This window comes from Mastigoproctus giganteus, chromosome 1, assembly GCF_048544385.1.
Source record: "Mastigoproctus giganteus isolate SK-2022 chromosome 1, ASM4854438v1, whole genome shotgun sequence".
In the NCBI taxonomy this organism is placed as follows: domain Eukaryota; kingdom Metazoa; phylum Arthropoda; class Arachnida; order Uropygi; family Thelyphonidae; genus Mastigoproctus; species Mastigoproctus giganteus.
This window is the reverse complement of record NC_143575.1, coordinates 241,775,285-241,897,180: the sequence shown is the minus strand read 5'-3', so window position 1 is coordinate 241,897,180 and position 121,896 is coordinate 241,775,285. Positions and strand designations below refer to the sequence as shown.

General features: G+C 38.5%; 2 protein-coding genes across 4 annotated transcripts; both read left to right on the top strand.

Annotated features, from left to right (window-relative positions):
• The first annotated feature begins 5,561 nt into the window (after positions 1 to 5,561).
• On the top strand, positions 5,562 to 6,431 carry LOC150091706 (uncharacterized). The gene has a single exon (XM_090369373.1). The coding sequence runs from the start codon at positions 5,562 to 5,564 to the stop codon at positions 6,429 to 6,431; it is 870 nt and encodes a 289-aa protein (XP_090225499.1).
• A 16,780-nt stretch (positions 6,432 to 23,211) lies between these two features.
• Positions 23,212 to 100,750, top strand: LOC150091705 (uncharacterized). 3 transcript variants are annotated; one of them, XM_090385279.1, is made up of 3 exons: positions 23,212 to 23,413; positions 64,012 to 64,505; positions 100,451 to 100,750. In XM_090385279.1, exons 2-3 carry the CDS (start codon positions 64,021 to 64,023, stop codon positions 100,458 to 100,460), a joined length of 495 nt encoding a protein of 164 aa, XP_090241405.1. In that variant the 5' UTR covers positions 23,212 to 23,413; positions 64,012 to 64,020; the 3' UTR covers positions 100,461 to 100,750. The 3 variants fall into 3 exon arrangements, with proteins under 3 accessions (XP_090241405.1, XP_090241387.1, XP_090241395.1); XM_090385261.1 differs by lacking the exon at positions 100,451 to 100,750 and adding an exon at positions 85,156 to 86,295; XM_090385269.1 differs by lacking the exons at positions 23,212 to 23,413; positions 100,451 to 100,750 and adding exons at positions 60,823 to 60,926; positions 85,156 to 86,295.
• Positions 100,751 to 121,896: the final 21,146 nt, after the last annotated feature.

The following is a 121,896-nucleotide window of genomic DNA, read 5'->3' as shown; positions in this document are numbered from 1 at the left end:
TGTATATTTATCTCTTCTATTATTAAGATCTATTTTATTTCCAAGTGACTACAATTAAGTAAATGTATATATCTATTTAATAATTATTACAATACAATAATTATATTGTTAAGCTCTGAAAATTTGTATAAAAATGTATAATGTATGTTTCAAAATATCTGTACACCCTCCTAGCCCACTAGCTGTACGGGGGGGGGACCTTGAGTTTATAAACTGATAATAATAATAATAAATTCAAATTGATGAAGGATGGCTGCAGGATAAATGTGTGAAATTTGCTTTCAGCCAACGGGTAATTGCTTATTGGAACAAACTGGCATCTGGTTCTGTGGAAGTGAGTGGTTTGAGTAAATTTAAGGATGAACTAGACAAATTATTAAAGGGATCGCGCATGTGATAAGGGAAGGTTTTTTTTTGCTAATGCTGTATAAACTTGCTGTCTTGCATCGTTTTCCATTACTAATACTAATCTCGAAATCAGAACGTTCATAACGTAGAAGTTCAAACATATGAACGATATGGAGGGATCAAAAACTCCAACTTCTGTGTGCATTCCAGTGTTAGCTATGTTATTTTTGGACTGGTGGTAATAAACTTAAATTACCGATATTAAAATGACGATAATTTACAGTACACAACACTGTACCTTCGTTGTTCAACCGACGTGCATACTGAAACTGCCATCTTGAATTGTGACTGCCAACGGAAAGTACAAGTATGAAGACAAACAGTAATAAGAAAAATGACAAAAAAGAAAAAAGGAAAGTAGAGTCAGCAAAATGACTTACCTTTCTATTTTTCGAATAGCAGAGAAATAATAGTTTTGATAAATATTATTTTTAATAACGATTTGTAAAAGTCTACTTTTAGAACGAAGATTTCATTAAAATTTATTGTCTGTTTGGCTGTTTTTTTAATTAAATTTACTTGTTTACGTATATGTTCACTTTCTTCTGTAGTCATTTAGTTCTTTTTAATATAACTTCATCACCGTTTTATGTGAAATAATTAAAAATATTTTTACAATTTTCAAAGTTAACAGAAAAGAAAAGTTCATTGTATATTTCAAGTTAAAAGAGGGCAGCACATTTGCTTTTTGTGTTCGATACTCTTTTATCTTGGATTAAATTGATTTCGAATGTCTTTAACGACGTAATTGTGTTCCGGTTAAAATTTTTGATGAACTGTTTCTTAAAAAAAAAAACTCCTTTAAGTGCAGTCAGCTCAATCTACAAGCGAAATGAGCTTAAAAATAGCTACACTTAACGAGAAATGCAATTTCGAGTGAGGCAAAAGAAGAATGCTTTTATTCTGAATAAAAGTATCATTAAACTAAGCAGTGGGAGTTTCCTGTAATGTGCAAGTCAGTTCTTTTAAAGTAAAAAGACATCGATAGACTTCTCAGTTGAAAAATACATTTGATAACGTACTTCGTTTATCCGAATTTTTTTTTTTTACATGGATTAAAACACGTCTTTAATAAATAATAAAAATATCTTTATTGGTAACATTTTACGGTGCTCCTATCAATAAATATGAAACGTTTGATTTGCATTAGTAAAGGGCCTAAATGTTCAAGTCTAGTTAGCCACATCAGCAGATCTGCTTAAAGCGCCTATAGTCTTCACTATGTTTGTCCGTCCGCATGTACTCTACTCCTAATGGATGGAGTTTCGTAAGATTTTATATTTGGCTCTTTTAGAACGATTTGTCAGGCCTTCCCAAATTTCACTAAAATCGTCCAAAAAGCTCAGCCGACCCTGGCGGAGACGAATCAGAGCGTGATGTGTGCAGCCTGGCTCATCTCCCAGCGGTGGTGGTGGTGGGGGGGGGGGCAACGTAGAGTTCCACTAGGGGCCCTGCGACCAAGCAGCAAGAGACACAACAAAAGAACAAAACACAGTTCTACCAGACACTACACTTTTTCTTGGCTTTTGCAGTTCTTCATTTCATCACAGAGTGCACACGGCGCAGATGTGGGAAACCATCGCTGGCACCTGACACCCTAAATACTATGCCACTATTCCACTAAAATCGGACCAACAGAAATCCAGAAGTCATTATTTATTTTTTTCACACATAAGCTATCTAGTCTATTGTAGCTGAAGCACTAGATATTACGTTTGTTGCCTTGCGCTGATTAGAGGAATGAAAGGGCAATATGAATAGAAGTCGTTGCTTTTTTCCTCGTTAATTAACTAACGTCTATTTTTAAGGTAGGTCTCGTTTATGTTCCTACTTATTTTTAAAATTTCTGACGATTTCTCTCTTTCTCTCCTCATACGCCGAACGTCCTCTCACTAGGTCTTTGGCCAAACCTTACCAATCATCAGGATCCTCTGGCTTTTCTTTTGTCTCCGTCACCGCAGCTGTAGACTTGACGCTGCAGTAGTTTCGTCACTGGGACTCGGATACAGTGTTTGAGATTTATTAGTAAATTCTATTCCAAAAATGCGTTATGCGCAGTTCCATTCCAAAAATTCGTTAATTAAGATCATAAGTTGGCCGATTTTTTAATAATTAATTACACACTGTTATTACACATGCAGGTCTGGTTACTTTTGGCAATATAGTGTAGTTAGCATGCAGATTTAATAAAACTGTCCAAAAGATTAATGTGAATGTTCTTTCATTCATACTAATTTAGTAATGCAGAAATAGAACAATGTTTATTTTGTTAACTCTATTGTTATGTGTAGTAAAACATTTCTACAATGGGTTGAGTAAGCTAAATGTTGATGGGATCCTTCCTATTGCTCAGACAACACACGAGGGGATATAAATTCAAATGAGGAAGGATGGTCGCAGGATAAATATGCGGAAATTTGCTTTCAGCCAACGGGTAGTTGATTGTTGGAATAAACTACCATCTGGTTCTGTGAAAACTTTAATATTAAATAAAACTGAGTAATGTAGAAGATGGTAGACGAAGGAGTGAAACACCCCTAGATACCACCGTGACATTACGTAATATACAAGCCAGTCCATTACTGACAAAGCCTAAGCGCCAATTTTACAATTCTGAGATAAAATTTTTATGATAACAGCAATATTTGAGCCAAACATCCGCATTTGATCTACTAAGCTTCTAATCTTAACATTCGAGTATAACTGGCAATCAGCTTTGAGATTTATCAGATTTAAAGCTGAACTGAAACGTATGAGCAGTCCACTCATCTGCTGTAATATGGTGAGGCGAGTTCTGTGTAGTGGAAAGCCATCTTCCATTACAGTATCCCATATTAATGAAGCCTTAGTCGATGTGAAGGACTTCAATTGCTCAGGAATTAGTTTAACAAAAAAAAAAAAAAAAAAAAACGGGCGGTATTATCTTCTTGGATACGAAGCTTGAAAGGTTTGATATTTAGGTCACCATGATCGATTTTGATATTGTAATGGGGTATCCAAATTTCACACGTAGTCATCTATGCGTTAGGTGTTACAGTATTATGAATCTTTCCAATGTGATTTACAGGGTACCAGACCATATTACTGAACCATCGGGTAGAAACAATACATACAGGATTATTTTCTTACAGGATGCTCATGAAAGAAAAATGTCCTGGTCCATATTAGAGTTGACTTACGGTATTACGGCATCAGCAGTGAGTATATATGTAATAATAATAATCCATTACATCCATTTTCTCTGTTGAGGGAATGTGAAACAGATCGACCTGAGGACTTTCGAGACTTGCAATTAGTCTGGCATCTTGTGAACTTGTTCAAATGCCATTATGAGGTTCAGTAGTAATTACAATAATTTTTACATCATCTGCGTATGAAATAACAATTTTTTGTTGACTGTAGAAACGGTTAATGCCGCTGTAGAGAGAAAGCTGGACTATAAATCTTGCAGAACTCAACTTGTTGGTAAAATCTTGTTGAATGTTGAAGGGGAAAAAATAAAAGATACCTTTCTCTGAGACTGTAATAGAGAAAATTTTCAAAGCTGTATTGATGTTAAAACTTACCTGGAAGGCTTTTGGATTAACATTATTGTGTCTGGCATAATCTGCGCTGATATATATGATACCTATGCTGTTAACTTTAAGGATACTTTTCCTTTAGAAAAACATTATTTACGATATCGAGCTATGCAGCTATACCCATGGTAACACACTTGTGATTCCCGTTTTCTGCCCTGTTTTAATTAAAATTAAATTCTCATATTTGAAAAAAACTGACTGCTTCTCCCCAAAATTATCCGGGTAACTATCGATCTCAATATGAGTGAGAAAGAAGTTCAAAATCTTGAAAATGAACGCGTAAATGATCTACACGATCCAGGAGCGAAGCTCCCTCTTCTGCGGAAGAGATAAACAAGTCCATCAAGGACAATTTCAAGAAAAAGGAGAGAAGTAGAATGATATCGGCTACAGATTCTCCAACACCTAAAGACACGCACACCTACAGATTACGGAAATGAGTCCTGCAGCGATTCAGAATGCGAAGAATCTAAAAGTCAAGTGCCTAAGCGTTAAGATCCCCCACTAACGGGTTCTCTGATTGATCAGATCAGGACAATTGGAGTGTCCTTAGAGAAATATATGGCAAAGCAATCGAGCAGGATCACTGCTGCCATCAGGTCTGATTTAATTGGTATCTTCAGCAAAATGGAGACAGTGGTTTTAAACCTCCATGTAGAGCATGAAAGATTAGAAGCCCAAACTGACGTCCTTACACAGGAGCGAGGAAATCAAATGCAACAACGCCCCCGCTCCTTCGCAGAAGCGTTGGGGAATGGTGCAACACAATCAACCACCAGTTTACCTGAAAAAGTACAAGATATAAGGATAGCTAAGAAGCCTGAGTCGCATGTAATCATAATTAAACCAGCTGAAGATGCACAACTGGAAACAAGCGATGCAGTTAAAGACGCATTAACAAAAAATATAGAGAACCAGATGAAAACAGTCAGAATTAAGAGCAACAGGAAAACCACACACCCCGGAGTCATAATTGAAACTGGTACCAGGGAGGAGGCATTAACCATTTTAAATAACACAGAAATGACCAACTATGGATTAAGAGCTGAAACCCCCCCCCCCCAAATGGGCCGTCGATTATACTTTTCGATATAGACCAGAATATGACCCCAGAGGAACTCAAAGAAGAGATCTACCATAAAAACATGAGTATGTATCTACTGAACGAGACTGCGGTAGAAGACATCAAACCAAAATACAGAGCTAAAACGAAATCACCGACAAGGGTTAATTGGATAATTGAACTGTCCCCAAGAGTGTGGCAGCTTGTTGAAACCCGAAATAGAATTTATATTGGCTGGGGCAGCCATAGGTTTAAAGAGCACATATCGGTTCCTAAGTGCTATAGGTGTCTCCGTTTTTGGCATACGTCCCATACCTGCAACCAGCGTGAGACCACCTGTGGCCACTGTGCTCAAAAGGGCCATGTTTTTAAGGACTGCCCCAACAAGGAACAGTCACCAACCTGCGCAAACTGTAAGGCTGCTAGAGCACCACATGATCATTCGATTCGTCACACAAACTGCCCAGTATACAAAAAAGTGAAGAGCCTTTACCAAATGAGAATAAATTATGGATAGACGCCCTACAAGAAACAGACGACAAGAGATCAAATTACTGCAACTAAATGCGCAGAGAGCGAGAGTAGTCGCAGACCAGCTAAAGATCAAAGCTGAGGAAAATCAAATTGATGCCATGATGTTGCAGGAACCCTACGTCCACTCTGGGAATATCGTGGGATGTCCCACTTCATATAAAATCATTCACTGCACTGAAGACCATCCATGGGCAGCTGTTGTTGTGAGGAGTACAGAAATAACGGTGACTAAAATCGCGCTATTATGCACCTCCATCAGCGCCTGTGCGCAGATTATGACATCTCTCGGGTCCCTATATCTTCTCTCACCGGGTGAGGATATTACTACTGCAATCTCCGTCATTCAGGAAGCACTCCATCTCCTCCCAGGTGGGCGGTTTCTAATAGGCATGGATGCTAACTGCCGCTCAGCACTCTGGCACAGCCTAACTCCAGACAGAACACCAACCAGAAATGATACAAGACTTGAAGATTACATAATTTCGTCTGGTCTGCGGATCCTGCCTCGTCGAGGTCACCTCTCCACCTTCAGCAGCTCCCTCTGGGAGAGCACAATTGATGTCACTATAGCCACACCTGACATTGAAAGTAAACTAATCAACAGGGCTGTTCAAGGGTCATGGACAACGTCAGACCACAGAGGGATCACCTTCTCTCTCGTTCGTTCTGTGGAACATGCACCATCAATTCCTAGAGACATAGTGAGATACAACACCAAAAAAGCAGATTGGAGCCGATTCCAAGAGGAATTGGTCAAGTTTCCCCCGGACGACATTCCACTACCTATTACACTCACACCTGGAAAGCGTTACCAAGGTGACAATTGCCATCAGGAGTGCCTGTGATGCTTCCATCCCGCGTAGAAGACAATACAGATACGCGGTCCCCTGGTGGAATGCAAATTTGCGAGATGTGAGAATAAGAGTCCACCTAGCCAGGAAGACATTTCACAGAGCACGAGTACACCTTCCCCCCCCCCCCCAGAGAAGTAGCTGCGGCACAGGAGGCTTACTGTGTGATAAGAAATGCATACTCCAAAGAAATACGCAGATGTAAGAAGAAGTCATGGCAAACTCTAGTTTCCACAGTGGGAAATGGCTCCATGGGGCATTGTATTTCGGATCATTACAAAGAGGCTCCCCAGAGGTGAAGTTTTGGAAACCACACTCAGGCCGGATGGAACCTCGACATACTCTTGGTCTGATTCAACAACATGCTTTACAATATCTACCCAACTGATGACTTGGCACCGACACTGGAGCAACAAGAAATCATTTACAGAAACAGGGCATACGTATCGGATACTAGTGAACCGCTCTTCACATCCCTGGAAATGAATCTGGCCTTGGCCAAAACGAAGGAGGGTAAAACCCCAGGCTTGGACTTGCTGGAAGTCGACGTAGTAAAAAAGTTCGCAGAACACTATCCTATAACTCTTAAGTTTATTTAATAGATGCCTTGCTGAAAGAACATTTCCTGACTTTTGGAAAATTTCAACCCTCAAGTTAATCCTAAAACACCTGAAAAAACCTCCTCAAGTACCAACTTCTTACACACCAATAGCCCTGCTTTCTGTTTTGGCCAAACTCCAAGAACGTCTTTTGCTCTCCCGTCTCACCGACTACTACACAGAGCAACAATTACCATCTCCGCATCAATTTGGTTTTAAAACAGGCTGCAGTACAGAAGATGCTATCTTAGAGACCTTTGCCTGCGGGGCAACCTTCCAATATTTGTGAAAAATTTTCTCATAACAGATCGTTTCAAGTTCGATACAAACATGCCCTTTCTACAACTTTTATTCAGGAAGAAGGTGTTCCACAGGGATCAGTACTGAGTGCCACTCTTTTTAATCTTAGAATTGATTCTATCATTAAACAACTTCAAAATACTGTAGACACTTACTTTTATGCAGATGACCTTTCAATCTCCTGTTATTCCCAAAACATGAGATCTATTGAACGACAGCTGCAGATATCACTAAATAAATTACAGCATTGGGCCAGCATCAACGGCTATCGACTTTCGCAGCAGAAAACAGTTGCTATCCATTTTTGTAGACAGCGCAAGTTTCATCCGGATCCTGAACTTCAAATGTCTAATATCTCTATCCCAGTCACTAATAACATGAGATTTCTAGGATTAGTTATGGACAACAAGCTAAATTTCTTAGAGCATATTAAAAAAGTACGTACTGCCTGTCTAAAAAAGATAAACATACTTAGAGAGCACTATCTGCCCTGACATGGGGTGCAGATCGTACCTCTCTACTTCGATTTTACAGGGCATTAGTCAGATCCCGTCTTGATTATGGAGCTCCTGTCTATGATTCTGCTAAAATGAGTGCACTACGCTGGCTTGATCCAGTTCAACACAGTGCATTGAGGATTGTACTTGGTGCATTCAGAACGTCGCCAGCACATAGTCTTTACATTGATGCTCATGAGCCCCCACTATCTTTACGTAGGAAATCACTATTGCTAAACTACGCTGTGAAGATTCAAAGTTGTGCCTCGCATCTCATTCAGTCATACCTTTTCAATCCACCGTTAGAAATGCTCTACAGAAATAAACCTAGCATAGTAAAACCAGCTGGTCTGCGCCTTCTTGAACTAATGCAAGTTTGGAATGCTTCCATCCATTCCGTACAACAGGTAGCAACTTGTACTCAGCCACCATGGGTTCCATTTCCTATACCGACCTGTGACACTTACCTTTGTTAATGGGGAAAGAATATGTTGCAAGCTTCAAATGTCAGACAACTTCATGTTGATCACAATCAAAGATATATTGATTTTTCTCCAATATACACAGATGGCTCTAAATCTAATTCAAATGTTGGAACAGGCGCAGTGTTTCCGAATACCACAATTTCAGCATCTCTTCCATCTGAATTCAGTATATTCTCAGCGGAACTATATGCAATTAAGTTAGCCTTACAAAATCTCTGTTCTGACAGTTCTTTAAAATCTGTTATTTACACTGATTCCCTCAGCTCAATCTTAGCATTATGTAATTCTTCAGATAGATTTCATCCTGTTCTTGAGGAAATTAGAAAATTGTTACTACAGATTGAAAAAACGCCACCAACTAGTCACCTTCTGTTATATTCCAGCACATTCTGGTATTTTGGGCAATGAACTTGCCGACAAAGCTGCAAGAAATCCAACCACGTTAGATTTAACGAATGTCCCTGTTCCAGCATCAGATTATTCACTAAGGATTCATGCTGCATGCCAATCACAATGGACAACAATCTGGCATTCTCAAACTAATAATAAACTCTTGCAGTTTAAACATGATCCGAAAATTTGGCGCTCCAGTGTCCGTACATCAAGACGAGAAGAAGTAGTCCTTTCAAGGGAAAGAATAGGTCATACTCCTCTAACCCACCTTTATTTACTCACAGGAGACGATCCACCACAGTGTCCACTAGTTATATAAATCTGATTGTTAAACACATTCTCATTGACTGCCCCTACTATAGACAAAACAGAACATCAACCCTGCTATCACTGGTAAATTTTGATAAACCAATAACTTTAGAGAATCTCATTGGTGACAAAGCAAATATTTCTGAATTTTTGAACTACTTCAAACAAACTGGAATTTTTTAATCTTTTCTGATTTTACAAAAATTTCCAATATCCTTATAAATAAATCTTTATTTGTCCTACCAAATTTAAAATATAGGAGTACATTGGTAAGCGACAAATTCCCTTCACGGCAGACAATGCCAGGGGATTATCATAAAATGCGAATAAAAGAATGTCTAAAATATACAAGAAAGGTTAAATATACACGAAAAGATGACATTTAAACTACATTACTCTTCACTACATTTCTGTCTAGAGTCCTGGCAATTGTAATACAAAAGTTCATATTATAAATGAATAGGCGAATTATAGCTATAGTAGCTTATGCGCTATAAAATCCCCATAACAACAACGCCAGACTTCAATTCCTCACAGATTCAAGGAAACCCCCCGCAATCAGGAGTCAACTTTACTTCAAGAAGAGGCCACATACCTAGCCTTAACACGCTAAGCCCAGGCTGTTGTGCAGAATTCACACAGGAGCACCTGCTCCTCTGATTTTCAACTCCCTTCTCCATCCTCTACCTTAGAGTGGACTGCCTTCCCTATTGGTCCACTCCAACTACTGTTCCCCACATTCTGACCTCTTCTTCTTCTCTTACTCCTCCGTATGCTCTCTTCAGGAAAAAAAAAAAACTTTTATCTTTTTTATTTATTTATTTTTTTTATAGCCTCTACTTTTTTTTTTCTCTTTTCATTTTTTTTTTCCTTTTTTTTTTTTTATGGCCTCTGTTAGGAAGCTCAGGCAACCCTGGCAGAGGCAGCCAGAGTATAATGGCTGCCTCTGCCAGGCAGCCAGAGTATAATGGGTAGCCTGGCTCACCTCCCAGTAGTTGTGGCGGGCAACAGAGGTCCCAGTAGGGGCCCCGCGGCCAAGCAGCCAGACACAACAACAGAACAAAGCACAATACTACATTAACCAGACATTACACTTTTTTTTCTGGCTGTGCAGTAGTTCTGCATTTCATCACAGAGTACATATGGCGCAGATGTGGGAAACCACCGGTGGCGCCTGAACCTAAATGTTATGCCACTATGCCACTATACCCATGGTAAACTTGTTTCCGTACATTACGACGAGATTTTAACCCAGAAAAGTCAGGGTTCAAATCACGTCAGCAACTGGAGGAATTTATTTCTTAAAGGACTCTGTAATAGGGTTTCTGGCCTCAGACAGAGATGTAGCATTCTCTCCTCATAAGGTGTTTCATCCTGACAAACAGGTGACCTGAGAACACACCACACTTCAAACATAATAGCTGACTCTACTGGAACTTATACCGCACTGCTTTAAATAAATGCATGAATTTGTCAGAAGCCTCCAGGACCGGATCTCAGAACATGAGAGGGCAATCCGGTCTGCTGATTCGGAGCACTCCGCAGTCGCAGAACACTATTGGTCCTCTCAACACGATCTTGACCCACGCCGGGATATCGAAATCATTGATACTCACAAAGTTACTAACAGCGAGTATGGCTCGCATCACTCCAATATCCGGCTGCCATTGTAATTTTAACCGCAATAAAGGTATATAAGGCCGCCGTAGCCCAATGGTCAGGCGCGCGGGTGCATAAGTACACGTGCTGAGTGACCCGGGTTCAAACCCATGACTGCTAAATACGGTGCTGTTTCTTGTATTCTGTCTATCTTGTGAATTCCTCTGACCGTTTGGTCGTCCCGGAGTATAAACAGAAAATTTATTTATTTTATGTATACATCCTATCATGGTGGCGATTATCCTACAATATGATAAACGTTGGCACGCACCCCATGTACATGCCCTGGATTCGCAGCTGCAAGCACCTAGTTCTAACCAGTGATTATCCCTACTGTTGCTTGCAACAGTGCACTCGTGTCACACTTTGTTTGCCTTACATGACCATGTCCGGGAATTCTTTGTTTCATAATAACGTTTGTATTCAGGTGATGAAGAGTCCCCTAGACTCGAAAGCTACTGTTTTGCTTTATTTTATTTTTATTTAATTTAGTCTAACTCAATCTGTACCGGTTTCTACAATTATTTTCTGTTTCTTATTCCGTTCCTCTGGAGGCAGGTCCGATTTCTAAAAGTTTAATAGGACAGAGTACAAAACTAATTCCATTAAATATTCTTTCAGAGGGGCAGACAAAGAATAGTTTCTTTTTCTCCTATTTATATCTGTATCTGTGTAGACTTGTAGCTGCTGCTCCTTATGCTAAGGTCTTTTACTCGCAAAAGTAGCAGTACATGCTTATTATTATATTTTAAGGTTTCTTCAATAATGGCAAAGCAAGACAGGAGAGAGAGAGAGAGAGAGAGAGAGAGAGAGAGAGAGAGAGAGAGAGAGAGAGAGAGAGAGTCAGCAGATTTCAGATCCCAAAAGCAATTCTGCTCTTCTACACAGCGGAGAAATAACACACTCAGTTCGCTTCTCCGGTAAAGCCGAATCTGGCTTGCATCTACCATATCTGTTATCTTGCTTTCAGGCAGTCCAGTCAGGTGATAAGATTATCATACGAGTTGTGAGAACCAACAAATGATGATAACAACTTTTGATGGCACTTACTATACTTTCACATCTATCGCGAAAGGTCTGAATTGCAGAAGAAAATGTAGGTGAAGTAGAAGAGGCCTTCTAGGACTGGCATAGATGTCTATACATCTTAGGTTTTTATAAAAAGGAGAGAGAATTTATACGAACCATCAAGAACTTCTTTTTAATCAAAGTAAGCCATTCACTGGAGAAAAGAAATATTTGGAAGGGGACAAGGCCATAATCACACACGAAGGTAAACTACAAAATGCATTACATTTCAGGCGGGTTCGATTTCATTTTATTTTTCTTGAATTAACTGCAATTTTTTCTGTGATTAACAGAATTAAAAAGGAAAATAATTATCTTGTTACTGATTAATTAACTAATAATATATAAAAACTTCAGTGAAGTTTCTGATGCGGTTCCCCATGAAAGATTATTATATAAACTGGAGAAAATTGGGATTAACAGTAAGATCTTCGTTGGATTGGCTAAAATATACGAGACAGAGAGTAGTCATAAATGGACATCACTCAAAGTGGACCAGTGTAGCAATCCCTTAGAATCCCTTAGAGATCAGTGTTGCGGTTACTTCCGTTTCTTATCTTTTTTAATGATGTTGATGAGGGAGTATGGGTGAAGTTGTCAAAGTTTGTTGATCATTTATAAGGATGGGACGACAAGAACCAGACCATTTTGCATAAAAATGACTTACATCTGTTGCACGAATAAAAGCCGCTATTCGCTTAGGCATTGACTCCACTAGATGTCTGAAGACGTCCGTAGGGATCTGAAGCCATGCTGCCTGCAAGCCTTTCCACAGATGGAATAGATGGCAGTTGCGTATCCATACGCCTCACTTCTCGTTCCAAAAATCCCACAGGTCTTCAATTGGATTGAGGTCTAGCGAATTTTCAATCAAGAAGAGTGACATCTTCACTGTGTTCCTCGAACCACTCGTGAACAGTGCGGACCTGATGACGGCGCATTATCATCTTGAAAGATCCCGTTTCTGTCCGGGAAAAAATGCAACACAGCAGGGTGCACTTGGCCTCCTTGTTTTTTTTTTTTTTTTTTTTCTTCACGCTCTCTTCCTTGAGTTCCCACTCTAGTGCAGCCAATTTATTTATTTCATTTGTTATTTTTATTATTAGTATTTCTTTGTTATTTTTTAAATTCTTTATTAAATCATTTATTTTATTTTATTTTTTTTCGTCACACGCTCTGCCTTGAGTTTCCACTCTAGTGCAGCCTAATTTAAACTTATTATTTTTCCCTAACTGCACCACGGGTGGTTTTTTTATTTATTCCCCCCTTTTTCCTCTTCTTTCTTTTCCCTCCTCCCTCCGGAATGGGCCCCCAGAGGAAGCTGGCCCACTTTCTGGCAAAACTAGGTGAGCCAGAGTCTCTATTGAGATAGTACGTGTTTTGCTGGGACTGGGCCACCTTCCCGTGGTGTGTATTGATGTCTAACGGCACCAGGGGTTTCCCCCATCTCCGCCCCTTCCCGTGGTAAAGTGTAAAGTAAAGTGTAAAGTGTATTTAGGGTCATACGGCACCAGGGGTTTCCCCCATCTCCGCGTTGTTTACATTGTGATGGGTGTACCAGTTTGCTGGAAATGCCAGAGATTTAAAAGTGTATGGATATTGTACATGTGTAGTGTCGTGTACCGTTGTTCATCTGGTCATTTAGCCGCTGGACCCCTACTGAGGCCCAACGTTGCCCCACTTTAGCCCCGTGGAGGCAGACCAGGTACACCAGTATTATAATTATTTACTCTGGCAGGTCCTGCCACCTAATTTCCTTAGATTTCAGTGGCTAGGACCTAAAAAAAAAAAAAAAAAAAAAAAAATGCACATATACGACATACAAAAATGCATATGCATACACATCAATTGGTATAAGTTAGTTCGCGTGGTGAAGGCGCTAGAATGAGAAGCCGAGAGTTTTGGGCGAAATTTATTTGGATGGTTAAATTTGGATTGTGTGGGACTGTCGCTTGCGTATAGTTAGAGAGGGGGAAGGGAAGTTGAAGATTGGGGGGGATATAGTCAGAGAAGGAGCCGATAGGGAAGGTAGCTCCAGCTTGCAGTGGGGCATGCCCATGCCCCACTGCAAGCTGGAGGGGCATGCCCATGCCCCACCACCCTTCTCTTCTTTCTGGTGGGGCATGCCCATGCCCCACCAGAAAGAAGAGAAGGGTGGTGGAGGTTAAGGAGATGGCAAGCCGTCTCCCTCCCCCACCGGGGAAGGGGAGTAATAGTGGGCCAGACAAGGGAGCTGACCCAGATCGCCAATAGGGCGTGAAGGCTTGTGGCTGCGAAGTGGTCGTCTATCATCAGTGGCCTACCATCCAGGTTGGGTTGTTTGGATTCAGTCACAATGGGAAAATAGGGATTGGAGACTCCTGTTTTTGTTGTGCTGGTTATTCCGCAGGTCAGTGCGGCTTGGTGTGGTCGTTCAAGCAGTGAGCTATGTTGGTTCTGGTTGCTCAGGGTTTGCTGGTGGCGGGAGGGTTTGCCGTCTGGCGTAGAGGCTCTGGGCAAATTTAGAGAATTGCTTGTAATTTGCTTCATTCTCCAGTAGATAATGCTCCTGGTTTTTGGGGTTGAATTGCATCTGTGTGATCAGGTGTCCACGTAGATCTTCATAGTGCTCACATTCATACATTATGTGGTCCCATGTCTCCAGAGAGCCACACGCGCACATGGGATTATCTGTGATGCCAAGGAGGTTCAGTTTGTTGCGAATCGCTCCGTGTCCTGTGAGGAGGTAAGTGGTGTAGCGTCCGGGGTTGAGCCATTGCGGATATTGTGGGTAGACCTGTTGGAGATTAGGTAGAAACTTTCGAGTTATTTCACCTTTGGTTGAGTGAGTCCAACGTTGCTGCCAGATTGTTTGTAGGTATGTTTCCAGTCTTTTCTTCTCTGCCTGTATGTTATTTATCGGATCTGTGGTAAGGTCTTGATACGTTGTGGCTTTTCCACGCCTGAGTTGCTGCTGCATTCCTGTGCGGATTACTTCCAAGTCGAGAGGCAAGGTTCCCGTGATAACTTGCAGTGCATGTGTTGATACTGTATTGCATGCTCGGGTGATGGTTAGGAGGATCGGTCTGTGTATTATTTCCAATCGTCGACGATTAACCACTGTTGAGGCCTTTTTATACCAGACGCCGGAGGCATATGTAATTGCTGGGATGATGGCTGCCTTGTAGAGGAGCGCAAGGGTGCGCCTCTTCAGCCCCCAGTCTCGGCGGGTGACCCTGGCAAGCATGGCTACGTAATTTTTGATCTTTGTCTGTATATAGTTGAGGTGGGGGGTAAACGATCGGTTTCTGTCTAGTATAATTCCAAGGTATTTAAGTTCAGTGACAAGCTTAACGGTTCTATCATTGATTCTAATTTGGGGCGGTCTGGTTGGGGTCAGGAAGCCTTTTAGGAGTATAGATTTCGTCTTGGTTGACGAAATGGTCAGGTGATGTCCCTCCGCCCAGTCTCGGAGGGTGGTTAGGGCTTCGTTTGCGATGATCTCCATCTGAGCCCTAGAGTTAGCGGCCAGTACCAAGGAGAGATCATCAGCAAACGCCAATGATTTGACGTTCCCTAGATCCTTGCAGAGGAACTCATCAAGTACACAGTTCCATAGGAGGGGACCCAGTACCGAGCCCTGGGGGCATCCCCGACAGATCCGGCGCTCCACCCTACAATAGGGAGCATCTACTAAGATTCTTCTGTTACTTAAGTAGCTCCGCATACAGCCATAGAGATTCATTGGTAATTGGGCTGCTCTGAGTCTTGCAAGGATGCTCGGCCACCATAGAGCATCGAACGCCCCGGCAAAATCAATCGAGATGAGGAGGAAATATTTTCGGTCGCAACTCTCTGCTAAGTCCAGGATACATTCCAGAGCGTCAACGGTAGATCTTCCAGGTTTAAAGCCGAATTGGTTGTTTGCAGTTAAATTTGTTGTGTTGTAGTGTTCTACTATCCTCTGTTTGAGCAGTTGTTCAAATACTTTGCTTAACACCGAAAGTAGGGCTATTGGTCGATATGATTCTGGCATCTGTGGCTGTTTGGATGGGTTTTTAAGTATAAGTTTCACGCTGGCCACCTTCCAGTCTGAGGGGAACCAGCCAGAGCTAAGGCAGTGGTTGTACAAGTCTAGGAGGAGGTCAGGGGTATATTCGGCAACTTTCTTTACTATTTCCGGCTCCAGCATGTCCGGACCTGGAGTTCTTTTGCTTTTTAATTTGCTTATGGCTGTTTGTAATTCATGGTGAGTGAAAGGCTCTTCTATTCGGGTGGTTTGGTAAGCTTCGTTGGCTAGACAAAGTAGTTGTTGTTCAGGAGTATCATTTCCGTTTAGTGGTTTGAAGGTGGTATTTAGGATGTTGTTGATTGAATCTTGCCAATTTTTTGTCATAGTGCCTTGCGGGGTAATCGTGGAGGATGTCACCTCCCCTCTGGGCAGTTTGTTCATGGTTATGCGATATATTATGCTCCATGGGCTCGAGTTGCCTACAGTAGACACCAGGTGCTCCCAGGACAGCTTCTTTCGCTGCCTGATCATCGCGGTATATGTATTCCTGGCATCCCTGTACTGCTGCCTGAGAAACTCCACCTCAGGTGGGGGCCAGGTCCGTCTAGCTCTCTGAAAGGCTCGTCTCTTTTGGTTCATTTCCCGTCTCAGTACTTCAAGTTCTCGTGACCACCACGGGACTGCTCCCGGCTGTGGGGTCCTTGTCCTGATCGTCTGGTTTGCAGCACTTGTTATGGCATTTGTTATTGCACGTTGGTGATGATCCGGTGTGCAGCCCAGTAGTTGGTCGGTTTGTAGGTTGTTGGCTTTGCAGATGACAGCCTCTTTGAATCGTTCCCAATTCGCTTTATCTACTGCATACCTGTTTTGTTTGAGACTAATGACTGGGGCTCGGTGGAGTGATCTTTGCATGTCAAATGTGATAGCTCGGTGGTCGGAAGTGGTCCAGTTATCTTGAACCTTCCAGGCTGCAATATGACTGGCAAGGGATCTGGTAGCTATGGTAGCATCCAAGGTGGCTTCCCAAAGGGTTGAACTGAAGGTGGGTAGATTATTGGGACGGTTTAGGACGACAAAGCCACTGTTAGTCAAAAACTCTTCCATGTGTTGTCCATTTCTGGACCCTCTGCGTTCCGGGGTCTCACTGTGCCACAGAGGTGAGCGGCAGTTCAAGTCAGCGGAGACAAGTATCCTGGCTCCATGCAGCTCGGTGAGTACATGTTGCAAGTACTGTGTTGCAGGGAGAATATCAACGCCCGGACGACAGTACAAGGATATCACATACAATTCTCCCAGTGATGATATTATGTGTGCACAGGATGCCCACTCAGAACACAGATGGGTGATCTTTGTCACCGTTATATTAGGGTTTCTCACCACTATAGCCGCCCAGGGGGTCACTCCACCCACCTGGACAATCTTGTAATTGAGCGGGTATCCCCGTACAGCCCCGGCGCAGGTGTAAGGTTCTTGTAGCAGTATGATGTCAAGATTTTCTTCCTCTGCCTTTTGCCTAACCTGTCCCGCGACGGCAATGGCCCGCTGCGCATTTAGCTGGAGAAATTTAATGCAGCTTGTGTTGTATCTTTTAGGAAGAGTCCCCATAGTGGATCTTTAGTTGTTGTGCGCCTTTTGCTTTTATGTAAACGGGGCATTTGCTATCTCTGAGTGAGTGTGTGTGAGGGAGTTTCTGCCACTTACAATTTGCACAAACTGGATCGTTTGCTTTGTTCGGGCAGTTTGCGAAGTTGTGCCCCTTCTCAGCACAATGTCCGCATGTTGCTTCTTGTTGGGTGCATGTGTGCGTGGTGTGCCCGAATCGGCAACACCGGAAACATTTCGGGACCGCGATGTGTTCCTTGTACCAGTGGGAGCTCCAATTTATGTATATTCTTGTCTGTTTTGTGATCTCTTGCCAGGCTTCAGGGGCAAGTCCGAGTACCCAGTTTGAGGAGCCTCCATTTCTGCTCTTAGTTTGGAATTTCGGCGTTATAAGGCTGGCAGGATCTCTGTCAGGTAATGCGTGTTGGAGGTTTCGCCTGTACACTTCTTCACATATGGAGGAAGGGCTGAGGTCGTTGTCAATGTCAAATATGACAATAGAGGGGCCTTTCTGTCTGGGCGGTTCGGCTATTAGCCCGAGCGTGGGGATCCTGGAGTTGTTCATAATGAGGTTTGCATCATCTTTGGTTGCAGTTTCGATGATGACCCCTGTGTTCCGCGTCTTTCTAATGGATTTGATTTTGGCAGATCTGAAGTCTTGAGTCAGTGAATCGACCACTATTTTCTTTACTTCTTCGCTGGTTTTGTGGGAGTCATTTGTAGTAGGTTTAAGAACCACAAGATGTGGCTTTGGAAGTAATGTCTTCCTAAGAGTAGGCTTGGAAGTGGTGGTTATAGTTGTAGCTGTGGCTGTGACTTTGTTCCTCAGCGTCTCTGAATAGGTAGGGGCGCGCTGTGGCATTTCCTTTGCCCCTCCTTGTAGGTATGCCTCCAGTGTAGCATTCACTTTCTCATATTCCACGTGCGTTTTGTATAAAATAGTCTCGAGTTTTGTCCACAAGGAGACTATGTCGGCGCGGAGCCATGTGGTCACTCGATTGCTCTGTTCCTTTAGGAGGTCCTCGAGCGAGTGCCTGAGTGCGAGCATCTGATCAGGCACGAGGCCTTCTGGCAAGGCTGGGTCTAAGTTGCAGCATTCTTCAACAATTTCCAGTTGTTGACTATGTTGTTGCTTCCTTTCAGGGTCAGATTGGGACCTAGTTTCCCTTTCTGGTTTAGGGCCAGTTAGCCTCTTGTTTCGCTTTTTGGAGAGAGTGGCTGGTTTCTGTTCATCACTGCCGTCTCTTGGGTCGTCAATTAGTATAGTTTCGGGCGCTTTCCCGCCCTTCTCTTCCGTTTGGGTGAGATCTTCCAATGGCATATTGGTCAAGTCGGAAAAACGGGATTTCCGAATTAACGGGATTATGGAGGTGGATCCTTGTAGGGGATACGAAATGAAGAATTTTGAGGGGTCACACAAGTCCGTGCGTTTATTAGGAGCTGCACAGCTCTCTGTTGAAGATTTGGGCTATCCCCCACAGTCACGTGAGGGGGGAGGGAACAGAAAATTTCAAATTTGTCGCAGAAGGACACAGCTACTTCCTCTCGGGGTATTCGTGGAAGTAGAAGACGATGGCAAAGTCTGTTTTCCAGCTAAAGTTGTAAATTCTTCCCCAGTCAAAGGCCAGATCCTAGCGCGGCAGCCGCGTTATACCGGAGCACTTCTCTATTTTCCCTTCGCGAGCCGCATGGTGACCATACAGTCTCGCAAGCAAAGGAAAACAAAGAATAACGCTAGTATCTGGCGTAAATCCCAATAGAAAAACAAAAGTTTCTTACCAAGGCACTCCAAAAAGGTTAGTCTTCTTGTGGAAATACATTGTAGCACTTACACTGTTGATTAAACTTTTTTTTTTTTTTTTTTTTTACCCTAAATTCCAATGTTCAGTTTCTTAGAAGGAATGTCGTGAAATCTCCTCAGGCACTGTAATCGGCTGATACGTATTTTTCTGAAGTAAACAATATTCCCTGTGGGAACAGGGTTATTCTTCAAGGGACAGTGAAATGAAGGTCAAACTCTGTTGCAGGTGCACGAACGTAGAGTGTCTTCGTTCGCACGTTAACCCTTCAGGCATTTATTCCAACAGCTATTGTACGTTGCAGGGTTATCATGTGGAAGGAATGCCAGCTTCCGTATATAGAATTTAGAGACAAATATGCATATAAAAAATTACCTGATCATACTAGACATCTGAAGGCACTTGGAATGGATCATGCATGACATCTGGATTCTATCAGTATAAAAATTTTATACTATGAAGTAAGTGATCACTACTTAAAGACACAATAACGCGGAGCACTGATTTAACCAGCCGCACTCACGAGTCACAGTGCCTTACTCCCTTCCCGTGGTGTGAACGAGTGCCCAGAATCATCTGTCCAGGTGACTGATGCTTCTGGGTAGCCAAGCGGCCAGAACATAACAACAAAAAACACACGCACATAGAATACACACAAACTTACACCAACACATTTCTGGCCCTTTACAGTTGATTCTGTTCTTCACAGCGATACGAGGCAGAGCTGAACTGACGTTCTAGGTGCCGCCCTTACATATACACATGTCCATGTCCTAATAGCTGCCGTTAGACCGCACCAGTGTCTGAGCGGGTAACACGGTGGTATCGTCACCATCCTCCCCACAACTGGTGGAAAAGGCCCGGGTTCGAATCCCATCGATGACGCGAGGAACTTTAATCGGCTTTTTTCACTCCGTGGCTAAGTTAGTTGGTCTCAGGCGTAAATAGCAAGGTTTTTTCCCCATAAACTGGGGTTTTTTTCGTCCAGCAAAACAAGCAAATCGACCAGAGAACGCACGCATTATACAGACACAAATACAGGTTTATGTAAGAAGTTATGGGTGACCTTAATATAATAATCTGAATTTGAATTTGAGACCACACCAGTGAAATGTTGGCCCATACGCACCAGGAGTCCTACTTCTTGACAGCAAAACATGCCCCATGTTAAGCAACCACTGCCATGTGCCTGGAGAGCGGACACCATGAACGATGGGTCCAATGACACGTGTTGCTTGCGCCACACACGAAGGCGTCCGTCGGCATGTTACACCAGGTATTTGGACTCATCTGAGCATCATACTCGTATCGAGTCCTCCAGTGTACAAACGGAGTGTTGTTGAAGTCATAGCATACGCCGTCGTTATGTTATTGTTGTTATTTGGTTTTTAGGAGCATTAGCAACTAAGGCCATATTGCTCCCATACGCCGTCAATGATGATCAGCGTTGAAGACAGGGTGCTACTTGGGTCGTCTGTTGTAGAACCCCATACATCTGAGTGTGCGGCGCATCGTCATTTGGGATACTGTTGTTGCATTCTCCATATTGTATTGCATATCATCTGTGATATGCAATACAATGTGGAGAATTTAGCCCATACAACGCGCTGCACCTTACACTCACCAAGAACACCCACACTACGTAATCCTTTACAGTTCTGTCGGCAGAAGATGATTTGACCTGTTCGGCACCATTCTTTGTACACCTTAACCACAGTGGGTCGGGAGAAACCGACAAAACGTGCCGTTTCCGATTTGGAGCGCCCGACACACGAGCTCCCACAATCAATGAATTGGCTTCTATAATTCCCACTCTCTTTCAAAACAGTCCGAACATGTGCCGCCACAAGCCAATATCCACTTACTGTCCAACTTCAAACTCACAGAACCAACTTTTCATCTTCCTCGTTTATTCATTCAACTGCCGTTTTCTGGAACAACCATCCTTCATACGTATTTCCGGAAAATGACAGTCTACAGAAGTTCAAGTCTAATGTCAACAAATATCTTCTCTCGTCTTCTCAACCTCCAACCCAAGCATGGTATTAAGTACTGTAGGTTCTAACACCTCTCGTGTTTGGGGTTTTCATTAAAAAAAAAATCATTCTCTTTTTTTTTTCTTCTTTACTATGTCCCATAATTGCTATTTATCACTTTGGCTTGCACGACCAGAGCAAAAGTCTGTTTGGTTGTTATTTATGCTGTCGTCCTAAGAACCAGCGAGCCTAATCTTTACATAAAGTGATTTTGCATCTAGAGTACGCAAAAAGACTAATCTTGTTTTTTATTTTTTTTTTACCAATCACAAACAATAAACTAAACTTAAAAAACTATAATTCATTGCATCGTTTGACTAGTTATTTTTTGACACGTGATTTTTTCAGCAAACAGTCATTTTTTTTTTCAGAATTGACGGTACTTTTTAAACCACCGCATCTACAAACAGACAACATACGCGCTTACAAACATAAGGGGGACGTCATGCAACCTGCGAGACCTCCATCAGATCTCGACGCTCCTGATATCCCACAATGTAATATTCACACAGTAATACTTTTACTTATTTTCTCCTAGATTTTTAATAAAGATTGAAACGCAACATGTATTTTACGGATCTTCTGTGATTTCATAAAACAAACAAATAGCAACATATACTACAGATAATAGCATGTAGTCAACATTTTTGTTATCTACTTTACTTATTTTCTGCTGGATTTTAACAAGCGAAAGATAACAAGTATTGCACGTTTCTGCTGTGATTAACATAAGCAATTAGCAACAATTCATGATTTATATATTTAGCGAACTGACAGCAAAAAAGTGAACTGAAATAGTAACGAGTTTCATATACGAGAACATTTCCTTTATGTGCACCTGCCATATCTGCCATATTGCCCAATCATCCCCCCAATGAGTGCACGGCATAATAACAAGTTCAGTGCTTCAGCTACAATATACGGCAAATAGCCTATGTGATATGTGCAAAAAAAAAAAAAAAATAATAATAATAAATAACTAAAATAAAATAAAAAATAAATAAGAAAGAAAAGAAAGAAAGAAATAATATTGCTGGATTTCTATTTTCCAATTTTAATGAAGGGGTGGCTCCACAAATCTTTCTACAGGAGCTAAATGTTATATTTGGCTCTTTTAGAAATAACGTTTTTTAGAAAGCATGTAATAAGTCGAGAAACAGTCGAGTTATTACATGCGGACGGACGAACGGAAGAAAATGCTGATGACAATAGACGCTATGCGCATATACGCGAAGGCGCCTAAAAAGCACGAGTAATTTAGTACCGGATATACGACGTCAAAGATAGACAAGTCTTATTAGGGTATATAAGATGCGGTCTTGGTGCTGAGCTTGTGATTAAAAGTTTAATATAAATCCTCTGACGTAAAACTTAATTTTGTATGAGGTTTTCGCAAAATAAATTGCTATCATTTGCATCGTAGAATAATTATTAATTCTTCTAGTACACTCGAAAAAACATATTATATATTTAATAAGAATGCCATTTACAATAATCTTTTAGTCATAATTAAGATCTGAAGTGATAGCTCTCTTCTTACTGCCAGTTCTGTACGTTTTGTATTGAAGTTCGGCTCACTTTTACCATTCATATCTGTTAATAGAGACAGGATCAAATAAAGTAAACAGTTAAAAAAAAAATCTGTTATTCTTGAACAACTAACATCTAAGCCAAATACATTAATAATGCCTTGAAATTTTACCACTCTTACAGCAACGAGAAAAAAAAAAAAATGGTATTGTCTAAGAGAAGAAACAGCAAGCTATCGGACCTGTCACTTGCATTCTCCTTTTCTTTCTACCTTTTCTAAAGCTCAAAAAAATTAAAAAAAAAAAAAAAAAAAAAGCCGGTAAACATTAAAGAAAGGATCAACTCGGAAAAGAGAAAAAAAAAAGGGGGGGGGGGGCGCCCACTACCTTCATTTCAACCCCGCCAAGCGGCGATGTGTCGCAGTGCACATGCGGACGGGAGACATGCTGCTGCTCCGATACCGGTAAATTCCAGCGCAGGGAGACGTGCAATACGGTATTGATTAGTTCAGAAACGAGGGTGGCTTTCGGAAAAGATGAGACGACAGGCAAGCTGGACTTCACTGCCCTGTAGATCAGTAGCGTTTGTTTACGGCTGCGTGCCAAGGTCGTAGTTAAGGGAGCAGTAGTGTACGACAAGCATTAAGATGGTGTTCTTGCAAGGTGCATAGGGATGAAATATTGTGGCACCCTCCGATAAAGAAAGGAGGTAAGTCTTATGGGTTGTAAGGGGTAAGTAGACTCCATGGACGTTCTTATCCTTTCCTTGTATCCGTCTCGATATGGCACCCTTATGTGGCGTCTACAACAAATTCTCCATAAAAAAGTGTCAAAATGTTTTGTGATGCACGTTTGATTCCAAAGGAGTGGAAAACAATACAAAAATATGACGATCACTTTATACATTTATCGGTATTTAAGACGTTGTATCAAAGACCTAGAAAGACTACGAACACTAACCAAGCAGAGCACAAACATACCAACTTTATTCTTATGACCTGATGCCAAGAAATTTTAATGAGCTTATTAAAGATTACTAACTAATGTAGTACATTCTTATGTATAATTCTTTAAAATCTACCTGAATTTCTTTTATAAAGAAAGTAGCGTGATTTTATAATTCTCGCTCCTGGGAAGGTATAAATATATCTTTGCTAAAACTGGTAATAAAATATCCTTAATAAACTCAGCAATGGTTGCTAGGAATACTTCAGGTCACGCAAACAAATTCGAGAATTAGGTAGCTTTACAAGTATCTATAATCAATACTAGAGCTGCTTTAAATAAACCTTATCTTGTATAAAAGTCTGATCTGCTGTAGTGATTTTAAGCCAGCAGACGCGATTATAAGCCAGCAGACGATACCAGTTGATTCACTTCAAGGTAGCGCAGCTGTCGCCTGTCAAATTAATTATTTTTTATGCGCAGTTTATCTTAGTAAAGTTAATTTTCATCACTTTTAAAAAAATTAGCATTTAGCTGTCTTCTAAAATTTAAGAACCAAAAAATTATATTATCAGAAACATGAAGATCTTAAAGTACTTTTTTGTGGTTGTTTACAAGAGTAATTATCGATTAATTAACTTTATAGTCTTTTGCATGAATTGAATACCCGCATGATCAGCAAATAATTAAGTTTGTGACATATAAGCATTTTTAGCGAGAAATATTTTTCATGATGGACAGTAAAACATTGTAGTATAAGAACCACGTTATGCTTATAAAAACCAATCTGATTGCTTACTATGATGTGGTCACAAAGGAACTGAATGCCAAAAATAATTTTGATATCATATACTTGGATTTCAGGAAAGCTTTTGATACTGTTGCACATGGAAGACTGCTGTACAAATTGGAGAGGTATGGCACCAAGGAGAAGCTGCTACAATGGATAAAGTGATGGTTGAGTGGAGACAACAGAGAGTGGTAATCAATGGACACTGCTCTTCTTGGACAAATGTTATTAGTGGAGTTCTCCAGGGTTCGGTGTTGGGCCCATTGTTGTTTTGCATATTTATCAATGATATTGATGAAGGTATATCAGGTTTAATGTCCAAGTTTGCAGATGATACAAAGGTTGGCAAGGTTGTTAACGACAGTAATGACAGTATGCTACTCCAACTGGATCTAGATAAGTTGGTAAAATGGGCTGAGAACTGGAGTTTAACATTGACAAATGCAAAGTACTGCATATGGGTAGCAATAACCGGAGAGAAACGTACCAACTAGATGGTACTACACTCAGGGAAGTGGAAAGTGAAAAAAAACTGTGGGTAATTGTGCAGCCAAATACGAAGTTCGCTGAGCAGTGCAGACGGGCTGCCAGGGCAGGTCATGGAGTCTTGTCAATGATATATAGGAATTTTGCTAGCAGGGACAGGGAGGTGATAATCCCGTTATACAAGCCAATGGTCAGGCCACATCTAGAGTACTGTGTACAGGTCTGGAGGCCTCGTTTTAGGAAGGACGTAGAGTTGCTAGAACGAGTACCAAGAAGGGCAACAAGATTGGTGAGGAGAACAAAGGGGTGCTCTTACTAAGAAAGGCTTAAGTTCTGCAAATTGCAGTGCCTGGAGAGTAGGCATCTGCGAGGTGATCTGATTGAGGTGTATAAGGCCTTGAATGGGTTGAGCAAGCTGAATGCTGATGGGATTCTTCGTCTTGCTCAGACTAAGAACCTGAGGGGGGCACAGTTTCAAATTGAGGACATAGTTGTAGAATAGATGTGGGGAAATTTGCCTCTAGCCTGCGGGTAGTTGATTGGTGGAACAGGCTTCCATCTTTTGTTTTGGAAGCTAATAGCCTAAATAAATTTAAGGCTGAGCTGGACAGGATTTGGAACGAATGGAGGGATGAAATGGGAGGGTTATTTATTTTATTTTATTTATTTATTTTTTTTTTTTTTTTGGCTGATGCTGCATAAGCTTGCTTTCTTGCATCGTATGCCTCTACTAATGCTAATGCTAAATGTCGGCAACTTACGTAAGGTCCTCAGAATTTCACAAACAATTTCTTAGAATTTAAAAGTGACTAAGCTAGATTGTAATCATCATATTCATTAACCTGAACAGCAGACTGATAAGTTGATTAAAAGTAAGTTTTAAAAAGGACAAAATATAGTCTTAAGTCGTTTGGTTTAAAATTCAAAGAAGAAGAAAAGCTATCTGAATAGTTTTATCCGGTTCACACAATACAAAGAATCTGATGTACACGTAAAAAACCAGTTGCAAAAAAAGAGAGACACCAGCTCACTTTAATTATGTTTTCGTATAATTAGGGAGCTCTGCAACTGTAGTTTAAGTCTTTCATAATTGGCTGTTCTCTAATGAAGTTGTGACTATTATGGTATAAAAATAGTACCGGCTGCTTGTCTAGCTTAATGTAGGAGTTCAGAATGTGGCTGCACTTCAGAACGCTGCTATTTCCATAGGGATAAGTTTCCATGGTGCCTTTATGCAAACATTGGCCGATAATCTTACCAAGTTGTATGCTACAATTCTGACTGTGACAATATATCCCACGAAGTGTTAATATTATTGCCAAAAGCTTATTGTGCTTAAGCTTCCAAAGTTTAAGTTTAGTGTAAGTAATAATGTAATTAATTAATATAATAATCACTGAACAACCCAATAAAATTGCTTCGTCTTCAAAAGCATTCGAAGCGAGTTTCGCATTAAGTGAAATTTTACCGTAACAGAAAAACCACGTAATAACGAAAAATGTATGCTAACAATAAAACCTTCTGATTTTTTTCTCGGAAGAAAAGTTAAATGAAGTATTAATTGTACTTTTGAAAAACCGAATACTTCAGTGACAACGAAATGCTTAAGCTATTCAGACATTCTCAAAGTGTGTGTGTGTGTGTGTGTGTGTGTGTGTGTGTGTGTGTGTGTGTGTGTGTGTGTGTGTGTGTGCGCGCCAAAGCAACTGAGGATATGGGGTGTCAGTATATTGTGTTTGTAAATTGTATGTAATAATCTGTGGTCAACATCCCTGTTTTCTGAACCAAAGACCCCAGTTTTCAGGGGGGGACTATGCGACCCTTACTGAAACTGACCAACTCAACAACACTGTGAAAATAGCCCACAGAAACTTCTGTAGAAAGACCTACATTTCCATAGAAATGTAGATATTTTCGAACTAGATAGGGTCTATTTGAGGAAAGTGTTGTAGAATAGATATGCGGAAATTTGCCTTTAGCCAGTGAGTAGTTGATTGCTGGAACAAACTTCCATCTGTCGTTGTGAAAGTTGATAGCTTAAATAAATTCAAGGAAAATAAAAAGTGGACAAACTTTTGGAGAGAAGGGTTTTTTTTTTTTGGCTGATGCTGTATAAGCTTGTTTTCTTGCATCATATTCCTCTGTTAATGCTAATGCTATTTCGATTATTCACAATTTCGGGTTCGATTCCCACCTCGGGCTTGGATCAATGTACTGCAAAAACCTTGGGAGGTGCATTATGGCCACAGAAGCCTATGCGCCAACAACTACCAAAAAAAAAAAAAAAAAAAAACAATTTCGGGGGGGGGGGGGGGGACTGTGCGACCCTTACCTGAGACTGACCAACTCAACAACATTGTGAAAAAATCTGATTCCATCGAGGATGGAATTGGATTTTGCTCTACAGTTTTAATACACCATGGCATACTGTCCCATGGTGTAGTAAAACTGTGATGGCATACTACACATCTGTGTGTGATTTTACTTTCAAAATGCACCGCATTAGTAGATCTGTTCCACATTAGTAAATCACAAACAGGTGTAGTATGCCAACTGAATTACGTTCTACCAAATCTCTTAATACCTGGAATCTTAGGCAGCGTTATGCCAGGGCTAAATCTTCTCAGAGTTCTAACTCTGAGAAGATTTAGTCAAGTGGTTAGGTGGTTAAGAGGTTGAAAACAGGTTGCGTCATGTTGTAAAAGAAGGAAGATTTCCATCGTAAGCACTCATGCATTGAAGGTAATTACTTCTGAACTTGGTGGCCCATAAGGTATTGTAAATGTGGATGCCAAAAGTTGCAATTAAAAATAAATATAGGTAACCGATAAATATGAATTGATTTGAACATTAAATTAGCCAACATTAATTAAACAAACGTCATTTACGTAATACAATTCTCAATTGAGTTGTAACCACTTGTATGCTTTCTTCAGGCTGGATTTCTTTATTCGCTTCGCTATTTTATAAAGAAACATGTTCATAATCCAAAATTTTGATAACATAAGTTACCCCTTGACTTTAATTGTGAGTGTATAATTTTTGTAGAGCAATAAATTCATCAACTCGTCAGACGCAATGTTCTGGGTTCACTCTGGTCTCGGGTCTCTTGTGACTAGTGAATTTTTGAATTAGTCGTTTATGTGTAAGGAAAATACATGTAACTACTATTATTTTTTTAAAAAAAATGGCTAATTATATGGAGTGAGCTGGAGTTTATGAAATACACTACATTGTCAAAAGTATGCAGATAGCCATGGGATTTCGGAAAAATTACCCCAACCATCCACTTTTCAGAAATAGGTATAAAAGCAACTACATTTACGATAGAAATAAGTAGATTAATGAAATACAGTGTAGGTTGGTTAGGTTGGGACGTTGAGCTCGGGGGCTTCCAAGCTGAACGCCTCACAAGCACAACCTATTACTATGCAAGACGAATTGAGAAATCGAATTCTGGAAGCTTCAAAAACCATTACGAAGAATCCTAAAACAATAAGACTTGCGTCACTCTGATCTGCTGTTTTAGATGTTTTCCATTTAGAAGTTTAATTCAGTTTCTTTTTATATTTCACAATTTATGATTAATCTTAATATGTTGAAAACTTTTGATACATGTTTATAAAAACAACTTTCTTATTTTTAAATAGAATATGCTCTTACATATTTTCCGTACAATTTTGAAACACTGTAAATAAAACTAATACTAATAATACTAAGGCCGATGAAACATTAGTTGGTGCTGATGCGCAAAAGAAAATTCGTCCCAAAAAAAAAAGAAAAAAAAGTTGTTTGGTAAATTTTGCTGAAACAACTATGGTCACCTTCTGATGAGTAAACTTGAAGCATCAGTTTATTTTATTAGCAAACGATAAGGTATACATATAAAACTGCACTAAGTGGCCACAGTATTAGGTAACCCACCTAATGTCGAGTAGTTCCCTCGTTAGCCACTGGAACAACCTAGCTACATCGTGGCATGAGGTGTCGAAATTCGTGCCGAAGGGACGATGGTCCATGCTAACTCAAATGTTTACAATCGTTGCAAATTGGAAGGTAGCGGATTTCTGTTGAAAAGAGATCAGTCCACCTTATTGCAACTTAATATACAGAGGTGGACAAAAAAAAAAACTGCATCACTTGTGAATTTTGCAAATAATGTGTTTTGCGCTTCATTGCGGGTTGCAGAAACTTCGAAATGAATTTGTTAGATGGGATATATATATGTGAATGAAATCCAATAAAAAGACTCCACCTGATATACCTAATTGTCATAAATATCTTCCCAAATGGTAAAAATGCGTAATTAATGGAAATATGAGAAATAATCCAAATGGCAATCGACGACGGGCTAGCCAGGTGGGTAAAGTGCCTGCCTGCTAGCCCAAAGGTCGCGGGCTCGAATCCCGCCTCGGGCTTGGATCAGAGTAGAAAATGCAAAAACCTGGGGAGGTGCAATATGGTTACGGAGGCTGATGCGCCAACAACTAAAAAAAAAATGACAACCAAACATACATTTTATTGCATTTACGTGTACAAACTGAAATGACAAGTTAACGCAATAGTATTATGTACAGTAAATCAGCAAAATAAGTCTTCAACATTTTTTTCTTCCTCCTCAAGCTGCAATTACAGCCTTACAACGATCTGGCATAAAGTTAATCAACTTCTGGATATACGGTTTCCCAATTTCGTGGTACCACACCCTTACAATGCTCACCTGAACCTGAATCTTACTTGTTGGCTTCTTCTGAGCAAATTTACACGACTTTACCTACCGCAATTTTCAATAGAATTCAAATCTCGACTGTTCACGGGCCAGTCCAACACTGTAATGCCAGCGTTTCTGAGGTATGACTGCAACTTAAGGGAGAAAAACGAGGGAAAACATTCGTGTAAGTATGTTTTAAGCCTTGTGAGACAAGAAGACAAACTCATCATTAAATCTAAATAGCATAAACTTACCAATTTTGCTGTGTGGCAAGGTGCTGAGTCCTGTTGAAAAATGCAGTTTTGGAAGTCTGTGTGGTGATCCCTAATAACGGCTTTCAGGCACTCCTCCAAGGTAGCAGTGTAGGTTTCTGCATTCACAGTTCCGTTAATAAACTTAATTTCCCCACCCGACGTGATTGTTATGATTCCCCAGATCATCTGACAGGCGGGAAACTTTACAGTCGGTGTTATGCAGTCAGGATGGTATGCTTCCGATTTTCGTCTTCTGACATATCGCTTCGCACCCGAGCCATGCAGGTTGAATTTCGATTCGTCAGAAAAGATGAGTGTCTCACTGCTCTTTTGTCCATGAAACATGCGTTTTAGCCCAAGCAAGTCGCTTCTTCCTCATTTGTTGGGTCAACAAAGGTCAACTTCTTCTTGGGCCGATAGGTATGCAGACCACATTCCGAAAGCCGTCTTTGGATAGTTCGTGCACTTGTTTTAACACCAGTGGTCATCTCAAAGTCCAGTTTTAGATCAGGAGTATGGCGATTACGAAGGCATAGCTGTTTCAAATATCGATCTTGGGAAGGCGTAGTCACTCCCTACGGCCTGATCCAGGTCTTCTCTTCACATTACCGGTTTCACCCTTTAATTTCAGCACCCGGGATTTATCAGCGATAGCACGCGTAGAAAGCCCTTCTGGAATAGAGCAACAGCTATACTTTTTTTCTTGGTGCCATGCTTACACCTCCGCAAAACAGGATACTAATGAGCGTGTATACCCTTCCAACGCCTGCATTATTTATAGAAACGGCTGATGCCTTGCAATTACTGTCTGATGCAATAGAAGCGTTATCTGAAGCAATACCTTTGCTTTGCGACAAATAAAATTACTGTAATCAAACAATATTTTATACGTTTCACTACAAATGTTACTTTTTTTAAGGTGATGCAGTTTTTTTGTCTAAAAATTAAGTTACTGAGGAGGCCACCGCAATAGGTTGAATTCACTCTCACGAATTAAGTTCAAGAGAGTGAATTCATATTCCTAGAACCAGTTCTATGCAATTTTTATCTTGCGTTATGGCGCATTATCCTATTGGAAGAATCTATTCACAGATTGATACACTGCAGCCATGAAGGAATGTGCTTGATCAGACATAATTTCCACATAGCCTGTGAAATCCAAACGTTGCTCCACTCATATCAAAAGACCCAACGTTTACCCAAAACACACTCCCCACACAGCCGCCCAGCCAACACTTAGCAGGATAGGTCCATGGTGGACTCATGCTGTTTGATTCGCACTCCATATTCCATATTCCGAACAGCATGTGTCAACGTTTTTCCATATTCTATATTTCAAACAACATGAGTCAACGTTTTTCCAACCTCCATTGTCCAAATATTGATGCTCGTGAATCCACCATAATCTTATCTTCTTGTTTCTTGTTTTTTGATGACAGAAGGGAATCCAGTTCGGTTGCAGGCAGTGATAACCCCTCCATGACATGGTATTGTGCATTGTGAAATGTCTCTTCTTTAATTACAGCTCTTTAACTGGGTCTGGGTTGTTTATTTGACTGAATGTAGCCTTCCTGTTATTCTACACAAGTCGTCAGCCTCCGTTGACCTCTTGCATCAACGATCTTTTGCTGACCACACGATCGTCGTTGGCTGGATGTTATTTGGTTACTGAATTAAGCTCAACACCGGAGACACGGTCAAATATGAAAACCCCAGAAGGGCTGCCGTTTCTGAGATACTGATATCAGCCGTAGCCTATGTGGGATCTCCTCACCTAGCTCTTCAAGGAGTAGAGGACTGATTTCCGGTCCATCTGGAAGCCGGATATTCGTTGAAGTCACATTCTCTCGGCGTGGGAAACTGGCAGTGTTCGTGACGGTTAGCTGACTTACTAAAGGTCCTTCTTCTTCTTGTTCATCGCCTACTGTCCTCTTTTGGGGGAAAGTCTCCTTCTCCCCCATCTTTTAAATCAACACCCTTCCCGCTGTCCCATCTTTACTCTCTACCCTGCTTTCCCAGTCTACTGTCTAATCTATGTCTTCTACTTCACCTTCCCAGCTTCTACCTCTGGGTTGCCTTCCTTTCTTCCCTACTTTTCTACCACTTTTACATCCATCCGGTTTTTTTTTTTTTGTCTGATGCTTTCTTGCATCATATGCTCTGCTAATGCTAAAGTCACCCAACCCTCATACTACACCGCTCGACAAAATTAACAAAACACGTAGAAAACGTGGTGGAACTCATGCAGCTTGCGATGAAACGAGACAGAATTTGGTATAGTGGTGTACCATAGAATAACAATGAAATATAGAGACAGCGAGAAACTTCGGACGGATATAAGAATTGCCAAAAAGGTCACATTACAGAAGCTGAAAATAGGTATACCTAATGAAGTGGCTTCTCAGTGTATATATTCTATGTCACCTTTATCCTTCCTTAAGGTTGCCAATTTTAAGACGGACAAATTGGGATAACACAATTTTTATTTCAATATGGACAAAACGCTTAATCGCATTCATCTTCATATTAATTTTGAAGATTTGAAAACTTCATATAAAATTTGACATAATCATTTTTATCAATCAACTGATTGATAAAAATGATTATGCCATTTTATCAGCGACAAGTTTAGGATCATCAATATTGTTACCATAGACATCAAATTTACTAATAGGATTGATTCCTTTCCTTTTGCTGCTAGTATAAACGAAGAAGCCCTAGTTATTTGCACTCTTAGCTAAGAGGACTTCTCGTAATCTGCCTTAGCTTGCCTAACCTGCTGAGTAATTTTATGAAAGACAAATTTATATTTACTGTAGGATTCGGGGTATACTGATCATTTATAATCATCCTATGCACCTTCCTTCTTCGCCACTGGGGTCGTCAGTTATTTTGTCATTCATTTTGATATATATATACCTTGAACAAATACCTTTTTGTTGCTATAAAAAAAAAAAAAAAAAAAACTTAGTCGCTTCCAAAATAAGGTATTTAAGCGTTTCCCATTAGCATTTGTATTCGTTAAAGTTACCATCTGGAATCTGAAAGTTACCCATGAAATGAATTTATATGATATCTAAGGCCATTATAATACCCCTTAAAAAACCAAAAACCCTTCTCCTTTCACTTAACAGTAGTTACTTATTTAAATAGATTTTACATCAACACGATGTAGGATCTGTTTAATACCACAAGTGATAAAAATATTTTGATCTGGTTATCACTAAGGGTCACACAGATATTACTGTCACTTATGGTATCTGACACGCTGCTGCAAGAAGCAGTCATCTAGAAATTCCTGAAATGTCCTACTACTACTACTACTACTGGTGAGTGACCAATCCATAAGTTCCAGTCAATCTCTGGAGGGTTATTGTTACCACAGCATGTTATTTACTAATAGGGTTGATTCTTAGGGTTAACTAGGAATCAAATAGGATAGGGTTAACTTCTTCCGCAGTGGAGCATCCTAATTTGCTTACCCATTTTTTTTTTTCTTCTATAACGGTGTTAATTATTCTAGTCACAATCATCTGGTATGAAAACGCACTCCTACTCTCATCTTTGGTTTTTCTAATACTTAGGCATTGGTTAACAAAGCAACAAAAGATGTAAAACCACACTTGGAATACTGTGTGCAAGTATGAAGACAGCACTTCAAAAAAGACATCGAGCTTCTTTACAGTCCAAAGACAAGCAGCCCAATTTATGAGATTTGGAAAGGGCACCCGTATAAGGAAACACTTCGAATATGTGGGCTACAGAGCTCGGAAACTAGGTACCTTAGAGGGAACTTCACTGAGATCTCTAAGGCCCTCAGAGGGGACAGTAAAATGAATGAAGGCGAGATTTTCACTGTTATAAATGATTCCGGAACCAGAGGCGATATATTGAAATTACAGGGAAAGAGACGTAAACTGGGTTGTAGGAGGTTTTCTTTTAGCCAGCGAGTTACCTTCGTGGGTAGTTGAGGTGGACAACTTGGGGAAACTGAAAGGTCAGCTGGATAGTTACCTACGTGAGGATGGAAACACATAGGTTGTCTATTTTTTTTTAATATATATATATATTTATTTTTATATTTTTAATTTTCATTTAGTTATATATTTTAATTTAGTTTTTTTTTTTTTGTCAGTGGTTTCAGGGCACTCACTAATTTTCTTATACTGCGGTAGTGAACAACCATTTTCGTGGAATTTAAATTTTATTATTTTCATTTGATTCATATTTTATTTCACTCATATAACGCTGACTGAAAAGGGGTTTTCGGTGCGAACCTTTAACAGAGACAAAATCCAAAGGAAGTGTTTTTATTTTCCAAACAAAAAGAAGAAAAACCTGAAAACAGACTTTTGGAAACACATAATTGAAAGAATGGTACAGAACAATAAAAGAGTAGTCCAGTTTATTAGACAACATACTGTTTCATAAGTCTTAAATAAATTTGCCAAGTTAAAATGAAATCAAATTGAAAAATGAAAAATATTTCGTGGATATTCCGCAAACTGAATGATCTCCACGTGGCCAATTAATATTCTAATATTATTCTTGTTAAGAGAAGTTATATCATAAAGATATTTTTTGAGGTTTAATATTACGTACTTTGTTTTCCACTAGAGCCAGCCCACTGGCCCATTAGGGCACCAGTCTTACTGCATTTTTCAGAACTGCCAGATGGCCAATCCGGCACTCACTGAGATGGAATACTCCCATGCAATTTAACCAGGAAGTTTGTGTCGTCTGGCTTGAATATTCATTTCCATCTTTCGTTCTTTTCAATAGGAAGTTTGGGAAACCTGTTTGTTGGCGGGTTTTTGTACAAGACTATATTTGAACGATAGATCTCATGAAAATCGGCATAGACGGACACACACTTGTATAGATACAATGCATAGCAAAATAGTATGAACTGAGGAATTTAATCAGAGTATTGTATAAGCAATTTGAAAAAATACTTGGTTGGAGCACCGAACTACAATCACATTTAAATGAAGAGCTTTCTTGGATATCAGTAACGAAGTGCAATACTGTATATGGTTATCTTCAAGTCATACGTGTCTCCTTGGAAACAGAGATGGTTTTTTTTTGTAACAGGATGAAAAATATTAAACTACGAAATTTTTGCAAAATACCTTGAAATGGATCTGAAATGCGAGTGATTTCGAATAATATGTTAATTATTTAATTATTTGTTTCCTGACTTAATTTTCCTGTACTTTTTTCGCAGCAGTATTAATTAAGCAGTAATTGAGTATTAATGTTGTTAATGCGAATATTCATAGCATCGTGTTTATTCATTAAAAAATTCATGTGTTACGAAAAGCAAAAGTTATGCAGCATCGTCAATTGGGCTGTATTTTATTTACTAATATGGACATCAATCGGAGTCATACAAGTTGAATAAAACGAATACTGAACATTATAAGACGTATAGACATTCCTTACCACAAATGTATAACCGTTCTTTAAAGTATATTATGAATTATTCTTTTCAAAAATAGTAACTTAAGAAAAGATAATAAAATTCTCTGGTAACTGATGTACCGTAGGGTCAATCAATGGGTGCTATTCGCCCTTCACCTTCTCGTGTAGGTAATTAACGAAACTGTATAGGAAATTTAGATTATCGTCTTGTCTTTTTATAATGTCCTCCTTAATTCAATACATTAAATAAACGACGATTTATTTAATGTATTGACTGACTGAGAACAATTCCAAATACCGCACTGGCAACGTTTCTAGATTTGCTTTCGATTTCTGTCTTCGGGCCAAAAGGGATCTCTAAAAGATGCGATTTTGAGCCCTCGTGGGTAACACAGTTGGTAGAATCGCCGTCCTCCCCACACCAGGTGGGAAAGACAAGATTCTAGTCCAGTCGATGACGGGAGGAAGTTTTATGGGCCTTTTTCATAACGTGACTGAGTTAGTCGGTCTCAGTCGAGGTACATGGTTTTTTCTCCCGGAAACTCGGTTTTTCGCCAGGAAGCAATATGGCCTTAGTCGCAGATATTCTTAAACCCTACAACAACAACATGCGATTTTGAATATCACGACAGGTGCACCACTATAGTTACTGATGCTTGTTTGTTTGTTTCTTTTTTTCCCCCAAAACAACAAAGGCTATGCGGCGTTAGCGTATTAAGTATGCAAATTTGCGACCTTCAACACATGGTGTTAAAGGATAGAATCGTAACTGTTGTGTTACTGCGAAGATTACTGCGAAGATATTAGTGCAGTTGTATATATATTTTAACAAGTAATTGTTTTAATTGTTCTAGTCATTGCCACTTTCCTTCGTCCCGACGAGGTGATTCCAGAGCAAAACGGTATTCGGAATTCTGCTGGCTAAGTGCACATCTAACGTTGTTAAATAAACTAAACTAATGTAAAATTCAATCAAGTAGGCAACTGCCTTTTCTTAAATTAATTATTACTTACTGAAGATTTATTTACTTTTTACATGGAGTGTTGAATGTCGTTTTCATCCTTATGTTTTCTTATTCTAAGGCTTGACTATTGCGTTTCTACTGCCATTTCAACCCACTTTTGTCTGGTCGATATTCTCATATCAATCAAGCTCCTTGAAAGCTGCGAAAAGTACTCCAAATTCTCTTTCGATGCTTGACGAAATAGTTGCATTTTCAGCTATTACCTGGTGATGTTTTGCTTTTAAAGCAAATTGCACAAAAGAAAACATAGCAATATGCCGATCGGGCAAAGAGGAATAAAAATTTCTTTTGGAAGTTTTTCTTTCCTGTCAAAATATGAAAATTTGTCTGTCCGGATGTAGCCTTTCAAATCTATATATAGAGTCAGAGAAGGTGAAGACCATAGTTGAAAAAACAAAATTGATAAACTACTGTGACTAATTTAGAAATTATTCAAAGCGATGCCAAGTTATACTGAACTTCATCGGGTAATTTTAATGAAATTTGCCATCGCTTTAAAGCGTGACAAACTAGCAGGTAAACATTCGTTCGTGTAGTTAGCCGGGGAAAGCAATTTTAATTTTAAAGAATTATTTTTATTAATTCTTTCAAATTTTCTGTGTAACTTAGAGAATTTTTTTATTCTATAAGTTACATCGTGCTCTCTTCTGACGATGCGAGCACTAAAGACAGTGGCACAAAATGGCTGCGTTTTATGCTCTGGAAAAGGAAAAATTCGTATTGTGATGAGATTTGGAGATTAAATTAGAAGCTCTCATACCTTTATTCCACGTTTAGTGCATTTCAATGTTTGCGTGTGTGTGTGTGTTAAGCGACTAAGCTATGATGCGTCAAGAAACAGGCAAAACGAAAAACCCGATTTTCCGAGAGAGAGAGAGAGAGAGAGAGAGAGAGAGAGAGAGAGAGAGAGAAAGAAATGTTACCCTCGCGGCCTCGCCTGAGACCCACTAACTCATCCATCTCGTGAGTAGAGCCCAGAGAAATTGAGAGGATTCAAACTCGGGTCTTTTCCACCCGATATAGGGAGGATGGTGATTATATCCAGGTGTTACCCAAGAGAGCATGTTTAGGGAAGTAATGTTTAACATAAATGAAGTAGATGCTTTGCAATACAGCAAAATCCAGTTCCGTAGAGCTTATTTTTCAGGAGTTTTTTTTTTTTTTTTTAGTTTTGATCGCACTTCTAGCTCTGAAGCATTGCGAAGCCTGGTAGAAATTCGAAGTGTACAATGCCTTTGAGGTCAAAGAAAAATTCCAAAAATTCCAAAATTTTTTCCCTGGCAGTTACTTCAACTCGATTTCTGCTTCGTGCAAAAACCATTAAGTCTTATCATCAGTGAAAATATCCTCTAAAAATGCATCTGCATTTACGGCACAATCGATTTCAGTAACCAGATAAAAGCTAGTAATAGTAATAGTAATAGTAATAGAGGCATATGATGCAAGAAAGCAAGAGTATGAGCTTATGTAGCATTAGCCAAAAAAAAAAAAAAAAAAAATCACACAACCATTCCCTCTAAACGTTTGTCCAGTTCCTCCTTGAATTTATTTAAGCTATCAATTTCCACAACGACAGATGGAAGTTTGTTCCAGCAATTAACCACCCGCTGGCTAAAGACAAATTTCCGCAAGTCCATATTCTATAACTGTCTATCCTCAATTTGAATTTATGCCCCCTTAAGTTCGTAATCTGAGCAAGAGGAAGAGTCCCATCGTGTTCAATCCATTCAAGGCGTTATACACCTCAATCAGATCACCTCGCAAGTGCCTTGTCTCCAGCCGCTGCAATTTGCAGAATTTAAGCCTCTCTTGGTAAGAGGATTCCTTCATTCCCCTCACCAATCTTGTTCTCCTTCTCTGTACACGCTCAAGCAAATCTGCATACTTCCTAAAAAGAGGCCTCCAGACCTGTACGCAGTACTCAAGGCGTGGCCTGACCATTGCCTAATACAAAGGGATAATCTTTTCCCTGCTAGCAAATTTCATGTATATCACTGACAAAATCCCATGACCTGCTCTTGCAGCCTGTCTGCATTGCTCAGAAAACTTCATATCTGACTGCACAATTACTCCCAGGTCATTTTCATTTTCTACCACCCCAAGTGTAGTACCACACAGTTGGTACGTTCCTCTGGGGTTACTTCTACCCATATGCCGTACTTTGCATTTGTCAAGGTTAAACTTCAGTTACCACTGCTCAGCAAATTTACCCAACTTATCCAGATCCTGTTGCAGTAGCACGCTGCCATTACTGTCATTAATGGCAGTGTGCCAACATTTGTATCATCTGCAAACTTCGACATATACCTTCATGATATACCTTCATCGATATCATTGATAAATATACAACACAACAGTGGACTCAACGCTGAACCCTGCGGAACTCCATTAATAACATTAGTCCACGAAGAGCAGTGCCCATTGATTACCACCCTCTGTCTTCTCCCATTCAACCACCCTTTTATTCATTGTAGCAACTTACCCTTAATACCAATCTGCTCCAATTTGTACAGTAGTCTTCCATGCGCAAAAGTGCCAAATGCTTTCCTGAAATCCAAGTATATGATATCAAAATTATTTTTTGCATCCAGTTCCTTTGTAACCACATCATAATATCCAATCAAATTTGTCAGACATGACGTTCCCTTAACAAACCCATGCTGTGTCTGAATTATTGCTGCAGTCTTGTCTAGATGATCCTGCAATGCATCTTTAACCAGTGACTCCATTACTTTACCCGGAACAGAAGTTAAACTAACTGGTCTGTAATTACTCGTGTCACCCTTCGATCCCCCTTTGTGAATTGGGAATACAGTGGCACGTCTCCAGTCCGTGGGGACCTCCCCTGAGTCCAAGGATGCTCTCATAATTATGGCTAAGGGTTTGTTTCGTTCCTTTGCCACCTCCTTTAATATACCTGGATAGATCCCATCCACCCCAAGTGCTTTTCTTATGTTTATCTTCAACAATTTCTCCTCCACTTTGATCTCAGTTATTACAAAATCATTAAGCACCGTGTGTTATAATTTGATAACCTTCTGGTATTTTCCTTCCCTAATAACTCCTCATGTGTAAATGTAGATGCAAAATACTCATTAATTTTTTTTTGCTATCTGAGCAGGCTCATCAACAGTCAAACCATCGATATCAAGTGGACCAATGTGATTCATCCCCTTCCTTTTAGAGTTTATATAAGTAAAGTCGTTGCTGTTTTTCTTAGCATCCTTTGCCAAAGATTTCTCGTAATCTGCCTTCGACTGCCTAACCTCCTTTGTAACTTGGTTACAGATCAACTTGTATCTATCATAGTCTTCTGAGTCGCTTGATAATTTATATGCATCCCTTGTATTTTTCTTCTCTGTTACGAGTCTCATTAGTTCATTTGACAACCATTTAGGCCTAAACCTTGAACAATAGTTCTTAATAGGTATGAAACGTCTAGTAGCTTCTACGATTAATTCCTTGAATGCTTCCCACTTAGAATTTGCTGTTGGTAACATCATCAGCTGGTCCCACTGTACAGAATTTAAAAACTGTCTGAGACCACTGTAGTCATCTTTACGGAAGCAAAAACCCTTTCCTTTACCCCTGATGGAAATTATATCTTTAAGTAAATCCCACATCAGTACACTGATCACTGCCACCTAGTGGTTCCTTTTTCTGCAAATTCTTAATACACGAATGATCACTGCTGATAACGAGATCAAGAGTATTACCCTCTCTGGTTGCCTCTCAAACATGTAGGGGAAAGATCAAATGCTAATATAAAATAATTTGTTAACCAAGTAAAATTACAGATTTACCACCGTACTGTGTTCATACATTTACTTTTGCGAATTCAATGTTTGCATCAGTTGTTGAGAGACGACCATATGATGTATTATCACTATATCATACTTTTGATTGCATCGAATGCTTACCACACGTTAGTATAACAATGTAAAGCTTTCAATTCCGGATAACGTTTTATAGAACAAAAAATATGAAGTTGGTACGCTGCCCTATGACCGCCATTTTACCATTATTCCTAGCGATAATCAGAGTGCAACAGTTCTCTTACCATGAACTTTTAACATGAACTGCGGCTGCCAACACCACCGATTAACTTCTAAACATATTGTAAATTGCTCGAAGTTCACTGAAGCAAACTCTGAAACATTATTAGTTGCATTGTCCGTGTTAATCGGAAGTTTTTTTTTTTTTTTTACTTGCAAACATGTTTAATCAAAGTTGGTTGTTCTGTATCCCTGGATTATTATTTATGGTTTGCTGTAGTAGTTAAATTGGATTATCGACGCTTCCTTATTTTGCCTGGAATTTTTGTTGTCATCTACAGTGATCATTCTTGTCTTGTTAAAAATAGTCCTGTGGCCTATTTCGCAAACAATAAACGGCCGTCCCACATTTATCGATCCTGTCAGGCTGTATATCTTTCTCATGCTCTTTTGTCCTTTTCTTTGATGGTCGGCTGAATCACCAATACAGAAGTGCTGGCATTCGCACTGAAGTTGGTATAGTGTCCCTCTGCTGGTATCAATCAAAAAATTTATTATTGCAGTAATATATATGCAGGAAGTTTGCTGGCCTTTCTCCTGTTGCATGGAAACTCAAATTCGCAGTCTGTACGCTGCCTATTTCAGAAAAAAAAAGGAGACAAATTTGTGCTATCCAGTTATTTATTTTGTAGCACAACACCCAACAAGATGCGTGATATAAAAAAGAAACTTGATCGACCGATAGTTACCATACAGATAAAAAGAGTACAAATTTTAAAATATTCTAACGAACTTTCAAAGGTGCAAGTTATTTGAAGTGACAACAAAGCAAGGATAACAAATAGGTTGATGAGAGATGAAATTCTATTATACAGTAGTGACCACATAAATTACATCACTGTAAATGTTCTCCCAAAACAAGCATAACAATTTAAATAATTTCCCCATAGCCTAAAATCTGTTATACACTAATGTAAGTCTGCGTGGTAGCACGGTGGCATCGTCACCGTCCTTCCCACACCAGGTGGAAAATACCCAGCTTCGAATTCCTTCAACGCAAGGAACTTTTATTGGCTTTTTCCACTTCGTGGCTAAGTTAGTCGGTCTCAGGAATAGATAGCAACGTCCCCCCCACCCCGGAAACTCAGGTTTTTGATCCAGCAAAACAGGCAAATCAACTAGAAAACACAAGCAATTCATGAACATCATACACTTGGATAGTTGAAATAATGCGTAAATTTATACACTGATGTAAAAGGATTATGCATTTTACTGATAAGAAAATAAATTATATACACTGAGTGATCACTGAATTATGACCACCCTTATGAAAAGTTAATGCGACCCGTTGACAACGCGAGGTACGAGAGTGCGCAGTGAGTCGACCTACGTAGTATAGATATGATGTCAGTGGTTCAGTAGGTAGTAAAATTCCGAGCGTGATAAGCAAAAGGAAGGATTCATCGAACTTTGATAAAGGACAGATTGTGGGAGCTCGACGAGCTGGTGCCTCGATTTCCCAAACGGCTGAACTGGTGGGATGTTCGAGAGTCGCCGTAGTTAGTGTACCAGGACTGTCGTTAAAATAGTCAAACAACGACCCGACGGCAAAACTGCCAAGGTCAGCGAAAGGTTGAAGTTAGAGATGAGCACTGGGTTCGACGACTCGTACAGGCGAACAGGCGCAGCACTCTTTAAGAGTTGACTACCCAATACAACATGGGCCAATTCGGAACTATATCTGGCATGACCATACGTCGCACGCTCGCACGTATGGGCTATACGAGCAGACGACCCCTACGGTATCCTCTCCTAACCAGGGTTCATTGGCGTAAAAGACTCGCCTGGTGCAAAGAGCATGCAAGTTGGACGTTAGAAGACTGGAAGAAGGTGTGCTGGTCGGGTAATTCACGTTATTTACTCCACACCGTGGATGGCCGCGTACGGATTTGGCGTCAAAAACATGAGGCTCTTGATCCATCATGCATGGTATCAAAAGTGCAGGCCGGTGGAAGCGGTTGAATGGTGTAGGGCATGTTTCACTGGCAGGAACTTGGACCCCTGGTGCATGTGGAACAACGTATCACTGGTCTCCGCTATCGTCAACTGCTTGGTGACTGTGTACACCCCGCTATGTTACACTTTTTCCAGAATGGCGATGGTGTCTTACAAGATGATAATGCGCCGAGCAATCGAGAACTTGTGCAGGAATGGTTTGAGGAACACAGTTCTGACTTCCAGCATATCGATTGGCCTCCGAACTACGCCGATATCAATCCCACAGAGCACTTGTGGGACACTATGGAAAGGCATATCAGGCGTCTGGATACACCAATCATCTCCATACCTGCAATGCTGGCCGCATTACACACAGCTTGGTTGGCCATAACTCCCTAATGCTTGAATCAATGTCATGTTGGATAGTTGCAGTAATGAGGGCAAAAGGACGACCTACGAAGTATTAGGTAGGTGGTCATAATTCAGTGAACTTCTTGTCTTGGTTTTTAGGAGCATTAGCAACTAAGGCCATATTGCTCAGGGGATATGCGGTGGTCATTCCCTGACCTCGCCGCATCCTCCGCATTTGGTAGGCACGGGCTCGAACCCCGGTCTAATCAAGAAGCGTGCACTACGCACTGCAGCTCTTGCCCACCAGGCTACGGAGAGGTTCATAATTCAGTGATCACTCAGTGTATATTTATATACAAATAATCAGAGACATACACTGCAGGCCATATGAATGCTTTTCATTTTGACAATGTTTGAAATTAATATTATGCGACAAGATGAAAAAAAAAAAAAAATACCAGCAGAAAACAAATATGGTTGTGATATCATTAGGTCTTCTATAACAGATATTAGTATTTTGGCTCTCGTGGGTAGCATTAGTTGGTAGGATCGCCGTCCTTCCTACACCGGGTGGAAAAGACTTGAGTTCGAATCCCATCGATGACGGTAGGAATTTTTATGGGCCTTTCCACGTGACTGAGTTAGTCGGTCTCTGGCGAGGGTGCCATGGTTTTTTCTCACGGAAACTTGGGATTTTCGCCCAGCAAACAGAAAATCGACAGCAGAACACACATAATTTACAGACAGCATACAAGGTCTGCGCGGGTAGCACAGTGGTATCGTCAGCGTCCTCCCCACACCGGGTGGAAAAGGCCTGGGTTCGAATCCCGTCGATGACGCGAGGAACTTTAATGGGCTTTTTTCACTCCGTGGCTGAGTTAGTTGGTCTCAGGCGTAGATAGCAAGGTTTTTCTCCCCAGTAACTGGGGTTTTTTCGTCCAGAAAAACAGGCAAATCAACCTTTAGAACATACGCAATTTACAGACACAAATACGGGTTAATGTATTTAATTACGGGGAACCCTAAAATAATAATAATAATAAGACAGCATACAAGGAGCATATGACCTTAGTCGCTGATGCTCCTAAAACCTATAGCAACAACAACATTAGTATTTTGCTGGACCACTACGAGCTTTAATTACTGCCTTGCACCTCTGGCATGGAGCTTATCAGAGTCTTGATCTAATCGCTGTCTAGTAAGTGTACCAGATATGAATAATGGTTTCTTGCAACAATGTTATCTTGCTTGATGGGTTTTTAGCAGCAATTTTCTGTCCAATACCACTCCAGCATTTTTCAATCGGAACTATTTCCTGACCATGATAAAGATCGGATATTGCAGTCTTGCATTTCTGCATTTCTTCACCTGCGCTTTCAACTTCTTCATCAGGGCCAGGATTCCAGGATTAACATTGAAGTGAAGATAAAAAAAAAATTGATAAAACAGGCAGTGTTTGAAACAAGTTAAAACTAGCATACTATAAACTATATTAAATGATTGCGTGATGTTGTACTAACCTTTTATACAATGCGGCGAGGTGCATAGTCACGTTGGAAAACACAATTTTCTGTTCCTTGAAAGAGGTCTCTGATGACGGACAGAAGAATCTCCTTTAAAATTTTGTGTATTACTCACCATATTAACAGTACCATTTACAAAAAGTATTCTGGCCACTCCTTTGTTTGTTATGCATCCCAAACTATCTGGCCAAAAGGAAACTTTGATGTTGACTGAACACGGTCAAGGTGATAAGCTTCGTTACATGTATACTGAATATAGCATTCACTATTGGACTCGTAGATGTTAAATTTAGATTCATCAGAGAATATTACAGATTCCCACTGCACGATTGTCCAATTAACATGGTCTTAGCCCAGGTTAGTAATTTTTTTCCACATAGATTTGGTCAATAAGGGCATCTTACGAGGTCGTTATGCTTTCATGCCACTTACCACAAGCCTTCGCCGCACACTTCTATCACTTGCATTTACCCCAGCATGTTCCTTCCGTATGGATTTTAGGTCTGTGGAATTTGAAAGATCATGGAGGCGAAGACGCTTCAAAACTAGGTCCTGTGCTGCAGTAGTTTTCCGTTTCAGTCAGGTTCCAGATTTTCTTTTGAGATCTCCGGCCTGAAGTTTCTTTTTAAGTAACCTTGACACAGCAGACTAGTTACAGCCAACTTTTGTAGCTATATGTCGATTAGAAAAGCCTCCCTATTAAGAGAAATAATTATGTGGTCGCCACTGTACATATAAGGAAAGTTATAAATACTTTCATAATAATAACAACCTTTACTTGCATTTGCTAGAAACAAATATAAGACCCATCAGGGCCAGGATTCCAGGATTAACAGTGAAGTGAAAACAAAAAATAAAAAATAAAAATAAATAAATTACAATAGTAACAGCGATGTTTGAAAAGTTCTGAGACTAGCCACAGTGTGGCGATATAAGAGGCTTCAGTGCAGAGACAGGCCTGTTATGATTCAGTGTAGCAGAATACTGAAAGGTAGCTTAGATACCATGTTACTCCAGCCCATTAAACCTAATTGTTTCTGTTTGCAATGGCGTAGAATGTAAAATTCGATTCGCTAAGGCAGACCAAATGCTATTTCGCAAGCTTGAAGGCAGCACATGCGTGATTGAATTTTGTGTAGCTAAGAGAGGATGGAATTTATTCAGCAAGCTTATTAACGGCATGCATTTCAAGAGCAATCGGTATTCGGTTGGAGGCATTTCATAACTTTCATTTTAATGAGTTACAGCCCACGCGGTAGTACAGTTAGTATGTTCGCCATCCACCTTACACTGAGAGAAAAAGACCTAAGTTAATCCCATCCATGGCATAAGAAATTTGCATGGGCTGCTTTCATATCGTGGCTGAGTTAATTGGTCTCAGGCGAGGATATCATGGTTTTTTTTTTATCGAAAACTTTAGATTTTTCGTTCAGAAAACAGGCAAATCAACCATAGAATGCACGCAATTACAGAATTAATACACTGGTGCGCAAAATTTAAGGACCAGTCAGGTTTTCACCTGTGGCTTCTCACTGGAGTGGCCTAGAAATGGGAAAAGCATATCAAAGGAACCTCGTGAGGTACAGAAATGAAAGGAAACAACACCGACACAACAACGGAAACAAAACGGTACAGAGGGACTTTATTCAAAAATGGCAACATAGCACTGGCTGCCATAATACAGATGCATCACTGCCAAAGATGGAACAAAAGGAAGAGGTGGTCCTCAGTAGGAGTTATGGCCATCCCTAGAGTCGATGCAGGCTTTGCACCGCCTGTGCCTGTCCATACTTAGAACAATGTTGTTGATAAGTTCTTGCGGTAACAACGTCCATTCCTCTGTCAGCGCCATCTTCAGCTGGTGAACATTTTCTGGTGGGTGTGGATGTGCTGCTAGACGTCTCCCCAGAGCGTCCCATATGTGTTCGATGGGATTTAGATCGTGGAACCGGCAATAACAACGTCCATTCCTCTGTCAGCGCCATCTTCAGCTGGTGAACATTTTCTGGTGGGTGTGGATGTGCTGCTAGACGTCTCCCCAGAGCGTCCCATATGTGTTCGATGGGATTTAGATCGTGGAACCGGCAGGCTAAACCATACCATCCTCACTTTCTAAAAGCATATCAACAGCTGTAGAGCGATGGGGTGTGGCCTTATCATCCATAAACACGAACTCAGGGCTAATGGCACCTCGGAACAGACGCACATGGGGAAGGATTACCTCAGTACAGTAGCGTGCCGGTTACAGTACCGCCTTCCAGTATCTAGAGTTGTGTACGTCCATCCAAGATAGAGCCTCCCCCAGACGATAACACCTCGACCGCCATATCGATCCATTTCAGTGATGTTTGCGGGGTGTACCAACCACTCGCCAGATTAGCTGAAATCCAGAATCGCTGCAGAGACTGAATCTGCTGTCATCAGTAAAGGATACCTTAAGTAAAGATTTTGTGGTTGTAAACTTTAGAAATAGTATTGGTCCTTAAGTTTTGCACATCAGTGTATATATATTGCGCAAAACAGTGTAAACAGCTGACAAGCCTAAAATCCTACAATTAATTAGTCAATCAATTAAGGGCTTCCTCCCGAACCCCTCTATCCGCCTAGATATGCGCTTATGGAAGAGAGAAGTGTTGTTTATTACTACAAGGCAATAAGCGTTGAAACATGGCCTTTATCGAAGCTGTGTTTCAGGCCTTGATAAAAATCGTCGCTTCAAATTAAAGGCCTGAATTATGCACAACTGGCCCAGCTGATTTAGCTATTCGTGATCTTCCAATTATGATATTCATGAAAATAGAGAAATATTTCTCAAATTCAGCACAATCAAATTTTTCAATAATATTCTTTTGCAAATAATCTGATAGAATTCCAAGTACATATTTCAAGTAAAATTCATCGCAGATTTTGTTATTGTAACTTAACTTTCTAACAAGCATTTAAGATAAAGAGACCAGATTATGTCACCGTAATCATGAACAGAAAGGAAAAGTTCTGAGAACAGAAAATTCTGTCGAATAAAATGCCTTACATAAACGCTTGATTAGACCAAAGTGCTGGAGAGCACGCGAGATCAAGGAAATAATAAATATCATACATGAAGCAGATATCTAAGTGAACTGCGGGCTTGACATAGTTCGCAATTTTACTATCAATGAAATAACTAGAATTCGTTGCTGAGGCACCAATCAAGAGTAATCTTTACTGAAAATAATGTAGATTTATTATACATTCACTGGCCAAAAAAATTAAAATCCATTATTCAATATCTAGTAAGGTCACATTTTGCCCGAATTACAGTCCGTACACGTCGTAGCATGGATTCCACTATGTGTCTGAGGGAAACTAGTTCGAGATTTGAGCATTCTTCCATCAGGATATTTGTCAGCTGCTGTATTGTGACCGGTAGAGAACTGCAAAGCCGAACTGCCCTTTCCGACATATCCCAGAAATTCCCAATTGGATTCAAATCTGGAGAATCAGGGTAGATGTTAAAAATCTTGGGAATGTTCCTCAAACCATTCAGGTGCGTTGTATTTTTTATTGCATCATCCATCTCTAGCAAGCTCTCTTAGATGGTGTCACGTGCCATGCATGACTGCATCTCTCTAGTGGTAATATAAATATAGTGCATATGCCACGAGTCCAGTACTGTGCTATTGCAATGGCTAAGTTTTCACAATTAACACTTGAAAAGTGTTATGTAGAGGAACAGTCTACTCATGAAATAGCTAAAAGGATTTCTGTAATTAGTCAACAGCGACACGTTTATTACGAAAATTATCAGAAACTGGCAGTATACGCAGAAAGAAAGGAAATGAACGTCCACGAATATCTTCTGCAGTGGGACAGATTTTTAGTCCATCTGTGTGTCCTAAACAGATGTCCTCATCGACAGATCTGAAGCAGCATGGGGGGAGAATACAGGAGTAAAGGCAAGGAGAAAAGGCAACCACGTACTGCAAGTACGTAGATGCCTCTTCTCATCAGGATTAGTAGCACGTGCCCCAAGGAAAACAGCTACTTTTGACGCAAAATGAAAGCCCAGTGTCCAAAGTGGGCAAAACAGCATACTAGTTAGTCTGAGGATCAGTGTAAATGTGTTATTTTTTCTGATGAATCAAAATTCAACTTGCATGGTTTGGAGGCCAGTAGACTGTTAGACGAATAGAAGAATTTCGTCCTGATTCTACCGTCTCCACAGTAAAACATTCTGCATCACAAATGACATGGGGTTTTATTTCACATAAAGAAGTTGATCGTGTTTAATTTATGAAGAGTATAGCGAATGCCGAGGTGTACAAGGATATTCTTGAGATATTTTTACTTCCTATAATTAGAGATCAATATGGAGAAGATGCCAATTGCATTTTTCAGGACGAATCTGCTCCATTTCATACAGCCAAAACTACAAGTACTACAGTATTTCATAAAATTAGCAAAAGTTTTAAATTTATGAAATGTCGCACACTTGCCTAAAATTTTTATTTATTTCGCTCTCTTTACTGACCATTGGTATTAAAATGGTTGATGGATAAATCAATTCGAACAATAACATGATCTGGGAATAGTCTAGACCTCTCACTCCAATTGAAAATTATTGGAACAAAATGAGTTTCAATAATGCAAAACACACACTTAGAGAGCTGCAGGAGACATCAATCAGGTTTGGCACAATGAGATTTCCCAGAAATATATTCAGAACCTTATCCAGTCGATGCCACGATGATATGCAGCAGTCATCAAAGCAAGAGGAAGGCCAACAAAACGTTAGTGCGCATTTTGTTGCGTGTTTTGTTATAGTGGCGGACAAAAAAACTGCATCACTTGTGAATTTTACAAATAATGTTTTGCGCTGCATTGTGGGTTGCAGAAATGTTCGGAATGCATTTGTTAGATGGGATATATATCTCTATGAATGAAACCCAATAAAAAGACTCCACCTGATATACCTAATTGCCATAAATATTTTCCCAAAGGGTAAAATGCGTAATTAATGGAAATATGAGAAATCATGCAAATGGCAGTCATGATAACCAAACATACATTTTATTGCATTTACGTGTTATTACGTTAATTTAATTACATTTTATGACATTTAAGTTAACGTAATACTGTAAATCAGCAAAATAAGTCCTCAATATTTTGTTGTTCCTCCTCGAGCTGCAATTAATCTTGCAATGATCTGGCATAGAGTTAATCAACTTCTGGATATACGGTTGCCCAATTTCGTGGTACTACACCATTATGATGCTCTCCTGCAGCTGAATCTTACTTGTTGGCTTCTTCTAAGCAAATAGCATAAAACTTACCAATTTTGATGTGTGGAGGAGTGCCCAGTCCTGCTGAAAAATGTAGTTTTGGACATCTGTGTGGTGATCCCTAATAACGGCTTTCAGGCACTCCTCCAAGATAGCAGCGTAGGTTTCTGCATTCACCGTTCCGTTAATAAACTTAATTCGCCCCACCCCTTTGCTTGTTATGCATCCCCAGACCATCTGACCGGCGGGGAACTTTACAGTCGGTGTTATGCAGTCAGGATGGTATGCCTCCGATTTTCGTCTTCTGACATATCGCGTCCCATCCGAGCCATGCAGGTTGAATTTCGATTCGTCAGGAAAGATGACGGTGTCCCACTGCTCTTTGTCCACGAAACATGCGTTTTAACCCAAGCAAGTCGCTTCTTCCTCATTTGTTAGGTCAACAAAGGCTTCTTCTTGGGCATGCAGACCACATTCCGAAAGCCGTCTTTGAATAGTTCGTGCATGTTTCAACACCAGAGGCCATCTCAAATTCAAATTTTAGATTGGCGATTACGAAGGCATAGCCGTTTCAAATGTCGATCTTGGGAAGGCGTAGTCACTCTCTTACGGCCTGATCCAGGTCTTCTCTTCACATCACCGATTTCTCGATTTAATTTCAGCACCCGGGATACTGTTGACTGGTGGCAGCCTATTTTATCAGCGATAACACGCATAGAAAGCCCTTCCTGGGACAGAGCAACAGCTACACTTTTTTTTTCTTGGTGTCAACTGAACATATGGAGCCATGCTTACACCTCCGCAAAACAGGATATTAATGAGCGTGTATACCCTTCCAACGCCGTATTTATAGAAATGGCTGATGCAACACTTTGCAATTACTGTCTGACGCAATACCATTGCTTTGCGACAAACAAAATGGTTGTAATCAAACAACATCTTATACGTTTCACTACAAATGTTACTTTTTTTAAGGTGATGCAGTTTTTTGGTCCGCCACTGTATAATGCTGCCTGTCTTCCTAGTGTGAACAAAGAAATGAAAAAAAAAAAAAAAAAAAAATCGCTGCTTTCATAGAATTTTTATTATATGAATCATAAATAACATGCTGTTATTTTGGAGAAAAGTACTTATTTCATTGTATATTTACTCATAGTATATTACAGTAAATTTTCCTGTAATTAATAGTTACACATGTATTGTTATTACTTACGTTCTTTCAGCTATTTCTAAAAGATTAGCTACCAGTATAAAGACAAACCTGAAAATAAGGTGATGCAATATTTTGAGCACCATTGTAATAGGTACATAAAAAAAAAAAGGAATAAAGCTTGGGAAGCACAATTATTTTCCTAATGAAACGACACAACAACTAAGATATTGTATTTTAGGATGAAAAGTCAAGTTTGGGAGGTAAAAATGCAACTCTCGGTCAGCAACGGGAATTGAACTAGGACATTTTCCACACGGTGTGTGTGTGTGTAAGAGAGAGCCGTTTAAATGCCAGCTTTTCTACCTCGAGACATTCAGCATGATCGATGATTGCCATAACCGATTCTGTTACACTCAATCCTCGGGGATCTTAAAGCGTCTCTCTATTTTAAACAAACAGATGGGAAAACATTGGTATGTTCTTCGCATGTATCGAATTCGTAAAAATCTAAATTGTTACGATAACTTTTGATTGATTGTTTCCAGTTAAAGATATTGAGCTCGTATATTCTCTTACCAAATAGTTATTTGATTTTGTTCGGTTTTCTTTTGTTTTCCTATTAACTTTGTTTTTGGATTTTTCAAGTTTAATGCGTCTAGAGAGAAGCAGTGAAATTAGGGTGGAGAAAGAGGGTATGCATTGACGTTCTTTAGTTCTATAATTTGAGAAAGAAAGAGTTTACTATACGCCACTGCATATTGATTTTTGCTATTTCTTGTACACTGGATCCGCCGTTTAGATTTGTTCTCTTGGAGAGAGAGAGAGAGAAATTCAGGCCAGATGGAGTTAGGAAGCCAAAAACTATCTCTGGCGATGCACGATGCATTTGTTTGGAAAGTCACGAACAGAAAATACGCGAACTCTATATTTTGCAGCAGTTTGTGTAGTACATTTGTTAGGATTTTATGGCACGAACTTTGGAGAATTCAGAGGTATTTCATTTTCCCTTCAAAAAAAAAAAAAAAAATACTCCATGTAACTTGCAATCAATTGAATAAATAAATAAACAAAAATATGTTTGTTCTACAAGAAACATTATTATTACTATTATTATTTATTTACGTTTTTGTGGAAATGTATTCTTCATAATGAATGCTACAGGGTGAGTCAAAATTCATTTAATCCAAACTCAATAATTAAAATTTATTTATTCATTTACTATAAGAATATGCATTCAAGGTATTATAATAACTATAATGATAATAAGTAATTATAAAAATCATAATAAACGTTGAAAATATTCGCCTTCTTGGATACATGAGCGAACTGTTTTCATCAATGACACCTTCTGTAATGTTTGATCGTCCATGTTCGCAAATCTGTGTATTGGCTTTCATTTCCTCCTGTGCGTGGGGATTATTTTTATATATTTTTCCTATCAACAAACTTCACAAATAATAATCCGGCGACGTTGAATCTGGAGATCTTGAGGACAGGGACACAAATGGAAACCAGAGACAATGCATTCTTTCTTCTTTATGAAGTTCGTGCATTACATGAATACGATAGGGATGAGGCCTAACTTTTTAACAGACCTTTGTGTACTTGAATAAGACATGCCCATTTGCGATTCAAGACCTTAAGACATTGATTAACATCTTCGTGTTTTAGTTTGCTTAATAACGAAGGGAATCCAGTTATTTTTTATCACAAAAACGAGTTATTAATTACTGTTGTTAAAATTCACTGGTTTCATGAGAACCTTGTACATCAAAGACTAAAGCTGTTGATTTATAAGATACTATGAATCCAGTGACAGCTTTTGGGAAGGGGTGGGAAATGGACCCCGGCCACAGCCCGAGTAAATTGGAAAAATATGCTACGTCTTATTGCTATATGTTAGCTATTCATGTTTCATTTCTGAAAACAACAACAAAAAAATCTTTGGAAGGTGGCCTGGTTTGTTCTTGGACATAAACCATGTACGAAATAAAAGGAGATCTTTTCAATGTATACCTGTAGAATTTCAGATCTAAATTTTATGAAAACATATGGGAAGGCCTTTTAAGAATATGCTACCGATTACATAAATTCATAGTCACTTGGGTTTGCCATGGTTGATTTTATGCTTTCAGTATTCGCAGATGTGTCACGCAAACAGATTAACCCCACCCCATATTTCACCATGCGGTGACTGATTTCGGAGAATTGAAAAGATGTCATTCTTAGTGCCAAGCATTAAAGTGTTCTATTGACATTGTTGTGGTTGCTACGTGACCTGAAATGATGTATGTTCGTCCTTGGCTCACGACCTTTACTGACTGACTTAATGCACCAAATGGAGTATAAGACTGATTGACATGTTTACGTGGAATTGTCTATTTGGAATTCATTGCAAGGAAACTTGGTCACCGGGTGTCCATGGCGTTACAAATCAAGCACGTAACACGCACAGTGATTGATTTAACCCTCCCTCTTTTTTATCCAGCACTTTGGAGTACAATTTTATATACAGCAATTCCTTTGGCCACACACCTCTCTTCCTTTATTGATGGAGACTATATATATATATATATATACTACAAATGGTACTACTGTATTAAGAGGCAATAGCTTATTTTTGCCTTATGCCCCTAAAATATTTTAAGTCAACACGAAATACAGAGCCTTCGTCATTTAAATTGGACGGATTTACTGAAAATTTGCACTCATAACTGTGACGTATACGGACGCAAACGATTAACATATCAAGCTCATCGGAGCAATAGAAAGTCTAATAACGTGTCTGTGACCACCCTGATGTAGGAATTTTAAGGTACTATATAAAAAAAAACATATGTAAACGTTAGCAGGCAAACAAAATGATGGGCAAATTCTAGTCTAAGACTACACAGTGCGTGAAAATGAACATATAAAGTTTAACATTTGTACAGCAAGGTTATGTATAGTTTAAGGATTTTGAAAGGTGGGGGTTGGATCATCCAGTTGTCAGATGCTGTATGGAGAACATCACAAATCGCCGTTCATCTGAGTCATAATGCCTATTGGATGCTGTTGTAGTAAGGTTTTAGGAGCATCAGCAAATAAAGTCATATTGCTCCGTGTATAATGTCTGTCCATTACGTGTGTTCTGAGGTCGATTTTATTTTTGCTGGTTTAGAATATCATGGCGAGGATATCATGGTTTTTTCTCTGGGGTCTCTTCGCCTGAGACCGAAGAGCTCAGCCACGTTGTGAAAAAAGCTCGTAAAAATTCCTCACGTCATCGACGGGACTCGACCTGAGGTCTTTTCCACCCGATGTTGGGAGGACGGCGATCCAACCAACTGTGGGTAGCTTTAAGGGGAAGTCTTGCCTGGCCAATTTGATTGGATACTATGATGCAGTCACAAAAGAACTGGATGCAGGGAATAACTTTGATATTATATACTTGGATCTTAGAAAGGCTTTTGATACTGTTGTACATGGAAGACTGCTGCACAAATTGGAGCAGTGTGGCATTAGAGGCAAATTGCTGCTATGGATAAATGGGTGGTTGAGGGGGAGAAGACAGAGAGTGGTAATCAATGGACACTACTCATCGTGGACTAATGTTATTAGTGGAGTCCCTCAGGGTTCAGTATTGGGTCCTTTATTGTTCTCTATAATTATAAATGATATTGATGATGGTATATCAAGCTTAATGTCCAAGTTTGCAGACGATACAAAGGTTGGCAGGGTTGTCAAGGACACTACTGACACTATGCTGCTGCAACAGGATCTGGAAAGGTTGAGCAGATGGGCTGAGAGGTGGCAAATGAAGTTTAACATTGACAAATGAAAGTACTACATATGGGAAACAGCAACCCCAGAGCAACGTATCAACTCTGTGGTACTACACTGACAGTGGTAGAGAATGAAAGGGACCTGGGGGTGGTTGTGCAGGCAGATATGAAGTTCTCTGAGCAGTGCAGACGGGCTGCAAGAGTAGCTCATGGTGTATTGTCAATGATATATAGGAATTTTTCTAGCAGGAATAAGGAGGTGATTATTCCCTTGTATAAGGCAATGGTCAGGCCACACCTAGAGTACTGTATACAGGCCTGGAGGCCTCATTTCAAGAAGGATGTAGAGCTGCTGCAACGAGTACAGAGAAGAGCAACAAGATTAGTGAATGGAACAAAGGGGTGCACTTACTAAGAAAGGCTTAAGTTTTGCGAATTACAGTGTCTGGAGACTAGGCACCAGCGAGGTGATCTGATAGAGGTGTATAAAGCCTTGAATGGTTTGAGCATGCTCAATGCTGATGGGATTCTTCCTCTTGCTCAGAATAATCACCTGAGAGGGCATAAGTTCAAATTGAGGAAAGACAGATGTAGGATAGATGTGCGGAAATTTGCCCTTAGCCAGCGGGTGGTTGGTAGGTGGAACAGACTTCCACACCTTGTCGTAGAAGTTGATAGCCTAAATAAGTTTAAGGCTCAGCTGGACAGGTATTTCGAACGAACAGAGGGGTGAAGTGGAAGTGGTTATTTTTTATTTATTTTTTTTTACTTTATTTTTTTTTTTTTTTTTTTTGGCTGATGCTGCATAAGCTTGCTTTCTTGTATCAAATGCCTCTACTAATGCTAATGGTAATGCTAAAGGTATTCTGACACCTCCAGGGCTCCGGTGGTATCAGAAGAACGTCACACCGGAAGATCCATAAATCCGCCGACTAGTGAGGAAACAGATCTGCCACAATCTGCCGGATTTTAAACATCGTAATGCCATTCGAGTCTACACTTGTGTCGTGTAACACGATTAGAAAATAAATCGGTCAATTACTGAGTGCCAAGCACTCAAGATGAACGGTCCGTAGTCATGAATGGTCGTTAGTGTGGTATCTCAAATAGAGAGCTTTATGGTAACTGAAAAAAGTTTCTAGTACCCTGGCTTGGCCTAAAACTGAGGAACTAACGAAAACGTTGTCTAGTTGAGTCTTTCCAGTTGTTGTGAATGACAAGGGTGGGAGAAGCGACTCCGACTTCTGGAGAAGCGATTAAAGTCTTGGGGGAGAAGCGACTGTCAGGTTAGGGTCGTGCAAGAATCCGCGCAGGCGCCTACCCACCACCGCTGCCTGAACACTGGCTCTCTGAGTACCTCCTTGCCGGAACAACTCCAGCTTTGAAAATTTGTCACAGTTATGTATTTAAATATTTAAATTTTCAGATAAATCTGTCCATTCTTTCTTGGTGGTGCAATTTTAACGATGAGCAGTATACCTCATTTTTATAGCCACAAGAATTAGTTCTTGTTCTGTTCCCTATCTAAATATAATTAATACTGTTTAGACAGCCCAACAGTCGCTTTTTTCAGGCTGTAGCCTTTCTTGATTACAGATACAAGAAAGATGTTTTTTGAACGTTCCAGTCTTTTAATCGTGGACTGTGTCCACGAACACACGTGTTCAGCACACACAGTGGATAAGCCCCAGATTTGCTCCAATCCGAAATCAAACGCCGCGATGGGGAAAACCGGTACCTGAATATTTAATCCCTCTAATCAAAACGAAACCGGAATATCATAATATTCTTCCAGCCAACAATTTCAGTCGATTGAAACCTTTGATTAAAAGCAGGCAAAAAAATACCAAAAAAAAAAGCAAACCCTTTTTTCTTTCTATCATTAGCCAACTATTGCAGAAACAAAAAGTAAAGTGTAAAGAAGACAATAATAAATAAAAAGTTCCCTAACTTTTTTTTTTTTGTCAGTTTTGGCAGCTTTGTAGTTAGTCACGAGAGCAGCGCCTTACAATGGCCATTCCTAGAACTTTAAAACAGATAAACCGGCAACAAAGGAAACTTATCCAATACAGTACAAGAGAGTGACATATTTCAGTGAGAAATATGTTTAATTATTTTATAAAAAAATTCAGATAATTTCTTATTCTATGAATTTTCTAAGTTCGCTCTATAAGTCTTCTGGAACCTCTCATCGTGAATTAAACTGCCACTATATGATTGCTCATCTGGATAGGTGCGAGTCACGGACCAATCGCATGCTGTTCGGGCTGAAATTTTCAAAATAAAACACGAGGTTAAACCCTGTTCCTCCCTCCCTCCCTGCTGAGATCGGCTAACTGCAGCCTCCATTGAAAAGACCTTTAAGAATTCCTGCAGTCTTCGACGCTTTTATTTCGTTCAATAAAATTAATTTTAAACATCTGCCCGTATTTATCTAATGACAAATGTTGCTCATTTCTTTTTTATTTTTTAGATTTTTCCTTTAATCTTTTTTTTTTTCATTCAGTTGTCAAGAACAGATAATTAAAATTCATTTTTCTGCTGTTTCTCTTTTCATTTTATAATCATCTTAATACACCGACCTGTATTCATTTAGACAATCTAATTTCTAGTTGCCTCAGTCACCTTTGAAGAGTACAGTCAAACCAACGAGATCCGCTTAGTCATTTACTCACTTTCTGTTGGTTTTTGATTCACTATTTTTTAAATTTTAATTTTGCGCTTCAAAGCAATCGTAGAACTTTCAGTGCTTCTTTCAAGAGACAGGAAAGGGTAGACAGGAAAGACGTCTTAAATAATTACGTCGGTTATACCGTTATGCGGGGACACAGAAAAAAAAAAAAAAAAACGAAGAAAGTTAATTTGAATACTTTTGAGATGATTCCAGATAACACGGAAGTCTAGAAAATATCTGAAAAATCGATAAACGGATAATACAATACATATATCTATAAGTGGAGGATGCTGTCAAAATATTAGATTGGATCGGCAGCGATCCAATCACAAGAGAAAGTGGCAGGGGTGTTGAATACACCCAAACATGTGATAGACTGATTTTAGGGACAATTCCAGAGTAGTACCGAAAAGATATGAAAGGTCAAGCGAGGTCACAAGAGCAGAAGACGACGGATACCTGATCCTAACTGCCAGACGACATTGGGAGATGGTACACCAACTCGCTCCTGCATTTCCAGCCACTTGATGCCGAATGTATCCACGAGGAATGGAAGAAGAAGAATCGTGACTCTGTCCCATCTCATCTACGCCTTTCAACATGTCAATTAGAACTGCAAGCAATAGTCTAATGTGATGTTTGCAGACGAACTGGGATTCAGTCTACAGTCAAATATTATTGACATGTGCTCATCGTAAGAAAGAGATAGAAGGTCGGTGTGTGGGAAATCCGGATTATTGTTGTAACTGTACCGGAGCTTGTTGCTCATACACGTATACTTACTTATTATCAGTTTATTAACACAAGGTTCACCCCCTGTACAGCAAGTGGGCTAGGAGGGTGTACAGAAATTTTAAAATATACATTATACACTTTTGTACAAATTTTCAGATCTTTACAATATAATTATTGTATAATAATAACTATTAAATAGATATATACATTTGCTTAATTGTATTCACTTTGAAATAACATAGATCTTGATAATTGAAGAGTTAAATACATAGGTTGACTTCTTTATCAGCAACTAACATAACAGATTTATTTATATTCATTATATCATTGCATTTAATTGTTCATATCATAAAATTTCTAATAAAAACTGCTCAATTTTCATAGCAATCCTGGTGATTTAGTCCAGATTTGGTCTATAATTTGGCTTCTGTAGGTTTTATTGACTTCAAACTTTACCGGATCAAGATGTTGAAGTGTTCAATGGTGTTACATGGGAACATTCCTTTTAGGGAGTCCAAGTTTGATAGCTTCATCCTACGTGGGTGATGGCTTCTATTTCTTTCTCTTGTTAGTGTGATGATATCTTCTATTGATGGGGCATCTATATGGCGAGTTAGCAGCTTGGTGAGCGTTGACAGATTTTTTTTTTTTGAGGACAGTGAGCTTCCAAGAGGTCGTGCCAAGGTTGACTAGGAGAATGGATTTCGAGATGGTGAAGGGGTTCCCTCCCAGACGGTTCAGCCACCGCAGAATCCAATATTCCATTGACAGAAATTTATTACATCGAGGGGTAGATGCAGAGGACCAGATTTCTGATGCATATAGTGGTATGGGTGTGAGACATCTATTAATGTATTGTCCAATCAGTTTGGTGTTGTGATAGCCTGCGAGCTCCTGGCGAATAGCCCAGACAGCAGCATAGGTCTTCTTTTTGCCTTTAGGAAGTGTTCCTTGAAATTTAAGTCTTCATCCGACGTTAGTCCCAGGTTAGTATGAGATGAAACATTGGGGACTGACTCACTAATAACTGTAACTCGAATGTCATTCTTGACCTTCCTCTTCGTGATTGTCATGTGGGCTGACTTGGCATTGTTGAGTTGGAGCCCAGCTCGCTGTAAAAAGGCAATTAATGTACTTTGTTCGTAGAAGTGCACGTAAGGATTGAAAAACCCGGAATAACTAATGGGAAGCTGTTTTCCCCCTCTTACCCCACCTGAGCTAGGGTATCTACAGCCTTGATTAAACAGGATAATGAATTTTTCCAGCTCTCGACGGAAACAGAACCCGGACCTCTTCCAACAAACTGTGCACGTATTTATTATTTTAAATGCGCCACAATATATTATACGGATATGAATCAGTATAATATATTTTGTCTGGAGAAGGGTGTTCACAGCAGATCTAATGTGCTGCGAGCTGAAAACTCGGAAAAATTGTTCCCGGATTCTCAGGGGGAGGGAAACTGAGAAAAAATCCGTGGGCTTGCGAGAAGGTGGCTCTTATATTCGATACTACCAAATTTCGAAGTTTCATAGCTAAAAATTATAGAAGTTTACCTGTAACGGTAATTCTGAGAGGTTAATTAACTCTTTTATTCTGTAGAATTTTTGGAAACCAAGACATAAGATATTATGTATGGAGCAATTGCATACAAATAGATTTTTATTTTTTAAACATTCAGACACTGTAACGTTGAAGAGCAAATTTTTGAAAGTGAGTTAGAAATATTTTTGTTTGTCAACCACAAAGTGTTATTGCTGAGAACAATAAAACAAAATGACATTTTAATTCGGGGTCCTCTAGTAAACACAGGAATCAAAAGGGGTATGTGCCGGAAGAGTTTGCATGACGAGAGCCTATAATAGCTTCACTACTTGTCACTCATTTGGAGAGGTGAGTTCAAATTCTGTCAAAAGAATTCTTTAAGGCCTCTTCATCTGAGGCTGTAGTTAGTCGATTTCATGGATGGAGTAAGGTTTTCCGCTCGAGTTATTCCGTTTTCCTCTTCTTTTCTTTCTTTTTAATTTTTTTTTCGAACCATCATATCTAAATCGGCCAGTAAACACACTTCTACAAATTCAAATTATTTTATTAGAGTCACCCAGAATCTTCTGTATACCCATTTATGTAATGTGTCTGTAAATTGCTTGTGTTCTCTGGTCGATTTGCCTGTTTTGATGGACGAATGAAACCCTAGTTTCTGTGGGGGGGGGGAACCTTGCTATCTATGCCTGAGACCGACTAACTCAGCCATGGAGTGAAAAAAGTCCATTAAACTTCCTCGCGTCATCAACGGGATTCGAACCTGGGCCTTTTCCACCCGGTGTGGGGAGGATGGTGCTGATACCATTGTGCCACCCGCGCAGTCACACACACACACTTCTATAGACAAAAAACAGACTGACGCGCAACGTAGCCTAAAAACAGACGCACCGTAAAACCAACAACAACAACAATGCCCTACTTCCAGCCAATTGAAGTCTCCAGAACTGAATCCCATTGGGCATGTTAGGATTTGTGCATGTGTTTTCATTATCATTTTAAATGAAGAAATGACTATCACTTTGAACCAACTTCTTACCAACCCAATTATTATACTTCACTAGAAAGTCTATCACGCGAGTCTGCCGTGGCAAAGAGAAAACGTAAAAATGTCACAGCTGCGGTAAAATAAATATTACAGCAGTATATTCCTCCCAGGTGCGATTGGTGTCTTAGACACAAGCAACGCCATAGCAACTAGAATTGGACATCGATCTTTACGTCAAAGCTCCACATATAATACATGGATAGACCAAAGACGTGACATTTGTTCAGACCTGCAGGAAGTCTACTTGTAACTATTAGAAACAACTAGGCATGCTCTACGTACTTACATCCTGTACCCTGCATCATGTAGCTTGTCTTTTCGTGACTAGTCGGTCCCTCTACTTCCGTAGAACTAACATAAGTATCCAACGTATGTGCACAAAGGCTTACAGTACAATGGAGAATTAGGCGTGCTTTCAGTGGTGTGCTTGTGCTATCCAGAAATAAGACTGCATTCTCTTGATAATCCGTGACAGGTGGTAGCAGTATCAATTGTGTATGTCTGGCTCGTACACCGTCCAGCCTACCAGAATATCCAATAAAGGTAATGCTTTCATGCTTATCTAAAACGGTATAACAGATAAAACAGCAGAACGTTTGGTTCTGTGATTTTCGATATATTTTATTGGCACTATTTATAGAGAATTTCGATCTGCTTCTAATGGACTGCATTCGGAGTTACACACATAATGGTAATTAGCCGAAATCCGCGAAACTTTCACCGAATAATTTCGGAAATAAAGATCATAGGGTTATCTTTATTTCTAAAACTATTTTGTTTGAATTTAATTATATCTAATTAAGAAAAAATAATAATGATAAACACCGCCATGGTAAACGAATTCCATCGCATGGGATGAAATGCAAATAGACATTGACCGAATCCTTTGTACGGTATTTTTCTGTGAAAGGGTTCACCCCTAAATAACCTACAGACCAGAAGGATGTACCTCTATTTTTAAAATCTTTATAAAAGTTTACTCATTCCGTCTTTATAAATACTATACCCACGGTTGCAGAGAAAGTAAAAAAAAATAATCACAGTACATAATCTACATAGAAAATAGTGTCTCCAAGAGTAATTTAAGAACATAACAATCAATTTTATATATTATAATATCTTTATGAAGAAAAATAAAAATTGTAAAGAGAACATAAAAATTAATTTAAGAACATTTATTTAGGAATATATACAATTTATTTCTGTTTAACTCGTATCTGATAGTCATTGTGCCTATTAGGCAAATCTTTTGCACGGAGACCTCGAAATGGCAAAGGAGAAAATCCAAGCCAAGAAGGCAGTTTTCACTCACTATGAGAAACACTAAATCTTCAGTTATTTTCTCCCTGTAGGGTCATGCTTATAAGATCAGCAGGGAATATCAAGAGGAGGACCGTATTTTTGTAAGGATCATACCAAAAGGGTACGCTTAGAGGATAATCTTTAAAAACATAGGTTCATTTGGTTCTTCGAAAAATTCCTAAGAAAAGGTAGTTTCATTATGATGGATGTGTTCATTTTTCCGGTAATGAGCTTAGTGACTGTGTGTAAACATTTGAAAAAAACTTGAAGCTTTTCAAGGTTTAAGATCTAGGTCTGCGTATGACATCGATCTTAAAATAGTGATAGGGCAGCCAGACACCCTATTCATCCATCTCGGGATTCAGTACTATAGATCCCATTAAGATGTAAATTAGGATCTGATGTAAATTAGGATTAGGACCTAGAAAGCATAAAGAGGAATGGAAATAGCACCTCTGTATGTATTTTCTTTGTCTTGTAAACTCCTCTGACCGTGTTGTCGTCCTGGAGTATAAAAGCAGAAAATCTATATACTGTACAGTATTTGGCTTAGTAATTTATGATTATTAATCCCGACGTGCTAAAAGTTTATTACAGAGTAGTTCATTCAATCTACAGAGTAGCATGTTTTTCCCAAATATTTTTAAAGTGGCCATTGAAGGTAAATCCCTTGTCCCATGTGAAACCCTAAGTAAGGATACAACATATAAAAATTACGCGCTAAAATACTATTCCTCCTTATAATTTTCTCCAACTAGGCACGCTTGGATTTTCACTCAAAAAACACTGCAATGTAAATCTGCATTATCAAACACAGGGCACAGAAACAAGTAATTCAGTTGTTGGTTAATATCAAGTCGCTATTTTCGAAGAGAATACGCAGAATTAGAAGTAAAGTTAGATAAATTAGAATTTTTCCTGCAAACGACATTTATTAAGGTCAGCTAATGATTTATTTGGTATCTGGACAGCTAACTCACCATTTAAAAGCGTAAATATGCAAAAAACTTTCTGAAACAAGAAATATTCATAAGGAAACCGTAAAGACAAAAAATTTTAAAAATAAATGGTACGTTATTTTTTAAATGATGTTACTGTTCATTAATAGATATCAGCCCACACGAGTAGTACAACAACCATCGTCCTCCCATAACGGGTGCAAAAGACCTGAGTTCGTTAGACATCTCAGGTCACAGTTTTAATCCTGGACATCCGTCCAGCAAGCAGCAAATCTACCAAAAAAAAAAAAAAAACAAGCAATTATAGACACAATAGACAGAGGTCTTAGTCTTTATTGATTTAGCGCTTTAACAGACACACCTAACCTATATAAATTAATAAATATTTATAATAATTATTAATTTTTTAATAAAATAAATATTCTATTATATTTATTAATAAAAAATTAAGAATTGGAAACCTCTTCAGTTTTTAAAATTAGAAGAATTCCTCCATCGATGACGGGACGAATTTTTATGGGCCTTTCTCACAATGTGGCTGAGTTAGTCAGTGTCAGCCGAAGGTAGCATGGTTTTTCTCCCGGTAAGTCGGGTTTTTTGTCCAGCAAGCAGAAAACTGACCGCCGAATACACGCAAATTACAGACAGTATATAAGAGAAATATGGCCTTAGTCGCTGATGCTCCTAAAACCCTACTACAACATCAGCTTGTAGTTTTGTGTCCCAATATTTTTGATAGCATAGTGTGTTCATGTATAAGCGCAAGTAACTCAAAGTTTCTTAAAAGAATTACGCATTCAGACACAGAATAAAAGGCATCATATATCTTTCTGAAATGTAAGTAGTCCTTTTAACGGTGGTGATTAATATCTTGCGACGCTGGGCAGATAAATTCATTCGTTTCTTTAAGTGTTATTAATATTTACAAAACTAATTATCAGCAACGTTCATTCTCTAAATGTTTTATACTAGTGTTTGCCTGTAAATAATTCAGGAAAGCATTACATATCAGATATAGGCTGGAATAAATTTGAGCATTATGGTTTCGTTTATAGGTCTTGAATTTTATTTCTAAGCTCAACATTTAAGTAAAAATGAAATTAAAAAAAAACAAAAAAAAACACGAATTAAAATTCTTTGTCCTTCATTCGCTATAAGCTAACCCGCTGTCATATACCGTACTTAAAAATAAAATAAATTTCCTCCCTCTCCAGACTAGCATTTAAGGTCAATTATTTTATACAGTTTATTAGTATTGTATAAAACAGCATCCTTCCGCTTAAGCTAATTGTACAAATATTGAAAGTCACTCGATTTAAACTCACCTGGATTTGATTTTATTATTTATTTATTTATTGTAATTACAGCCAAACAGAATGCAGAAACGATCGATCAGAACGCCCGTGATCCGCTTACAGGAAATACCTAGTCTTCCTTCGACTCCAAATAAAGATGATGGCCTTCACCACTCCAGGTCAGAATCTTTGACTCCTACGTTTCTCCCGTTACCTCCAAGGGAGTCCGTAGATACTCCGCCGCCAAACAGGGATAGATCTTTTTCACTTCCGAGCTCTGCCCGCAATGCCGGTGTCGACCTGCTGGAGTCGCGAACAAATCCGGAAGCAGTAAGGCTGGCATCTCGTCATCTTTCCCAGATGGACTTGCCCGGATCTAAAAAAGACCCTTCGGCTTCCGTCCTTCAACAGACGATTCCGGAATCAACCACAGGTACGAAGTCCACTTCTTCCTATCCATGTTCCCAGGCTGGGATGAATGGTAATGGGACATCTCCGAAGTCATCGATGTTGAAACTAAGTTTTCAGCAGGATTCAGAAGATAGCGATACTTGTGACCAAAACAGGTAATTACCTGTTAAATTTCTTCTACTTATATTCTTATTTTTATAATAAAACGTAGCTATGAATTTTTTAGATAAAAAAGAATTTAAAAATTCACTACAGTCTTCCTTTTCATGCGACACTACAAATTTTATACAAAATTAACCTGTTATTAGAATCATCATCCATCAAAAATGATATGGAGTCTAATAAAGTAAATCGTGTCTAATGCCCCTTTTGTAGAGTTATTCAAACATGTTTTAAAAGAAATAATAAAAGACATACAAGAAAATTGATAAAATTGCAAAAGGCATATTTCTTCTCTTCGCTTTACATTGGTTGTCGGATCAATAAGTTCATTAGCAGATAGAAGACTAATTATCAGATGTACGCATTATCAGTCCTAATGCTGACTTAAATTCATTAGAATTCCCTTGGCCTGCAATAAAATTGAGTTTGTATTGTACTGTCGCTTACAGAATAAACTGGAAGATGGGCATTGTGGAAGACGGCTTAAATAATTGAATATATTTCACGAATGTGGTGAATATTCTCAGTTAACAGAGAACCCTTCATTTCGTTCATTATAGAGATTTCTCACTTCGGTAAGTTGCTGTTTTCGTTACAATCAAATTATAGAAGGTTGCTTAAAATCGATCAGCACGCACTTCATTTTGATGACGAAGCGTGAAGCTGCTTTACCGCGATGACATGATCAGAAGCCCATGGTATTGATTTTGATCATATTCATCTTCTTTTTAGGTAGAAGCTGAAACCTAATACAGGATGACTATGACTTACATGTGCATTGCGATAGATCATATCACCATATATTAAAAAGTACAAGAAATATACAGGATGTATCATAACATGTGGGACCCCACTTCAGGGATAAATTTAGGACCTAAAACATTAAAAAAAGTTCATGTAAACGTAGATCTGATTTCATCTTGTTACAGCCATTTTTGTGTTCCAGCAACTTTCCGCTTACGTTTACAGGAAATAATCAAAATGACCATCCATCACCTTGAATACAAGCCTGCAAACGACTCATCATAGACCTCCTCACCCGCTCAAAAGTTGCAGGTATCTGTTGCATTTGCTGTTCTAGTGCTGATGGGTTTACCATCAGCACTAGAACAGCAAATTCGTTTGCATCGATCTGAAATTCGTTTGCATCGATCTTTACTGATAAAAGACGCTTCATGCTGGAAAGATGCAGTGCGAGTGAGACTAAGCCATATGTAATTACTGATTTCGTAATTACAGATGACTGTTTATTGATGAATGGCAAATATTTACTAATGCATTTCCATCAGTTCCTCTGCTTTATGCTGTTGGCTTGAAAGAAACTGAAAGTGTTTTCGACATTCTAAGTGCAATAAATACCATGACTTTGCTCCGAACGTCTGTGGATATTAAGGTAATAACTGGATTACTGACTGGTCTACAGGGAGGTTTCATACAAAACTATTGTTTTTTTATGTTTGCGGGATAGTCGTATAGCAGAAAAACAATAGCAATTTTTATCAGGTGATATAATATAAAATATGTTCTACTGGTTGAACAAACAAATATTTTTCTTTCTTTGTATATAAAGCTTGGATGAATGAAGAAATTTTTTAAGGATCTGGATAAAGAAAGTAATGGATTCTGCTACCTAAGGAGAGTGTTCCCGATTTAACAGATGCAAAACAGAAAGAAGAAAATTTCACTGCGCCTCAAATAAAGAAACTTCTCAAAGATGACGTATTTGAAACAAATCTAGAGGATATTGAACTAGCAGTTTGGCAATCGTTTAAGGCAGTTGTGCATGAATTCCTAAGATAAAGGAAAGAATATAATTATGAATCTCTGGTGTCAACTTTATAACTGATATAAAGACATGGGCTGCTGAATATCTTTGAAAATTCATTTGCTACATTCCCGTCTCTGTTTTTCTTTCAAAATTTTTGGAGATGTAAGTGGATTAGCAGGGCGGAACGCTTTCATCAAGCCAAATCCACAATGGAGAAGCAGCAATATCTCTCAGCGACTTCTTCTTCACAATGGAGAAGCAGCAATATCTCTCAGCAACTTCTTCATAATGGAGAAAAGGTCGCTGAGATATATTGCCATGCTAGAAGATTACTGCTGGTTTCTTAAGAGGGAAAGCAAAATGGACTGTAAGAAAAATTCTCTGAGTGGCAAACATTTCTCAGTAAATAAAATGTACACGTAGTACATTATATGTTTGATTAAAGTATTTCAAAATGTATAAAACACATTTTTAATATACACTCAGTGGACAGAAATCACGGGATACCTACCTAATAAGGTAGGCCCACCTTTCGCCCGTTAGGGCAGTTACACGGCGAGGCGTTGAGTCCACTAGTTCACGAAAGCGTTCCACAGGTATTTCCATCCATGCTTGCTTTACCACTGTCCATAATTCCGTCGCATTCCTGGGTGGAGGATCCAAAGCTCAAACGGACTTTTCAACAGCATCCTAAAGATGCTCCACAGGATTCGTGTTCGGTGAACGGGGAGGCTATTCCATGGTGGTAAAATCTATGCAATACTCTTCGAACAATTTTCACGGCTCTGTGGGGAGGTGCATTGTCCTGCTGGAAGAGTCCATTGCCCTGTGGGTGCACAATGACCATGAGGGGATACAGATGGTCTGAAACGATGGACACATAACCTGGACCGTTCAGAGATGCGTCTAGACGTATCAGTGGTCCCAACGTGTGCCAGCTGGACATGCCCCAGACCATTACCGACCGTCCATCTGCCTGAACAGTTCCTAGTTGACATGACGAGTGCATAGCTTCGTGCGGTTTCCGCCAGATACGCACTCTCCCATCCGCTCGAAATAACTGGAAACAGGACTCATCGGACCAGGAGACCCGTCTCCAACATCCAAGGTCCAGTGCCGATGTTCTTTCGTCCAGCTGAGGCGTAGAGTCCTGTGTCATGGTGTTAGCAATGGGACTCTAGTGGGTCGGCGACTCCCATAACCTATTGCGGCTAATGATCGCCTGATTGTCTTGGTGAGACGTTTCTGACACCTCCCTCATCGAATTGATTTGTGCCACTATTGCTCTCCAGTTAGCTCAAACGATGCGAGACCGACGGCCACGTTCATCCACCACCTTTCTCCGCGCACAGTGCTCTCCACGATGAGATGTTATTCCGGAAATGGCGTATTCCCGATACACTCTTGATACTGTCGAACGGGGACAGTGCAATTTCTGTACCACCTATGCGATAAACCATGCGTCGGACGCCTACTATCACCCCTCTTCCAAAGTCGATTAACTCACGACGTTTATCCATACTGACATCGATGTATGTGTGAGACGCCATTGGACGTTGCATTGCACTCCAACAGCCAACTCCTCTGTCACTTGGTGAGCTGAGGTCTGTGTTGGTGGAAGAATGGGATCTGTTGCCACAGAATCTTATAGACATCTTTATATCGAGCATGGATCACCCCTATCAGGCCTGTTTAGCCATTGCAGGGGATCACGTGACCATATTTCTGAGCATCATGTATCGAATTCTGTAATGTATCCTGTTTAGTGATTCTTATAACCCCTATAAATACCTTTTATACCTGTCCGAAGTTTCTCGCTGTCTCCTCATTTTATCGTTATTCTACGGTACGCTACCATAGCAAATTTTGTCCAGCTTCATCGCAAGTTGCACGAGTTACACCGCGGTTTCCACGTTCTCAGTTAATTTTGTCAATCAGTGTACACTGAAAGGACAGAATTCATGGGACACCTGGTTCGCGACGCTGTTACCCCTCTCGCTAGTGGACGAACCCACTGCTTGACAGGTATATAGATACACTGCGTTCACGTAGAACAAAATTCGATGCTAGTATGGTCGCCCGAGGGCTTCGTCAACCGGAACATATCGCTATCTGGCTCTAATATCAAGACAGAACCCTACGATGTCCTGTCCTCAAGTGTCTCTTGAGGTTGCTGCAGCCACTGGTGAAAACATTTTCAACTGTGTTAAGAAGGCTCACTTCAAGTAGACTCCATTCAACGAAACCAGTGGTTTGTATTCCATTAACCCCAAACCACCGTAGAGCTTGTCGAAACTGGTGCATGATCATGTCACTTGGAGCCTTGACAAATGGGGTACAGTTCTGTTCTCTGATGAGTCCCGTTTTAGCCTACAAACAGATTCTAGATGTTATTTCATCTGGAGACAACGAAAAATGCGGCCTTTCTGTGATCTTGGAGGTACGGTACCGCATTTTTCGTTGTCTACAAACAGATTCTATACGTTATGAAATAAGATTCTATACGTTATGAAATAACGTCTAGAATCTGTTTGAAGGCTAAAACGGGACTCATCAGAGAGCAGAACTGTACCCCATTTTATCTAGGCTCAAAGTCACATGTTCATGTACCAATTTCAACGAGCTCTGCGGTGGTTTGGGGTTAATGGAATACTAACCACTGGTTTCCTTTAATGGAGTCCAATTGAATTGAGCCTTCTTAACACAGTTGGAAATTTTTTCACCCGTGGCCCCAGATAGCGATCTGTTCCGAGCGACCTTGGTTAGCTGTTTTTGTAATGTTTCCTGTCTCCTGAAATTGCTTCTATAGTGCTGAGACGACACCGCGTGACACAATAAACCAACGTGTAACCCAGGCCTGCGACTGCCCAGCTAAAAGTTGCCCAACGGCTCACCATCTCAAAGAATCATCTAAGTGACGATGACTTGCCATCCTGAGTACAGAAGACGTGGCTACTACACTGAGCAAGCCAAAAAAAGGGAATGAAGTTATCGTCGCTTAGATGATTCTTTAAAGTCGACGTCACTTAGATGGTTGCAAGCCGTGTTTTATAGGCATTAATAAATTGCATAATGTGCGGCTCTGTTCAGTAGATCGATTTCTATTAGGGGAATTTGCATGCCAGGATGCCTATTATATCAAATATTCACCTTCGGCGACACTGTTCACAATAAAATATTCATGAAAAACATTTTGTTGTGTTAATTTTGTCGAGCAGTGTAGAATGTGTATTATTGTGTAATATTTGCAATTGGTCGTCCATTAAGTTATTAAAATTCCAATATATCTTTCGGCGGAGACGTGACAGAGACATAATTTTGATATTTTAGGAATCAGCGGATCAATTTCCTTAGAACCTGCAACTTTTGCTCCAGAGATAAGAAAAAATGTTGGCCAGTGTTATCAAAGACTTTATAACCAATCTGTATATATTAAAGCAAACTGATCTTTTGACACATCTGTATTAAAGAAAAATTATTTCGAGCCGATAAATTTCAAAGAATTATTGAAATCTCCACATCAATAATGTCTCCTCTCCATTTAATAAATTATCAAACTACACCAAAAACGAGGAAAAACAAGGCTTTGATTCTTCATTACTGGTATCTGAAGTTTCCTCTGAGAGTGAATATCGTATCCATTATTTTTTGGTTTTAGTGAACTATTAATAAGAAACCTAAGAACCGTATAGCCTCTCTCTGTCTCAAGTTGAAATGAGAACTCAAACCTATAATTTAAATGACGCATTATTTCGGAAATCGAAATACATCATTCGAGTTCGATTTTATTTCAACTTTTATTTTCCTATATCACGACTTTTAATAATGGAAAACTGGTAAAGAGAAACTTTCCAGTGTTCTTCCCAGCGGAATGTTCTGTAATCAATAATCTATATAATCTGCTGTTCCATGCGAGCATTTTTATATATTGGGATTTAAAAACAAATAAAAAAAGATTCTGTCTAAGAATCAATACATATATTTTTTCCATTTCTAGACAATACGTAGCAAGATTTAGAGTCTAAAGAACGATGTAATAAGATCTCTATTTTTAAAGCCTTTCTCACGAAAAAATACCGATTTAGTGTGGGTTGGTCGATAAACCTGTCTGGAAACTTCTTTTTTTTAAAAGAATATTGTAATAATTATATTTTAATTATATTTAATTAATAATATAATTAAATTTTTATCCGCAGATTTAGTGGGTATCTATGAAACAGATGGAAAAGTCTGTCAGCGGAATTATGAGTTACTTGTGCAATTTTAAATTGTTTATTGAGTCCCTGAAGCAGAAATAGACAAAACGCTTAAACCTATTTCCTACCAAAAGGCAAGCTCGATATACTAAACAATATTGCACCCTTGCAGACATTTCGAATCCAACTTTGGGTATCCGTTATCAAGGAAAAGTTGAGCAAGTAACAGGTCTTTTCCAAGTTTGCCTAAATATTCGTGGGGAATCTCAGCTCAGATGGATAAGATTTACTTACAAACATAGAGATACAAAATATTAGTGACCATATACTTTAGAAAAAGAATCTCAAGCTGTTTCCCGATTTAACATCTCTTAACAACGAATATCACTTTTTTGTGTCTCAAACAACGTTTACAAAAGTTAATCTTTATAGAGATCTTATTAAGGAATCATCACCTGTGAAATCCAAGATTCTTAAACGAGGTTACAGTTCATGTCATAAAAATTCCTCCGATGAAGAATCTTGGATTCTTCATCGGAGGAATTTTCGATTTTTCATTAGCAACGGGGAAAATGGCATATTTACATGACATAAAAAAGGGATTCTTCAGTTCTCTTTTTTTAAGGGACTTTTGTTTAGAAACCAGGATGATGATCATCAATATCATCATTTTAATCATCAGTTAGTGACGTACGATTTAATTAATAAGCAGTTTTCTTCAGAGATCCCGTTTCACGACTTATCTAACTGATACTTATTAAAGACAAACTACATTTGGTGATGTGGCTGTTGTTGTTGGGTTTTTAGGGGCATCGTCGACTAAGGCCATGTTGCACCATGTATGTTGTTTGTAAATTGCGTGTGTTCTGAGGTCCATTTTCTGTTTGCTGGATGAAAACCGCGAGTTTCATGGAGAAAAAACCATGCTACTCTCGCTTGAGACCGACTAACTCAACAACGTTTTGAAAAAGACCCATAAAAATTCCTCCCGTCATCGACGGGATTCGAACTCGGGTCTATTCCACCCGTTGTGTGGAGGACGGCGATCCTACCAACTATGCTAGCCACGAGGGCTGGTGTGGTAGCAAATTTCACCGTAATAGAAATAAATAATATTAATTTCGGTTTCATTGAAATAGAGGTAGTAAACCTACGGTGGAAAAGTAACTCGTCTTTGAGAAAGAATCCAAAGAAAACAAGAAAAAGGAACACGGATTAATTATTGTATATTTAGATACTCAGAATGAACACTTCAGTTCTTTTTTCAATGAAACATTATTAATGATGAACAGGATGCAAAAAATAACTTTCATTAAAAAAAAGTTCATTTCCATCTAAAGCCTACGAAGCTAACGGTAATTATTTATGGGAAGTTTCGAATTTTCCACAACGCAATTAAGATTTTTGTTGTAGTAGGATTTTAGGAGCATCAAGGACTAGGGCCATATTGCTCCTTGTATATAAACTGCGTATATTCTGAGGTCGATTTTCTGTTTTGCTGGACGAAAAACCCGAGTTTCCGGAGAAAGGATCATGCTACCCTCGCTTGGGACCGACTAACTCAGCCACGTTGTGAAAAAGGCCCATAAAAATTCCCCCCTCGGACTCAGATCTTTTCCACCCGGTGTGTGGAGGACGGCGGTCCTACCCACTGTGCTACCATGAAGGCACGAAATTAAGGCCACGAAACAATGGTATATTTCTGGAAACTGAGTGTAACTTGGAATAAACTTCCACAATACTTAGGTGGAAGTTTATTCCAACAACTGATTACTCTCTGGCTGAAAGCAGATTTTTGCGCATCTATCCTGCAACCATCCTTTTCCAATTTATGTTCCAAACGAGACTTTCACCTAATGGAGTACCCAAGGTGCGACCTAACAACTGCCTAACCATAATCGGATCTGGAATAATTACCCCTTTGTCTCAAATCCTTTTCTAGGTGAAAAACCCAAGTTTCTGGGAGAACACAACCATACGACTATCACTAGACATTGAGTAACTCGCCCAAGATATGAAAAAAAAAAAAAAAAAATCTAAAAAAATTTCTAAACCGATATTCAAAAATATGCCGCACTTTTCGGACTATATAATACAGTAGTCAGTTTTCGCAAGGCCTCCAGAGACGGATTATACTGAGACGTACATATTATTAACATACAACAGAGAGAAGTGCATATTATCTTTAACAAATCTCCAGAATAAAAAAATCCATGAATAAATGTCAGATTGATCTCGAGGTGCTATTCCACAGCGCAGGAATGTCCAAATTTTTTCACATTATAAGCAACTTTATTGAGGATTCCTTCTGAGCGCTACTAAATTTTCCTTTTCTTTAAACAAGTAATAATAATACTGTACAGTAATAAACTTTCCTAACTGTACTATCCGTAGATTAGGCAAATCAGAAATTGAAGACGTTGCCGCGGGCGACTTTTACCTCTGCTAAAGCGCAACCGATAGCGAGGGCTTCGTATTGGGCACCCCTGCCATAGGGCATCCACAAACAATCCACTGATTAGGAAGAAATTTACCTAAGTGTAATCTCATTTCGTACAATTCACTCGTTCTAGTAGATGGACTGTCGCCTTATCACTGGATCAACTTGTGCATAATCTTGTCATCCTTACCCACGCTTTCGAGCAACGTCCACGATGATGTTGCTGTTGGCATGTGTTAAGCGACAACGCAACTAAAGCTATGAAACTTCAATATATTATGTCAGTAACAGCACATGCTCTTCGGTAGGTTTGGATGTCCAAGAAACAAAAAACCCAAGTTTCCAGGTTTTAATTTTTTTTAAGCGCCAAAGCAATTAAGCCTTTCAGGCGTCAGTATATGTGTATGTAAATTGTATGTATTCTGTGGACGTTTTTCCTCATTGCTACAAATACACGTTTCTACTGACAAAATGTTCAGCATATAGCATTCTTATTACATGGTTATGCTAATATTGTTAAATGTTGAAGCAGATACATGAAGCATCACTGATGTTTTAGAAGCCCAGATCTTGTTAAAAAGTATATCTTGAAATGTATACTTCCCATCCCACTGTATGCTTCACAGATTTGGTCGTCTGCCCCCACCAAGCTTTCCTGAAAGCTTTCCTAAGTATTGAATAATGGCTCTTGAGATGGCTGAACAGGATCTCGAATCACCCATTTACTATCTCTAGAGCCATTCTACTTTCCAATCTCAGCATTCCTCCCTGGAAACATACAATTAACACAAGAAACATTTTCACATTAGCCCAACTGCTAACAGGAAGATTAGACGCTCCCAGTATTGACGGCTTGTTTCACTCTCGTCGAGAAGCCACTAGGATTGCTGAAACAAGACATCCTCTTCAAAGCAACTTAAAAAACCTGGACAGTCTAAGTCGCCTTTTTTGCCGGCAAACACAACAGAACTTTTCAATCAACTAATAATTAAACCGGAAAAGCTTTGTAATGAAAAAGCCTACAGATTGCAAGTCTTTGCTGAATCCTATCGTCTCGTACAACTGTAGTGCACAGCCACTCGGCTCAAAAACTGCATTTAATTTTGATCCTTTTAACTATATATTCTCGGTATTGTACTGTAGATGCCAACCTAAGATGTAAAAATTTTAAATATTCTATGATGTAAAAGATACCAAAATTTTAAATATTCTATGATGTCAAAGGTACCAAAATTTTAAATATTCTATTATAAAATCATAATTACTTATATATATCAAAATTCTGTATTCAACCTTTCAGGGTGAACGTCCCATGTACTTTGTAACCTTTTGCTCATGGGTCCGCTTCACATCTTAGAATGTAACTCTCACCCTTCTAGCCAATGGCTGTCCCAGGGGTGTCTCTCCAACAGAGAAATAAATTGATAATAATAATAATAATAATAATAATAATACAATACAATACAATACAATTTTATTTATCATAATAATAATAATAATAATAATTATCATAATAATAATAATAATAATAATAATAATAATAATAATAATAACAATGTATTCATCAATGATATGGTCACAGGTTAAATCCTCGTCTATAAATTGCTCAGATTCACTTTAAAAAAACGCAGTAAATATTTTCTGGAACCATCGATAGGATCCAGGCCTTTCCACTAGGCAGATGAAATTTCCTGTTTTCCGAGTTCCATGGAATCAAATCATTCCGAATGAGCCAAAAAAGACCGATTAAATATCGTAGTTAGAAAGAGCATTCAGGAGTAGAATAATCAGACTGTTGCCGACGTCCGAAGAAATATATCTTAAATTTGCAGTCGGTAAAGGATTTACCTGTAGCAAATTCTGGGCAAACAAAACGAGAAAGGAACTAATTTTGTACTGATGTTTGTACTTCTGTTTTTAACCAGCCTTCGAATTTTAGAACTTTAGAACCTTATTATTCGTTGATTAACATTAACGATCTCTATATATTCAAATGATATAAAGAGTTGATGGTGGTTTGGATTATTTAACGTTTGACGTACGACAAGCAAGCTCATGTCGTGCAGCCGCCACCTTCAGCTTGCTTTTCCGTGGCATTAAAGGTGAACCAAGGTGTTCACTTGCTTGCCAGAGACATTAAGCTACACGCATGAGTGAAGCTGCATTCAGCGACGACGAACAATTGCAATCAGCAGCAAGCGATCCAGGGCATGTTCTTTCATTTCATATTAGCCCAGTTGAAAAGGTTGTCGCAAGATTGCACGTTGTACTCTCCTATAAACTAATATTCGAATTATAACTCGGAAGCGCTGAGAATTTCTCATCCGTAGCATACAGCCGAAGGGTCTGCTGAATTGTTTTGTGTGAGACCTTTTCAACGGCTTTAGCAGTGGATCAATGAACGGGATCAATTTCTTGAATCGATTGCAGGACATGTTGTTAGCAGAAGGGACATTTTTCTTCTTGATTTTTATCAGGTGAAGGACTAGAGAGGTATAGAGAGAAAAAAAAAACGATGGTGGGAAGGAATGGGGGATCAGTTGAACACAGCACTTAGCGTATTGAAATTAAATGTACATTAGTGTTGATTTACTAGAAATTTTAATCGACTGCAGAGTTACTCAAATTACATCTAATTACATCCTTTTTATGGTACGATTCGAGTCATGACAAAATCCCTTTCTGCTTCCCGCGTAACTGAATACAGACTAGACCCCATTTCTGATGTTTGTTTTAAAGTGCAACTAGGCATCGTTTTGATAGAAAACCGACATCAATGTAAGAAATAACAGAACAATAGGATCAATTCTATACACAGCTTAAAACAGAAATTGAAAATGCCAGCGCATCTGGAACTGATCAAAGTTTTATTTTCTCTGAACATTTCCATATTCTGCATTTTGAGGAAGGGTAAAGGACAGGCCTGTTTGCCCTCGTGGGCAGCACACTGGGTAGGAAAGACCTCAGTTCGAGTCCCGTCGATGACGTGAGGAATTTTTAAGGGATTTTTTGCAATGTGGCTGAGTTAGTCGGTCTTAGGCGAGGTTAGCATGGTTTTTTTCTCTGAGAAAGGTTTTTTTTTTTCAGCAAACGGCAAATCGACCATAGAACACATGCATTTTACAGACAGTATATACGGAACAACATGGCCTTAGTCGCTGATGCTCCTAAAACTCCACTACAACAGGCCTGTCCTCTACCCTTCTCAAAATACATTCTTAAAATTCTTTAAATTTAAATTCTTAACATTTCTTTTTCTTTTATATTCTTTGAATTTAAACTTTATATTATTTAATTTTATTTAAATTAAATTTTACTTAAATTTGTCTTTTTAAAGAAATATTTCTTTTTAATTCGGGTAATTTGCAGTTGTTAATAAATAAATCGAAGCTCTATATACGAATCCCCTCCAGGGGAATGCAAAAACGGTCGTTATATTGATTGTTCATAAAATAATAGCATTAGGTTAATGAGAAATTGGTCGGAACCAACCATATAGGAAGTTAAAAAAAGGTAGCTAAAAAGAGATTAGACTGTAGTAATTTTTACTTGATTTTATTTATTTTATTATTATTATTATGATTTCTATTTATTTTCTGCACACAGGTAAAAGTAGTTCCATGCAAACAAAATACATATCGTAGTTTTAGCAATATATTCAAGTTTTAGCAACATATTAAATTAAGGTTACGCAAAAAAGTGCTTAACCTTAATTTAATATGTTGAAATTTGAATATCATTGTGCAGTGTCTACGAACCACATTATTCTAGAGCAGATTTCACACTTCTTGATTTAAAAAAAATAAAAAAAAAGAACAGAATGCTGAGAAATGAAATCTCTGCTGCCTCATACGTACTAACCCTGAACTGCTCAAAAAAATCCCAGAAAAATATAAAATCCGGACAAATTCGAAAGATGATCATTTTTCTCAGCAACAAAACAATGGGCCCTAAAAGCCATAGAACCAAAGGAAAACGAACCAAAACCAGGTTTTTCATTCCTCATTTGAATACAGACTAGGTTTTCAGATATGATGGCATTATCTGGCTCCGATGGATTCTCGAGGAACGTCGTTCATCAGAGTGTCATCCCAACTGTGAAGTCTGGCAGAGGTGCTGTCACCGTAGGGTTGTTTCTGATGGCTTGGACCGTTTGTCGTTCCTTTTCCTGGCAGTTAATGCCATGCAGTACACACTGGACAATTCCGCTCTTCCAATACTGTGACGACTGCAGTATAGGAGGAACCCCTTCCCTCTTTCTGTTTGGCATAACGGTGCATCATGTCATACTGCGCAGCCTATGGTGACCTGATTTAAGCTTGAAAAGCCTTTATTGGCCTGTCCAGGCGTCTCAACCTTAACTGTATTGAACACCTTTAGGATCAACTTTAACGGTCGACTTCGTTGGGGTCTGGTCAATACTCACACAATCAGTAGCCGAATTGACCATGACCTCTATGTTGAAACAAGAATGGACCAAAGCAGTGGTTTTCAAGTCTTTTATTTCATTTTGGGGCACCCCTCCTCAATTTTCTGCCTGTTAGATCCGATTCTCTCTCTGTATATATATATATAATATTAAAAAATATATATATATAAAGTAAACATCAATTATAGATTACCACAAAATTAAAAAGACACCGTACACCTTTTTATATTGAAATAAGCATATATATTTTTTTAAAAAATAATAAGTTTAAGTAACTTAAACCCAAATTACGTGGCACCCCTGGAATGTTGTTGCGGCATCCTAAGGTGCCGCAGCAACCCTTTTGAAAACCACTGGACCAAAGCATCTTCTATTTGTTATCAAAAATTGGTTCCAAATTTGTAAGAACCAGTTTTTTGTTATAGAAGTGGCACTACGATTTACCATTCATAGTATACATGAATGAACTGCGTGACATATTAAATAAAAACTTTAAACCAGTCCATATGATGTAAAATTTTAACAGGTAATAGTACACAATATTATACATGTAATAATAAATTCATTATGATCTATCCAGCAGTGGCCGCTAATGATTTCAATGCCAAAATAAAAAAAATAATAATAATAAAAAAAAAAAAATATATATATATATATATATATATTTTTTTTTTTTTCCGGTTAGAATATTGCGTTTTCACAATACAGTATTTAAATCAGAAAGGGGTCTGCCTAATCGTTTGTCAAGTTTATAATAATTGCACAGCGACTAATTTATTATTATTGTAATAAATTATCTTATTTATTGCGAATAAACATTAACAAAAAGCATGAGAGATTATAAATTCCAGCCAGTCCTTCTCTGGCAAATTCATTCGTCCTTCGATTGAATGTAGAAAAAAATGTTCCAAAGCATCGCTTTGGAACATTTTCGTTGTAAATGAGACTATGAGATCAAATATGGCTATGACACCAAATTTTGGAGTGGCACATCGCTTTTAGCTGTGGATTTATGAATACTACGCCAAGTATCATTTAATTTTATAGCATAGGTTGTTATAAATGCAAAGTAAACACAGATCAGTAATAAAAAATAAATATAAATCAATAATAAATACGAAAAACAAAATGGTATTTACTTTTATTTTTCAGTGTTATTGTGTCAATGCCATGGCTCAATGGCACTTCATAGCCAGCAGATACTGCGTTTATCTACATTATACGAGATATAAGAACAAGTATGTCTTTTATCTACCCCAATATTATTATTATTATTATTAGCCTTATGGTGCAAGGAAGCCTGAGGCTTATGCTGCACCAGGCAATAAAAAAAAAATTTCTGAACTACCCTGAGAGAGAGAGAGAGAGAGAGAGAGAGAGAGAGAGAGAGAGAGAGAGAGAGAGAGAGAGAGAGAGAGAGAAGTAAAAGGGAATCACCAAGAAAGAGAAGAATGATGATATATACAATATCAACGTGTTGTGCTAATATACTCAATGAAGTTGTAAACTCCTCTAGTCTCGGATTTGAAGGCCTTCAAATAATACACAGATTTGAAGAATAACCTTCAAATCTGTGTACCATTCTTACATGAGGCTACGACTTCTTTTTTTTTTATTCCTTAAGTTAGGGCGGTCCCAAGCCAACTATGGCAAACCCACCACGTGTTCATACACATTACTGTACCCAGCAAGGCCATTCCTTGTAGCGTTACACATCTGGGTGAGAATACTGTCCAAATTGCTATATAAGAATAGGAAAAAAAAAACTATATGATGGTACAAATTAAATTAACTAGCTGATTAAATCCACATTTAAAGTGATTCTTTCCAATTCTCAGGATGTTTGACTGCCTAAAACTGAAGTTGGATTCGAGAGACTGAAAAAGGTTTTCGGGAATGCAGTTTCTAGACCTGAAGCGTGCGGTTGCTTTCGAAAGAGGAGAGGAGTGGTTTACTTTCGTCTGTATAGTTTGCGTGACGGGAGGAGACATTAAGTTGGCTCCTACAAAATCGAAATGGCCAGTGAGTCTAATACGAGTCTTCCGTTGATTTTAAGAAGCAGCATCGTCAAAGTAACGCAGTGGAGTCACGCGAAAAGTCTTATACCGGTAGCTGAAAAAAGCCGTAAAGGCTGGCCCGGCCCATCCGGGAGTATCAGTTGCAGAACTTGATAATTGCGAGGTCTCAGATTCTAAACCCAGGGCTCTGGAAGAAGCTGATGGCGTCAAATGAGCTGTTCGTTCAACCTCATTAACTGATGTAATAATGAACAGATTAACGCTAGATAAGCAGCCAATCAACAGATAACGCTAGATCAGCGATGTTCAACCTTTTTAAACTCGCAGCACAGTGAGAAAGGTGCCAAAGTTGTCAAGGCGCACCATTAGTTTTTTAAGGAGAAATTTTATCATTAAAAAAACGCGTATTAAGATTGTGTTTAAAAGTTCAATAGCTAAAATTCTAATCATTGTGTTATTTTCTAAAATAATATTGATCTGGATTTCAAAAGATTTATTTTTAAAATTTATGTTCATATTATTCCAATTATTGAAATAAGATATCATTGAAAAAGATGCTATTTATAAAAAAATATCATTTATATAAAAATATCAGTGGGAAACCTGTGCTTGGTGATGTCTTATGATGTCTCTTGTCCGAGGTCGGATGGTTGATAAGCATACCATACCCTCAAGTCCTCCAATGTTTGAAGTCGCTACCTGTTCTTGCTCTTCATTGTGGTCATAGCAGAAAAGCCAGCCTCACATAGATACGATGTAGAGAAAGGAAGAAGTGCTTCAATCGCCTTCTTTGTGATAACGGAGACAACCAAAATGAAGACAAATCTGTTGAGTGCTTTAGTTTCAGTCCTCTGTCGTTTCTTATTTCCGTCAGCTCATCTTCTTCTGCAACAGTTAATTCTGCTGATTCCAACGCACTTAACACAAATGGATCTCTTACCCAGTCCAAGGAAGATACAACAAGTGACGGGAAATACTTTTTAATGTTTATACTCAGAAGTGACAAACTTTGTAGAATTAAATCGACAAGATTTTTGTCCAGTCTGCAACTTTTTATCAGCTAACACATTTCAACTTTGTTCTCTATTTTGATTCTGGCTCCCCATAATGTTAATTTTTCATTAAAAGAGTTAATTTTGTCAGTAAAAGTAAGAATATTTTCATTCTTTCCCTACATACTCATGTTAAGAGTTTTCAAGGTTTGGAAGTTTGAGGTTTGTTCAAGATTTTGTCAGCTAGGAAAGCAACTTTATTGCACTAGGTCTCATCACTAAGCAGGTCAGTCAGCTCAGACTCTTCAGACGTAAAAAAAATTATAAGCTCTTCCCTCAGTTCATAGAACCTTGAAAGTACCCGTCCTCGAGATAGCACCTCACTTCCGTGTGCAGGAGTTGCGTATGAGCAGCTTCCATGGCAGAACACACTGCTGAAAAATAACCTCGATTTGAATGGTCTACTCTTGATATAGTTAACCATTTTGGTTGTCTTATCCAGTACTTTTTGGAGCTCAGGTACTACTGATTTTGAAATGAGGGCCTCTCTGTGCAGGAAGCAGAGTGTAAAAACAATGCTAGGGTTCTTTTGCTTGGTCAGTGCGACGAATCCTTTCAGGCTTCCCGACATAGAGGGAGCACCATCGGTGCTCTATGATGCAGATGCTGATGCATGATTTCCATGACAAATTGTGAGAACTAAAATAACTGTCGACAACACCAAGAATGTCTTGACCTTTTGTTGTTTCTGGAAGTGGTTTGCAAAATAAAAACTGTTCAATGATGTCTCCATTACAAACAAACCTGCTGAATGCTAGCAGTTGAGCTTTTTCAGTGATGTCAGTTGACTCGTCCAACTGGATGGAAAAAAAATCGACTTCTTTAATATTAGTTATCACTTGTGACTGTGTGTGTGTGCGTGCGTGTGCGTTCTTGTATCGGGATGGCTCCTAGGCGTTAGCCCATCTCCACCTTTGTACTCTGTTATGGTGCAGAAACCTCTGCATAATGGGCCTGAAAAAGTGTAAGTGTATGTGTGTTAATATTAATGTGTGTTGTTTTGTTTGTGTCAGGCCATTTTGTCACCAGGGTGCAGCCAACACATGGGCAGCTGCTGCCTGATGCCCATCACTAGCACCAGGCCTGGGTCAACTGTCATCCTGTACCGGTGTAATTACCACCGAAACTCTTGCACCCGCCAGAGGTAGTGCAATACTTGCGGGTGTATCACTTGTGACTCAACATCTTGAGACATGCCTTATATACACCAATTAATAGTGTTATCAGACATAGCGATTTTCGAAATCTCTTTTTCATATTCCTCGCCAAACATAATATTTACAATTTTACAGCATGCTGGTAAAATTATTGACTCAGCAATTGTATGTGATTTCACTTTTTTGCCACGATTTCGGCAACGGCATAGCTTGCTTCTTGAGTTTTGTCAGAAATAGTTGTGATTTTGTTCCATTGTTCAGCCTGGCGTGTTTGATCAGCTATAAACCTTTTAAAATATTCATTTGGTTTCTCGCATAAATGTGAGTGCTTTGTGTGAAAGTGTCTTTTCAGCTTACTTGGAACCATAGCTTGGTTTGCCAGTTTCTCGCCACAAACAACACACTTAGGACGTGGCTGTTCTTCTCCAGATGAAAAGAATCTGAAAGACAAATAGTCTTCATTGTACTGGCGCACGACTGTTTTAGAACTAATACTAACTGCACTATGTGTTATTCTACAGAACTAATGCCAGCTACACTTGATTCACTGTCATCATCTAACTTACGTTTTTTAATTAGAAATCTGTCCATGTCTAATAAGCCCTAAAATAAATAAAAATAAAAATCAACTAAATTCAGAAATAACAAAATAATTAACACGAAACAGAAATAAACAAAAATGCATTGGTGCAAACTCACACGGAATAACACACCCGATCTGAACAACAGCTGACTGAAGACTGACACTGGTGGTGAAAGATAGGGTGGTAAAAGTACATTGCAGAGTTATTTTGGGACCTGGAACAACGGGGACAGAGGTTCTTGGAATTTTACTAAAACTTTTTATTAATAAACTGTTGTTTTCATTCTTATCAGCCTTTCATGAAAAATATACAGTACAGTACAGTACTTCCAAAATTTACCTCGACGATTTTTTTTTATTCCTCAATTTTTTTCTAGCTTCTTTTCTACCTTCCCCCAAACTCCGCGACACACCGGTTGAAAATCGCTGCGCTAGATAATTAATTCCTGTAACTTTAGATTCAAAAACCAAGGCGAAAACAAGAAGATTCGTCTAGTTCCATCGTTATTAAAAGAAGAATAAAAAGACAGACTTTTTATTCTTCTTAAAAGAAGAATAAAAAGAAAGAAAGAAGAATAATTGATTGGATAGATGGTGTTTATTGTTTGCCCACTTCAGAAGGCAGAATTCAGTAGAATATATTCTCCTAATATGGATAGGAATGAATGGCTGACGCCCACAGTTCAGCGCTATACAATATGGCCGAATATACTGTGATTATTATTGAACGGGTCAATGCATTTGCACCATGTTTTGTTCGTAGTGAATTGTGTAAGTCGATAATTGGCATCGTTTTAATTGTATCGCATGTTGTGAATACAGTACCTTCATAACAGTGGCCGAAGTATTGCACTGCTTTGAATAAGTAACGCTTCACCAGTGGAGAAGACTAATGTTACTTATTTTCGGCGGATACCACCACCCAGACGGCACCGACGGTATGGGATAAAACACTGTGTTATCCACAAACCGTCCCTATTAGACTTAGGAAAGCAAAAAGGTGGAGGAAAGTGATAGTAGGAGAGGAAAAAGAAGAAATGTTGTCGAAAGAGAAAGAGGCAGTTACTCATAACTCCCTCAAATAGGCAACACTTCCCCATTAAGGAAGACTGTTTGGGTCAACATCAAGCTCCCGCAGACGGTACCGTTTCGATGCTAATTGGCTTCTCATCGGTGGGTGGGTACCATGCTTCATGCAAAATAATCGTCGCCTTAATTTATACTATTACACACCATCAGGCATCTCTTATATTGTGGACTTATACTTCATAACTGGGATGTCACTGTTGCAACACACGGGTACCTACCCACCCACCGATGAGAAGCCAATCAGCTTTGAATTGGTGCCGTCTGGGCGGTGGTATCCGCCGAGAATAAGTAATATCAGTCTTCTCCACTAGTGAAGCGTTACTTATTCAAAGCACTGAAATAACTCGGCCACTAATGACAAGAAATGTGACATTTACGTCGCTTATCTTGTCAATAGGCGACGTAAATGTAAGTTGTGTCAAATGTTATTCCCAGATCTTTATGAGTTTTGACAATTGGGATAGGAATGCCATTCAGTTTTGGTTGTGCGAGCGTTGGTGATTTTTTCAGAGAGTACACCACCATCACAGTCTTCTGTGAGTTAAGTGCCAAGCCCAATTTATCTAAGTACTTGAATAACTCGAAGCTTATGATTTATCTGGTCACACATTGCACTGTTAGTAATTGATGGTTGGATGGTGGTTAGAATCTTATTATCGTCTACATAAGTGCATATATCACCCCTACCCTTGCAGAAAGGGATCAGCATGGCGGTAAAGAGGAGTCCGGATAAGATCCCCCCTTGTGGAACTCCTGCATGGACTGGGCGTTGGATGATCTGCGTGTCTGTATGCAAATAAATGGAACGCACGTTAGTAAGGACTGAATTAATAATGCTATCTGTAGAATTTTGAACGAATTGACGCCGATTTGTTTAATTCTAAAATTAAAGAGGACAGGGTGGTTTAATTCTGAAAATATTGATGCATTACAGATGGGAGCACAGTAATGAAAAGGGAATGGGTTCAATGAGTATATCGAACACACTCGGTACTAGCACTGGTAGTGCCATGTATACGCGTTATCTGTCTTTTGTTCAATTATCGTTTCGTAAAATTTTCTATTTTGAGCCCTAGTTAAAATTTTTCTATTAAGAATTGAGCTAAATAACAAATGTGAATACAATTTTAGCAACTTTGTTTTTTCATTTAAAGTGTTTTTTTTTAATGAAAATCCCAAACACGAAACCGATAGTACTTAGTATCGTATATGAGTTGTAGGTTGAGTAAACACACGGTTGTTCCAGAAAACAGAAGAAGAAAGGATGAACTAAGAAGAAAAAAAGTTGGTTCTGTGAGTTAGGAGTTGGACGGACAATGAATGCTTACTGGTTGCAGCATGTGTTCGGGTTGGTCTGGAAGAAAGTGGGGGAATTACAGACCAGTTCAGAAAACTAGTGCCTATGGAAGATCCATTTCCACCGTCATTTTATGGTTAGCTTTAAGCGAGGCATTATACTTCTATAATGCATTCATTATTACTCTAACTTCTTTTGTGTCATGCAAGACAACAATTTTTTATATCTCATCTAAAACTAATTTTGGAGATCGGCACTTTTGGGAAAAAGTCCACGATTTGATGGTCAAATCGCTTGATAACGTACTTAATCTGAATGAAGGAAGATAGTTTTTTAATTAATTAAATTGCAATTAATATTATATAAGAATTAATTAAAACACAGCAACATCTCGTAATATTAGATCAAAAGACAACACTGCATCTTCAACATGCTACAATGAATTTCTTTTAAAAGACAGTGTAAAGAAGTAGCTGTCTCATAAACTACGTTTTTTAAACTTAATTTAAAATTTATTTTACCTTATTTTTAAAAACCGTAATGACTTCAGATAAATAGACATGCGCTGCCTAATTACTTTCAAATGAGTGATTGTTTTCTTTTTTTTCTTTCAGGATTCCGAAAACGTAATGCTGAAGACTTGGTATAAGAAGGGTAGTAAATTCTGATGGTGGCGCTTCAGACACCTGTAGAGGATCCGGATGAAGGTGGAGAGGTCATCGTTCTCTTTACACACAGAGAGAACTTTTATACTTTCTTTCTATCTATCTATTTGTCTGTCTGTCTACCTATCTATACTTAATAATTGGTTATTTCCAGCTTATAATTATACTCACTAATATACACCAGGAGTGTTCTTTTTGTATACGCTTTTTCAGGGTGCATTCTGGCCCGTAGCACTTCGAGGTATTGTGCATGTTTATGGACCTACTGTTGAGATATTGTCATGATTTATGGACCTATTGTTGAGATATTGTCATGATATATGAACCTACTGTTGAGAGATTGTCATGATTATGGACCTATCGTTCCTGAAAGATAGGAACTGATATATTCAATCTCTTTTTGTCCTTCCTGTGTTGCGTATCTCTGCCATATTAATATTTCCAGTGTTTTTATTATTGTTAGATGTATGCATACCTTTGGGCACTCTGCTGTGTGGTTGCCTGCAGTTTTTACAGGAAGGATTTCGCTTAAAAAGACTGCTGAAAAATTAGGATAAAAATTTTTATTTAAAGTGATAACGTGCTGGTGGCTATTACAAACATCGTGGATTCGATATTCCTCGTTGTTTTGATCTTCTCTGCAGAAGTCTATGAAATATGACGCTGTGTTTGTGTATATAGTTAAAATGTGATCATTTTAATGACTATGGGTGATATTCCAAAGATACCACAGAAATCAAAGTCAATTGTACGTTTGCTTGTGTGCAATGCTTCAATAAGAAAAAAAAAAAAATACTGAACTTCTGAAATATAAATATTTTTAAAAAGCAAAATCACTTGATCAGCAAATAAAGACCATTAACTAGCGTCCTAAATGCACGAAATATTTGGAAGCGAATTTAGACATTTAAGTTGTTTATTTAAGCTTTCTACTGTACACAGTGATGTTATAATTATCATTCTATCAAAAAAAAAAGTTTGCTTGCTGGACCGACAGATGGCTAATAAGATAGATAAGCCATCTGGAAACAACAAAACAAACTTATTGATTAGCAAAAAAACGTCAAGTAGAAATAATCCAATAAGTCCAATGTTAGAAGTGACTTGATGAGAAGAGAAGAGAACTTTACTAATTACCAAAAGGAAAAGTTTATTATTATTATTTCTCCCTCTCCTCCTTAACCTATGTAGATATTAACCTCGCTTGTTTCGCAGTTTTTGCGATTTCGAATTCGATGAATAAATCGCAGTAAGGAATTTCAGAAATATGTCCGATTAATTAGGAATTATTCACTTTATATATGATGAACAAAATACTTTATTTACTTTGGGTTTCATTAATATTGTAATATGTTCATGTAAACAGTAATTTAATTAATGCGTAATTTGCCAAATTTTTAGCATTTTACATACGTCTACCATACGTCTTAATTAAACTTAATCCATGTCCATTAAACATCATAAAACTGAATTCTAATCGAATGTTGGAAGGGATGTGGGTTAGAACTTTGGATGGAAAAGTTTATACACTGACATCAAGTTCAGAATAACAAAATGTGTTTATCACTAAAATACAGCGAAGCCTCAACGCAACTGCCATTACTAATGTCCCTTGACCCATTCGACTTCCTTTTATAGTCAAAGTAAGAAAAACAATAACATTAACAAAAATTATGTAAATAACATATTTTCAAATGATATAATTCTTTAAATTCTGTTGAATGAGAAAGCAGCCTTGTTTAATGAAAGTAACATATTTTTCTAAAAACAGAATATTTTTAATACACGTAACTTGTTTTCGAAAGATACTTATTTTAAGCGATATAATTCACAGCGGAAAGCCTATAAGATGTAAACAAATAAATACATAAAACAGAGCCACAGGTACGTAAACAAAATTACAAAATATATTCTAAATATAAAACTGTATCAATTTACTTTCCAAAGTTGTTTTATAATTAATTTATTTATACTTGCACTCACCACTGATTTAATATAAATTGTTACTCTATAATGTTGTTTAAACAAATATATATGTCTGTACGTGTTACCATAATAAATAAAAACGGCTACTCGCTGATTCAAAAGGGGGAAAAAAGATGTCACCGAATAAGCAAAAGTGAAATTATAAAGAATATTATATACAGTATACACCATAATTCTGTAAGAGCTTTTTTATTATACAATTTCAAATTCATATACAGTAGAGCGTCGATAAATCGAACTAATTGGGACCGGAGGTTGTTCGGACTTCCAATTTGTTCGAATTTTCGAACTTATCAAAAATACTGTTCTGGAGACTACAAAAAAAAGGTTTATTAAGTTTAGAAATAAAAACACTAAGTTGTACTGTATATTTATTTATAGGTAACAAAATAAATAGAACTTTCAGCCACAATAACACACATGTATAGGCCTTTTAACGAATATAATTTCTTATTTTTTGCTGCACCATTTTCGAACTTCGTTTCTTTGCTGCCAGATCGCTCACTCTTTTCAGCAAGAGTAGTTGAGTTCGACAGCATTTAGTTTGTTGCTCGTACCTAGCCCTCGTGGGTAGCACAGTTGGTAGAATCGCCATCCTCCCCATCCAGAGTGTAAAAGACCTGAGTTCGAGTCCCGTCATTGACGGGAGGAATTTTTATGGGCCTTTTCAAACTGGGTTAGTCTGTCTTTCTCCCGGAAACTCGGGTTTTTCGTCCAGCAAATAGAAAATCGACCACAGAATACAATTTACGGACGGTATGCAAGGAGCAATATGGCCTTAGTCATTGATGCTCCCAGACCCCAACAACAAACAGCATATTAGAGGGATGGGTCATTAGCAGTTCCTATAATTTTTCTTTCTTTCTTTCTTTTTTTTTTTTTTTCACCATCATCTGAATCAAGTTTCAATGCGAACTTTAAAATTTTTTCCTTGTTGTTTTTAATTTCTATTATAGTTGACTTTTCAACCTTGTAAAATCTTGCTAACGAAGATCCGCTTTCTTTCTTTCTTTGAAAGCCTGTTTAAATTCTCAAGCTTTGATTTAATTGTTAAAAATTTCTGCTTACTTTTAAAAGACGAAGAAGACCATAACTACAGTACGGTAAAATAAAACTCTATAAACGTTCAAAATCTCTTCATTCCTGTATCTGAACTTCGTAAACTTTTTACTCCGTATCTCACTTGCGCGTATCGTGTTAGCTGCAATTTTTGCTTGCCGTGTTCTTTGTTACTGATTGACACTTATCTTTTTTTACTCTTTTAGATTTTACAACCCCCCCTCCAAATGTCAGTGAACAGAAATATCAGATTACGAAGTATGTTGAATAACAGATTACAAAGTATTATGTTTAGTTATTACTTTATGTATATTAATTAAGATATGTACATAAGAGTAAACTTATTCTTATTTTGCTAACCTGTGGATGATTATTATCATCCACAGGTTTTTCCTCTTACGATTTTCAGATATCATTTAATTTTGTTAATTGGTAAGGTAAAATAAAAGTATAAAAAATTAAACTGCAGAAGTATTTCCTATGGAAAATTCCCATGAACAGTTTTGCTGGAATTTTGTCCACATGTCAATGATTTCCTAACGGCATGTAGACATCCTCTACTAAATGGGAGCTAATTAAAAGGATACTGAATCCGTGAAAACTAGCATATTCTACCTACAGGTATGTGAGGTTAATCCTCTTGCAAGTAGGCTCTTTCAGCACGCATATACTAATCCCATCGTTCCTACCAGTACTAGAAGAACCTCTCAAACTCAGTTTACTGGTTCATCTAAAGCTGCTTTGTGGCATTTGTTTGTTTCCATATCTATTATATATCTTTTATCTTTCAAGGTTTTTTCAAGTGCAAGAAACAGAATAATGTCATAGAGAGCCATGTTCTTGCGAGTGTAGAGGCTGTCTTGTGAAAAACATCTTTTAGCTAAAAACTGCTGAACAAGCTAGTCCAGTGCAGAGGTACTCTTGGTTACGATGCGACTTATTTCCAATTCTTTAATTAAAATATTCTGATGTGTAACATAAGAAATACCTTCTTCTTCTTCGGACATTTCACGAATAGATATGCAATAGCATGTCAGGAGTTCTTCAAAAGTGTGCCCATTCACTGAGCGAGTTATCCGAGAAATGCATTCTGTCTCGATACTTTTTTTATCAGTGCTAGAATTATACGCCAGGTTCAATAGAAGCTAATTTGAGGGCATTTACCTGCGATTTCTTAGCTGAGTGGCTGTCAATTTTGGGTACACGTAGTGGTAGGACCTTGAATTTTTTTGACCAGCGAGAATGTGGATGGTTCAGATGCATGCTGAATCTCTTCAACTCTACCTCAAGGTGACACCACGTTTCCTTCGCTAAAGAGAAAAATTATTTTCTGCACTAATATTGTGCAGGAGATCGATTTTATTGCAGCCTATCAAATGCTATAGTGATACGAGTAGTTCCATACGCAACCATTTTGGTTCTTCAAAATGGCTGCACATGTAAAATTATGGCATTCACTGGATACACGCCTTGGGTTCTGAATAATGACACCTTTTGGATCTAATAAGCTTAATGGCACGTCTGTTTTGCACGTATTGATGCTTCATAGCGGTTGTTACCATTTATCAACCGCTACCGTCCCTCATGAACCTTCCGACACGTCAGCTGCTGATTTGGAAACATTAATTACTGTTCACTACCTACAACCTGTGCGGGTTGGCAGAGCGACCGTATTTAGCAGTCAAGGGGCTTGAACCCCGGTCTACTCAAAGAGCATGTGCTACTGCACCCCCTTTCCTGACCACTTGGCTACGGAAGCCGTTTTTTTTTACCTACAATCTCAGCTGATAAGCAATCTCTGCATCCAAAAGTTATATAACATCACGATGATGGGATCTTGAACTTCTTGCTCTGAACGTTTCTATTGAACTTGCATTATGGATATATGAATTGACCAATTACAGTAAACTTAAACTTCGTCAAAGTCTACAGCTGGCCTAAGAAATTAAGTTTGCACTACAGCCACGTTTAAAAACAATATTTTTTCGAGTCACGCGAGGAAAACAAAACATATGTACTTTTTGTCATAAAAATCTACTCAGTGAGATTTTTGTTCGTATTGATTTAATTTAACAATATCTTTTAGAATTTTTGTGCTAGCGAATCAAGTGCTTTTTCAAATGAAACAGCCAATTTAGATTGGGGGAAAAATACAACGAAAAACGCTAAGAAAGTACTATTTTTGCAGTGGAATTTCTCATCTGTGTATTTTCCTAATAAAAAATAGATTAAAAATGCATAATATTAAAATAGAAATTCCGATATTGTGGAGTTCTGTGTGCAACGAAATTTCCTTTATTGAATTTTCTGTGATGGATGCCAATGATAATGCTTAAAAAAGGGAATTTAAATTTCGGTGGCAATTTAAATTCAGCATATGGTTAAACCCATATTAAGCCGACTGAAATTTCAAAAAGTTCTGGAGAATTCCAAAAGTTTTCATGATAATTTTAATTTTGCAATTGGTCTCTTTTATATACGATAAAAATCCAGATCTGTATTGGATATCCAATACAATGGATCTGGATATCCCGATTTTAATTTTGAAAGTATATAAAGGTTACATTTACCAGTGACAGCTTTTATCTATTTATTTATTTAGTTAAGTGTTTTTTTTTTAAATAAATTCATTCATTAAAGTAAAAATTGCTTTCATTATTGCTTTCTGCAATTTATAAAAAAGCCGCATAAAATTTTTATTTGATTTTTATTTCAGTGCTCGTTTTTAAATCTGGATTATATCTGCCTGTCTCCAGAATTTGATTTATTCTTCAAAAACATTTATGTAATGTTAATTTTATACTTACTGTGATGTGATTTATTAGTTAATGTTGTGCTAAGAAATTTGAAACCGGCGTGTCTTCAAGAAACAAATAACGGCATATAATCCGTGGTTGAAATGAAGCAGTAATTGGATCATCTGATTAATATCCATAGACTAACGAATGTGCTCGCCCACAAAAACTCGTCTAGACAAAGTACTTTAGGCTTCTATCCATCCAGGAGTCAAAACGCAGCGTAGTATGAATTACGACAGCTACTCCAGTTTTTCTTACTGACAAAAAGAAAAATAAACTGAAGAGCAAAAAGTAAAGCGATATTAGTATTAGTATTAGTATTAGTAACGGCCGTATGGTGCAAGAAAGCCTATGGCTTATGCTGCACCAGCCAAAAAAAAAAAAAAAAAAAAATCCGAACAAAACAATGATAAAAACAAAAATTAAATAAATAAATAATAATAATTAATAAATAAATAAAAATAATAAAATGAAATTAAAAATTAAATAAAAAGGAAATTAATCCTATCATCCTATGCGCTTCCCTTACCCGAAAGTACTATCCAGATGACCTTTGAATTTCCCCAAACTGTCGGCCTCTACCACCCATGAAGGCAACTTATTCCAGTAATTTATAACTCGCTGGCTAAAATAAAACTTCCTGCAGTCCAATCTAAACATTTCCCCGCGTAACTTGAATTTATGTCCCCTAGTTCTAGCATCATTTATAATCTTGAAAATTTTGTCCTCATTCATTTTACTGATGCCTCTCAGAGCCTTAAACACCTCAATCAAATCTCCTCTAAGGTGTCTAGTTTCCAAACTCTGCAACCCACATATTCGAAGTCTTTCTTCATAAGGACGCCCTTTTGCCGATCTCACCAGGCGAGTTACCCTTCTTTGCACCCTTTCAAGAAGCTCGATGTCTTTCTTTAGGTGCGGTCTCCATACTTGAACACAGTATTCCAAGTGTGGTCTAACATAGGCCTTATATAATGGGATTATCACGTCCCTATCTCTACTTGCAAAAGTTCGATAGATCATCGATAGGACACCATGGGCCTTCCTTGCAACCTGTTTACAATGCTCAGAGAATTTCATGTCTGACCGTATCGTAACACCCAAGTCCCTTTCCTCCAGTACTGGGTTTAGTTGAACTCCACCAAGTGAATAAGTTATTTTGGGATTACTGTTTCCCAGGTGTAATACCTTACACTTTGTTGGATTAAAGCACAGCTGCCATTTTTCTGACCATTCTTGAAGTCTATCTAGGTCTCTCTGAAGAAGCTCAGCTTGACAGTGATCATTAACTACTCTACCAATTTTAACATCATCTGCAAATTTAGACATCACGCCCTCTATCCCTTCATCAATGTCGTTTATGAAAATTAAAAACAACAGTGGTCCTAATACTGATCCTTGGGGAACCCCACTTCTTACATCAACCCAATCTGAGGAATAGCCATTTATCACAACCCTCTGCCTCCTGCCCTGAAGCCATCCTTCTATCCATCTAAGGATTTTCCCAGTGATTCCAACCTGTTCCAGCTTATAAAGCAACCGCTCATGTGGGACTGAGTCAAAAGCTTTGCTGAAATCTAAATAAACAATGTCGAAATTATTCCCTAAATCCAACTCGTGAGTGACCCTTTCGAAATAGCGAACCAGATTTGTTAAACATGATTTTCCCTTTACAAAACCATGCTGAGTATCCTTGAGAATTTCAATTCTATCCAAATGATCCTGAATTCCACCCTTGATCAATGCCTCCATGATTTTCCCTACTACTGAAGTCAGACTGACAGGTCGATAATTTCCAACTTCACTTTTAGAGCCACCCTTATGTATGGGAGATACATTTGCACTTTTCCAATCCAAGGGAATCTCCCCAGAGTCTAGTGATGCTCGCATAACCAGCCTCAGTGGTTCAATGCACTCGCTTCCCGCCTCTCTCAAGATTATAGGGTATATTCCATCAACTCCAGGAGCCTTACTAGTCTGTAGGCTCGAAAGTTTTTTCATTAAATAATCTTGGGAAATTTCAATATCATTAATTACATATTTTTTAACTTCGCTCCCACAATTTCCCATTGCCACAAAAGGCTTTTCATTTGTAAATATCGATGCAAAATAACTGTTGAGTTCATCTGCAACGGCAGCTGGTGTATTTATTACTATCCCCTTTCCCTTACGTAAAGGTCCGATCTGGTTTGTCCTGCTCTTCTTGGCATTTATATATGTGAAGAATTCTTTATCCCCCCTCTTTGCTCTGTTTGCTAGTGATTTCTCATAAACTGCCTTTGCCTGTCGAACCTTTTCTGTGGCTCTATTACACACCACCTTGTAGCTGTTATAGGCTTCAGTACTTTTTATTGCTCTGTAACGTTTCCATGCCACCTTTTTCTGCTCAAGTAATGTGGCAACTTCACTATTCATCCAACTTGGAACCCTTCTCGTGGAGTATTTTTTTAATGGTATATACGCATTCAAGGCATCTGTGATTAATGTTTTAAAAGCGTACCACAGTTCAATTGTATTCATTCTCTGCGCGATATCTACCCAGTTAATAGAGGCCATGTAGTACCTTAAGGCATCGTAATTTCCTTTTCTGAAATTAAAACCCATTCCTTTGCCTTTTACTTCTGCTACCTCTCTCGTCATCATCCACCGTAGAACTCCGTGATCACTTCCTGCTACTGGTTCCTCTACTGTCAGCCCTGTTATGTCATCTGATTCATGTGTGATCATGAGGTCTAGGATATTCTTTTCTCTAGTACTTTCCCTGACATGTTGATACAAATAACAGTCATCTAGTTGATTTAAAAATTTTGTTTCCCCTGTCGAGTTTCCTTCCCATTTACTCCAATCAATTAGAGGCAAATTGAAATCACCCATAATAAGGCATTGACGCTTACTTGCCCATTCCATTTGCATGTAGAGGCTTTTGTCATAGTCTTCACAATCACCTGGTCTGTAGATTACGCCTACTCGCATTGTACCTTTGTTTCCAACTATCTCACACCATACAGACTCTATACTAGCATGTGAAATGTCTGAATCTGGGAAAGCTATCGTCGCACTCAGGCTGCTTCTGATAAGAAGCATTACCCCACCACCCCTTCTATCTACTCTATCCTTCCTAAATACATTATACAAGCCGTACTGAAACTCATCATCCCCAATTTCCGGGTGGCACCACGTCTCCGTAAGCCCTATTATGTCTGCGTTACTTGTTTTAACCAGCAGTTCGAATTCGCTCATTTTATTGACGACACTTCTAACGTTACTGTATAAACAATTAAGATTTACTGTTCTTGTATATTTAACAACCCTAACACAACCCTTGAAGTTTTTTAGGCTCTCTTCCCTGATATTAGCTACCTGCTCACGTGAAACGTCTTTGCCCCCAGAACATCTAGATAATACGTCCAGTTGGGGTAACAGATAAGAACTCTTAAGGTATGTGCAAGAGTTACATTGACCAATATTATCAGATAAACGCGTGTCAGTATTACCCACATCCCCCCTAACTAGCAGTTTCCCTGAGCCTTTAAGGTATCCTCAATAATACTGGCAAAAACTTTTGCACCACCTTTGTTTAAGTGTATCCCGTCTCTACAAAACAAATTCCTTCTACCTACAAGTGTGGGCCATGCTGATAGAAATTTACCCCCTAAAGCCTTGCAGATTCCTTCAAGTCTTGAGTTAATCCACAAGGCTCTTAACATATAATCCCTCCTATCGTGTCTGGGCAGAATTGCAGACACATAGACATTATGGCCTAGCTCGCGACATTTCCTCAGCATGGTCCTGTATTTTTCCAACAAATCGTCAGATCGTGTACGTTTAATATCGTTTGTCCCCACATGAATAATAATATTTTCTTTACCCCCTTTAAAATCCGACAGTCTGTTGGTGACATCATCAATAGTTGCTCCCGGCAGACATACCCTGGTTCTGCTCTACCTATCTTTATTACAAAAAATATTTTTCAACTCCTCACAGTTTCCTTTATAATTCCATTTTTCTCTTTGGAAAACAGTTAGCAAACACTTCATATCAATGAAATACGTTCACCTAATTGTAGAAGAACAGAAAAAATCAGTATTATCTGTCTCTCTCTCTCTCTCTCTGCCTTATAAACTCAATACAAGAGTCATACATATCGCACTGAGCTTGTCGGCGACAATTCAGAATGTTCCAAAGTCCGGGTACATTTTAAAAACTTCATAAAAGTCAGACTTGCATTTTAATGCAACTTCATTCTACCCAACATATCTGGTGTGTGGCTTTCGTTGCTGCCAATTCAATTTAGCACTTGTCACATTTCGCACCTTACAGGAATATAAATTGAAGGAAGTTGAAAACTGTCAACTTGAGGCCAAAGTGCGCGAAAACCCCAAAAGGGAAAAAGGAAGAACTACAAAAACTTCTTTAATGTTTTCCATGTGTTTAACTTGAAGTACCTCCAACGAAGTTATGGATTTCTTAAAACTATCTCGGATTTGGGACCTTGTATTTGTGCATAAATATGTATATATATTTCTAAGTATATCAATATAATTACATTGTCATTAATGTATTCGCATAATGTCTTGTCACTGAACAAGTTGAATGGTTTTGGAGTTTGACTATCATATGTATTCTTTACTAATCCGTGTACGCTGACTTCAAAATGACATCCATTTTACTCCATCATATACAGTTTTCGTAAAAAATCATACTTTTTTGTTGAATAAATGCTCAAAAATATTTCACATTTTATTGAAAGGTTGTTAACCTACGATCACTGATTTTCTACTATATGGTTGCCAACAGAGAACTATCCAAAAATGTCGAGAATGCACAGTACAAAAAATGGCGTCATTCTGTGTACTATTTTAGTTCGTACAGAACAATCAAAAGTTGTTTGTTTTGTTTTTGAGACAAAGCAAACTAAGGCTACAAGGCATCAGTGTATTATATGGTTAGTTTGGGCGTTTTGTTAGATGAAAAGTTGAAAATATGCTCAATATATTTCAAAAATTAGAATATAAGATGAGCTTGAATATAAGATGAGTCATTTCTTGTGCTCCCACATAAGATTTTTTTCCTGGAAAAATTTGGTTGTCAGAAAGAAGTATGGTGAGGGGTTTCACCAAGATATAAAAGAAATGAAAAGAAAGTACTCCAAAGGTAGAACGTAAACATGCTAGCAGATTATTTCCGGTCTTTGAAAAGTGAAACGTCTGACAAGATCTAGAATTTATTCCAAGGAATCTTGTGCATCTGCATAAATGTTCACTTCTGTATTGATATTCTTGTGTCCTTCCTTTTAATTGAGTTTTGTCCATCTTATTAAAAAAGAACACACATGCTGTTATTTGAATATATTAAATTAAGATTACGAATTAAGGTAAAAACGTTTTCCTTCCTTTCTTTCCAATTTGTAGAAAATTCTAATGCAACCAGGGAAATAATTATGTAAATTTTGAAATCAGCGTATCAAACTTAAAGAAGGTAACATAATGAATATAAACTCCATTCTACAAGTTTCAACTGGCATGTGTTGTGAACAGTCGACAATTCATAAATGTGGCAATGTGCATTGAATAAATCTGCAAACATATCTTCATAAATAGCTGTGTGTGTAAATCTTCACGAAGTCCCTACTTTTGTGTTTAAATATATCTACGCGCATATGCTTATTGTACAGAAAATGTCGACAAATATTTATGAATACTGCATAAAGAATAAACAAAGTTAAAATAAATGTGAATAGAGCTATTCGAAGTAATCCAGAGATGAATAATATGAAATGAAGCTTTGAAAATCTGGCGAAGACAGCTGGATACTTTGCATGCATTTTCATTTTAATACGAGCAGAGAAAGAATGAATGTACATAATCTATAAGAAAGTGTAATGGTCCAGAATATTAAATGGCTTACAAAATACCATTCAGAAGGTGTCAAACTGATAGGACTGTCAGAAAAATAATATTTAATAATATAGCGTACTTGAGAAAGTTTTAAGAAATCAGGAAGGATAACAGAACGTCATTCTAAAATCTATGAGGTATCAAAAAAGCCAAACTGTCCAGAAGACATGACTGATAATGCAGCAAATAACAGAGGAAAGATTGAAGAGGAAACAAAAACACACATTGCAAATGTGGTACTTTAAATTGATAGAATGTAAAGTAAGGCGAAGAGATTCTTCAGAGGCGAGGAAGAACATTAATACTGCTACAGTAATGGTTGACGTACTAAACGGGAGGCAAGTTTGAGAAATAGTCTTGTAACTTTGTAACTTTTATATATCTTCAGAAGTAGTTAGGATTTTAGCGATGTAAGCAAATAATTCAATCCTGAATACTCCATTAGAAAAAAAAAGTATCTATCATATCTTAGCGAGCAATTAATACAATAATATAATGAAAGCGCAAAAGGTTTGTGTAGAGAATATGAATTTAGAGAGGAATTTTTTAAAAGTTAGTCCAAATTAGAACACGAGAATTTCGTTTGTATTTTTATGCTAATCACAACCACAAAAGTGTACTATAGTTGAGGAAAACGAAGCTTATTGAGTATTAGCGTTATAAATTAATATTACAAAATGATATTAGTACTAAAACAGTGAAATGCGATGTTTTCATATCATGATCTCACCGAAAATGGTAAATTAAATAATCTCATTATGTTCTGATTAGTGGATTACTGATGAAAATATTAATGGTAAACGAAACCATTTTTGACAAAGAAAATAACTTTTTACAATTATTAGCACAGTGCTTACAAGTATATATGAAATTCTACAAATATACAAACATAATGATCAATAACTTCATAAGAACTGGACTAAAACGTATAGGAATGCAAGGAGTGACTTGGTCACAAGAGGAAGAGCGTAAAGTTGCCTTAATTCTCTGCAGAATAATGATCTAAGGAGAAAGAAATCTATCTTTTTTCAATTAAATGGCTAATATGCACAGCTGAAGTAACAATAGTAGAGGAAATTAGTTTTAGAACTCAGTTGAGTTAAAAAGGAGTACACTTCTGTGGTCTGGCTGGGAAGTTAAAGATAAGTCTAGAAAAGATTTCGAAGCAACAGTACAGTAACAAGGCTAATTATAATAGAAATCAGTCAGAGTAAGAGTAGATATTTTAATCCGAATATATCTTCAAAACAAGGACTCTGAAATTTTTCTGATCTCCTTTGGTCACACTTTTTTGCATTTTTGGTGTGAGGCGATCGGACAATAGGCGCACACTTAAACGTCGCTATAACGTATACAAGGTAAATTGGTGATAGCAAAAATATATTAGTAAAATCTGTAACATCCTGCAAAGAATCCAAGCAAACAGCAATATTCACATTCTCTCTTTATAAGATGCTTGCAGGATAATTTTGTATTTTAATCTGTTTTTGCGGCCAGCAGAATTTGAACTGCAACAGATAATGCAATGATCTTAAAAGATGAGACCTACTGTGACAGCCTGTTTCAGGACTAAATAGTCTCTCATTAAATAGCTAGGTGATCGCTAGTGACAACATGCAGACAAAACAGTTGTAAAGAATTTGTTCGATGTGAGCTGCCATGCGGTATACGAAATCAATTTTCAAAGTTGTAATTTAGCTAAAGCCATTTGTTGAAACTAGTGCAATACCAGGACAACTCGTTAGAAAGGCAAGTTTTTCTAACGAGTTGTCCTAAAACTGCTCAACCGATAGGTATCCTCTCTAAAATTGGGAAATTTTTAAAATTCGGCATCTCTCACAATATCCGAGGGTGCCAGATTTTAAGTGTTTACTTTATTAAGACCTGAGACTTGTAAAGATTCGTTTTATGAATCATAATTTCTTCTAGGATTTTTGGACACATTAAACACATTAAATTAACCAGAAGTATAAAACTGCAGACCAAGCCAGAAGTTGCAAGTTAAATGTATTAATTTTTGGTGGAATTATGAAAATAAATATTTATACTTTTTTCTGGATTTAATTTTAAAGAATTAGCCCTCTCAAGAAGTATCCATCTGCATTATTCAGAGGTTTGCAATTATTAAAGAAATTTGTTTAAAGATCGTGTGATTGGTACATATCAGAAAAGAGATATTAGAATTTCTGCATCACAAAAAGGTCATTTAGCCCATCTAAATAGCCAATAATTGAGAATTAAGGAAAGATCCGTGCAGTACTCCACGATTTTGTAAAAATGCAAGAGACTTCTGCCCGTCACAGGAACCAATAAAAATCTAAAAGTTGAGAATTCTGGTTTCTGTTTTCTTAGCAGAATAATAGTACTGTTAATGCTGTTGCATAGATTTGATTGATATCCTCTGATTACACAACTATTAGTTTCTGCAATCAGTGTCATAGCCGAACAGTAGTAAACTATCTACAAAGACCTAGAAGTAATGCTAGGTCTATTACTCAATTTTCTAAAGAAATATTAGCAAAAATTTTAAATAGAGGGATTACCTTGGTGCAACTCAGTTAGTGGCTTACGAAAATCGAGGCACATCGCTAGATAGGCTTGTAAAGGTAAAAGAATCACCATATTTTGTAAACGTCTGGAATAATACTAATGAGGAATTTACGTTTTTCTATTAAATCGGCTGAAAGAAAATGTTTCAGAGATTTAAGGTAATCAGAAAATTTAAAAAAAAAGTAGCAATGCAGATATTTTCCTTATAAGACATGAAAATTAAATTCACTACACATCAGGACTAGAATAAATATATGTCTGGGAGGATTTATTTGTAAATATTCTTATGAATAGATCCATCTTAGCAAATCAGCCAAATATATTTCTATAAATATACAAGCACACGTATATATGAATATATTTGTACACGTCCATAAATTCCTGGGCATATAACAACCTCCATAAATGTCTAATGCTCCTCTGTGTTCAAAATGTATGAATATCAACTGCATGTATCCAGATATAATTTGAGTATAAATCACCAATGAGTGTATCCACCAAAGCATTGAATATATGAATAAATATGTGTGGCTCCATTAACGAAAATATATGTATTAATAGTTCGAGGTAAAAGTTCACCTAGAATTTAGAGAAATTATTTCTTTTTCTGAAAAGGCGATCATATGAATAAATGACAGAGTTTCTGTAACTTTATCTTAAAAATGTAAGAGCAAATGTAGAGGCAAAATATGTCAACATTTTCACAGGTATGAAAGTCATGGATAAATAATGCAAAACGTATATCAGTTTATTTCTTTGAATGCTGTTTTCTAAACCGAAACCGAAAAGTTTGTTTTTTTATTCTGTTCCGAGGTTATATTATTATACCCTCGAAACAGGAATCTGATATTGTTTCAGGTTGATTGTATATAAATTTAAAACTCTAAGTTGATGAATATGTTTCAAAAGATTTATTTAAAACATCGAAAAAGACTTTTATTTATTTATTTTTAGTACTCAATAACTATCTTGCTTTCTTTGCCGAGAAACTAATGTGAAATTCAAAGTTAAAGCAAAGGGGAACAAAAGAAAGCAAGAGATGGCAAGCCAAGTCAGAGTAAGTAAATAGCATAGCCAATCATAGTTTCACCCGTCCTCGCTAGAAATTATAGCGATAGATATACAGAAACCCTTGTAGAGTTCCTAGATGTAGAAAAGAGAAAAAGAAACAATGTCATCGAATTTTATCACTTTCGCTGCATTGCTATGTGCTTGTACTGTATATAATGTAGTGCCTTTGTTGACAAAAACTTACAGTATGCAGTGCTGTAGGTGTAGAAAAGAACTTATCGAATTTATTTGTTCTTTGTAGTGTTTAACCGAAATGTGAATTTGATTGTTTGATGAACAATAGTATTTTTGTGAAGGAAACAATCTGAGCCCAGAGGCTGCTGTATTTGTCAATATATACGAATAAAAGAAGTTAAAACTGCTTGTGTTGTACCGAACGTCTCCATGGCAACATGACGTCACTATATGGTAACAGATGGCACTGAAAGGAAGACAAATACACATTCATATTACGTTAAGTACCAATTTAAAATGCCATTTTCTCTGAGACTTTCTTTAGTAAGAGGCTTTACTTTGTGCAATGCAATGGTAATAACAACTGGACTTTCTTACATTTTCGTATTATTTTAATTAAACACCTAATTAGCAGAGCTTGTCCTTCTATTTTTTGGTGGATATTGTTTCATCATTTCATGGTGGATATTGTTCAACTAAAATAAAAACAAATGGAATATTTTATATTTGTTAAAGTTTTGGACAAGAAGATTGGAAATTATACCAAAAAAAGAATTACTCGCATGTTTAGAAAATTTAATTTATAATAAATCATGTGTTGTATTATACACATAATACATTTCCAAAAGTTAAGAACAATAATAAAATATGAGATATTATTATAAGACCCAATTATATTGAGTTTTAAAATAAACATTCCTATATTTTCAAGAATCACACGTTAGAGATGGGCACATGTTCCATGGTTTCTCCAAATGAGACCATGTCGAGAATCAGTGTCGAAAATGAATCTCGGTTGAACAATAAAGAGAATATTGGTCCACTGGTTCTGGTTAAGGAGACAGTGTTGTCCCTACCTAGTAAAACTGACTCTTCCGGGTGTGGTAGGAGGGAGGGAAGCGAGAGTTCTCAAACCATGAGACGACTAGAAGTGACTCCCCTTTCCTGAAGGGGAGTCACTTCTCCCTCCCCTTTCAATTTGCCTTAAAACTGTTGAAATGATAAATTATACCATATTAAAAGGTTTATATTTTTATTTATTAAACGTAATTGCACGAAAATTGAAGTACTGATTAAATTTAACTTCCTGATTGATTAAAATTTTTACGCGAATATTTTCATCCTGGTCCAATCTAACGTGATAAATCTGAAATTCAAAACACAACCCTTGTGTTGTTAGCTCTCACGGATTTAAGTATTAGTATTAATCAGGACAAACGACGTAAGGACGTAAGATATAATCTAAATAACCCAACCAGGTCTACAGTACATTGCAATGTTAATATAGCATTTTCTTAATAGCAAGCATATAAATTTATCTGCAAATCTATTTTCACAGAGTATAGTGCAACAGTGCTACTCACGGCTCTTTCGTGACAGTATAGTGGTTTTGTCACGTCGCTCATTTGGAGAGGAGTGGATTCGAATCCTGTCGGAGACCAGAGGAATTCCTAAAAGACTCTTCAATGAGGCTACAGTTGTGTGTTATGTAGGGGCGGATTCTGAACGTTACTTCAACTCCGCCATGGTATTAATCATAACTCCGTAAAGTGGACAGAAACAAGTTAGTTAATGAACGCTTACATTTCAGGCACTTTAGCAAATAAAAACCAAACTATTATACAGGGTGATTCAAAAATGACTTTACAACTTCGTAAGTGTATAGAAATTTATTCAGGAGACTTATATAATTTATTGAACTGTCACATTGTAACAAAAAACAAAGTTTTACTGACGTAGTGCCGTAGTACCGAATTCCGTCACCGCGAGCGCCAGCGGCATGCATTTCAAAAATGGCTACTTTCACATTTCATGTTAGTGGTAGGATTAACACCCACAACTGCAGGATTTGGGCCGGGGAAAACCCGTGTGCACGCCAGGAACATGTTCGTGACAGCTCAAAGGTGAATAAATGTCTTTTTCCCCCTCAGCAAAGTAAAAGTTTACTGACCTTTCTTTTTCCATGAGACAACCATCAATGGTATCGTATATCTAGATATGCTGGAAAATTTTCTCATTCCACAGTTCGAAGATGACCACGAAGGAAGCTTTCACTTTCAGCAAGACGGGGCACTTTCTCACTACCTGACGGAGGAAAGGGAATTCCTCAATAACCGTTTCCCAGGTCGGTGGATTGGTCGAGCATGGCCACCTCGTTCCCCAGATTTTACACCACTAGATTTTTTTCTATGGGGTTTCATTAAAGATTGAGTGTTTGTTTCATCCTTACCTACCAATCTTGCCAAGCTCAAAACTAAAATCACCGCCGCAGTTACAGAAGTTACGCCGGATTTGTTACTTCGCGTTATGGGATGTCTGCCGTATCACCAATGGCACTCACATCGAACCAAAATCACTGTGCTAAGTTAAACTTGATGTTTTTTGCTACAATATGACAGTTCAATAAATTATATGTCTCCTGAATAAATTTCTATACACTTAACGAAGTTGTAAAGTCCTTTTTGAATCACCCTGTATTAGGCCACCCGAATATTTATATTCATATGCCGCGCTGTGTGTCTAATGTCTGTTAACTGCGTGTGTTCTATGGTCGATTTGTCTGTTTTGCTGGACGAAAAACCCCAGTTTCTGGGGGGGGGGGGGGAACCTTGCTATCTACGCCTGAGACCGACTAACTCATCCACGGTGTGAAAAAAACCCATTAAAGTTCTCGCGTCATCGACGGGATTGGAACTCAGGCCTTTTCCACCCGGTGTGGGGAGAACGGTGACGATACCAAGCTACCAGCACAGACACGTTAGCAAATAGTAATAATTCATGATTTATGACAAAAAAGTAACAACTTTTATGGGCAAACGTAGAACATTTCGCCTGGGCGCATCCGCCATATTACCCATTCATTTCTCCAATCAGCGCACGGCAACAAAATTAAAGAATCTGGGCCTTTTCCACCCGGTGCGGGGCGGACGGTGACTAAAATGACTGTACTACAACATGCGCAGACTATATTCACAAGAACAGTCTTCGCGGTAGAGTAGTCGTAATTACCTTCCTCCCCACACCGGGTGGAAAGGCTCGGATTCGAATCCGCGAGGAACTATTAGAATTTTTTTCACTCCGTGGCTGAGTTATTCGGTCTAAGGCCTGGACAGCAAGGTTTTCTCACCGGAAACTCGGGTTTTTCGAAAACAGGCAAATCGACTATAAACACATGCAATTTATGGACATAAGAGTATTATACATGGGCTAGTTGGTTCTCGGGCAAATCTAAATGACAGTTATTCAAAGCACAAACTTCCTTCAAAAGGAAGTTTGTTCATTTGAGCAGCCAGAATTTTGATGTGAAACAGCTTTTATGATAATAGGAGAGGCTGACGCTATAATTTCAGGGCGTATAAAAGAGATTGGTAATGGATGGTCTGAATGTCTAACGCATTGTAGGCATTGCCTGGAAAACACTACCTCAAAGTTGGTGTGGACGGAGAACACGGGTATGGAGACTCCTTAAAATTTAGACTGAAAGGTGTAGAGGTCTCTCTCAACGGGAAGAGCATGCACTTGAACTTACTAGGATTGATTTTTAGACCTAATGTGTGAAATATACGGAGATGTCATGGAGAGAATCTGTTAATAGGATCATCATTAGCTACCATCATATGTTGGCCTCGTAGGCGTAACTGAGAGCCCATCCTGTTGTTGCCCTGTGGAATGTGCGCAGAGAAGAGGAGCCAGGAGAGAACAACGGCTGGTGAGACACCAGCCGTGATTGTCCTAGTATAAACTGTGTTTGTGGAAAGGAATTGACAGTAAGGGGGGGGGGTTGTTGTAGGGTTGAGCCGTATATAATATGTCTGAAAAATTGCATGTGTTCTGTGGTCGATTTTCTGTTTTACTGGGCTTTTCGCCCAGTACAACAACAGAGTTTCCGAGAGAGAGAGAGAGAGAGAGAGAGAGAGAAATTATGACACCCTCACCTGAAACCGACTAACTCAGCCACGTTGCGAAAAAAAAAGACACATAAAAATTCCTGGCGTCACTGAGGTATTCGAACTCTGGTCGTTTTCCACCCTGTGTGGGGAGAACGGTGATCATACCGTCCTACCCAGTGGGCAAGTTCATTGTCCTATTATGAAGAAAACCAGCGCTACCAACCGCAATTTATACACATATTACACATAGTCACCTATATTAGGTGACCGCGACTTCGGTATACTTTTCAAAAATGAAAAGGATGATTTGTGGTAGTAAAGAATTTGGTGACAGTAGATCTGGTTGGAATGGAGTAATGAATATACAGAAGTTGACGTCGTTGTTGCTGCTGGGTTTTAGAAGCATCAGCGACTTAGACCATATTAAGCCATATATAGCTCTCGTGGATAGTTCAGTTGGTATTACCCATGAAAAATCACCGTCTTTCCACAGTGGGTGGAAAAGACAATGCAGACAGGGAAACGGGTAATAAAGAAGGGTGGACCAGAACCAGAGTGTGTTTTAAGTGAGCAAGAGAGAAGAAAATCTTTGTTGTACAGTAAAGATACAATAATGTGCCCGCCACAGCCAGGAGGCCAGGGGCTTCACAATGATATAGGGTAATATAAAAATATGTACAGTATAAAAGATAACATAACAATTAAAAACGTAGCATTAACCATTCAACAGATATGAGTATGTACATAGTTGTGAGGCAGACAGTACACCAAGGTATGTACACGTTCATATGTACAAAGCACATATTTAAGCATATTCACACAAGTCAGAATATTTCACAGTGCCAAATTGATGTTCGGTATTGCATTTTCTTGTGAAACAGTTCGTCGATTTGCCTGCGACGTGCCGTTCTGCACCTCATAGGAGATAGCAGGTGGAGGTATTGGTATGAGTCGACATCAGGGGCCAAACAAAAGGGGAAAAAGTTCGGCCAACGAGCGCCTGTAATTGCGATCAGAAGCGAATTTCTGGAGGTCAACTCCGATCATTAGCAGGGCTTGTACTGTAGGAAGTACTTGTCCAGGTAGGAATCTGTCACTGATCTTCAGCCTGTTCCGTTGTAGCTGAAGAAGAGGGGTGGCTCGTAAGGACGGAAGTGGAACATGCCACTGGCATATATCCCAGAAGTCAGGGGAGTTGATTTTGCCAACCAGCATTTTGACTGTGGTCACAGTTCTCCTCATGCTGATTATTTGAGGCAGCCGCGGGATTTGGAGTTGGTCGGCCATGCTGGTGGTCCTCTGCTGGGGGGGGAGTCGATGTTGATGGGCTTCATGAGAGAAGGTACTGCGGATGCCCATATTTCAGAGGCATACAGAAAGGTAGGATACACAACGGTTTCGAGATATCTGATTGTGGTTCTTGCGTCTGTGTTATGAAGAAGATGTTGATGGGCAATCCAGCGTATTCGGCTGATCTTGCGTAGAACACATTCGATGTGACAGTTGAACCTAAGGTTTGGGTCGAAGGTTACACCGAGATCTTTGTGTTTAGTTACACTTGGAATAACTGCATCCTCCAGTGAGGGTTGTATGGATGTGGGACATTTCTTCAGAGAAAAAACCATAATAACGGATTTTTTGGGGGTTCAGTTTAAGACCGAAATGGTTGAGATGGCTAGAGAAAGCTGTGATCTTATTACAGATTTCCGATGTGATCACTCCCCTGTTGGCTGATGGTGGTATTTCCGTTAGGAACTTTATATCGTCGGCGTAGGTAATGACATCATCTGTGTTACACACAAACGGAATAAGGAGGGCGGTAAAAAGTAACCCCGATAAAACGCCACCTTGCGGCACACCAGCATTGATGGATCGGGTATAGCAGAGGTTGCGATGAGTGAGGTACACTGTTCTATACCAGAGGAGCGAGTGCAGAAAAGCGAAAACGTCACCTTTGATCCGGAAGAAATTGGTTAGGAGATTCAAAAGGGCTGAGATGTTGAGGCTATCAAAAGCAGCTTCGATATCGGCATAAACAACCGTCATTTCTGATCTGGCCTCAAATGCATTTAGAATTTCCGTTTGGACTGCCAGAAGGTTGGAGACAGTTGATCTATTAGAGAGAACATAATGGAGTTGTTTTGATGATTGTGGAAGAAGATGGCGTGTTATATGCTGAAGAAGGACTTTTTCCAGTAGCTTTAGGAGCGTGGATGCAGTGGATATCGGTCTACAGTGTTTCGGCTGGCTTGGTAGTTGAACTTTAGGTAGTGGGGCGAGAGCGTATTTGCTCCAGGATGCAGGAAACACTCTATGAGAGAGGATGGAGTTGAACAAGTAGAGCACAGGATCAAGGATATATGGACTGAGGCACTTTACGATGAAATTCGGGACTTTATCGACGCCAGCGGTGCATGACGGACGCAGCGAATTGATGGCTTGACGGAGCTGCTGCAGAGTGATGATGTTACCAACAGATTTTAAGAAGGGGGGGAGAAGAGAGCATTATTATTCATGTGGAGACTAACGACATTAAACTAACATGACTTTACCATTTATTGCATAAATATAGGACCGTGCTGAAAAAATGCAGAGAGTTAGGTCAGAATGTGTGTGTCTGCAATTCTGTCCACACATGACAGGAGGAACTATATGCTGAAAGCCTTGCGGATTAATTCAAGACTTGAGGGAATCTGCAAGACTCTAGGAAGAAAAGTTTTATCAGCGTGGCCTACACGTCTAGGTAGAAGGAATCTAGTTTGCAGGTGGCATTCATTTGAACAAAGGTAGTGGCGGTGCAAGGATTTTTGCCATCATCATTAGGGACAACTTAAGAGTTCAGAGAAACTGCTAGTTAGGGGGGAGGAGAAGGGTAATATATATCCGCGTTTATTTTATGAAATGTTTCAAAGCAATGATTGCACTCACCTCAAGAATTCTTGTTTGTTGCCACGACAGCCGAGGTTGGTTGGCAAGATGTTCTGAGGGTAGTAACGTTTCAAATGAGCCGGATGAGAAAGCTGGGAAAAAAGCCTAAATAATTTTAAGGCCTGTGTCAGGGTAGTATAGTTTTGTAAACTATACAAAAATATTTAGTCTTAAGTGTGTCTACAGTAGTCAGAAGAATTGTAAATAAAATAGCTGAATATGAACTCTTGGTTACGAAAGCTAATACTGACACAACACGGCTAACAGAAAAACATGGTTAGATAACAGAAAACCCCAGATATTGGGAATGAAAAGGACCCCCTATGGTACGTATAATGTATTTAGCGTTGTGGTGTCATGCTTCTTAAAAAAGCATCATGAGAGTGAAAATAGCTTTTGCCGAGTCTGCCAACATAGAATCTGTGGTATGGGTCAGCTGAAGAAGAAACGGTATAATGAGACTATAGTTTATACCGTAAGGCTTTAGTGTTATAGTTTAGGGATAAAGCCTCAGGTTAAGTAAATAGTTTAACTAATGTACAAGTTAGTGCATTTGGATAATTTCTGTACATAGCCAACTGCATAAGTAGTTATAAATTGGCATCATTAAGTATATATCTCATATTGTGAATACCTTCACAATATGAGATATACTTAATGATGCCAATTTATAACTACTTATGTAGTTGGCTATGTACAGAAATGATGCAAATGCACTAACTTATACATTATGGAATACCTTTAAAGCAAAGATCATAGAAGTTATTAACGCATACATACCATTAAGAATATATTGCAGGGGAAGGATTCCAAAACGGACGAATGCGGAGCTGGCCCATCAAATAGAACAGAAAAAAATGAACAGTTACAGAGCAATCAAAAGTACTGAAGCCTACAACAGTTACAAGTTGATTTGTACCACAGATAAGGTTAGAAAAGCCAAGGCTGCGCATGAGAAAGCATTTTCTAAGAAAGCAAAGAATGGGGAAAAGGAATTTTTCATGCGTGTGAATACAAGGAAAACAAAAGCGAATCAGATCGCACCCTTGTGCACTGGGTGTGAGAAAGTTTTAGACAACCCAGCTGATGTTGTGGAAGAGACTGTGCGAGTGAGGCTGAGCGATATGGAATTAACGATTTCAAAATTACAGATGAAGTTTACTGAAAAACATTCAAGCGTAAAAGCAAGTAAAGCTCCTGGAGATGATGGCACATACCCTATAATTTTGAGGGAGGCAACCAATATTGAACCACTGATAATTAATTATAAGGGCATCTTTGGACTCGGGAAAAATTCCTCTGGATTGAAGAAGTTCCAAGGTATCACCAATACATAAAGGCGGTAGGTACTAAAAGCGAAGTCGCTAACTACAGACTGGTTAATCTGACATAAATGGTAAGGAAAATCTTAGAGGCAATGATTCAAGTGCAATCCAGGAACAATTAGAGAGATATGGCATTCTGAAGGACAAACAACATAGCTTTGATATAAACAATGTTTAACTAAATTAGTAGGCAGTTTTGACACAGTTACTTATGAACTGGATTTAAGGAACCAATTTCGACATAGTTTATTTGAATTTTAAAAGGCATTTGACTCGGTCCATCATGAGATGTTACTGTATTACTGGAAAAATTCAAACATGGACTGCTGGATGGCTGCAAGGCAGAAGGTAGAGGGTTGTGATTAATGGATATTCTTTAGATCGGTGGAAAGTCAGAAGTGGGGTCCCCAAGGATTGGTTCTACCTGTTGTTCACTAATATTCACAAACATCGACGATGGGATAAAAGACTGAATATCAAAATTTGCAGGCGACGTAAGCAGCGCCCTTCAGGATGGCTTGATCAGGCCGCAAGAACGGTCAGAAAAGTGGGAGCTCTGTTTTAATGCAGCAAAATTGAAGGTCTTACTTGGGGAACAACAATCCCAAAATAAATTATACACTTGGTGGGGATGAATTAAAAAAAGTAGAGAAAGAAAGGGATCTGGAAGTTATAATACGGGCGGATATGAAGTTTTCTGAGCAATGTAAACAGGCATCCAGGAAAGCCCGTGGTGTCCTATCGAACATTATCCTGTAGAGATATGGAGGTTATAGTCCCACTGTAAAAAGCAATTGTAAGACCACAATTGGAATACTGTGTTTAAGTATGTAGACCCCATTAAGGTTTATAAGGCTCTGAGAGGGATTAGTAAAATGAATGAAGGCAGAATTTTCACTGTTATAGAGAATTTCAGAACTCGGGGGTATAAATTCAAATTACAGGGGAAAATGTTTAGACTAGATTGTAGGAAGTTTCTTTCAGCCAGTGAGCAGTTGATGCTGGAACAGGCTGCCATCGTAGGTAGACAGTTTACTCGTTTTTCTTTCCCTCGGTCAATGCATCAAAAGCCTGTGGCTTTCTTGTACACTATGACTATTACTATTACTACTATAAATTCCTCGCGTTATTGACGTGATTCAAAGCCGGCCTTTTTCACCAGAGTAAAGAGAACGCTGCTTACGAGGAATGGCAATAAAGTGCCGGAGTGGTGCTGATGCAGTCATGTTCGATGAGTCTAAAAATAAATGGAAGTAGTATATTGTTTCAAACTTCCTCCAACAGATTCTGGTAGAGAGACTGATTAGTAGGCTGACAGGTTGCAAGCAACGACCAGTTTCGTTAGTAGCGTTAAGTGATGACGGACGTGAAGGAGGACAGTGATTATAACCACTGTGCTACCGCAAAGACAGACAGCTGAGTTATGCTCTCCTTTACCACAATGCCCATGCCACGTTCAGATAGGTGACTGCGCCCTAATCCTGGACGACATGACCAGGTAAGATACGGCCTGTCGTCCAACCAAGAAGTAAAAGCAACAGACATCTGGCAAGAGCAAAAGGTTAATAGGATCACACACGCACAACACATTTCCTCTCGCCTTCCACCTGTACTTTTCAACACGCATTCACGAGCACGCAACTGCTTTTCTTTTCTTTTTTTTTTTTTCTTAAGGCGAGGGGTTTCCTCTCTGGTAATACAGTAGTTACACGAGGGTAGACAGATCACACTTCCAGGCTATGTGAAAAACGCTCGAGTTCAAATCTCGCAACCGGAAAGAATTTTTATGAACTTTTTTTTTCACGTTGTGGACGAGTTAATCGGTTTTGGATAAAAATTGTACGATGTTTTACCTCGGGAACTCCAAAAAACAACAAAATAGAATCATCGAATACAAGCAACTTACAGACACAAATACACGGACTAAGCCTAATTGTCGTGGCACAAAAACAGAACAAAGAAGAGGAAGCAGCACTTAAGAATAGAAGCTAATGCATCCTGCAATCTGTGCAGGGCGGTAACATCAGCAACTTAGGCCATTGCGCTGTGGTCTATTTGCTATTTTGCTGGACGAAAAACCCGAGTTTACAGGAGAGAAAAACCATGCAACTACCCTCGCCTGAGACAGACTAACACAGCCCATAAAAATTCTTTGCACGATTAACGGGATTCGAACTCAGATCTTTTCAGCTCAGTGTGGGGAGGATGGCGATTCTACCAACTATGTTACCCACAAGGGCACGCAGCAAGAACCTGATGTTCCTCGGGTGGAGATTGTTTAAGTGGCACAGTACGGTATCTCTCGATATTCTGGAGCATAGATGGAGTATTCAAACATTCTTACGGATCACATTCATTACATAATGCTGATATGATGAATCTGACTAAAGGCCGTTCTTGAATACGAATGGAGTAGCATCACCAGAGAAACTTGTTCACACCTAGTGAAATTCATGCCACTCTGATTACTGCTAAAGGTGGATCTATGTTCTATTATATTATGTTCTCCAATATTTTGGTAGGGCGTAGTATATGACTCCTAACCAATTTGTTTCTCTTTTTTTCCAAAGAAAACAAACTAAACTGCAACTACTCTAATTTTTCGAATTAAATGGATTTCCTATAAACAAGGCAATAATACTGAGTCAAAAGGTCGAACAATCTTTTCTCTGCACGGTCATGCAATATTTGGGATAACGAACATGTTCAAAACAATTTCGGGGAAGAGAGAGAAATATTGTGACAGAAAGAGTTTTCGAAGTTATTCATAACGGAAAAACAATCGCTATTCGCCTTTCTACCATAACAAGATAAGCCAAGCGTTACTGCGCGATGAAACGATTCAGACAGCCCATCATGCCACGTCTTCATCTGATAAATATGCGTCTTTTCTAGCTTCTGTGTGCTTAAGCTGTTACATCTAATTACACAATCCTCGAAACTCCTTTTGTGTAAAGAGGCAGATTTATTTATAAGCGGATTATCATCTAACATGTTTCTTGCATTTGGAGGTAGCGCTGACAAAATAGCAATCGTGCACATTGGACTGGCTAACAAGCTAAGAAAATAAGTTCTGGTATTCCGTTAATTTGTGTTTATCTCTATCCCCTCCACCAAACTAATTTTTGGCCGTTGCCATTAAAATCACCAGCTTTCAGTACGTTACAAATATTCGAACAGGCTTAGAAAGAGGCATTACTTTACCTTTTGTGTTGACTCTGATGCAATATTATTTATTTATTGTCATTGGGTTTCCGAAAGAGTACTTTTGGAAGTCCCGTGACGCCTCGCCAAGAATCCTGCTCTCTTATTCTTCTAAAAACCATAAAAAAACCATAAAAAAAACCATAAAAAAGATTAATTTGGGAAATCCGCAACTTTGCGGATTTCCCAAATTAATCTTAAAAATTTGCAGTCCCTTTACCATTGATCTCCTTTCTCAAGATAGGAAACAGTATCAAATTAATTCAAACCGAAAACCGAAGTCATGGAGGATTATAGACAGATAGATAGCAATAGGTTGTAGGCATCTTAAACTTTTAAAGAGAAATTATCTTAAAGCTAATACACTACCGTCGCAAATATACTATTCTCCAAAAAAATATCCCAACACACATCGGTTTCACACTGATGTTGCTGCTACTCACTTTAACAGCGTATCGGTCCCCTCTTTGATCCTTATGATATATTTTGTCCTCTCGCGTAGGCTTTCCACCAACGAATGATGGACTGCAGAGTGTATAATACTCCATTCCTTCTGCAGCGATCAGTTCAGACATTAATCTGGGACATGTTTGTTTAATGCCATGTCCTTTTAGAACTCACAGAGCATGCCTAATTTTAATTCTCATTAAAGGAATTTCCAGCCTCTGTCTTCCATCATTCCATCATTCCAAACTAAAAAAAGACTCCTCGGTCTCTGTTTTTATATGAATGAATGTGTTTCAAGACTTTAACACCCAATATTAACCAATGTATACAAATTCAATCATCAATGTTCAGTTTGATTCAGGTGAAACACTAAGTTAAGACAAATATTTTTTCATAGATGTTGCTAATTTTTCGCTAATTTTCTTTTTTTTTCATCAATTCGCTATAGAAAAAAAAATTAGCGAATTGATGAAAACTGTTATGATAACGCCTGTAGAATAAAATGACGTCCTGATAAAAAAAAAAGACCATGCAATTGCCGGTTACGTTCTACTTGATAGACAGTCTATTCAAGTATATCGAAAAATATAGAAATCTTCAGTCTTCAAGGTCCCTTATTGAACGAAAGGTAATATTTCAGCCACGATGTAACTGCATATTTTCATACGCAATTTCTTTCAGTCAATTGTATTTCCAAATAGTTTCTATCTTCCGCAACAAAAACTGCAGTGGTTTAATATCGATCGAGGTTTTCATTACACCACCACAGTCACCTATCAGAAACCAATTTCCTTTTGGTTCTGAGACTGAACTAGCGGTTAGATTTGAATTTTTAGAAAGATGTGTTATTTTCTGAAAGTCGTGGATTCATTTCGGGACTTCACTGAAACTTGAGGTGTAGCAACAAGATTTTTTTTCTTTTGCTTTTTCTAAATAAAACAATCAAAGTTTCTGAAAAAAAATTGAATCGAAGAAAAATTGATTCTTAATTTTTAGTCTTTTTAAATGACAATAGGTTTTATATAACAGTGTAAGGAAGATTTAAATGATCTACTTTTACTTTCTACTTTTTAGAAAGGTCAATTGTGTTGTTGTTGTTCTTCTTTAGGGTTTTATAAGCATCAGCGACTAAGACCATATTACTCAGTATATACTGCCTGTAAATTTCTTGGCTCTGTGGTCGAGTTTCTGTTCGCTGGACAAAAAACTCGAGTTTCCGGAAGAGAAAAACCATGCTACCCCCGCCTGAGACCGACTAACTCAGCCACGTTGTGAAAAAAGATCCATAAAAATTCCTCACGTCATCGACGTGACTCGAACTCTGGTATTTTCCAGATGGCGTGGGGAGGAAGGCGATTCTACAAACTGTGCAACCCAGGAGAGCAGAAAGGTCAATGCAAAAAATTTCATATAGTAAAACATGCAAAATGAGGAAGCAACTAGATATTTTAAATTATAAAATAATGCTTACTGCCGCTTTATTGTTTAAATTTTTTGATCCGATAACTTCAACATTGGCGGCGAAGTACGTGGGCGAAGTGAGGGACAGCCCATGGACACACACCGTAGAGGTCTTACAGCCGAAAATTTCCAAGTCCATCTGATTATATAAATAGTCTTAATCTTATATACCTTATTATCTTATTATATTATATATACTCTTATTATCTTATTATATTATATATACTCTTATTATCTTATTATATTTGTATATACTCTTAATATCTTATTATATTACATATACTCTTAATATCTTATTATATTATATATACTCTTAATATCTTATTATATAAATAGTCTATAGGATATATATTTCAAACACAGGTTTTAAATTCCATGAATCAACTTCGGATTCAAAAAGGGGAGTTCTTCGGAGGATGCCATAGCAACCCCTTGAAAATCACTGCCAGTATTTTTCTGCAGCCTATGAATCAGCAATCTTTATCGACTTTGAGGGCGCTTTTGATTCCATTCCTTTCGTGGTAAAACGCCCATAGGTCTCTTACGACAGCAAAATGTAACACGCAACTCTACAAAGTTTTAAGAAACTATTTTCAAAATAAAATCATCAAAGTTAATAGCCCAGCATCAATCTTATACTCAGTCTATTTCCAGAGGATGTCCCCAACGATCAGTCCTGAGCCTCTCATGTTGAACATGATATTAGACCAATGGTTTTCCTTGAGTTTCGAACACTGTCTCAACATGGCACATGCTGACGATCTCGTTATTTTCATTTCCGGCAGGTCTAGAAAAGTTCTTGAAAATCCAGCTGAGATTATCCTTAATGATTTCACTTCTTTGGCTGCTATTAATATGTTAAAAATCTCTCCGACTAAAACAACTATGATGGTGTGCAACGGCAAAGTAGGCTACAACCACCTAGTCCAATTAATAGTAAACAAATATCTGTCGTTTCTAAAACTAAATACCTAGGCATCCTGGACGACAGACTTGGCATGCAAGATTAAGAATTTTACTGCTCCTATTATCAGAATAACACTCTTTGATCATAACTTGAATACCACATGCACAACACTGTCAAAGAACATCAATAGTCAATTTTATACCAACTTATCAACTTTTAACAGCCTTAAGGCCACCATCTTGGCACTGTATCAATATGCTTCTGGCGCCTGGTACTACAGTATCACCAACATCAAGATTCACACTAAATTATTATAGTTACAAATAACCATGCTTCTCTCAGTGTATAGAGTCTATCGCACAGGTTCCACAAATGTTATTGTCGAGCATTTCTTCTTGATCTCTACATAGCTTTTCGTGGCATCGTTTACAGATTGAAAATATGACTTTTTCATCATCTATTGTGGTATCGAAAGTAACCAAATTAACAATATTAAATGTGAAAAACATAAAATCTTACCGATCACGGATCTTTAAGGGCTAAACTATTCCAACTTGGCCGTGAGTCTAGTCCCTTGTGTTAGTGCGGCTCTGTAGAATCCTGGTCTCACTCTTTCACTACCCATTATATGATGCAGCGTTTCCCAACTGGAGTCACAACAATATATATATAGGGGTCCGCAGATCTCAGAAGTTTGGGAGCCGTTGATATGAGGAACTGAGGAATATTTTCTTGAATTCTGTTACAATTTTTCGTGAAGGATAATGAGGACATCTTACTCGAAAATCCAACTAATTTCAATGCTTTTCAACAGTTATCGGAGGTCTTTAATAGAAGAAAATACATAATTGCGTCTAGTATATGAAAATCTTTGTTTTTCCGAATTTGTTTATTTGTACTTTGTGGACGATAGACTTATCATCATTCTGATCTACTGCACCTGCTTGGATTTTGACTTGACTTGCTCATCACTTGGTGCTCATCATCATCACCTCCTAGAGGTGGTACCCCTAACGTACACTGGTGTGCAAAACTTAAGGACCAGTCAGGTTTTCACCTGTAGCTTCTCATAGGACTGGTCTGGATATGGGAAAAGCATACCAAAGTAACCTCGTGAAGTACAGAAATTATGAAGGACGGCACAGAGGGACTTTATTCAAAAATGGCAACATAGCACTGGCTGTCATGATACAGATGCATCACTGCGAAAGATAGAACAAAGGGAAGAGGTGGTCCTCAGTACGAGATATGACCACCCCTAATGTCGATGCTGGCTTTGCACCGCCTGTCCATACTTAGAACAATGTTGTTGATAAGTTCTGTTATGTGTTCGATGGGATTTAGATCGATCCCATATGTGTTCGATGGGATTTAGATCGATCGGAGGAAACGGGCAGGCCAATCCATACGAACAATGTCCTAACTTTCCAAAAGCATATCAACAGCTGTAGTGCAATGGGTGTGGCGTTATCATCTATAAACACGAACTCGGAGCCAATGGCACCTCGGAACAGACGCACATGAGAAAGGATTACTTCAGTACAGTAGCGTGCACCAGTTACAGTACCGCATTCCAGTATCTAGAGTGGTGTACGTCCATTCATGATAACGCCTCCCCAGACGAGAACACCTCGACCGCCATATCGATCCCTTTCAGTGATGTTTGCGGGGTGATACCGAGTGCCAACCTCTCGCCAGATTAGCTGACGTTCAGAATCGCTGCTGAGACTGAATCTACTCTCATCGGTAAAGAGTAGCTTATCCCATTGCACTTCTGTCCAGTCCTTGTGTTCGCACCACTGTAAACGGTGTCTCCAATGGGCAGGTGTTAAAGGGACACAGCGTACTGGCCGTTGGGCAAACAATCCACCTTTTTGGAGTCACCTGGCCACAGTAAACCGCGATATCCTGCGTCCTGTGCAGCTGGTCTGCAATGGATCCCGCTGTCTGGTGTCGGTCCTTCTTGGCCTGTAGGAGTATATAGCAGTCATCATTGGGCGTTGTTTTTCGTGGACGACCACCACTGCTCCTTCGAACAGCTGTATCTGTCGTTCTGAAGGCCGACGACGCACGTGAGACGATGCTATGGGCGATACCGAACTCTGCAGCCACACTCCTCACACTTCGACCTTCCTCGAGCTTCCCAATTATTCGACCCCTGGTAAAGTCATCCAGATGTTGTCTACTGGCCATTTCGTTATTTGTAGCACTGTATGAAACCAATCGAACGTCTGTAAAAATCGTGCTCACCATTCGGTAATTTGCATATAACTGTTGAACTGCTGCTATTATCTATTTATGTGAGCCCTCTCATCATGATTCAAATTTTTACATGTGGCTGTTTCGTTTGATTTTGTGGTTGTAACCTTTAGAAATAGTGTTGGTCCTTAAGTTTTGCACACCAGTGTATGACAGGTTATTCCTGAAATCATATATACAAAATAATTATATTGTATATATGATTTCAGGAATAATCTGCTTTGTATATCTAGATGTTCTGGGGGCAAAGACGTTTCACGTGAGCAGGTAGCTAATATCAGGGAAGAGAGCCTAAATAACTTCAAGGGTTGTGTTAGGGTTGTTAAATATACAAGAACAGTAAATCTTAATTGTTTATACAGTAACGTTAGAAGTGTCGTCAATAAAATGAGCGAATTCGAACTGCTGGTTAAAACAAGTAACGCGGACATAATAGGGCTTACGGAGACGTGGTGCCACCCGGAAATTGGGGATGATGAGTTTCAGTACGGCTTGTATAATGTATTTAGGAAGGATAGAGTAGATAGAAGGGGTGGTGGGGTAATGCTTCTTATCAGAAGCAGCCTGAGTGCGACGATAGCTTTCCCAGATTCAGACATTTCACATGCTAGTATAGAGTCTGTATGGTGTGAGATAGTTGGAAACAAAGGTACAATGCGAGTAGGCGTAATCTACAGACCAGGTGATTGTGAAGACTATGACAAAAGCCTCTACATGCAAATGGAATGGGCAAGTAAGCGTCAATGCCTTATTATGGGTGATTTCAATTTGCCTCTAATTGATTGGAGTAAATGGGAAGGAAACTCGACATGGGGAACAAAATTTTTAAATCAACTAGATGACTGTTATTTGTATCAACATGTCAGGGAAAGTACTAGAGAAAAGAATATCCTAGACCTCATCATCACACATGAATCAGATGACATAACAGTGCTGACAGTAGAGGAACCAGTAGCAGGAAGTGATCACGGAGTTCTACGGTGGATGATGACGAGAGAGGTAGCAGAAGTAAAAGGCAAAGGAATGGGTTTTAATTTCAGAAAAGGAAATTACGATGCCTTAAGGTACTACATGGCCTCTATTAACTGGGTAGATATCGCGCAGAGAATGAATACAATTGAACTGTGGTACGCTTTTAAAACATTAATCACAGATGCCTTGAATGCGTATATACCATTAAAAAAATACTCCACGAGAAGGGTTCCAAGTTGGATGAATAGTGAAGTTGCCACATTACTTGAGCAGAAAAAGGTGGCATGGAAACGTTACAGAGCAATAAAAAGTACTGAAGCCTATAACAGCTACAAGGTGGTGTGTAATAGAGCCACAGAAAAGGTTCGACAGGCAAAGGCAGTTTATGAGAAATCACTAGCAAACAGAGCAAAGAGGGGGGATAAAGAATTCTTCACATATATAAATGCCAAGAAGAGCAGGACAAACCAGATCGGACCTTTACGTAAGGGAAAGGGGATAGTAATAAATACACCAGCTGCCATTGCAGATGAACTCAACAGTTATTTTGCATCGATATTTACAAATGAAAAGCCTTTTGTGGCAATGGGAAATTGTGGGAGCAAAGTTAAAAAATATGTAATTAATGATATTGAAATTTCGCAAGATTATTTAATGAAAAAACGTTCAAGCCTACAGACTAGTAAGGCTCCTGGAGTTGATGGAATATACCCTATAATCTTGAGAGAGGCGGCAAGCGAGTGCATTGAACCACTGAGGCTGGTTATGCGAGCATCACTAGACTCTGGGGAGATTCCCTTGGATTGGAAAAGTGCAAATGTATCTCCCATACATAAGGGTGGCTCTAAAAGTGAAGTGGGAAATTATCGACCTGTCAGTCTGACTTCAGTAGTAGGGAAAATCATGGAGGCATTGATCAAGGGTGGAATTCAGGATCATTTGGATCGAATTGAAATTCTCAAGGATACTCAGCATGGTTTTGTAAAGGGAAAATCATGTTTAACAAATCTGGTTCGCTATTTCGAAAGGGTCACTCACGAACTGGATTTAGGGAATAATTTCGACATTGTTTATTTAGATTTCAGCAAAGCTTTTGACTCAGTCCCACATGAGCGGTTGCTTTATAAGCTGGAACAGGTTGGAATCACTGGGAAAATCCTTAGATGGATAGAAGGATGGCTTCAGGGCAGGAGGCAGAGGGTTGTGATAAATGGCTATTCCTCAGATTGGGTTGATGTAAGAAGTGGGGTTCCCCAAGGATCAGTATTAGGACCACTGTTGTTTTTAATTTTCATAAACGACATTGATGAAGGGATAGAGGGCGTGATGTCTAAATTTGCAGATGATGTTAAAATTGGTAGAGTAGTTAATGATCACTGTCAAGCTGAGCTTCTTCAGAGAGACCTAGATAGACTTCAAGAATGGTCAGAAAAATGGCAGCTGTGCTTTAATCCAACAAAGTGTAAGGTATTACACCTGGGAAACAGTAATCCCAAAATAACTTATTCACTTGGTGGAGTTCAACTAAACCCAGTACTGGAGGAAAGGGACTTGGGTGTTACGATACGGTCAGACATGAAATTCTCTGAGCATTGTAAACAGGTTGCAAGGAAGGCCCATGGTGTCCTATCGATGATCTATCGAACTTTTGCAAGTAGAGATAGGGACGTGATAATCCCATTATATAAGGCCTATGTTAGACCACACTTGGAATACTGTGTTCAAGTATGGAGACCGCACCTAAAGAAAGACATCGAGCTTCTTGAAAGGGTGCAAAGAAGGGTAACTCGCCTGGTGAGATCGGCAAAAGGGCGTCCTTATGAAGAAAGACTTCGAATATGTGGGTTGCAGAGTTTGGAAACTAGACACCTTAGAGGAGATTTGATTGAGGTGTTTAAGGCTCTGAGAGGCATCAGTAAACTGAATGAGGACAAAATTTTCAAGATTATAAATGATGCTAGAACTAGGGGACATAAATTCAAGTTACGCGGGGAAATGTTTAGATTGGACTGCAGGAAGTTTTATTTTAGCCAGCGAGTTATAAATTACTGGAATAAGTTGCCTTCATGGGTGGTAGAGGCCGACAGTTTGGGGAAATTCAAAGGTCATCTGGATAGTACTTTCGGGTAAGGGAAGCGCATAGGATGATAGGATTAATTTCCTTTTTATTTAATTTTTAATTTCATTTTATTATTTTTATTTCTTTATTAATTATTATTATTTATTTATTTAATTTTTGTTTTTATCATTGTTTTGTTCGGATTTTTTTTTTTTTTTTTTTTTTTGGCTGGTGCAGCATAAGCCATAGGCTTTCTTGCACCATACGGCCGTTACTAATACTAATACTAATACTATATACACTCACGCCTAAAAGTTTGGAATTGCGTTTCAGTTTTCTTAATTTCAAAAGTTTTTATTAAAATAGAACAAAATTGATTACCAATTTTTATAAAAATATTTTCTGTTATTCATAAAAATAAAAAAAACCTGAAATAATATTTAAGAAATTTCTAGAATATTCGAGAATTTTCCAGAAAGGTGTACAAGATTCCTGAGTGTGGTAGAAGTTGCAGATGATTCCAGAAATAGTGAAAGTGGGAGTATTGTTTCAATATTATAGGATATTGCAGATGACTCTACTGTTTTGCAATAATAAAAATTGAGGACTAATAGCTGTAACTTATAAAATCGAACATCCGTCACTTAGAAAGAGTGTTTGGTGTAAGTTTTGTGTTTCGTGATAAACGTTGCAAGAAATAAGGAACTGAGTCCGTATAAAGAAAGTTATTCCTTTAGAAATAGTATTGGCCCTTAAGTTTTGCACACCATTGTATGACTAGAGGTTATTCCTGAAATCATATATACAAAATAATTACATTGTATATATCTTTTCAAGAAGTACTGGCAGAAAACTAGGTGTTTCATTTAAAGGAGTACAAACTACCATTCGACGATTCAAGGAGACTGGCAGTTTAAAGGACAAACTACGATCAGAACGCTCGCATGTAACAATGGAAGCACAAGATAAGACCATAACACTGATTTCCAAATGCAATGGACGATTTACTGTACCTGAAATCGGAGCTGAGTTCAATAGGAAAAGAAAAACTCCCGTATCTGCATCCACTGTAAAACTTAAAGAAAACATGACTTCATGGTCGTTTAGCGTTCCGAAAACCCTTATTAAAACCGGAAAATTGAAAAAAGGAAAAAAAAAAAAACGGTTGGCTTGAGCTAAGAGACATCAACATTGGACAACTGAAGAGTGGAAAATGTACTTTAGACAGATGAATCCAAATTTGAAATTTTTGGATCCAAGTGTAGAGTTTCTGTGAGACGATCAACTGAAGTAAAAATGGGGCCACACTGCTTAATGCCTACAGTCAAGCGCGGTGGTTCCATCATGATCTGGAGTTACCTCTGATTTTATAGAGTGCGTGACAATGTCAGAATTGCAGGAATTTCAAAAAAAGAAGGCTATAAAAACATGCTTGAACATAATGCAATATCCTCTGGAATACCTCGAAGAAATTTTATATTACAAGACAATTACCCGAAGCACAGCTCTAAGCTATTCAGGGACTTTCTAGCAACTAAACAACGGGAGGGGGTATAGCAAATTGTGGTATGACCACCCCAAATGCCCGACTTAAACCCAATAGAGCTTTTATGGGTTCATCCAGATTGTCAAGTCCGGATAAACTTGAAAAAATATGTCTGCCCATCTTCACAAAATATATGGGTAAGTCAGTGATAAAATCT

Coding starts and splice junctions, on each gene's coding strand:
- LOC150091706 (XM_090369373.1), top strand. CDS start 5,562: ATGGATAGACGCCCTACAAGAAACAGACGACAAGAGATCAAATTACTG.
- LOC150091705 (XM_090385261.1), top strand. CDS start 64,021: ATGCAGAAACGATCGATCAGAACGCCCGTGATCCGCTTACAGGAAATA.